Genomic DNA, 127,190 nt, shown 5'->3' with positions numbered 1-127,190 from the left:
TGGTTCGCCATAGTTTTCTTGTCCTGAATTGCAATTCCCCTATTCCCAAATAAACTCATCTTTGTTTAATTAAATTACTCTTTGTTTGATTTAAGGTTGACGTTGGTAAAGTAGCTGGGCTGGATACTTACATTTATTCTTGTTCATGCACAAACAAACAATCTCAGAAACACACACAGAGGGATCAGAACACACACAGCACAATGATGCAGATAACTCCTGAGTCGGCTACAGAGCCCGGGCTCCCCGGCTCCAGAAAGTAGAAAATGTCTAGAGTCCTTTCAAGAAGAATAAGAAGGGTGACAGAGAAGGGAGAGGAAGAGGGGAAGGAGGGGGAAAAAATGTGTATTTTTAAACGTGAGTCCATAAGATATCAATTCTTTCTACAGACCATCACAGAATGCAAACTCCAGTGCTCTTCACAGCGACCTCAGAAAGTTAAACATTTTAAATAATTTTATACCCCATAAAACTCAGCATTATTAATGGCGTTGTTCGGATATTTAAAAGAATAAACATCCAGCAGAGATGTGTCTGGTGCTTCAAAACTTTCTCCCAAACTACAGATAGATGGTACCCAACTAATGATGGCTCAACTTACAATTTTTTGACAATGGTGAGAAAGTGATGCGCGTTCAATAGAAACCCTACTTCAAATTTTGAATTTTGATTTTTTCCTGGGCCAGCAACACAGTGGCAGCAAGCCATGGCTCCCCATCAGCCACAGGAGCATCGGCGTTACAACCAATGTACTTAACAATATTCTATAACCACACAATCATTCTGTTTTTCACTTGCACCACAGTGCTTGATAAATCGCGTGACCTATTCAACACCTTGTTATAAAATACGCTTTGTGTTATGTGATTTTGCCCAACTGCAGACTACTATAATTGTTCGGAGCACCTTTAAGGTAGGCTAGGCTGAACTACAACGTTTAGGAGGTCGAGTGGATTAAATGCATTTTCAATTGACCATATTTTGAACTTAGGATGGGTTTATTGGGACGTAACCCCACTGTAAGTTGAGGGATATCTGTGGTTTGCTTTTTACCTTGTACACATTGTGAAGGGAGTTGTTGACTATGCCTCGTTCTTCCAGAAAACTCGGAGCCAACTTAGCAAATGGACATCAATCGGCCTTCAGCATAAGAGCCTCACCGGGATGTCTTATTTTCTCTGCCTTTATTTCCTCTGCCTGGTGTTCTTTCTTACTCTCTACCTTGCTGTACCATTCATATTTTTGTCAGACATTTCAAATCCTTTTAGGAATGAGGCCGGCAATGGGAAAATACATGTAAAGGATCGGGGTGGGGGCGCGTAGTTTCTTTCTCCAAGCAAACTAAAAACCTGAGGGGAGAGGCAGAGCCGCAGCCATCGGTCCAGCACAACACAGCCTTCCCTCCCTGATCCACTGCAGCAGCGGCGGGGTGGGCACCGCCAGCTTCGGGAAAAGAGGGGAAGAAGAACTGTTCGTGGCAGAAAAGCTCTTTGTACAAGTTGTTTCCTGAGGTTAGGAAAGGGGGTGGGGAGAGGATACTGAGGTCTGGCTTCTCTGTCTTACAAGATGGACCTATTTCTGTCTTCCTTAGTTTTCTCATTTTAAGATTAAAGCAGCATCCACACTGGATTGGCAAACCTGATGCAGGCCACCCAGAAGCCAGGCAGCTCTCCCTTTAAGTGCAATGCGCAGGCTACAGATAGAAACCACGCTGATTCCACTCTGCTCAGGGTCCCAGGGAGACAGGCCAGCAGTTTGGGGACAGGAAAGGAGAGACAATTACGGGCATCTGGTGCAGGCTCATTGCCAAACTCAGAGAATGCTTACTGTTGTGATCTGCTGTCTATCTAGTTTGGAACAGATCAAGGGGTATTTTTCTTAGGTAGCTACCTTGGAGGACCTCATGTCAGCTTCAAGGCAGGCTGATGGGAAAGGAATCGGGAATCAGCCACATAGCAGGGGCTGTTTGGAGCTGCCCACCCCACCAGCCAGCAGGGTTTCCCAGGAAAATTCCCATCAACAGCTCCGTCAGGACTACAGTGTCAACCTTGACCAGTCACTTCTGAGCCCAGTGACATCCATAATGACACTTCTCCACCTTCCCCTTCCCCTCAGAACATGACAGATGAGGGATTTCATGGAACAAGTCTCTGGGCTGTGATGGGAATCCGTCTCGCTCCACTGCAGGAAAAATATATATCCCCGAACAGCTGTGAGAAATTCTTTCATTATTCGGCTGCAATCTTACCACCAGCCCTTGCTTCCTCTTTTTACGGTAAAAAGTGAAAACATATTAAATGGCATATTCTGACAATGATTGCTTTTAAAAACACAGGCTGGAATAACATGAGGAGGACAGAGGGTTTGTGGAGCCCTGGGCTGTGGAGATAGAGGAGAATGGCCGCTGCTGGGCGGAAGGACAAGGAAGTTTCCCAGGGTGGCCTGTCGGCATAGTGACCACACAGAGACAGCAAAAGGCCGCACGGTTATGTCCCACTCTAAAGCTGTTTGCAGCAATTTTCAACCATCCGGTGTCAGACTGGGGAAGCTGTGTCTAGAGGAGAAGGGACATTTTATCAAAGGGAGAAACAGTTGTGGGGCAAATAAAATGCAGATGGATACCCAAAGACCATCTGCTCAATGTCGTCCACATTACAGAAGGAACTATGAGGTCCACTGAGAAGATACAAGCCTTTAGGCGGGCTCTCATGAGGAGGTTTACCCTCTGGAAACTCACCCTGAGGTCAGTGCGAGCAGTCTGAGAGGAGATGATGAGGGAAGGTTCAGGAATGGCATGGGGCGATGTTAGAGTATACCATAATTGGCCTGGCTAGAAGGAGGGACTGATCAACTCAAGCAATGAAGATGGGGGCCACAAACCATCTGAAGAGGCAGTGGGGTGGTGGTGGAATTTGACCGTGTGGTCAATGGCTGGAAGACCTACTCACCTAAAAGCAGAGTATTCTGACCGGTGCCTAACTAGCCTTCTTATGTATTCACTTAATCATTTCAACCTAGAAATGGCGCACACTTGCTGCATTCAGTTATTATACCACTTAGTTACCACAAACTCAGCAGTGTGTTTACAACACACATTCATAATCTGTAGTTTCTGTCGGTTAGAAGTCTGCACACAGCTTGGCTGAGTTCTCTGTTTCAGGGTCTCATCAGGCTGCAATCTAGGTGTTGGCTGGGGCTGCAGTCTCCTCAGAGGGTCAACTGAGAAAAGATCTGCTTTCAAGCTCCCACAGATTTTCCCTGTAGCTGCCAGACTGAGGGTTTCAGTTTCTTGCTGGAGTCTACCCTCAACTATTAGAGAGCACTCACTCACAGTTCCTTGCCACATGAACTTCTCCAATAGGGTCACTCACTTCATGGAACTCTGCTTCTTCAAAGCCAGCAAAAGAGAGAGGCAGAGGGAGAGGAGGAGGGAGAGAGAGGCTGCTAGCAAGGGAGTCTTGGATAATGCAATCATGGATGTGATGTCTCATTGCCTTTGCCATATTCTATTGGTTAGAAGGAAGTCACAGTCAAGAGAAGGGGACTGTACAAAGAGGGTAGACCAGGAGGCAGGGGTCATGGGAACATTTTAGAGCCTGCCCACTACATCTATTATGAGCCAGACTCTGTTATAGGCACCCGGGAGGGTTACAGCAATGAACAATAAGTCCTATCTTAAGAGGGAAGTGGTGAGGGATGGGGGAAGGAGGAAGGAGCGGGATCTATTTGTAAATTAAAGATCATATGCCAGATTAAAAGATGTGTCTACAAATTTCAATCTCTGGACCTCATTTGGATTCTGATTTTTTTAATGTAAAAGAAAAATCTCTGATAATTAAGAAACAATTAGAAATGTGAATCTCAACTGGATATTTGATGACTTTAAGAAATTATTGTTAGTTTTAAATGTATGGTGATTGTATTTGTCTCTTTTAATAGAGTCCTTAGTTTTTTGGAATTTCTTACTGAAATAGTAAAGATAAAATGATGTATGTCTAAGAGATTTTCTTGAAAAACCTACAGGTGTGAGAGAAGGTGGAGATATGGATGAAGCAGAATTTCCAGGGGTTGGTGGTTATGGGGCTGGGATGATGGGCATATGGGAGCTCATGAAGCTATTCTGTCAACTTTTGTGGGTGCTCAAAATCCTGCATAACAAAAGCTTTAAAAAATAAATGTATCGGTATATACTCTTAATAGTAATCATAGAAATGCAGATGAAAACCATGTGAGACCACTTTGTGTCTATCAAATTGGCAGAATTTTTTTTTTTTTTTTTTTTTTTTGGTGATGCTACCCATTGCAAGTAAAGGTGTGATAAAACAGATATTCTGATGCATTGTTGGGAAAGGATGGGGGAGGGGTGGGGTATAAATCGGTACACTCTTCAGAAAGCATTTTGATAATATGTATCAAGAGTCTTAAAAATGTTCATATCCTTTCATCCAATAATTCCATTTCTGGAAATGTACTCTAAAGAAATAGCCATTGGGGCACCTGGGTGGCTCAGTTGGTTAAGCATCTGACTCTTGATATTGGCTCAGGTCATGATCTCACGGTCCCGGGATCAAGCCCTGTGTCAAGCTTCGCACTGAGCATGGAGCTTGCTTGGGATTCTCTCTCCCTGTCTCTGCTCCTCCCCCAATCATGCTCATTCAATCTCTCTCTCAAAATAAATAAACTTGAAAGAAATAGCTTTCAAAGTGGACAAAGTTGAGCCTGGGTGGCTCAGTCGGTTAAGCGTCCGACTTCAGCTCAGGTCACGATCTCGCAGTCCGTGAGTTCGAGCCCCGCGTCGGCCTCTGGGCTGATGGCTCAGAGCCTGGAGCCTGCTTCCGATTCTGTGTCTCCCTCTCTCTCTGCCCCTCCCTCGTTCATGCTCTGTCTCTCTCTGTCTCAAAAATAAAATAAAACGTTAAAAAAAAAGTTAAAAAAAAAAGCTAAAAAAAAAAAAAACAAAGTGGACAAAGTTTATGCACAAAGATATTTACTACAGGAATATAGTAGAGAATTCACCTTTCCCAAAGAACACTCTGGCCTTTGCCCTCGGCTTTGGGAAGTGATCCCTAGGTCTTTAGAATGTTTTGCCTGGTAAGAGCGTCTTTGTTTACGTGGGGGCCTTGGCTAACGGACAGTCTAACACATCCAGTCTAGAGGGGCTGGATACTAAAGATCAGCCACACAGGCTGTCAACCATGGAGTTCCAATAAAAACTCTGGACATCAAGGCTTAGGTGAGCTTCCCTGGTTGGCAATACTCATTCCATGCATGTTGTCACACAGGGTTGCTGGAAAAGTAATGCTGTCTATGACTCCATGGGAAGAGGACAAATCCATGTCTGGAACTTTCCTGAAATCTCTTCCCATGGCTGTTTTCATCTGTATCTTTTTTTTTTTTTTTTTTTTTTTTTTTTAATTTATTTTTGGGACAGAGAGAGACATAGCATGAACGGGGGAGGGGCAGAGAGAGAGGGAGACACAGAATCGGAAACAGGCTCCAGGCTCCGAGCCATCAGCCCAGAGCCTGACGCGGGGCTCGAACTCACGGACCGCGAGATCGTGACCTGGCTGAAGTCGGACGCTTAACCGACTGCGCCACCCAGGCGCCCCTCATCTGTATCTTTTAATTGTAATAGACTATAGCCACGAATATAATAGCTACCAGTGAGGTCTGTGAGTCCCCCCAGTGAGTTATCAAAACTCAGGGCAGTCTTGGGAACTCCCAAACTTACAACTTGTAAACTGCTCCTAACTTCGCAGTTGGGTGCCAGAGATGAAGGCAGTCTTGTGGATTGTGCCTCCTCTAATTTTGCATGGGTTATTTACAACATAGAAAAAAAATTCTTGGGAACAACAGAATAATAGTTCAATTAATAGCAGCACTGTATATTCCACGTACACGATATTATGCAGGCACTAAATACAGCATTATAAAGAATTTATATATTAATAGGGCAAAGACTATGTAACATGCCCAATGCAAAATGTTTGATGCATATTATTACTATAGGCACGTAGCATAATGTCCAGATGAATTATACAAAAATGCCAAGGAGTGCTCTTTTGGGTGCTAAGATTAAAAAAAAAAATGTCTACTTCTCTAAACTTTTCAAATGGTGTACAGGATGCCACTATGTACAACTTACTTTGATAATTAGAAATGTGTGTGTATTTGGTTACTAAATTTTAGCCACATTAGCGATGATTCTGTAGCTTAAGAAAGGTAGTTCATGACTGGGCACCTCTCAAAAGCTCAAACCCATGTGACTAAAGATGTCACCGAAAGGAAAGGGAGATGAAACAAAAGGAAATATAAGCAGCTATCGGCATTCTGACAAGCACAAATATAAAGGGTGGAAAGAAGAAACAGAACCAAGGACCTAGAGAGCAAGGAGCAGGAAGTGCAGAGAACAGTGACAGGCGGTGCTATAAAACAGAAGTTCATGGTAACAGTTCATGTGAGTCTCTGACACTTCATATGGCCTGGTAAACCCTTGGGATCACTTCCAGGTTAGCACTAAGGCTTCAGTCTTTGAGTGAGGCAAAGGGGACTTGACCTGAACGAGTGCTCAACACACTTCCCCAAATAATGAATCTATTCTTACGGGCTTCTGTTCTTCAAAATCTTGGCAGAGTGGAATGTGAACAAAAACGAATAAACAAGATGGGCTGTGGTTTAAAGAGTGCCAGGAGGCTGAGGCCAGCAATGAGTCGAAATTTGCAAAAAGAGCCCAAAGCATCAAAAATGGTTTCTGCTTTTTAAAGTTAAGTTTAGGGCCAGGTGAAAAACAAAGATGACACGAGCCACAGTTTATGAATGGCAGTGATTTTTATCAGAAAGAAGGCAGAACTTCTATACCCTTAATTTGCTTCCATCTTTTCTGTCAAATAACATCTTCTACCATGAAATGGGTAACACAAATGTTGATAAGAGAGAATTAAATCCCCGAGTGAAGAGATTATAAAAAGTGCACCTGTTCTCTGGCTACTCTAATGAATTAAAGTCGCTTACCTCAATGAATTACTTTCCAGGATGCTGATAACCCTTGCAAATGGGATTGCTAAATTATTGTCAGGGATCTTGCAGGCAACCAGGCGAGTAGAAGATTCTAGAAGATGAAGGTTGGAGCTTTTATAACAAACTAGTAGCCTAGATATAGTGCGTTACATTTCACTAGGCATTTTCACACACATTCTTGTTTGTTCTTTGCCAATAAATAATATGGTTCGATCAAATGAAAGAATAAATACTAAATTGCAAAGTCCCATATAGAGGTTTGAAATTATAAGATAGACACAATTATTCCATCCATCTTACAGACGAACGCGCTGAGGTTCAAATAGGCTTGCCCAAGGTCCCACTTCTGGTCCATTTTGAAAATACAGGGGCTTATCACTGACCCCCAAACAAGAATCTCAAATTCTAAATAACCTCCAAGCACTCAGGAAACAAAGTGGTAAACACTGGGCTGTTGTACGGATTCATTCACAAAACACACACATGCAACAAACTGACATCATTTCCATCTTTGCTGTGATTATTAGATCCTTGGATAAGGTCTATCTGTAATTCAACAAAGCATTTCCCAATCACCTCCTATCGGGCACAAGTTTGGGCTATCCCTTAAAGGATCGTAGAAGCAGGTTGGAAGAGGTGCCAGTCAGGAAACCTGGAAAATTGTGTTAATGGGGCTGGAAGCTGAGTCGGGGTAGGCTGGGTCAGAGCCTGGTAACTACCAAAATTTGTATCTTATTTCTCTTACGGTTATATTAGTATGTGCAATAGACTTTTCACGCATTGACGGGAAACAGTGGAATTTCCTGGGTCACTATCGGTGAACTCACAGAACTGACGGGAGTGTGGAGAGGCAGGCTGAGGAGGGGCAAGACTTAACTGGCTAGAACAACTGTCTTGTCAGGGCACTCCTCCTGGAATGTGGACGTGCGGTGTTGTCTCTTGTTGTTGGAGGCTGTCCTGATAATCAATCTAGTCGAGATTGGAAGTTTGGGACGGTAAGTCCTGGTGCTGAGCTTTAGTAGCGTGCCCACCCCTTGGGAAGGGGAGGAGAGATTTCCCCCTCCCCACTGCACCCCCCAAACCAGACCTGTTGCTGGAAACAAGGTGAATGAACCATGTTTGGGTCCCAGGGGTAATCTGTTTCAGGGGCCCACGTTAACATGTGGAGGGACTTCAGGAAGAAAACACTCCTCCCACAGAACTGTTGGGGTAGGACTGAACGACAGAATGAATAGGAAAATGCTTCAGTAATGGTAAGATGCGTACTCTTATTATTAATGGGATGGGAGGAGGAAAAACTTCTCTGGTGCATTTTGAGAAGGAAAAGAGCATGTCCACCTGTGCCTTCTGGGCTCTCTTTTGAAGGCTGCCTGCTCACAGGGGTCACTGCTTTCTGATGTGTAGTAACTTAATGGAGTGGACTCTGTCCCTGTCTCGAGGCGGCTTCCTTCAAGAAGGGAAATGCAACCCACTTGGCAACTCTAAAGCCCTGCATTCCATTTAGTTGGAAAGCTGACATCTGGGTCTCTATCTCTCTGGTTACTGGGTCTCTCAGTTGGATGCCATCTAGGAAGGAAAATGATCTTATCTATCCACCTATCCCATATCCAATTACAGTCAAGTCAGAGGGTGCACTGAGCTAACAATGGCAAACGGGGCCAGTGGAAGGCAGGCTGGAAAGAGGCCCCAAGGTTGGACGCTCTTGCTCATAGTGGCTTAATCCAGTTCTCATGTCGGTTTTCATAAGCATGCAGCTTTTGAAGGAGCCAGAATACACAGGCACCTGACAAAGAATTTTACCCTGTGGAGGATGAGATAGAAATATACCAAAGTGGTTAACAGTATGGATTCTGACTCAGAATACGTGGGTTCAAATCTGGGCTCTGCCACTTAATAGCTCTGTTGTCTCAGGCAAGTTAATTAACCTCTTCGTGCCTCATCTGTTAAATGGGAATAATGTTAGTACCTACCCCACTGCGTTATTATGCAGATTAATTGAGACAATGCACATAAAGCACCAGAACACTGTCTGGCACATAGTAAGTCTCAATAAATAATCCTCATCATTCAGAACACAGCTAGTTTAATTAGTTAATTAGTTAAATAGATGCTAGTTTAATTAAGGGGATCAGTAACTACCATACCCAATGCGATTGCCTCATGAATATTAATCTAATGAGAAGTTTCTAAAGGTTATTCAAGGGCTTTGTCCTAGATCTCACCCTCTCATTTTTGCCAGGGATGGAGACCAACATAGAAAAGGTATGCCTGTCAAATCTGCAGATTCACCAAATCCATGAATCAAGGTGTATGCGTGTAACATCAGGATCTGATTTTAAAAGATCTTTGCAAAGTGGAACAACAAACTAATCTAACGAGATTAGATGTAAGAGCAGTTTTTGTACTTTTCTTCAAGTAGGTCCAAATAAAACCAAATCGTGTACGTACAGTATGGAAAAATATGGCTTTAGCTATAGCAGGCATCAAAAATGCAAAGAGATTTTAAATTAGTGTTATTTTAAAACAAGTCCAAAGGATGTCTTCTGAAGCCAGCAAACTGAGTCTTCAGCTAAGTGAACACAAGTATAAAAAATAGAAGTGGATATTTCCCACTTCTGAGGTGAAGGGTCGGGGATTAGGCAGGGACAGTGAGGCTATCCAAGGAGTTTGAAAAGCAAGGCCGTTGGCATGCTTCCAAGTCAAGGCCTTTGATGAACAACCAAATATAAGGGTTAAATCTAAAGGGACTTAACAGGATTGTGAATGGCAAAGAATCAGGAGTTGGGAACCAAGTGGAAATCGGGTCTAAGTGAAAGAAGTGTGAACGTATGGAAAAGATACAAGGGCTAATGGCCATGAGCACCAGAAAACAGATCTTGGTTAGCACAAGAAAATGCTTTCTAAGAGTTGAGATTTCCGACTACGGATGAACAATATTGGGAGGCAGTAGCATTCAGACAACCTTTGAGTTTATCGGGAAAATTGTGACAAGTTGACACATAAGATGGGGAACGGGACTGGATCACAGATTTAAGTCCCTGTTAATTCTGGATTTCTGGGATTCTTTTGCAAAAGAGTAAATACATAGTCTTTTTGCCTGCAAGCACAGCATCCATCATGTTAGGGAACATCAATCCATGACGTAACCCAGAAATTAAAGTTCAGTATAGCCACCCCTGAGCTGCCATGTTGATAGTTAGCCAAGCTCCTGACACAAGAGTTCAAAGACACTGAAGTCTTGTTTTTCTTGATGCCCATGGAGAGTTTGCAATCACCTGGCTGTGGGCTGCAGCCCTCTGGATGGAAAGCATGTCTGAGTCAGTGCCTGTGTCAGGAGACAGATGGAAGCTGGCCACATGACCCCTGGTCCCACATCCATTCCACCAAATGGAGAGACATGACAAGCCTTTTATTTTCAGGACAGAACGCCATTGATTATTCCCTGTTAATGCTTCCCTGTCGATGGCGGGCAGGGACTAGAGGGAAATGGAAGGATGTGATATCCGGGCCCCCCAAAGGGAAAATCAATGTGATATGGTTTGTATTTCATCCTAGGATAACCTCTTTTTCTGAGTGCCAACCCACAGGCCACTGTTTCTCTCTCCACAAACTCCCCCAGACATTGTCACACCCTTTCACACTCACCAAAGGACAGGGAGGGAGAGGAGAGGAGAGAAGGACCAGGCGCTAGGAATTATTAAACTCTGCTTTCATTCTCTTTCAGAAATTTACAGTCACTAAGAGGCTACAGGATGCACAGAGACTCCTTAGCAGGTTCAGATCAGAGGGGAAGAGCCTACTAAGTCAGTCTAAGAAACCCTTGTCTGACTTATTACTGATGCATCCAGCAGTCAGCTAATCTCAAAGGATGACCTTGGAAAACCGACAACCTAGAAACTGCATGCCCCCTGGCACAATGCTGAAAGTTACAAGTTCAGAGAAAGAGGCAAAGACTTGTATTGCAGGGAGGTGAGAGGCAAGAAGCAACCTTTCTTTGTGTGTACACACACACACACACACACACACACACACACACACAAATCAAACACCAAAAGTGTTTATGTTCCTCCCTCCCCAGAAGGAACCCAACATTTGAAACAAAATGCTTGAGGATCTCGGATCTAACAGAAAGGAGAATTCTGGTTCCCTCTGGGGTCTCAGGGTGAAGTTAAAGCAATACTACTTTATTGTCTTTGAAGTGGGGGTGCAAACCAGTAATATCCTGGTACCTAGAGCTATATTCACCTTTTGGTTCCAGAAAGGGCATTTGATTAGGATTTAACCTCCTCAGTATTGCATGCAGCCCCACAGACCCACAAAGGAGCGATGCCCCCGGCAAGCTCTAGGATTATCTATTGCTATTTTTCCCCTTCATGTAGGAGTTACCCCAGGAGAAGTGAATAGATTTTTTTCCACCTACCTTACTCCCTGGGGCTGAGAATCGTGGGCTGAGCCCTCTGCCTGAGAGAGTCCGGACCAGCTGATCTCCAGTGGGCTTTCCAGCTCTCAGACTCCGTGTTGGGTCCCTGTGGTGCAGACTGGAGGGGCAGGACTGAGGGTCTGTTTTCTGCTTGTAGCAAGAATGGAGCAGCTCGTCTTTTGCATACCTTCACCATGTGGATAACTAGAGTTACAGCAGTATGCTTTTCGTATGCATTGCTATATATATAGGATTGTATGTGTTACAAACATGAGCTACTTTTTTAATACCTTGGAATAAAAGCTTGTGTCCTAGCAGGGACATGATTAATTTTGTTACTTATTTCAGAAATGACCTGTAAACAATGCTACCAGCCAGACGGTGGTACATGAACATCCTAGAATAGTCTTCAGGCAGTTCCTCTACACAACCCTGGATTCTTCTCCCCACAGGGGATCTGCTTCATGCCTTGGGTTCTACCCCCCTCAGCTGGTCACAGTCACTTGTGCCTGAGTCCTTTTCCCCTAGACTCTGGGGCTCCATCGACATCACTTCTGTGCAGCCTGGGCTCTTTGCTCTAGTCCATATGGACAAGTGCTCAGGACCTTTGAGTTTGTGGAGAGGGGTGCTGAAGACATCTGCAGGCAGTCGTTTAGTCCCAAACCAGGGATATCCTGTAGGAAGAGACATTATCCTAATCAGAACAGATGCTGGTCAGAATACTCAGGGGCAGGACTCCAGCATGGCTGTGGAAGTTCCTTTTGAAACAATGGCAAAATACATAGGGTTCCATGGCTGATTCTGAAAGGAAATGCCCGGAGGTCTCAAGGATCTCCAAACTGCGGGGAGGGAGGACCCCTCAGACAGCTCAGGAGCAAGGGCCTCTGTCCAGTACTTCCTGCCCAGGTCCTGAGCTTGATGGGGAGATGGGTTCTATACATCCCCCTCATCTACTCAAAAACACTTACCTATCTATGCTCACATACATTTTTAAAAAAATTTTTAATGTTTATTTATTTCTGAGACAGAGAGAGGCAGAGCATGAGTGGGGGAGGGGCAGAGAGAGAGGGAGACACAGAATCCGAAACAGGCTCCAGGCTCTGAGCTGTCAGCACAGAGCCCGACGCAGGGCTCAAACTCACAAACCGTGAGATCATGACCCGAGCCGAAGTCGGTCGCTCAGAGAATTTTATTTTGCTTGTTCTTAACCTCATATAAATGGAATGATACAATATGTTCTCACGCATTGGCTCATTTGCTCAACATTATGTTTCTGAGATTCATCCATGTTGCTGCATGTGATTTGTTAATCCTCATTTCTATACAGCATTCCATTGTGTGAAGACGTCACAATTTATGAATTCATTCTGTTGATGGCCGTTTGTGTATTTTTAGTTTGGGTTGCTATGAATACAGCTGCTATGTGCATGTATTTGGGTGCACTTATGTTTACATGTCTACTGAATATACACCTAAAAGTTAAATTGCTAGGTGGTTGGGTTTGCATCTGTTCAGCTTTAATGGATATTGTTAAATAACTTTCCAAGGCGGTTTGCCAGGCTTCGGGGAGTGCCTGCTGGTCCACATCCTTACCAGTACTCAATGTTGTCAATCTTTTTAATTTCAGCCATTCTGTTCAGTGTGTAATGGTATATAGCATTGGGGTTTTAATTTGCATTTCATGAATGACTAATGATATTTAGTACATTTTCATACATTTATTGGCCATTGAGATATCTTTTGTGATGCTTTGTCCAAGTCATTTGCCCATTATTCAGTTGGATTATCTGTTTGCTTTAACTGATTTGTAGCAGCTTTAAAAATAGATTCTGTGGTGTATCACGTTAATTTGTGATATGTGAATCAACATGAAACACCACAGAATCTATTTTTAAAAGTGCTACCTGAAAAACACAAAAGACCCCATCGAAAACCTGCTAGAACTTGATCCATGAATTCAGCAAAGTTGCAGGATGTAAAATCAATGTACAGAATCAGCTGCATTTCTATACATCAGCAATGAAGCAGTAGAAAGAGAAATCAAGGAATCAATCCCATTTACAACTGCACCCAAAACCATAATATACCTAGAAATAAATCTAACCAAAGAGGTAAAAGATCTGTATGCTAAAAATTATAGAAAGCTTATGAAAGAAATTGAAGAAGACACAAACAAATGGAGAAATAGTCCATGCTCATGGATTGGAAAAACAGATATTGTTAAAAAATCTTTACTAACCCAAAGTAATCAGTGCAATCCCCATCAAAATTACACCACCATTCTTCACAGAGCTAGAACAAACAATCCTAAAATTTGTATGGAACCACAAAAGACTCTGAATAGAGCCGAAGTAATGTTGAAAAAGAAAACCAAAGCTGGAGGCATCACAATCCCGGACTTCAAGCTGCATTACAAAGCTGTAATCATCAAGACAGTATGGTACTGGCAGAAGAATAGACACTCAGATCAATGGAACAGAATAGAGAACCCAGAAATAGACCCATAAATGTATGGCCAACTAATCTTCAACAAAGCAGGAAAGGATATCCAATGGGAAAAAAAATACAGTCTCTTCAGCAAATGGTGCTGGGAAACTGGACAGCGACATGCAGAAGAATGAAATTGGACTGCTTTCTTACACCATACACAAAAATAAATTCAAAATGGATGAAAGACCTAAATGTGAGACAGGAAACCATCAAAATCCTACAGGAGAAAACAGACAACAACCTCTTTGACCTCAGCTGCAGCAACTTGTTACCAGACATGTCTCCAGCGGCAAGGGAAACAAAAGCAAAAATGAACTATTGGGACCTCATCGAGACAAACAGCTTCTGCACAGTGAAGGAAACAACCAACAAAACTGACAGGCAACGCTCCATATGGGAGAAGATATTTGCAGATGACATATCAGATAAAAGGTCAGTATCCAAAATCTATAAAGAACTTATCAAACTCAATACCCAAAAAGCAAATAATCCAGTGAAGAAATGGGCAGAAGACATGAATAGACACTTCTCCAAAGAAGACATCCACATGGCTAACAGACACACGAAAAGATGCTCAACATCACTCATCATCAGAGAAATACAAATCAAAACCACAATGAGATACCACCTCATACCTGCCAGAATGGCTAAAATTAGTAACTCAGGACACAACAGATGTTGGTGAGGATGCAGAGAAAGGGGAACCCTTTTGCACAGCTGGTGGGAATGCAAACTGGTGCAGCCACTCTGGAAAAGAGTATGGACATTCCTCAAAAATTTTTTAAAAATAGAATTACTCTACGACCCAGCAATTGCACTACTATTTATCCACAGGATGCAAAAAATGCTGATTTAAAGAAACATAAGCACCCCAGTGTTTATAGCAGCACTCTCATCAATAGCCAAAGTATGGAAAGAGTCCAAATGTCCACTGACTGATGAATGGATAAAGAAGATGTGGTGTATAATATATTCTACATTCTATATACATACAATGAGTGGAATATTATCCGTGATCAAAAAGAATGAAATCTTGCCACTTGTAACAACATGGATGGAACCAGAGTATATTATGCTAAGAGAAATAAGTCAATCAGAGAAAGACAAATATGTGATTTCATTCATATGTGGAATCTAAGAAATGAAATAAATGGCCATGGGGAAGGGAAGGAAAAATAAGATAAAAACAGAGAGGGAGGCAAACCATAAGAGACTCTTAAATACAGAGAACAAACTGAGGGTTGCTAGAGGGGAGGGGAGTCGGGGAAAGGACTAGATGTGTGATGGGTATTAAGGAGGGCACTTGTTGGGATGAGTGCTAGGTGTCATACGTAAGTGATGAATCACCGGGTTCTACTCCTAAAACCAATACTACACTGTATGTTAACTACCTTGAATTTAAATAATTTTTTTTTTAAAAAGGTTCTGGATGCAAGTCCTTTGTCAGATATTTGTATTGCAGATATAATCTCCTACCCTGTGGCTGGCTTTTTTACTCTCAGTGGGGTCTTTTGACTTTAATGTAATCCAATGCATCAATTTTTAACTTTCTAGGTAATATTTTTTATATTTTAAGAAATCTTACCCCACTTCGAGGCATTGGAGATATGATATTTTCTTTTTTTTTTTTCCTGTTAGTTTTGTCGTTTTTACCGTTTCACCTTTAGGATGTAATCTTTATGGAATTGGTTTTAAGTAGTGAAAATAGGGATCCATATTTATACCACAAATGAATATCCAACTGAGTAAGCACTATTTATTGAAAAGGTCGTCTATTCTTTACTGCACAATATAGTCACCTTTGTTTTTAGCCAAGTGACTGTATGTGTGTGGATCTGCTTCCAGTCTATTTTGTGCCATTGGTGTATTTGTCAATACGTGCACTAATAATACCACATAGTACTATAGCTTTATAAGAAGTCTTGATACCTAGTGGTGTTAAGTCTTTGAAGGAGCTTTGCTCCTACAAGAGCATCTACTCTATTCTTGGGTTTTTAACATATTCTTTTTTCTTTTTTAAGTAATCTCTATGGCCAACGTGGGACTTGAACTCATGACCCCAATATCAAGAGTCACATGCTCTACAGACCGAGCCAGCCAGGCACCCTCGTCTTTACTATTTTCATGTAAATTTCACAATTAACTTAATTCCAACCCCTACCCTCCTCCCAAAACCCAAACTGCTGTGGTTTTTACTGGGACTGCATTCCTTCTATAGACTAATTTGGTAAGAACCGACATTTGAGAGTTTCAATTCATGAACACAGCAAATCTCTCCATTTATGTAGGTCTTTTAAATTTTCTTTTAATAATGTTTTCTCTGTAAAGACCTTGCACATCTTTCATCGGATATATTCCCAGGTATTTTATATCTTTAATGTCATTGTAAATGGTGTTTTAAAATTTCACTTTCTACTTATTGCTTACTCATATTCTGTTCATAGCAGTTACAGGATATAGTAATATAGTACATATATAGTGAGATACACACACACACACACACACACACACACACACACACACACCATGAATCCAGGGACTTTGATATATTTGTATTTTTTTACGTTTATTTATTTATTTGAGAGAGAGAGAGAGAGAGAGAGAGAGAGAGAGAAGCAGAGAGAGGGAGAGAGAGAATCCCAAGCAAGTTCCATGCCCCATGTAGGCTTGATCTCACAACCGTGAGATCATGACCTGAGCCAAAATAGATGCTTAACTGACTGAGCCACCCAGGCACCACTGTATTTGTAGTAATCCTGCTAAGCCACAGATTCTTTAGGATTTTCTACATAAACAATCATATCTCTGTGAATAGACAGTTTATCTCTTCCTTTTCAGTCTTTATAACCTTTTTTCTTGCCTTATTACAACAGTTACAATCTCCAGCACAATATTGCAGGTACTATTAGAAGGTATTCCTTTTTTTTTTAAAGATTTTATTATTTTTAAGTAATCTCTGCATCCAACATGGGGCTTGAATCTACGACCCTGAGATCAAGAGTTGCATGCTCCACCAATTTAGCCAGAGAGGTGCCCCAGCAGGTATTCCTAATCTCAGGGAGAAAGCTTTCAACATTTTGCTACTAACTATATTTTATTGATGATCTTTACCAGTTTAAGAACATCTCCTTCTATTCCTAGTGTGTTGAGTATATATCATGAATAATTATTTGATTTTATTAAATGCTTTTTCTACATCATTCTATTGAGGTGATCTCATTCTTTTTCTCCTTTATGATGCTAATTTGGTTAAATATGCTGATTTTAAATTGAGATATAATTCATATACCATAATGTTCATCCTTTTAAAGTGTGCAATTCAGTGGTCTTCAGTATATTCATAAAGCTGTGCAACTGTCACCAGTATCTAATTCCAGAACATTTTAATCATTCCCAGAAAGAAACTCCATACCCATTGGCAGTCACTCCCCATTACCCTCTTCCCCCAGTCTCTGGAAGCCACGAATCCACTTTCTGTCTACATAAATTTTGCCTATTCTGGACATTTCACTTATAAGTGGAATCATATAATCATATAAGTGGAATCATATCATACAATATGCTTTAGTGTCAGACTTCTTTCACTTAGCATAATATCCTTAAGGTTCATCCATGTAGCATGAATCAGTACTTCATTCCTTTTCACGGTTGAATGATACTGTCATATGGATATAACACATTTTGTTGACCAATTCATTAGTTGGACATTTGAGTTGTTTCCACTTTTTGGCTATTATGAATAATGCTGCTATGAATATAGGGAGTAAGATTTCTGGATCATATAGTAAACTGCACTTAACTTTTTGAGGAACTGTCAAACTGTTTTCCAAAGTGGCTACACCATTTTACATTCCCACCAGCAATTTATGAAAGTTCCAATTTCTCCACATCCTTATCATCACTTGTTATTATCTGTATTTTTTAAAGGATTTTTTAAAAAAGAAATCTCTACACCCAGTGTGGGACTCAAATTTACAATCCTGAGATCAAGAGTCACATGCTCCACCAACCCAGCCAGCCAAGCATCCCTGTATTTTTTTTTTTTAATTATTATTGTCTTCCTTGCAGGTGTGAGGTAGTATCTCATTGTGATTTTGATTTGCACTTCTGTAATGAGTAATGATGTTAAACATTTTTTTATGTGCTTATCGGCTACCTGTGTCTCTTCTTTGGAAAAATGTTTATTCAAATCCTTTTGCCTATTTTTTTAGTTGTTCTGTTGGCCTTTTTGTTTAGTTGTAAGAATAATTCATCTATTCTGGATACTAGACACTTATCAGTTACAGGAGCTACAAATATTTTCCCCTACTCTGTAGGTTGTATTTTCTTTGTGTTATTGTCTTTTGAAGCACAAAAGTTTAAATTTTTAATGAAGTCCAGCTTATCCATTTTTATTTTGGTTCCTTGTGATTTTGGTGTCATATGTAAGAAATCACTGTCGAATGAAAGATCATGAAGATTTATACTTGTATTTCCTTCTAATAGTTTTATATTTTAACTCTTACATTTAGGTTTTTGATCCATTTTGAATTAATTTTTGCATATGGAGTATGAAGAAATCCAACTTTACCTTCTTGCATGTGGATATTCAGTTGTCCCAGAACCACTTGAAAATACTGCTTGATTTTGTAATATTAAGCCAACATTATATTACTGAAATGAATTATATCATTGGACTCTACTTACTAAGATTCTGTTTAGGATATTTGTACATATGTTCATGAGAGATATTGGTCCATAATTTTTACTTCTTATAATGTACTTGTCACCCTTTGGTATTAAAATTATGGTGGTCTCAAAATGAGCTGGGAATTGTTTTTTTCTTTCTCTGATTTGAAAGAGTCTGTGTAAGATCAGTTTAATTCCTTTAAAATGCTTAGAAATTTAGTAAAGAAATCTACACCTGAAAATTTTTACAGACTCAAGTTCTTAGCTATAAAACATTCAGACTTTGTTTCCTCTTCAGTTGGTAAACTGTAATTTCATAGAAATTTCATTTCATGTAGATTTTCAGATTGGTATAAAGTTCTTCATAATATCTACTTAATAGCATTGTTAATTTGTACCTTTTTTCTCATTTTCTTAGTCTAGCAGTGGTTTTTTTTTCCTTGCTAGCAATTTATCAATTTTATTAGTCTTTTCAAAAAACCCAGCTCTAGATTTGTTGACTTTCTTATATACTTTTTTCTATTTCATTAATTTATTACCTTTATTATTTTCTTTACTCTTCTAGAATTAGATTCAATTTCCTACTCTACTTTTTAGATTGATTTTTAGCCTTTCTTTCCTTTTATTATATGTAGATTTAAAGAAACAAACTTCCCTTTAAGTACAGCTTTAGCTTTGTTCTTCAAGTTTTGATGTCATTATTTTTATTGTAACTTAATTCAAAATAACTGTCTAATGTCCATTATAATTTCTTCTGAATTATTGGTCATTTAGAAGTATATTGCTTAATTTTCAAATATTTGAGGAGTCCCTAATTATCTTTTTGTTATTAATTTCTACCTTAATCCCACTTTGGTCAGAGAACCTATTTTGGATGATTTCACTCTTTGGAATTTGTTGAGATTTGCTTTAAGGACCAACAGATGGTAAATTTTGGTAAATGCTCTATGGACACTTGGACAAAACACATATCCTGACAATACTGATTGTAGTATGGTATGTGCATCAGTTAGATTAAAGTTATTACTTATGTTGAAATCTTTCATATTCTTAATGACTTTTTCACTATCTGTTACTATCAGCTTATTATAGTTCTGTAATTTTGCTCTATATTTTGAAACTATAGTATTAGGTGCATCAACACATGCACCAAATATTATACTTATTTTTTGTAAGTATAATGTTATTTTTATATTATTATACCTTCCTGGTGGATTTATGTTTTTATTTATGAACTGTCCCTCTGTATGTTTAGTAATGCTTCTTGACTTACTTTGATATTTGTATAGCTACATCAGCCTCCTTCTGGTTAGCTCTTGGTTGGTGTATCTTTTTCCATTCTTTAGCTTTCAATCTTTCTTTGTCTTTACACTTAAAAAGTGTGCCCCTTGAAAGCAACATATAGTTCGGTTTTTAAAAATACGCATCAATGTGGTAAGCGGCCTCTTTAAGACGATCCCAAATGATCCTCACCTTCTGTATTCAAGCATTTCTGTGTCTTCCCCCTGAGTGTGCAGTGAAACTAACTCAGCTGTAGTGAATTCTAATGATCAGCCATGCTCATAAGTCATTTTGCACATAATACAAATGTATCTGTAGGAAAAATTCCTAGGATTGTTGGGTTAAAAGATGTAATGTACCTGTCATCTGATAGATATTGCCAGCCTCCACAGTTTGTACTAATTTATGCAATGTGTGAAAGTGCCTCTTCCAGTATTAAATTTCCTACTCTACTCTTCAGATTGTTTTTTAGCCTTTCTTTCCTTTTATTATATGCAGATTTATTATATGTACTTCCCTTTAAGTACAGCTTTAGCTTTGTTCTTCAAGTTTTGATGTCATAATTTTTTTTTTGTAATTTAGTTCAAAATAACTGTCTAATGTCCATTGTAATTTCTTACAATGCTTGCCATTATAGTGTATTATCAAACTTTATTGTTTTTGATAGGTGAAAAATCTATTTTATTACAAGTGAGCTTTAGCTCACATATTTTCACCTGCTTAAGAGTCATTTGTATTTTCTCTTCTATGAAGTATCTGTTAATTTCTTTTGACCATTTTTATATTGGATTGCTGATCTATTTCTTTTTGATTTGAGGGGTTCCTTTTATAAAATTAGATAAATTAGCCCTTATCTTGGTGGAGTTACACATATCTCACCCAGGTTCTCATTTGCATTTGCTTATGATGCTACTGCCATGAAGACTCTCTTATCTTTACAAAGTCTCACCTAGCAATCATTTCTTCTAAGACTGTTGGGTTTTGTGGCAGACTCAGAAAGTCCTTTCCCATTCTCAAGTCATAAGAAAATTTTCTTTTTTCTTCCTAGTACATTCAGAGTTTTCTTTTTTACACTTAAGTATAAAAAAAGCCTTAGAACTGCCTGCAAGTTGTCCTGATATAAGGAGTAAAGTGTGGATCCACCTTAATTTTTTTACAGAACACTACCCAGTGATCTCCCTCTCAATAGTCTTTTCCTCACTGATTGAAAAGCCACCTTTATCATACACTCAAAATTCCCGTATGTATTTAGACCTGTTTCTGAACTCTTCTATTGATCTGGCTATTCACAAATTATTACCACACTGTTTTAATTGCTATAGATTTATAAATTTTAAACATCTATAGAGTTAATCTCCTTCTATCACCATCCCTTTCTTTCTTGCATATCCTTGCTTGGTTTTCCATATGAACTTCAGAATTAGTTTGTGTAAATCTTTTTTAGAAATCTAATTGGTAAAGGGGGCATCTGGGTGGCTCAGCCAGTTAAGCGTTGGGCTCAGGTCATGATCTAACGGTTCATGGCTTCGAGCTCCATGTTGGGCTCTGTGCTGACAGCTTGGGGCCTGCTTCAGATTCTATGTCTCCCTCTCTCTCTTCCCTTCTCCCACTTGCACTCTGTCTCTCTCAAAAGTAAACATTAAAAATTTTTTTAAAAATCTGGTACTTTTATTGAATATCACATCAAAGTTATAGATTAAGGAGAGTGACGTCATTACAAGGCTCATTGTTCTTGTGCGAGAACATGGAATTTCTTCCCATTCGTTCAAGTCTTGTTTTGTGTCCCTCATTAGCATTTTGAACTTTTCTACTTCTTGGGCTTATTCCTAAGTATTTTATATCTTTTGTTTTCTGCTATTATAAAGTAGGTCTTTTCTTTTTTTGTAGCATGTAATCAGACATTGTGTATACAAAGGCTGTTGATTCTAAAAATTACTTTTGTACCCATCTAATTTATTAAATTCTTGTTTCATTTCTAAGTTTGTTCTAAGTTGGTTACTCCTTTTTAGTTTCTAGCTTGACAGTCCAATCATATCTGCAAATTATAATTTTATCCTCTCTTCCTAATTTCTCTACCTTTAATTTCTTTCTCTTGCCTAATTGTCTTGTCTAAGTCCTGAAGAACAGTTTTAAACAATGGTGATGATTAGTGGACATCTTTGTCTTGTTCCTGACTTTAATTTAAAAAATTGTTTCTCTAATTCTCAATTAAGCGTGATGCTGGCTTTGGATTGAGATAAATATATTTTCTCAAATTAAGGAAACACCCAGCTAGTCCTAATATTAAATGACCCTTGTGTTCTTGAAACAAGCCTCACTTAGTCATGGTGAATTACTCTGATCTGTAGCCAGCCTGACTGCGTTCAAATCCTAGAACCATAACTGATTAGTATTTGAGTTCAGGTAGAATGCTTTACCTCTTTGTAACTCAGTTTCCTTCTCTGAAAAATGGGGAAGATAAGAATATCTACCTCATTAGGTTGTTGTGAAAATCAAATAATTAAGTTGTCTTTTCAAAAGCTTAAGGGACATTTGCATTTTTTTCCTATAAACTGTTCATATCTTTTCCCTATTTTTCTATAGGATCTCCTCTATTTTTATTTTTTTTAAGATTTCAAGTAATCTCCATACCCAACATGGGGCTTGAACCCACAACCATGAGATCAAGAGTTACATGCTCCACCGACTGAGTCACCCAGGTGCCCCAAACCACTTTAATTTTTAATTGTTTTTTATTTTATTTTATTTTTGAGAGACAGAGCCAGAGCATGAGCAGGGGAGAGGCAGAGAGAGAGACACACGGAATCTAAAGTAGGCTTCAGGCTCTGAGCTGTCAGCACAGAGCCCGACACGGGGCTCAAATTCAACCATGAGATCATGACCTGAGCTGAAGTTGGACAATTAACTGACTGAGCCACCCAGGCATCCCAAAACCTTTATCTTAAAAAGGTGTTCATAAATTAGGAATATTAGCCCCTAATGTGTGAAATAAACTGCAAATATGTTATCCTGTTATCACTTGTATTTTGCTTTGGTATATTTTGCAGGTAACAATTTCTGTCCACTTGTATCAATTACTAAAAGATATTTTAAACTTAGTTTTGCCAATTTTTGCTTATGTATATACTGAGGCTCTATTATCAAGCTTAGCTGAAAATCAGTATGTCTGGCAAATTGAACCATTTATCAGTAATGGAGCCGAAGTTTCTAATTTCGTACAGATTACTTTCTCTGATATCTTCCTCTTATATTTTTTTCATCCTTTTATTTTCAATCTTCCTGTGACCAAGTTTTCCAAGTACCTCTCATAAATAGCATATAGGTAGATATTTAAATCCAGTATTACAGGCTTTATCTTTCAACTGCAGAGTTTAGTTCATTAACACTTATAACTGACATATTTGAATTCTTTTACCATCTTATTTTATGCTTTTTGTTTTCTCACCTTTCTAGCTTCTTTTTTATCATCCTTCCCATGTTAACTTAAGTGCTATATTCTCTATATTTATTGAGTGGTTACTCCAAATATTTTAAAATGTCTACATACCTAAGGCCCCAAATTGGTAAGACTCTAACTCCTCCTGAACAACTGAAAGACAGTAGGACACTGTAACTCTCATCACCTCCTTTCAAAATTACATGCCTCTGTTGCCTGGTGTTTTGAAGTCTCTCTTTTATTTCTTGAAATATATTTAAAACATTTAGTTTATATCATGTGGCAGTAAGTACAATATCTAATATGTCTGTGAGTCTGACTCTCCTGTATGTTGTTTCTGATGCCTCTCACTCATGGGACCTTGATTCCTCCTTTGGTTTGTGGTTTTTAACTGTGAGCTACTCATATTCTTTCTAACTTTATCTGTGGTAGTTCTTAGATACCCTGATTGAAGTTTTATTGCTTTTGAGAGAATCTGTGTTTGCTAGTCCTCTGAGGTCACTACTGACCTAGGTTTACTGTAAATGAAATTCCCATTTGCAGTATTTTGGACCACACCAGTAGGATGAACTTAGGCCATAAACTCTATAAGGGACAACTTGTTAAACATTTTAAGGTACAAACAAACAAACAAACAAACTTTTCCTCCACCCAAGGCCAATATCAATAAAGGCATGCTATCTTGCTGTTATTTCTGCTTGGTGGGTTTACTTAGTGTTGATGCTTCTACTGTGAGGGTAGCACTTTGAGGGTCCCTGTTTCGTGGGAGATCTCAGGCTAAACGCTCTGCTTTGAGTAGGCCCTGCTTTACCTCTGGCACCTATCAGTCACCATGACAGAGACTCAAGGGACCAGGTCTCCACAGATACTTTCAGGGTGAAAGGAGGCTTTCATCTCACTTGCCACTCAAAGTTAAGCTTTCAAAGCACTCTCGACTTCTACTTGCTACTGTTCAATACATTTAGAAAGATTTTTTTTTTGACCCTTGAGGACCAGTGATAAAAGTCACCCCAAAATCAAAAGAATTCAGGAAGGCAGTAGGATATAAAGTTAATATACAAAAATCAAAAGGCATATATAAGAATAATAACCAAGTAGAAGACCTCATAGCAGAGAAAACCCCATTAGTAGCAAGAAAGAATTGAATACAAGGGGATAAACTTAATAAGATATATGTAAAACTTTAAAACAGTACTGAAAAGGCACAAAAATAGACTTGAACAAGTAGAAATACATCCCCTGTTCTTGGGTAATTTGGATAACTCAACATTGTAAAGACGTCAGTTCTCTCTAAGTGAACTAATAAATGTAATGCAATCTCAGTTAGACATGTTGATACTAAAGTTTACGTGGAAAAACAAACATGTAAGAATAGCCAGGAAAACACTGGAAAAGAAAAATTATGACAGGGGACTAGCTCTACCAGATATTAAAATATACTATAAAGTGTCTATTATTGAAAACAGTGTGCTACTGTGTACAAGGAGATAAGCGGACCAGTGAATAGAACCCAAAGCCCAGAAACAGACCCAAATACAAATGGATCCTGGGTTGAATTCTTAACCAGAGAAAGGACGTAACAGGGAGAACTGATGACATTCAACTAAGCAGGTAGTTTAGTTAACTGGATTGTGTCAATGTTAATTTCCTGGTTTCAATAACTGTATCACGGCTATATAAGTTGTTAACACTAGAAGCTGGGAGAAGGGCAGATGGCAACTTTCTGTACTATTTTTGCAACTTTCCTCTAGGTCTAAACTTATTTCAAACTAAAAGATTTTTTGTTTAAAAAAAGGGTTTGAATCAAGAGCTCCAAAGAATGTGGAGAGGAGGCCCTAAGTCACACTACTGTGGAACACCAGAAAAAGGGCCATTCATCACCACTGTTGGCCAAAACCACTTAATTGGTCCCATTTTACACCATTTCAAAGGGTTCAGCTAACTTTACTTATAGCATGGAATTAGTGAGACCAAAATCAATGCTTAATATGGGCCAGGTGCATTCATTCTATCTTATGGATACTTTCTGCAGCCTTGAAATTGCAAAGATTGCAGAGTTTCCCAATATAGAGTGTGAGTTGATCAACACAAATTTATGGTCACCACTGAGAAACAAAAAAATCTCCAAACACATAGTTTAGAATAGCAACTTTGCTACTGAAGAACAGTACTAGGAATTAAGATGACTGCAGTGTGCATTAAATTCTACCAAGATAAGGTGGTTTAAGAGGAATAACTTCAGACTGGCATCAGGATAGAACACACGAAGGATTCAGCCAGCCATGGTGCAAACTGTTATTTCCAATTCAGCTTCCTCTACTCCTAAGCACGTCAGTAGCTCCCACAAATAGATGGATCTGGTTATATCTTCCAGGGAGGTGATCGAGGAGATGGAAACCTGGTCACATCTCAGTTCCGGCTTTGTTTGCACAATGGGCCAGTTGCAGTAGGCTTTCCATGACTGCCCAGCAGAGGAATACTGTAACAGCTCAGCTCACCAAATCGACAAGCAAGCCAGTTTACACAGGGTCCTTCACTGGCCTCCTGCCTACCTCTCCCTGCTCCTTTATGCTGTCAGCCATACCACAAGACATGCAGTGCCCTATACAAACCATGCTCTTTAGGCAGGATGGCCTCATTCTCTCGTCTTCACTGAACTTCCTGTTCATCCTTCAGGACGTGGTCCAGCATTTTTCAAATCCTCCCTCTACTCAGTTTGAGGTCGGGTGCCTTCCTCCTTGCTGCCAAGATACCCTGGTATTCTTATCTCAAAATTTATCATTCTACATCACAATATTTGCTCTCCTGGTCTCTTCCTCAGAAGACCATGAATATCATGACAGCAGGAATGCCTTTCCTCTTTGTATATTCAGCAGCAAGCAGGGTGCTTGGCATAAAATGTGTTCTATTCACATCTACTGAGTGAAGGGACATTTATTAAGGCCCAAACTGTTAAGACAGCTATATTGCTAGCAGGTCTATGAGGCGTTGAGCACAACGTTCAGAACAGTCCGTCCCTACCATTAACAATTCAAAGTACATGTCCTCACGCCTTAGGGATCCATTTTGCTTTGGCATACAAAGGACAACACCTGCCATAGGTTTGGAAGATTTTATTGACTTTTGCTCTAGTAGCTTCCAAAAACAAGAATAGGTCATTTTAAGAAGATGCCACAGAAATTGCCTATCTTCTTTCAGTGATGTAGGCACAGGAGCCCATTCACGGTTGCTTTGATAAACAGCTCACCAGGAGCAACAGGTAAATGGAATAAAAGGGTGTCATGAGACACCCAGCCCTGGGACCAGTGGCACATAGTTTATTTCACATATACGTGGCCACCAATAGTTCATTTATATTGTGAAAAGAGGCAGCAAAGAGTGTTGCTGGGAACAGAAAGTCTAGCACCAAAAAGACGGAGTGTGAATGCTGGCTTGAATATTAGCTATGTGACTTTGAGCGAGTTAATCTATGACTGCATGTATTATTTCATGGCTTTAAAACTGACATAAATTTACCTACCTTAGAGTTGTTAAAGACTGAGATGCTGTTGACAAATGGCATATAATAATCACTCAGTAAATAGTCATTATTACCATCATCATCATATTATTATTAGGGGCTCTGGAAAGGGTCAGACTGGTTTCAAGCAGAGTATATCTAAGGACCCTGGGACTATCCTGCTTTGTAGCAGCCATCTTCCCCACCAGATCCCTGAGGAAGGCTGGCTTACTGAGTGCTGAATACATGTTTTTTGAATCAGTAAATAGGATAATGGCCCGAGTAGACCTTTGTTATTCTTATCAGCTGTCCAGCATCTGAACTACCCTCCTGTTTGAGGAATTCATCCAACCCCAACAGAAGCTACACATTCCAGATAACTCATTCTCACTTCCTGCAGCTAGGACAGATAGGCACAGGAGTACTAATCAGATCCCTCATCCCAGATTTCGAATCAGAAACTAGTGATTCAAAGAAGCCAGGAACCCACAGGATCCCTTCCGGTGAGGGTGGAACCCCTACATATAGTTTCCGAGGCAGCATGCAGTGATGGCAATAAAGTAGAAAATCGAGTTCCGCTTTACTGGGAGTAGGGCTAGGGCCTGAAACCCCAAGATCCAACGTGGTACCGAAGGTCAAACATCGGTGAGGAAATGAGTCTGTCTCATGCCCAAACTAAACTCTTACCAGAAGCAGAAAGTAAAAAAACTGAAAGCACTAGGTGGGGGTAGCCTCCTTGTATGTAGAAGTGGGCCCAGGCCTCCTTACTGGTCCAAGACCCTGGAGAGGAGGAAGCAGAAGAGGGACCGGAGTTCCAGCCTGACTTTTCACGAATGGCAACACCAAGAGTAAATAGGGGTCTTACGAATCTTAGAACCTGACAAATGTGATTAGCAACCTTCCTACCTATGTGGGCCTGGAGCGGGGACAAAGAGAAACAAAGGAAGGAGCAGAGACCTTGAGCACACTTTCCTGTAAGTCTACACCAATTATTAGTGAAATGCTTCACTCTATGTCCGTGCTTTAAGTCAGTGCATTAGGTGGTATAGCAAAGGGGGTGCGGGAGCCCACGGGTGTTAACTGAAATATCAGAAGGGAGGACAGGGACATCCGGTCTGTGTTGGACTGACCCACCCACCCATCCTCCCACCTGTGGAGACTGAGGAAGCAAAGCAGTAGGGGAAAAATCAGGAGAAAGCGGGGTCAGAACAGGGACAATTCCACAATGGAAGTCACTGTACAGTATGACATCATAATGATCAATTGAAGGACTGAATTTTGACAACTGGAAATCACTGGTGAACCCAGCAAAAACAGTTTTAATGGCGGTGAGTGTAGCAGCCAGGTTTTGGTATGGTGGCTCTCAGCCCCACCTGCTCCGTTGCTTTAAAAAGAATGAAGCCTGTCCCGCCTCCCCATTCTGATGTGATTTTTCTGTGGTTCAGTTGGGGGAATTAAGATTTTTAAAAATCTCCCCAGGTGGTCTTAATGTGCAGCCAGGGTTAAAATCTACCGCTTCAGTGGACTGAGAATTAATGAACAGGAAGTGCGAGTGAGGGCAGTATTTTTGGGAGCCAAGGGGTTCAAAGGGCTGAGAAAGGTATTTTTGTTTGAAGAAGGAATCTTTAAAACATGTTCAAATGCAAAGCTCTACGTGCCAGGAGTGAGAAGCTATAGTTAGACTGAGCAAGGCGTCTGATCAAAGGAGAGGGAACCAAGGCACAGAGGAGAAGGAATCTGTCTTAGGTATGACAGGCACTTGCAAGAAGGAGGTGAGGAAGGGTGTACGTAAGGGGTGTGCGACCAGGGACTCCTGTCTAATGGCCTGTTACCTGCTAGGGGATGGGGGAGATTGGCTGCTGAACTTGAGAGAAGGTGGGGGTAAGCAGAGTTTGAAATGGCCGCATTTTGCAATAGCTACTGACAAGAGGAGTGGGATAAATATCGAGAGCAATTTTAAGTGTCACCATGGTTTTGGAGTAGCAGGAGTCCGCACAATCATGACAACTGTTCATGAAGGGATACACAGCCCACTGGGAGGGGCAAGATGCAGGGTCTACACACAGTGAAAGGGGTTGATTTAAGTCAAAGCCACCGCGACCATCTGTAAGTTCTCTGATGTTTCCTCTTTCTCAATTAAAAACATGTGAATGAGGGATCTGCAAGGGTCAGAACTCACTTCCAGAGAAAGAAAACATTACTTCTCACAATTTACATCTTGAAAACCTTCTTTTTATATTCCCATACCTTGATACTATCTAGTAACACCAACATTTTTGGTCAGAGGTATTTTTAACTGGTTTTCAAGATCGAAGAGGAAAATCACATGGTGTTTTAAAAGACTGAAAAAATTGAAAGGATAATTTAACAGCTTAAACATGTGTGCTAATCCTGTTTTTTTTTGTGTGTGTGTGTTTTTTTTTTTTTAATTTTCTGTATATTACAATGTTTTCACAGATTAAAAACCCTTTCTGGCTAGGGAAACACTGCCTCTCCCAGGGCTGGCTGATTCTCAGGAAGACAGCAAAGGAATCAGCCAGCAGCACGCTTTTGATGCGCAAACTAAGCAGGTACGATGGAGCCATACCCCCTCCATCTGGCCTGTTCCACTCCAGGAAGCAATCACCCCAGGGCCAGGTACCAGGCAACCAGAGTCTATACTATGGTCCAAAGGCCCCAGAATTATTCAAACTAGCCATTTCCAAACTGTTCCCCCTGCCCTGCCCCGCCTTCATAGTGGAAACCCCAAAAGAGGCTCTGGCCTAAACCTATTGCTTGCTCCCGTCTTCTGCCTCTTGACCAAACCCGGTTGTCCTCCTGTGGCCCTGCAGGGCAAGCCATGCCTTGTTTCTAGGGGAACTGTAACATTAAGCTTTTCTTTCGGTGACACAGGCCTGTCTGTGCCCTCACTTAATCACCTTTATAAAGTCACACCTGGGCACAAGACGACGTGAGTACCTGAGGACATGATACCAGAGAAGTCCTCGCTGGCCACACATATTCCCAGAAAAATCTTGGGCTCGCAGGCTTTAGTAATAAATTACAGTCTAGCCCTATTCGTGCAAATAAAACCCAAAGAAAGAAATGGTCGCAATTTCATTTCAAAGCTTTAGGACTCGAGTACCGTATTCGGAAATGCTGAATCCTTGAGTCAGACAACACAAAAATATACAACATTCTGTTGCTGCTGGTCACCAACCTCTACAGAATCACTGAAATGTAACACAAAGACAATAGGGTGTGATTAAGTTCTAGCAAAAGATCACCAATAGCTCAACAAGGATTTATTCCACAACACTATGTACTCAGGATGGTCTCTTCCGCCAATTATTTTCATTTTTGTGAGCCACACTCTAAAGACTTCGTCATTATTATGCCGGAAAAGACATAACACTTTCCCAGGAAATTAAGATGCAATGAACAAGTATCATGAAATCATAGGCGGCCGTACGTTACACAAATGTTTTGCTGTCTGTTGTGAAAAATGACTATCACGCACAGACTGAAAATTCACTGTTATATTTTAACCCACGTGAAAGGTTGTTTCCATCCATCTAAATATGGCCTTGATGACATTTTTCTCCCCATCATCCTTTCCCAATACTTCCAGGAGATCTTTTAGGAGCTTCAGGGAAAAAGTATGGGAAATAAAGACATTAACAATTTCTGCAAAGAATCATATACAAAACACGTCTATACTTGTGGAGAGAAATGTAAGTGCACCTTACAGCTTAGGGGGACACCAACATCTTAAAACCTTTAACTATGCAAAGCCTGTGGTTCACAAATGTCAGCGTGCACCAGAGTCCCCCGGAGGGCTTGTAAGACTGCCCAACCCACCCTCCGTTTCTGGTCCAGTATATGTGGTTGGGGCAAGGACATGCTGCTGCTGTCCGTCTACAGGCCCCAGCACCTCTGCTCTAAGCATGTCTCCTTCTCTTCGTCATGCCTTCTTACTTCTGAACCTTGCCAAGATTGTTTTCCCCGGTGAACGTCTTCAGGATCTGCCTCATTCTTCAATACTGTGCTTGAGAAGTTTACGTTCCGAAAACTTGGCAATTTCCCCAAGTGCTTAACACGCCTATGTGCAGTGGCGGGAAAATTTCTTTTGGCCAGAAGTTTGTTTTGCTGGGCTTGCTAAAAACCTTACAAATCCATACGCTTCAGCAGCATCATTCATTTTCCTTGTGTCTATTCCACATTGCTGTTTTCGGGCATTTGACATTCATCTCTTTTGGGATCTTAATGTAGGTGAAAGCCTCTCCGGGCCACCTTGCGTTTAGTGCTTTGGCAAAACCCAACAACTCCCTCAGTACCGTTGCTTGATGGGGTAAGAGCCCATCCTGACTGCCGCCACCATCAGTAACTCCACCAGCTGGCGTGGCCGGCGCGGGAGATAAGCAAATACCAACAAGTGAGACAGCTCAAGTATTAACAAAGGTAACAGCTGACACCAGGGGCAAACTGCTTTTACTATCCCTCCAGCCACCACATGAATCATGACACACCCTGTAAACTCTGCCCCCAGCTAGACTGTATCCACAGCTGCTGGAGTAGGCCAGTCTGTTCTCACGCGGGCTCGGCTGAATTTCACCAGACTCAGGGAACACTGAATGTGGCTCGTAATGCTGAGATTTTTACACAGTCTTCGCCTCAGGAAACAAAAAGCATGTGGCTCTGACCAGAGGAATGAAGTCAAAATAGAGAGAAGACCAGGAATGAAATCAAACATCACCAGGAGCCTTAGAGCCAAAGTGGAGTAGCCGTCACACCAGCAATGACACTGCCAGCCTAGCTCCTTCCTCCTGACACCGTAACCTGTTCCACTTTAAGTGACCTCTGTGGTGACTCTGCTCCTCTGCAGCTCGACAACCTCCAGTGCTGTGGGTCTAGACCATGTCTCTGATTCCAAAATACAGGGACAGATCAGAGCCATCTATGTGGGATTCCTAAGTAGTTTAATTACCTGTCCTCGGTGTGGAGCTTGACTTAGCAAAGGATGCCACAAGCATCACAGATTAAGAAGTTTTATTTCAGCTTTTGGTCACTTTACTGCCAAAATGGCCTTGTTCGCAGCCTATTTCACAGCCCAGCAAAACAATGTCGTCTGGTATTTTGAACTGCATTTGATTTCAAAAGAATTCAAGGTTAAATGTGCCCTATTTATTAAGCATACACCGCTCAATAGAGACCACACCCTGCCCCTCCCAAATTTGGCACCACGGAAACAGCTAATTCCCTATTCTGCACAGTTCTTACCAAAAAGTAACACAAGAGTTGATGCAAATGAACCTGTTCCCTTAAAATGAAAAATAATCTCCAATTCCCTTAAATTCATAAGAAAACTAATTTTTATGAATGATGCTCATGCAAGTAGATAATGTCTTGACTTGTGCCCACCGTGGAAAATACAGGTTAGGATTCAGACAGGCAGGCTGTATAGCCGGCTAGGATAAATCAGAACCCTGAAATAAGCAAGAACTATGCAACTCAGCTTCAGTTACTAGTTTTGAGTAGATCAAATGCATGTGAGCTCAATGATTATCCCCAAAGGAAGTCATGCTATGAGAGTTTTTTCAACAGACTACAAAGCCTGATCTTGAAATTACATCTTTTGTTGAAAGGTAACAGACTTTTCTCGGTGTATGACATCATACACTTGGCCATATAAAAAAGAAATTTAAAATTTAAGATTCAAAAAACACCCCATTCTAAGGTTACTCCTCTAGAATTGACTCATACAGAAAAGAAGAAAAGTAAGTTGGTTAATAATTCTGTACGCATGCTCATGCAGCAGCCTAAAATGAGGAGCACAGCTGACAACCCTGTGTTGCAAAGTATTCATGGCTATTTTTTAGGCAACTAATTTTCTTCCCCACTTATAGGTAGATATGGCATTTGGGGGTAATCCCTGTTGAATGTACTCAAAATATATAGAAAAGCATGCCCAAGAAAGATGATGAACGTTCATGACACACTGTTTCAAAATGATGGGTCTCCGAGTCACTCAGGTCTATCAATGAAAAACAAAAGATTATAACCCAGGGCAGAGGAAGTCCAAAAATCTGGGATTTCAGTTTTGGCTTGATTATGTGATTTCTGGGCAAGGTGCTAAACTTTATTTCTGGTCTCTGAAAAATGGCAGCAGTCACCTGCCCTTACATCACACAGATGTTTAAAATGTAAATAAAGTTGTCTATGTAAATTATTTGTAATCACAGGTAGAAAGGAGAACTGCTAGGCCATAAGACTCGCCCTGAACTGTGGAAGTCTGAATAGGCTGTGATGACAGGACCCATCTCTACAACAGCCAGAGCTTAGTGCCAAGAAAGTAAAATTACGTCCACGGATTTCTCCCTTAAATCCAACTAATTACATTAGAGACTTGTCTCAGGACACGACGGACACTAGGTTTGAATGCACACAGGACAATCAAGCCTACCTTCGTCACTAAAACAACTTGGTAGTGCCATTTCATATTCAACAGGCACTGTATCTCTTATACTGCCACGGCTATAGGCCCCAGGGAAGGGAAGTACACTCACTACTGCATGAGAACCAGGGGTGGCTCCCAGAGATGCTGGGTTGGCATTCACGCCACTCCCTCACCTCACAATCTCCGCCTGCCCCTCCCTCCACCATACCCCTTGTTACAGCTGACATGTTCTCCGTTCTCCGTTACAGAGAAGTGCTACGTAAATTACCTTCAAGTCCCCCTTTCCAACTAGACTCACACCCACCCATCAACAAGGAAACCCTGGACTTGGCACTGGAGAGGACTACCATTTTTAAAGGGAACGTGATAGAGCAGTCCACCCTCACATTCTGTGTGAGGAGAAGGGACAACTGCGTTTCGCGAAAAGGAGGCTCTGTCCTGACACTCAGCACCTATTCAAGCACAGAAAATATCCAGGTGCGGGGCTGGGAGTTCCTCTGGAATGTTCCAGAGCGGTGGGCACTTTGAAAACAGTTTCTGTACATTTCAGAGTAAATGTACTCAACTCGTACAAAAAAGAACGCTCTGTCAACCAGTCCTCCGAATGACAGACACTCTTGATAATACTTTTTTAGAAAGGGTGGCTTTTCCCCAGCGGTTCCAGGCAGTCACTTATTCCTCATTCTGACAAAGCGGCATCCAACTCCAGGCATGGCTGTATACATAACTCCACACGCAGCTGAGCCGTCATAAACACGCCAAGTATAAAGGCGTGTCAAAAAGACATTTTTCTCCCCAAAGTACGGCCCCAAGAAGCCATTATTATAACAGAGTATGAATTTCTGCTGCAGGTTACTGACCTATAAACTAACAATAAAATTCCCAGTTAGTACATAAAGGCTTACACTGTGACATGAAGTATTAAGACACAATCCACTGACTATCTGAAGTTTGTTGAACAACTAAACCATTTTCTTCATTACATCATGAATACAGACATCCTCTCGCAGGAGAACACCAACTTCGGAGACGAGGCCAAGTACAAATGCATCTGCTGGAGATCCCATTAGGCCAGTTAGAAAACTGGAAGAAGTTCCCGCTGTCCAGGCCGCTGGGGTCTCCTCTGAGGCTCCAAAATGAGAACTTGATGGATTTAGCTTATTGGCACGATCAGTGAATCAAGACCAGGCTCAAAGGCAAACCTTGTCTCTGCAAACGCAATTCCACACACCGGTCTTAACTCAGTGTTTAAATCTGTCTAGAACTGGCTACCAATTTGGGACTTCCTCAAATGATATTAAAAGCTCTACACAAAAAGTATGCAAAAGCAGTTACTCGTTTTTCAAGGAAAGAGACATACCCGCAAAAAGCAACAGCTCTGTAAACGGGGCTGCAGGTTAACTGTTGGGACAACGACAGCAAGGTAACAAATAGCAGAGGATGACTTTTTTTTTTCTGTTTTAAACTGCTGCTGCAATACTTTACTAATTTTTTTTTTTTTTTAAACCAGATTTGCACAACATGGTTTTCTAAGAGAAAGAGTCCACTGCTTTGTCTGAAGAGGGGTCATCCTGGCGGTAAAAGGACTGGGAACGTCAACTGCGATATGCAAGGCTCTGCGACACCACGTCTAGGATGCGTTGCGTGACACCCAGCGGCTCCCGGTGGGTGGGCTCCTGCCCTCTAGCTGTATCCAGGGCTCTTTTCTGGTGGCATTTTAAAAAACGTAGCTGCAGCGGAGTCAGTAGCTTTCTCTGCGGCAGAGGTCCTGACCAACCACTCAGGGTTTGGAGATTTCTGGACCTGTGATGCTGGTGTGGTTGGCTCCACTACATCCACGTGAACTGGGAAGGTGGTTACAATAAAAATAAGGAAGAAAAGATCAAGGGGAGACAAATTAGAATAAGAGACACTTCAAGGCAAATTTCTCTGAATCCTTTTATTTTATACTCTATTAACCCAAGTGGCCACATAAGGTTTCTCTTTTTCCTTTCCAAAAAAAAATAATGATAATAATAAAGGCAAGATTTAAGTAAGGTAAGTAGGTCTCTACCTGAGAAAACGGGTTTAACTGAACAAATAAATACAGCAGTACAAATTCATAATGTAGTAATTATCATTTATTGAGCACTTATGAGCTTGTAAATACTCTACAACCATAATCTTATTTCCTAAGGCAAACCCTTGTAAGTAGGTATGGTCATCTCCATTTTCTGGATCAAAAAACTGAGGCAGAGAGACAAGCAGATACATTGTTCAGGGACACAACAGAGCTGGTTAAGTAGCAAGATTCAAACTCTGATTCCAGACTTCAAGCCCTAGGCTTGTTACAGCCCACGCCTCCAATAACACAGTGTTACCAATAAATAGCACACAAAAAGAAAAATGGTAGAAAAACTACACAGTCAGGCCCAGTGTTTTTCGACAAGGACACCGAAGATATTCTGGACACGACAATCGTTGCTTGTGCAGGGCTGCCCTGTATACTTTAGGGCACTTCCACTCTGGACCTCATCCACTGAATGCCAAAAGCACTCCTCAGGCACTGTGATGACCAAACAGTGTCCTCACATTTCCAAATGCCCGAGCAGAGGGGTACAAACCACCATCACACCCACTCTGTTCAGAGGGAATGGATATACACTAAAATACAGCCAAATCTAGAAAATGTTTGTTTTTACCTTGTCACTCAATAATTCATCGCCTAGGCATGTAACCAGAACAGTAATTTTCAAATTGTGGGTCACCAAATCAATTTAGTAGGCCAAGACCGGTATTTTTTTTCTAACGAAAAGGAGTAACATATATCAGAGTGAACCCAAGAATTTATTTTAGCTTTACATGCACACCCACATACATATTCAAACATGAATTTCTCACGGCAGGCTATTACTCTATGACACAGATTTCAAACATTTTGGAACCTCACCCATAGCAGTAAGAAATACGTCTGACACCACAACCCCAATCTGTCTCTCTTACACACACATGCACACGCACACGCACACACAAAACACGCCCACTCACTCATATTTAGCTGAAAATAAATTTCACGAAACTTAATCTAACGTTACTATGTGGTATTCAGCCGCAGTGGGAAAACACCTCTCATCCTAGGAAAACTGTTTTTTTGCTCCGTATTTTTTATTACGGTAAAATACACGTAACATAAAATTTCCCACGTTAACAAATTTCAAGTGTACAGTTCAGCGGCATCAGGTACGTTCACGATGCTGCACAACCATCACCACCATCCCACTCCTGAGCTTCTTCACTATCCCAAATGGAAACGCTATCCTATTACATAGTAACTCCTATTCTCCTCTTTCCCCAGTCCTTGGCAACCATGATTCTACTTTGTTTCTATATACTCGACCATGCTAGGTACCTCATATAACTGAAATCATATAGTATTTATCTTTTTATGTCTGGCTGATTTCACTTAGCATTAGGTCTTTTTGTTTTTAATGTTCATTCTCGAGAGAGCGAGCAAGCGAGTGGGGGAGGGGCAGAGAGAGAGAGGGAGACACAGAATCCGAAGCAGGCTCCAGGCTCCAAGCTGTCAGCACAGAGCTCGGTGCGGGGCTCGAACTCACAGACCGTGAAGTTATGACCTGAGCCAAAGTCGGATGCTTAACAGACTGAGCCGCCCAGGCGCTCCTAGCGTTATGTCTTCATTCATGCGGTAGCATGTCAGAATTTCCTTCCTTGTCAAGGCCAAATAATATTCCACTGTCTGTATATACCACATGTTGTTTATCGATTTATACATTTATCGATTTGGGTTGTTTCCACTTTTTGACTACTGTGCATAATGTTGCTATGAACATGGGTGTCCAATTATCTGTTTGAATCCATGCATTCAATTCCTTTGAGTATACACTTAGAAGCAGAATTGCTGGATCACATGGCAGTTTTACGTTTACAATTTTGAGGAACCACCACAGGGCTCCACAGTGGCTACACTATTTTACATACCCTCCGTTAATGCACAAGATTCCAATTTCTTTACGTCTTTCCCAACATTTGTTGTTCCCTGTTCCCTGACACAGCCATCCTAAGGAGTGTGAAGTGGCCCGGGAACACTTTGGCACATGTTCTCCCAGAGAACAATGCAATATTTTTCACAATAGCATAAAATGGGATATAATCTAAATGTCCATTAGGAATGTTTAATTGTAGTATACTCACCATATTCATACAACGGAATACCATACATACGGCAGAAAAATAAAAGGATTTTGGCAGCACAAAACGTGAGCGAATCTCAAATACAACTGGGTGAAACTTGTAACGTATAAAATAGGACATTCCATTAACACAAGCTTCTAAAACATGCTAACTAGACAATATATTGCTTAGAGAGCATATGTCTGTCAAAGCAATTTGAAAACAAACCCCAAAGAATGGCAAATGATTTTAAAAAAACACTTATTAATATAACAAAAAACCACAACAGGACAATGGTGACCTCCAAGGACAGTGAGAAGAAGACTTTAAAGGTGGTGGTCTTTTTCTTAAAGGGGATGGTAGGTACATGGATATTTGCTATATTGTTTTCCTTCGCACCTTACAGATCTTCTACAAATCTTCTTTCATAGCCATTCAATATTTACTAAAAAACATTTATAACTTTAAAAACCATTTAAACTTTAAAAAGGGGCAGTAAGAAAAAAAACAGAAACAAAAAGGGGCGATAAGAATCTGCCCTATGACTCCTGGGACAAGGCCAACTTACAGTGGAACTACTGAATCCAGTCACAGGGTCAGAGTAATTTTCAGAATAACTCTGTTTCAACTTTAAGACTGTACTCACTTATTCACATGAAAACTATCTAGTGAGATCATTCTCTGGGCAGAGTATTATTTTAGACGCCAGGAGTACAGAAGTGAGCAAACCAGACAGAAACTCCTGCCCTTGCAAATGTGTCTCTAGCATCAATGGCCTGGTATGTGGAACTGCTGAGTACCCTTCCAACTGATGCTCGAAGGACACATATCTGGTCCCAGAGACAGGAAGGTCAGAAGAGGCTTTGGGGATGGCCAAAACAGTCAGGGCTCTGAATACAGCATCATACCACCCCCCAACTCTCCTTTACCCGAAGCCAGGTGTTTAATTTTTGAAGGAATAGGATTTGTACACCAAAGCCTCCATTCTATCATTCTAATGAAGAAAATCATCTCATAGAAATGAAACCTGGTTTTCAGCTGTGTTCCTTACGTTTTCTTATAACTACTTATGATCTTGAACCTCAGAGAAAATAACCCATTTTTTCTTTTCCAGTTACATTCTTTAAGAGCATATCCAGCAAATTCACTTGAGCATGAGGTACAGACTTACTGGGTCTTCCCTGTTCTGGTGCTATCGAAACAGAAGCCAGTTTACACAGTTTCTCACTAAACTCCAAAGGTGGCTCTGTGTGCCAGACACCTGTGTACGTTATAAAGTCATAAAGAGAAGGGAAGTGGAGATAAAAAGAAGAAAATAAAGGTGCTACACTTTCAAGATCTATTTAACGACCTAATGAAAAGGCCTTTTCCCCTGGCTTTTCTTAGTATTAATATAAAAAGACAAGACAAGCTACTCCCTTCCGCTCTTCACCCTCTCTAGCCTTATTAATACCTTTAAATTCAGTCAATCTCAACTCAAAACTTTCTACCAGTGGGGGAGGGGAAAAGGAAAAAGATTTGTGGCTGCATGTTTAAGAAAGAAGCTGAATTCATCACAGTGACAGGGGAGAGTGTTGGCAGAGATCTGAGCTATTTATTCTTTTAGGAAAATCCTATAAAGAATGACACAAGGAAGCCTCTATCTGCAGTCTTGTTCATCACACTGGTGAAGAGTCCGATAACAGATGTATGCAGTAGCGTGATTTAGTGCCAGGAGCTGGCCCCTGATGTGTATTAATACAGCGGCAAAGCGGAACGCACCTCTCTTCATCACTCATTTCTATAAAAGAGGTGGAATCCGAGATGGCCCGATGTTAGGCAGAGCAAGCCCATTTGTTCTACTGACTGATGGTGCGGGCTCGGGCTATGTCCTTCACCTCCATGGGGCACTCGGGTTGTGGATAGAAAAAAAAAAAAAATGTTCAGTGAAGCAGACCTTAGTCAACAAGTGAGAGGAGGGGTTGAGCTCAGTAGGAGAAATGTTTAATGCCCCAAGTCTTATTTAATACCTCCCAGTACCTTTCCTGATTTGAGTATGGAACAAGGATTTTAAACTCTTCTCAACAGTTCTTGTCTTATGAACAATTAAAACCTAAAAATAGAAGCTAGATATTAAGGAGGGAAAAAAAGATAAAAAGGGGAGATTGTGTTTTAATGTTTTCAATACCACAGAGTGAATGAGGATCTGGGTGGGTTTTGATACAGTCACTGTTTGGAACCAATTCTATCTTATATAACACAGAACACCTGAAGTGTGTAAGAAGGCAGCTCGTGAGTCCTAGGGAAACCGGTTTGACCTTGGCACTGCAATTTATCACTCATGTGATAAATCGGGGAAGTGATTTAACTTCTGTAAGCCTCAATTTGCTCATGTGTAAATTGGGAATACAAACACATCTACCTTATAAGTTGTTGCAAAGATTAAGTGAAATAATGCATGGAAAGTAATCAGCTCAGGGCATGGCCATGTAGAAATCACTGGAAAAAATTATTATAATTACCAGATCTGTGATAAGATTGTCCAGTAGCCACCCCAAACAGAAGCTGAAAGTCAATTTCAATGTGTACTGAAACTTTCCAAAGTGGGGGGGGGGACAGAGTTCCCCATCTTTCTGAGGCTTACTCTTTACTCAGCTATCAACTGCTCTGATCTAATATAATATATAGTATTTTCTGAAGAAAATAAAACAATGTATGATATACTCAATTCCCTCAGGGTGAATTCACCATCATCAAGAAAATAACTGCAGGTATTTCTGACAGATCCTACAAATAGATATGACCTTTTTACCCAGAGCAATTCATCCTAAACTGTACTGAAATAACACAAAAATTTCCTGATTACCAACTATGTTTAACTACTTTCTCTTAACTCCAAAGAAAAATACCTACAAACATCCGATATTCTCTCTGATATAAATAATAATCATCCCCCCTTTTTTAAGAACAACATACGTAAAGTACATAAATCATTAATGTACAGCTCAATGAAGTTTTACATATGTATAGATTCATGTAACCCTACCTAGCTGATGACATACAGCCTTTCCTAGAAGACTTCCTCATGTCCTCTCCTGGTCACTACTGCCCACGCCCACCAAAGAGAACCAGTATTTCAGTTTCTAATCAACTGGTTTTGCCCCGAAAATGAACAGGTTTTAACTTGAAAGCTGTTTTTTTAGAGCGGGAGAGAGCATGCGAGTGGGGGAGAGAGGTAGGAGACAGAGAATCCCAGCAGGCTCTGCACCGGACACGGAGCTCAATTCCACAACGGTGAGATCATGACCTGAGCTGAAATCAAGAGCCGGACGCTCAACCGACTTGACCTACCCAGGTGCCCCTAAAAATAGTTTTTAAATAGAAATTCCACGGATAGTAAAGTATTAGCACTCTACTACAAATAAGAACAGTGAGAATGCACTGTACTGTGAACCAAATAAGAAAGTAAATAAATCCATGTGGCTCCCTGACTACTGACTAAACCACCATCCTATCTGGATTTTCATTAACACAGACCTAACTTCCTTGTCTGTGTTAGAACAAAAGCACAGATGACTAAAGATTGCTGATCCAGTGGAATACTGGGATTCAAACTCAAGAAAGCCACAGGACACAGCGAAAAAGCACAGACTTCTAGGTTAGAGAGAGCTGGGTTTGAATTCTTACCATGTACATGACCTTGGGGAAATTACTTTTTCACGTTCTCATTTTCCCATACAAAATGGGAATAAAAGGACCTACCTTATTATAAAGGTTAGATGAAAAGGTATATAAAACATAATTTAGTGCCTGACACACAACCGGTGCTCAAGAAATGATAACTACATACAGTTACCTGCATTTGGGCTAGACAGAGATGCTGTGGCCACAGGTTTCCGTTTCCTCTTGATGTCACGTGAACATGGGGGTCCCAAGTGTATGTTTGCCTGTCTGCAGATGTGAGAAAGAAAAAACAGTGTTTTCACTTTGTTATTCTTATTGTAAGACGTTATTGTTCGGCCCAGATAAAATCCCTGACCCATTACAGACATACACTAACAAGACAGGTACCATCCTGTGTCATCAACTGTCAAGTACAAGATTATTCAGGATTAACCATAACTCACTTTTTATGCACAATCTATACCCATTCTAAACTTTTTACCTAATTTCAGAATAGCTGACACTCAAGATTAATTTCAATAAATGTGTTTCATTGCATGCTGATTTTTGTACAATTATTTTTCATAAAAACTATAACTGCAATTGTTCTAAACTCACTAATGAAATACCTACTCCCAAGTGGTAATATACTGAAAAGTTTAACGCTGCATGAACACAGATATTTGCACAGAATTTTAATAGGGATTTTAACCCTTCTATCAGTATAATTCTGGATTTTAAGTGTCTGTATCACAAGTTAGGTAAGTTTGATTTCTGTGGTTTTTTTAAATATTAATTTCTTGCTAATAATATATTCCCTCATCAGAATAGTCAGCTTAACTTAAAAACAAGACAGTGAGTGCTTCACGGCTGGAAAAAAGCAAAAGATTGTATGAAAGACAATGGATTGAACGCTGAAACAGCTGGCCTGAGATTTTAGTTGCCCACTTCCTCCTTCCTCTCAAACTAGACAGACCCTACCCGATGAAGGACCAAGTTGATTCTCACCTTTACACAAAGCTTTCCTTGAACATTCGAGGCCTCACTGACCATGAATCATTATTTAACTGGTATACGTATATCTTGTTTCACTAATGAGGCTTAAAACTCCTTGAGAACAGGGACCATATTTATACTCCTTTCATAATTTTCCACTGATCTACTAACCTCAGCACAAGGCACTTAGCTGATGGTCATTAAATATCTGTTGACTAGAACTGATACTAATGAATAAAAGTTCTAGAAACCAGTCAATTGTACACTTAAAAGTGGTTCAAACTGCAAATTCTGTTATGTATGTTTTACCACAATTTTTAAAAAATAGCCAGAGTATATAACATATAAAAAGGAATCTAGTAAAATTATACCAGATGAACTCTTAATTGGTAGTCCCAGCTGGGGATCAAGTATCATGGCTTAATAGTCTTTTTTTTTTTTTTTTTAATGTTTATTTATTTATTTTGAGAGTGTGTGCACATGTGCTGGGGAAGGGCAGAGACAGAGAGAGAGAGAGAGAGAGAGAGAGAGAGAGAGAATATCCCAAGCAAGCCCCATGCTGTCAGTGCAGAGACTGATGCAGGGCTCAATCCCACGAATCAGGAGATCATGATCTGAGCAGAAATCAAGGGTCAGACGCTAAACTGACTGAGCCACCCAGGCATCCTTCACGGCTTTATCAGTCTTTTTTTTTTTTTTTTTTTTAATGAATATAATTTATTGTCAAATTGGCTTATATACTTTATCAGTCTTAAGACTAGAACCTCTGTCAAATCTAAGAGCACCTAGTTAACAAAGTACCAAGACAACTGTTGAATGGACAAATTTTCCTATTCAGAGGGCCCCCAATCTGGCAACTTCCACAGTTTAAAAAGCATGCAAGTATATACGTTCTTTTCTCTAAATGCAAAAGCTTAAGAATCGATTCAATTTATAAACAAAAAAAGATAAGACTTTAACTGAAATCATAAGATTTTCAGAATGCAAAGAACACTACAACAGGCAGAGATTTATAGTATAAAGCCCGTATTTTGGAATACTCCATCTAAGTCACCTTTCATCGATCACTCTCTTCTAAATGGAAAAAGAGCTAACTTTTAAGTATCCCATGAAGAGTTAAAGAGCCCCCAAAGTGAAATGTGAATACAAATGTGTAAAGCAGAGAGAACAATTCATTTTCCATACCTTACCAAAGTCCTGGGAATAAATCAGCATGTTGATTAATAATAAGAAACATAGATGGCAGAATACCAAAGGTAGACTGGCCTTCCATCTACAGAGAAAGGTGGGAATTCCCTTTGAAGTCAAAGCCACAGGCAGAAAAGAGAGTGACCCGACAAAGTTTTGTCTTTTATCAAAATACAGGAATGTACAGAATATGGCTTCCATCTTTTCCACAGATGAGGTACTTGAGTACATGCAGATCCAGACTCAAATTTTCCACTTTGCTCTAATCTAAGCATGCTTCTCCTGAAATACTTCAGACAGACGAGTCACATAAAGAAAAAGTAACAGTATATATTCATATTTTCTTCTTTACCTTAAGCTCATTAAAGACTCTCCAAAACTTTTTAGATTAGATGTTAACATCCTTTCTTCAAACTAAGCTATGTTGTTAGATGTCAGGACAGTGGTCACCCCTGAGCTATGGAGTGGAGGGGAGGAGGGATAGTGACTAGACAAAGCACCAGGAGTTTCTGGGGTTCTTTTTGGTAATGTTCCATGTCTGGATCCGGATACAGGTTATTTCAATGTGACTTCATTATCCTTCATTAAAAAGCTTAGTTTAAAAACCTTTGCAAACAAAATAAAACAAAACCCACAAAACATTATTTCTTCAAGGTCAGTGTTTACAAAGTGCTGAATTTTATGAGACAGATGCAAAATGCAAAGTGTAAGTACTCAAAAGGTTTTTTTTTTTTTTTTTTTTTTTTTAAGGTTTATTTATTTTGAGAGAGAGAAAGAGAGTGAGCACGAGTCAGGGAGAGGGGGAGAGGAGATCCCAAGCAGGCTCCACGCTGTCAGTGCAGAGCCTGACGCAGGCTCGATCTCATGAACCAAGAGATCATGACCTGAGCAGAGATCAAGAGTTGGACGCTTTAACTGACTGAGCCACCCAGGCACCCCTCAAAAGGGTTTAAAGATATTAATTCTCAGAGTATCAACTTGGGCTGAACTAAATAAGTACTGCCTTTTATATATACACCGTTCATCATTTTCACAGCTTTGCATGTTTGATATATGTCAGTAAGATGGGTAAGGGCCCATATTATCACTCCTTTATTGACCGAGTCAGTGACATTTATCTCACATTTTCAAGAACTGACACATTTGGGAATAAAAAGATGGAATCACTGATATACCAAAATATTTATACTTTTAATCATCTTAAGCAGAAATATGGTGCTTTTTTAAATGCTTATTTTAGTAAAATAAAAATAAGTATCACTTACCTATTACTACGCATACAGATTATTATACTGCACTACATCCTGCAGTGTCCTTAGGGGGCTGCTGTGGCCTCACAGGCTCAGGTGATCCTTACGAGGCCCTGTCCCTCTGGGCCATGGTTCTCTGACCCCCACTCTTTCCTTGCTCAGTGATTGTAAGGGCTTTAGGGTCAACTGGCCCCACATTAAATGCCCCCTTACTGCTAAGCCTCCAGCCTGTTACTTGTCTCTGTGGTAAATGATCGACTTCTATCACCCCATTCCCATTCTTAATTATTACCTTGAACATTCTAAATCCTTCAAATTTTGTAAATTCCTCTGTGGTAACTTAGGAAAGAACCTAAGGCTTTCTAAGGGACCCAGGTAATAAAGTTGATAAAGTCAATCACCTTATTTTGTTGTAAAAGTATGCATTGTTACACAGACTACTTCCTTTCTATTCAGGAGCATTTTTTTGCTTCTTTTATTGTTCACTGTTTTTACTGAGGTGGTGAAAAGAGGCAGTCTCTTCCCTAAAGGACCTTGTAGCCTGGCCCTATTTCCAGCCACACAGCTTTTCTAGTTACAGAACTAGATAACAGAGAAACTGAGGCAGGGATAAAGAGAAGCCATGTTCATGCCTAAAACACAGTTTAATGCTCCCTCCCTCTTAACACATTTCTCTTAAAGACAATTTCCAGGCTGGCGAGCTATTTCAGAAGTTGAATAACATCACATCTTAGGTCTGAGTACAGAAGGGATATATGTCTCTCCTTACATCCCTTCCTGGTAAAGGTCTGGGAAAGGAAGAAGGGAGACAGTCAAATTATAATAAAGGACAGTAAGACATTTTCCTTCTCTTTGGTTTTAACTGAACACTAGGAATGGCAGAGTTTACAGCTTGGGAAACTCTATTTTCCCCTTTGAGGGCTCCATCTGCCTGGGAGGAACCTTGGAGGACAAAAAGGGAAGAGGACCCAGGAACCTGGAAACCCAGAGCCTGGGGAAAGCACAGAGGAAGCTGGGTGCTCGGCACAAGAGGATTTAAGAGAGACAGGAAACAGAGCCTGCCATGCTGTCTAGCACATTTCGAACACGAGGGCAGCCCTGTTCAGGAGTGGAGAGCAATCCGCGTTGGGGGCTGGGAAGGCCCCTGTGTTATATTTGGGAACCCAAGCATGGAGGTGTGCAATGAGCAGCCACCGCTTCCTATTGAAGAGGCAGTTCCAATTTTGGAACCGTCCCAAATAATTCCGTATCAGAAACAGTAGACCTAAAGAATCAAGGAAAGGGGAGAAAAAAAATGGACTTCCTCCCATACTCACTTTCATTTAAGAGTATTTAACTCCTTTCTGGCCCCCTTTCTTTTCAACGTCTTGCTTCTTTGTGTTACTCAGTTTCTCTGTCTACTCTCACAAGATAGAAACTGAAAAGAGACAACATATACAATCGAGGTCTCTCAAAGGACAGGGAAAGAGAGCCCCCTCCATTGTAGGTAGAAAGGGTGGAAGATTTAACTAGATTTTTTTTAACTCTCTGTCAAGAGCACTACACAGGTGTTTCTTTGTTGCAAATCGTGTACTGTATGTAGGGGAGGGACCTTTCAATTATGCAGGGGACAAAAAGAATACGTATCAGTTAAGCTAAAATTTCTACCAGGTTAAAATTGAAACCTTCTTCTCCATTGGAACGGCAATGGTTATCAGAATCACATAAGAAGATTTATACAAAATATGCATGTCCCACCATGCTGGGGTGGGAGAAGAATCCGTAATATGCTTAGTCTGAAATTTCTCCTCAGGTAATTCTGATAAGCTTCTATCTGCTGTGAAAATTACTGAGTTAAAAAAAATATATATATATGCCAAATTCCCAAAGCCAACTTAGTCAATAAAAGAGATCTAAAAATTTAACTTAATAACAGAATGATGAAATGAATAGTAATTTAAATAAAACTGCTGTCCCCCAGTATACGAGCAATTAACCTAAAGAAAAGACCAGCTATGCTCGTTCTGTTTCATCTGATTGGGGCCTCCACATTCTTGGGGCGCGATCCTTCCACAGCAAGAGTACTTCCCCTAAAAACATCACATTCAGCAGCATTTGCCAAAAAGAACTGATGGGGGAGGGGGGGTGGTGAGTATGAAAAGAAACACACTCTTTAAAAATCCTTACTTCAGGAAAAGCAACTAAATTCATTTCATAAATGTGAAGGTGAATGCTGAACATTAGCAATTAATTGAAAGAGCATTCTGTATATCCACACATAAACACAACATTTCTATTTTACTTTTTAGTGCAGGTAACTGAAAGATCAGGTGAGCCGTTCAAGCTGCAGTGTTACTTAGGAAACTGGGCAGATCACTATGTCCCTGGGGCAGGAATGTACTTTTAGGGGAAAAAAAATTACTTTGAGAAATACATGCATGTTTAATAGAACCAATGTTGGCAAAAAATAACTGAAGTGGCTGCTTTAGATTTAGAACAAAGATGTTTAGAGTCGCTTCTGAGGAGAGAAAACAGTCTACCTGCCAATGGCAAGTTAATTTAAGAAATAGTTCACCTTCAAAAATCACTCATTTAAAAATCATTGAAAAGTTCACTTTTTAAATATGGGAAATAAAAATAAGATTTATCGTGAAAAGGTATTTATTCGCTGTATTTTTTTCTTAAACACATACAAACAAGTAACATCAAGAAAAAAAAATTATTGATATTTCTAAGGACCAAAGGTCATATATATCATATATTCCAATTATTCTCCTTAATTACTAATCTATTCCCCTCAATTATTTTTAACAAAAATTTATGGAGGGAGGCCTACCCTGTGTAAAGCACTCTGCTGAATGTGGAGAGGGTACACACAAGATGACTGAGCCGAGGGCCCGTCCGCCGGGTGCTCGGGACACAGTGAGGAAGGCCGATGCGTAAAGAATGAACAGATGCCAGACACTGAGCTGTAATCCAAGAACAAAGTGCTAGGGTAAAAGGAAGGAAAAGAGGATCCAATCTAGAGAAATGAAGAAGCCCCTTCCTCACATGTGAGTTCATCTTCGGGGTGAACTGACATTGACGAAGCACCCAGTAGGAACCGTCTTCTCAGATTTGCGCACAGGAAAGGGTCCGGGCCTGACACGAGCAGCAGTTAGGGACAGAAAACCACTTCACAATGAGAGGGCACAGAAGAGGCTTCTCTAACAGGATGAGATCCCAGCATTTCCAATAGTGTTTTCACTCAAACCTAACCCTTGACAGTCCGTAACTAAGTGCTCACTAGCACCTGAAAATTCCGTGTACTCTCCTTCCCCGGCCTGGGCCAAGGTTGGCATATCCTGGAGTGGTTTCATGCCATCCACAGGAGCAGAAAAGCTGTGCATCGATTGGAAAGTTGGGTCTGTTACAGTGGCCAGAGAGGGAAAATGCTTTTCGTCACTCCACTTAGGCAGTAAGATGCCAGCCGGCTGAGGGTGCTGTCGACAAGACCATCTGGTGAAGGACAAAAGATTCAAGAGTTGTGTACTCTACGACGGGAAGTTCCAGTAGGGCTGGGCAGCTTTCTGGACAGTATCACAGCAGAAACATTTCCTCACACCTGGCCACAACTCAGGCACTAAAGAGATGGGCAAGGGCCGCTGTGCGTCACAGCATCCCTAGCAGATAGAGGGCTAATAAAAGGTTCTTTCCCCTAAGCCCTGAGGTAAAACCTGAGGCTGTTTACTGTGGCTCCAAAGGTCAAAATTAACAGCGTGAATTGAGTCGTCTTCTTGCTCTTTGAAACTCCTTGTCAAGTGGCACAGCCAGCTGGGCACACAACTCTGATATGCAGATCGTAACGTTTGTGAAACAGATAAAATGAATTACAATGAGCAGAGCCTATCATATTTCAACTCTCTAACGGGCAGAAAGGTCTCTTTTTTACCCAAATAGTGTCCAAATGCCTCCTCTCATAGTCCATTTAAGCCATTTAAGCACCTCAAGAATCTGTTCGACATCTCATTAGCAAATGACTCTGGAAGCAGACTCAAAGTTTATAAAACTGCAATTATCCTAAAGACAGGGGAGGAGTAGTAACCATGTAACAAAAATAATATTAGCTACCAGTATGCTAAACAAATATATTATTTCATTTTGATCCCCACTAGCCCCATAAAAATTGATATTTCCATTTTAAAGATGAGGAAATTGAGGTAGAGGGGGGTTAAGTCATTTGCCCAGGTAAAGCTAAGACCCTTACCTGGGACTGCCAGGACTCCCACTAATACGAGATCAGAAACTTAAAAGAAGGATAAATGGAAGCGGTGATACATCACCAAATCGCCACCCCCAACAGAGGAAAGGTCAGGACAGTTGGAGAAAACTGAGAACTGTCACAAGACACTCAAAAACTACAACGGAGGACTTGTGCATCACACAGACAGATCTAACAACTGATAAGTTCTAGTTATGGTTTTCTACAGCAATAATGGAAGAAAAGCTATCCTTCCTGATCAATAAATCTCTCATTTTGGGAAAAGCTGCCTCCAGCACTCGCTCCTTATTACCATTCTAGAACCGTGTCCTTGACAGCAATACCGCTGCCTCCACCAGAACACCAATCACACCATCTGCTGTTGGAGCTGCAGCAATCCCTACCACCGATAACAAGTATCACTACTTTAATGCAACATCCCAGTAGCAGTGACCAAAACAACCAATCCAAGACAGTGGGTTGACAAATTTCTTCCGTGCACCCTGCCGACAAGCCGAACACCTGCCCAGCAAGTCCCCCCGACAGTGAGTCACAACGTGCTGGGCACCATGCTAGGCCCTGACACCCTGTTCTTCACCTCAGCAGTTCTCCAAGGGAAGATGAGTCCAGCGTCCTACCTCCCCTAAGGAATCATGCACGCAACACCAAATCACAATTACGAAATGGGATTTCCTGTTACGCAAATTACAAAGCACTAGTCATAAAACCATTTGCAGGTAGGGCAATAATTTGTAACTCAGGCCACGGATTAGGGTCACCTGGGAACTTTAAATAATGCCAGTGCCTGGACCTCACCCCAGATCCGTTAAATCAGAATCTCTGGGGTGGGGCTCAACATGGACATATTTTTTAAAGCTTCTCAGGTGATTCAAAAGTGCAGTCAGGGTTGAAAACCACCAAATTTAATTATTTCTAGGGTGGTATTTCTGAAAACCTCATAACCCACAGATCTATTAGGTGGTACAAAGACCACAAAGACTCCCTTGCCCAACGACTGTGCCTGCCTGCCATCTGGGCTGTATTAAAATGACACATCAGTAGTGTTCTCTTAAAATCACAGTCCCATTATTTCCTTGTTTATAGCAATGAAATACTAAACAAGAGAGTACCTGAGGTCATGGCCTCCCAGTGGCCCCCAAGCCTCACTCTGAGAACCAGAGCTGAATAGTGCCAGCAGTGAGGGGGTGACTGAGGGGTCCTCACTCTCTCACAGTTGAGTGTGTGGGAGAGTGGAACAGGCAATGTCCAGGCAGGAAGCAGCCTCAGCTCAGTAACCCGACAAGAGGAAACCTTCACAGTTCAGGCATGATTATCAAACTCTTTGTGCTCTTAAAGGAGAGTAATTATAGGCATGTGAAAAAAGGGAAGCACTCCCTGAGGAACTCTTCCTCACATGCTTCCCAAGAGGCACCAGGGCCATTAAAAATTCCATGATGAAGAGGAAAAACAGCCTGGGAACAGCCAGGAGGCAATACAGCAAATTAATACACCAGCCCTCCTCGGGGAAAGCTGTGATAAAACAGGAAACACTTCTCTCTTCGCAAAATAAAATTATACCATTAATGATAACATAGTCACCACACACACACACACAAATCGTTCTAATGATGGGTGTGAAATTCCCAGGGCTGCCCAGACGCTTTGAAAGAAATCTTTTCCTACTACAAATAAAATGGAACAAGAAAAAGATAAAATTTCCATTCGAAACAGTTTTTAATACAGTCATTCACCGGCCTCTTCCCTGCCACCAACACTCTTTTAACATTCCTTCCTAGACTCCAGGTTTTATTAAATGGTGTCCACGCTGTACAAAGCTGACCATCCAGTTCTGGATCCCATCTCATCCTTCAGCCACACTGGAGCTAGATGGCTTCTTCTCAACTGACCCCTTGCTGGGCAGGGAACTCCTCCCCACCCCAACTTCAAGGGAGTGAGAGGATGCCCTGAGGGCTCAGGATTTCATCACCCACATTTTCTAAAAATTGCTTGGAGGTCACTTGTGCTAGCCATTTCCCACAGAGCCATGGTTGCCAAACTTTACGAACTAGGCACCCTCACGAGTAAAAGATTTGCACAAACACTCTTTATGTATGTAACACATATAAACAGAATCATGTGCTGCTGGATTCTTCTATGTACAATTTAAAACAAAAAACCATTTTTTTAAGGATCAGATAGTGAATGTAAGTTTAAAAAATGTCTTCCCTTACCCCAAACAATGCAACTCACTTTACTTCCAGTGTCCTGGGAATGACACCTAGAAGGACAAGGATAAGCTAGCATTGTCCAGACCCTCTCACCTTGTTTTCAGCAATGGTCTAAAGCAATAAGCAATATTTCTCTATAGCAGACTACACCGGAAGCACAGCCCAGACTGCCTTATGTTTCCAAGTCTGGCCACCAGCACCACCAGCAAGAGAACCAAGACAACGATGTGGATAATGAGATACACAAAGAGACAAAAAACTGACACCCACTCCAGCCAGGATGAGGCTTCAGAGGCAACTGGAGACCTGACTGATAAATGCATGGATACCGATCTCAGCACAGCACGGCACGGGGTCTAGGTAACAGACGTAGAAGGAGGACGGCAAAGAATCCACTTTCTGCATCGGACACAATACGGTGCTACTCAGAGTCTTCCCAAAGAGTAGACACAGCCATGATTCCATTGGTATGAAGACAAAAAGCTGAAGGACTGCTTTTCTATGGACTGAAATCTTGGTCTTTCAAGCTTGAGGATCACCACCTCTAAGAAACCCCCCCTCAGCCTCTGACTTAGAAGCCTCTCTTCTGTGCTTCCTGGCATTCTGGCACACACCTTTACACACTTGGCGTTCCACGCTGTAGCTATCAATCTCCACACCTGACTTTCTCAAGAGAATGTAAACTCCCGAGGGTGGTGCCTACACAAAGGGCCGGGGGCCCAGGAGGCAGTCAGCAAGTGCCGAAGGAATGGACGACGGACAAACAGCGTGCTACTGAAGAGAGGGCCTTATGGAAGGAGTTTATTAATCGTCCCACGATTTTCCACATTCCTAGTAACACCATTTGTGAGGGTCTCTCTTTTCAAAAGACTTTTTCCACTGAAACGCCACTTCTCCAGTAGAAGGTCTGGCAGTTGGCGGTAGGCTATGGTGCGGAGTTTATTAGTATAGCCCATAGTGAAGTTCTCATTGCATCCATGAAAGTATAATTTCTTGTGCCTGTACCCTAATCTTATGAACACAGCCAATTAAGAACAAATCAGGAAGAAAAAAGAAAAACAAACAAACCAACAACACATCAGAACCTTGGAAAGGAATTCTTTGTGCCACTAGAAATAATAAAAGTTCTACGGTTCAGCCAATTAGCTCCTCTTTTGTGCACAATAACCCTGCTAGGGGATGCTACCATTAAAACCATATTTATTTCCCATGTCACCTAACTCAAGAGAATTTATACTGAGAGGCGTAGGATTCATTCTGACAAACATACCAAATGTCTAGTAAGTGCCAGACACTGTGTTAGGTGCTGAGGATATTATCAGGGAACAAGATAAAACAAGGTCCCTACACTTTGAAGCTTATATCGTAGTGAAAGAGACAGGAGAAAAAGTTGGGGGGGGGGGTGAAACCCAACAAGCAAATCATTATAGACCGTGATAAAGCTTTAGCAGAAAGAAATCGATGAGTGGAGAGTGATGGAGGTGGCCCCTTTACATAGGATGGTCTGAGAGGTCCTCCCAGAGTTGAGATGAGAAGTAGTCAACCGTGAGAAGAGGCTTAACACGGCAGTCTAGGCAAAGGGAACAAGTGTGAGGCTTCAGAGGCAGAAAAGGGTTGCTATTTGTGACGAACAAAATGGAGCTGAGCTCTCTAGCACAGCTGGACCTCTCCCCCAGGGAGGAGAAAGGAGTATATGAAAGGAAGCTGGATATGCAGGCAGAAGTCAAATTACGCAGAGTTTTGCAGGTCACGGCAAGGACCGGTAATAACATTCTCTGAAGACGGGGCTTTTAGCACAAGAAATATGAAATACAAGTCAGAAGACTTAGGTCACAGTTGAGACATAAATCGTATACTAGCCGTGAGATCACAGGAAAGGTACTTCAATACTGTGCCTCAGTTTCTGCATCTGTAAAACATCTACTGACCTCTAAAGGTTGTTGTAAAGATCAAATTGGATACTATACACAAACATAGTTTATAATTTGAAAAGTATTATAAAAAAGGAAATGGTATTGTCTGGAAGAAAATCGTCGCTAGAAGACTATTACCTGGCAGAGCAGTGCGCTGGTGAACATCTTCGGTGAGAAGCATCAGCCAGAACATCCAAGGAGTAGAGAGGGGAGAGGGGATTAAACTGCAGGGATAAATGAGATTATTTTAGCAAAGCTTACATGAAAAAGATCTGATTCTAAAAGGTGACTTTCTGTTTGATCACTTTGCCCCTTTGACGGTTCGACTCTCTTGCCATATAACAGACACCACTCAATAAAGTTTTAACCACAAATCTAGCATACCTGATCCCACATACCCCAAAAAAGGCTACTCCTTGGTAAATAACAATTTTTCAAAAACCTCTAATGCCTGGTAATTACTTAAATGGCAGAAGATAGCGCTTTCTATATGACATAACAGGAACTTATCTATTGATTATTGGCCCTTGTTCCCAAGAAAACTAGCATGAAACTACCTTTTTCTTTCTTTATCCTGGCCAGTGTTTCCAGTAAATAACTGGTTAGCACATACCAGCTGCAGTGTAGTAGAAACAGAACTTGATTAAGAATTAGAATACCTAACACTTAATTTCAGTCTATCACTGAGTTTTCATACATTAAAAATTACATAATCTCTTTTGAGTTTTACTGTCCTCACTTGTACGAGGGGGTGCACCGCTGTCTTACCTATTTTACAGGATTACCGGGGGCATAAATGAAATATTGCTTTCAGTCGGTAATTCCAGTTTCTCTTCTGTAAAACTTCTAATCATCTCAAAAGGTGGTTGTGAGGGTCAAACTTGGATATAATATATAAAAAAAGTACCTTACTTTCCATTTTCTAGCTTTATTTGGACTTTCCCCAGAATAAATAATGCCCCCTACCCCCAAATTTCAAAACTAAATATATCTTAAGACCAGAAGAACTCTGAATGGTAATTTCAAAAGAACTTAGAAAGAAGCAGGACTTTGGGCAAATCACTTAAATCTTATTTGTAAATAAAAGATCTGGACTGGGTGATCAACACAGGTCCTCTTCTGCCTTTAGATCCTCCCCTGCAAACAGTGCTCGGGCTCAGGATCTCCCAAGCTGCAGTCTCTCACCGCCTTAATGACTTCTTTCTCTGCCCACAACCTGCACTGTTATTTACTTAGTATTTTCTTCATATCAATTATTTTTACTCAGCCTGCCCTTACTATGTTTCTAAAGAACAAGTTTGATATGATGATGACATTTTTTCCAATTACAAATGATAACTTAAAATAATTGTATGGCCACACACCATCTAAAAGCATCTCATGAATACACACCAGTTAGGTCTACCCCTGCTCTGGTTCATTTTGAAAGAGTGTCCTCAAGAGGAAGGTTTCAAGTCTAAACTGCACAGCAATTTAATAAGTCCTAAGTGGTCAAAACACAAAACAAAAAACACTGAGCAACAGTAAGCCTGAGATTTTTACCTACCAGTCTTTATCTACTTTATAACTAATCAAGATAAATCAGCCTCTCTTCCCCCCAAAAATCAAAAGCTTCAAACGTGAAAGGAACGCATCGATAGTCACTGTCAGTAATTTTTAAATGATGACCCTTACAAAGGCCTAGATTTGCCAAGGGCCCTCCGCAGGGGTAGCTGGGGAAAAGACTAAGCGACTACGAGGGCACGGCTCTAAGGCCTTGACCCCACTACTTCACTCACAGCAGCTCTACCTTCTTCTGTCTCCTATGTTCAGGCTTCACCATTGTACTTCTCAGCGTAGGATGCTGGTGCTGAACTAAACCATACGCAAATGAGGTTCATTCTGATTTCTTACTGCAAAGTTCAAAACTAAAATAAAAACAGGATTCCTATGAAATATACATTATAAGTAATAAACTGAAAAGCACAGTTGAACCTAAAAAGGGGAATTAGCTATCGTTCTTATCAGTGAATATCAGAAAATTTTAGAAAACAGTCCTCTATAAGAAATCAGAATAACGCAGGGAACGGGAACCTTACCTCATGCGCACAAGCAGAAATGTGAGGAAAATCAGAAGCCAATGCTTTATTCTTTCTAAAGAAAAGGAAATCAAATGATAAACTAAAGATGACAAAGAAAAGCAATCTTACCTGGTTTCGTTCTCTTTTCCCAGCTGACGGTAACCAGAAACTAAAGAGAGGGAGAGAACAACAGGAAAGAAAATAAAAGAAGTGGTTGGAAATTATAGAGGAGGAGAAGAAAAAAGGACTCTGGCATAACAAAGTGAAGACACAGAAAGAACTGGGGAAAAGAAAAGACATGGCAGACGTGCACAAACTTCTTGTGAAAAATAACTCTTCAAAGGAAAAAGTCTTGTAATGAAATGGGAAATCCTGGACCCTCTAAAAACAAACTCAAGATTATGGTGTGACACCATAATCTCAGCTGTGTGGTGACAAGAGGATCCCCAAATTCAACAAGAACACAAACCATACCCATATCTTGCCTATTTTGTTAATTACGAATTCGACCAGGCTAATGAGTGTAGGATCATAACTAGACACTGACTTTCAAGTGTGTAGGAGACAAACAGCCAATCACGTTAGGGGACAAGGTTGTCATAAGAAAGGGAGGAATCATTTTCCTATAGCTGCACACAGGCTTTCCAGCTGCACTTACCACAGCAGTTAAGACAAAAGAGATTTCTATTTCTCTAGACAGAGGTCTAAACATGGGAAAAGCATAGGAGAGTATACAGGCAATCACCCATTTTGAACAAAAGAATTTTAAGAGACAGAAAAATGAGCTTAAAATGTAACATCTTGGAGGGGTGCTTGGGTGGCTCAGTTAGTTGAGCGTCTGACTCTTGGTTTCGGCTCAAGTCATGATCTCACGGTTCATGAGTTTGAGCTCCTCATCAGGCTCTATGCTGATAGTACGGAGTCTGGGACTCTCGGTCTCCCTCTCTCTCTGCTCCTCCCCTGCTTTCTCTCTCTCTCCCCCTCTCAAAACTAAATAAATATTTAAAAAATAGATTAAAAAAAAAATAACATCCTGGAAAGAAAGAAGTAGAACTATCACCGTTTGCAGATGACATGACACCATACACAGAAAACCCTAAGGACTCCACCAAAAAACTGTTAGAACTAATAAATGAATCCAAAGAAGCTGCAGGATACAAAATCAATATGCAGAAATCTGTTGTGTTTCTCTACACTAATAATGAACTATCAGACAGAGAAATGAGAAAACAGTCTCATGTACAATTACATCAGAAAGACTAAAATACCCAGGACTAAATTTAATCAAGGAGGTGAAAGCCCTGTACACTGAAGACTCTAAGACACTGAGGAAAGAAACTGAAGACAACTAAATGGAAAGATACTCTGTGCTCATGGACTGGAAGGATTAACATTTTAAAATGTCCATACTACCTACAGCAACATACAGATTCAAATTCCAATGGCATACTTCATTGAACTAGAACAAATAATTCTAAAGTTTGTATGGAACCACAAAAGACCCCAAATACCCACAGCAATCTTAAGAAAAAAGAACGAAACTGGAGGCATCACACTTCTTCATTTCAAACTATACTACAAAGCTATAATGACCAAAATAGTACGGTAGGGGCATAAAAACAGACAAAGAGACTAATGGAACAGAATAAACAGCACTGAAATAAACTCACATATAGATGGTCAATTCATTTATGACAAAGGAGGCAAGAATATACAGTGGGGAAAAGATAGTCTCCTCAATAAACGATGTTGGGAAAACTGGCCACAACATACAAAGGAAGAAAACTAGACCGCTATCTTACACAATACAGAAAAATTAATTTAACATGGATTAAGAATTTAATGTAGGACTTGAAAGCATAAAATTCCTAGAAGTAAACATAGGTGGTAAGCTCCTTGACATGGGTCTCTTCTGATTATTATTTTTTTATTTTTTGGATCTGAGTCCAAAGGCAAAGAAAACAAAAATAAAAATAAACACATGCGACATCAAACTAAAAAGCTTTTGCGCAGCAAAGGAAACCATCAATAAAACCAAAAGACAACCTACTGAATGGGAGAAGATACTGAAAACCATATATCCAATAACGAATATCCAAAATATATAAAGAACTCATATAACTCAACAACAAAAAAACCGCAAACAATCCCATTAAAAAATGGGCAGAGGAGAGTGTCCAACTCTTGGTTTTGGCTCAGGTCATGGTCTTACGGTTCACGGGATTAAGCTCCACATTGGGCTCTGGACTGACAGCATGGAGCCTGCTTGGGATACTCTCTTTCTCTCTCTCCCTCTCGCTCTCTGCCCCTCCCCCACTCATGCATGCCCTCTTTTTCTCAAAATAAATAAAATTAAATAAAAAATAAAAATAAATAGGAAGAAAAAAAAAAAAAACGGGCAGAGGAGGTGAACAGACATTTCTCCAAAGACATACAGGCCAATAGGCACATGAAAAGATGCTCAATATCACTATCAAAGAAATGAAAATCAAGACCACAATGAGGTATCACCTCGCCTGTCAGAATGGCTATTATCAACAAAACAAATAACAAGTGCTGGAAAGGATGTAGAAAAAAGGGAATCCTTGTACACTGTTTGTGGGAAGTCAACTGGCACAGACACTGTGGAAAACAGTATGGAGATTCCTCCAAAAACTAAAAATAGAACTACCATATGATCCAGCTATTCCCCTTCTGGGTATTTATCCAAAGAATATGAGAACACTAACTTGAAAAGATATATACACCTCTATGTTCACTGCAGCATTATTTACAACGGCCAAGGTATGGAAACAACCTAAGTGTTCATCAATGGATGAACGGATAAAGAACATGTGGTGTATACATAAATACACACATACACAATGGAGTACTGCTCAGCCATAAAAAGGAAGGAAATCTTGCCATTTGTGACAACATGGACGAACCTTCAGGGATTAGGTTAAATGAGTAAATCAGAGAAAGACAAACACTGTATGATATCACTTTTATGTGGAATCTAAAGACAAAATGAATGAAAAAAAGGAAACAAAACAAATTCATAGATATAGGGAATGGACTGGTAGTTACCAAGGGGAAGGGGGTTACAAGGTGGGTGAAAGGGCTCTATTTTATGCTGATGAATCGTACCTAGATTTATGGTGATGATCACTTTGTAGCAGATACAAATACTGAATTATGATGGTGTACACCTGAAACTTATGTAATGCTATATACCAACTTTACCTCAATGTAAATTAATTCATTCATTCATTAAAAAAAACAACATCCTAACTGGAAGCTACTTTTATAATGCAGCACCTGTACATACAAACAGCAAAGAAAGAAAAACTAGTCTCGGAAGGAAAAAAATCACGCTCATGGGCTTGGAGTGTTAGCCATGTTAACCGTGGTAAAGCACAAATCTTTAAGATCTTCTCGTTCAGCTTTAAAGCCCAATTTCTAGGTTCCTCCATAAAACTTCCCTCTACCTCCTCCAAGGAACAGGCTGGGATAATAAGTAAATATATAAGCAGCACTTACTCTTTCTGCCGAGGGTCACTAATAATGTGGCCTATCCTCTCAGTACCCAAAGTACTTATGCTGGTCTCCTGAAAAGGCAAGGAAGACAAGAGTGTCATCTAACCATAGAAATAAAGTATGATCTGTCATCAGGCTCACACTTTCCCACAACTGTGCCAGCAACCTCAAAGGCACATGTCAAATGTCAATCTTAAAATCTAACAGCAAGTTTATTTCTTTTTATGGGAATCTATCTTAAAAAGTGTTACATGTGATCCTAGCCTTATTTTTCCCAGTGTTCCAAAAAAGTCATTATAAACCTTGTTTACTATATGTTTTAATACAGCGAGTTATTAAAGTATATGGAAATAGAACACTTAAAAAAAAAAGTCCAACAGCAGCCAATTTTTAATAGGCTAGCACACCAAGCTTCTAGGCAAGTATGATTACAGCCCCAATAGCCTTCATAATGGGAAATCTACCCAGGCCTCACTGGTAACACCTACAATCTGGTGACTAATGCATACATGTTAAAGGAATTTTAGAACTTACAAAAATTGCTACCCTGCCTTTTGTCTGTTAAGCATCATCTCTTAAAGTAAAATAGTTTGTATAAATTGGTTCTTAAATTTAGGTTTCTCAAGACTGTAATATGAAAGCTTACCCATAACACCAAAAGCAATTCAGAAACTAATCATCTCCAAAAAATTGGAAAATGGCAGAAGGCACTCACCCTTCATTTAACTTGAGTATATTTACAATGAATGTCACCACAGTACCTGGGGAAGGGTACCAATGATACACAAATAAGAGGTACCCACATATGAGTAAGTGTGAAGATGAGAACGCATAAGTCACAGGCATGACTGTCAAGAATGTGAAGCCTGTTATTCAAACACATTTGTTTCTGGGAAAACATTATGATCGCTTTTCATTTATGTGGATCGCTAGTTCATTTGTGTGGACTAAGCCTAAAATATTAGGGTACACATTTTAGCAGAACTGACTCTAGAAAAATTAATTTGAGGTCAGATTCTGGGTGGGAGTGGAGCTAAATGAAAAGGTTTCACATAGTGTATTCTTCACATTTTTCCTCCCTTAGGCACATGCCTCCTGGTCACAGACACAGCCATAGTAGTGGGGCCAACAGAAAAGATGGGTGAAAAATGAGCTATTTGTTACTGCAGAAAAATTATTAACTTAAAGTGCCGTAATGTTTAAATTTACAGTTTATTACTGTGTAAATTACAAGCAGTACTTTGCGTAATTAGCAGCTCGCTGGCAGGGAGCGGTGAATGAAACTCATTATTTATGATTATAATTTAGAAAAAGAGAAGAGAGATGGGGGAGGGGGAGGGGGGGCAGAACAGTGACCTCTGCTAGAAATGACAAATATCCCTTTAAGGTGATGAAGATGAATGAAACAAGTAAATATTATCCTATTCATCTGAAATTCTTGGAGGCACGTCCAACAGGCCCTGGAGTTTCCTTCCAGGCAAACTAAAGGGAGCCTTCAAGACGAAATGATTTACTTCCACAAAAGAGGAAGGCTCTTATTTTACAGGAGATGAAACAAAATAAGGCAGACAGTAAGGAGAACATTACCCTTCCAGCCTAACTAATAAAAAGTAAAACCATCCCTCTGTTCCCTACTCCCAACCTCCTGCCTCCCTCTACCTCATGTACTCCTACCCTGTTAGCTGGCCCATTAAGTAAGAATAAGCTCCCAGGATAGCAAAAGCAGCCTTTATTTTCTGTAAAATAAATGAGCCAAAAGAAGAAGGTATAATTCTTCTAATAATCAAATGTCTTTCTAATGAGAGATCTGAAATTAAATTTAAAGATAAAAAATCTGAGTTCATCTGGAAATAAATAGCTTCATTCCTTTTACATAGCTAAAATCTCAGAAATCAACTCCCTATTTCCACTACAAAACAGTAGCTCCCTAAGGGTAGCCAGGCTATGGCTGTGATCACTATATACCTGGCCTGGCACAGAGCCTGACACATAGTAGGCATTCTAAATGCATATGCAGTGAATGCAGTAATGCTCTGAAATGCCTCTCACTTGCTCGCTCTTAGCCCACCACCATCTTCTCTAACAGGGTATGAGCCCCAGTCTTAACCTACTTTCAATCTCAAAGCTAGAGTAAAAAATGAATTTAAAAAATTTTTTAAATTTGAATTTAAAAAGACAAAACAAAAGTACAGCTGGGTTCAATTCTCTATTCTGCCACTTCTGCCTAGGTAGTATCAGGTAGAAGGCAATACCTTCTCGGTGCCCAGTGCCCAGTATAGTCCCTGGCAAGGGCAGAAGTGAATAAAGGTAGATATCCCTTCCTTGTGGCCAAGGAGCTTTTAAAAATTGAGAACAGGTTTTCTTTCAGGTTTTTTGGGGTTTTTTTTTAATGAATTCTAGAATAAAAGACCAAAGTTAGGATAGAAGAAGCATTCATGAATTCAGGAGGAGTTATAAAGAAGCCAAGACTATTTTAACTTCCATAATATAATAATATAAGATTAATCAAAAGAGGAGAAGAGACAAGATCAGGCTTATAGATTTACAGATAAACTGTCATGGCAGTGTTTCCTCTGTCAAAATTTCTGTATGAATTAAGCTTCATCTCTTATGTGTGTATCCATTCACATCCTACATAAGGTTCTCTCTCGTGAACTTGCAAAAGATTCCAGTTGGCTTAGTTTACTCCAGGGAGTACCACAGCACCTCTGATTAGCAACAGGGTGCACAAATCCTGTAGGGAATACTATCCTCCCAGTGAGCCCAGTAGACAGTGAGAGCTGTCACCTTCCCAACAAGCCTTCTTCGGCCCTTTCTGAGGCATCGAGCTGCAGCTCCAGGCAGACGATTCAAGCGAGCATGATATCCTAAAAAACAGAAGAAAGCCCTCAGAAACCGAATGCAGAAGATTCATTAGCAATGATGTGCTTCTAGCACACTACAGGCCTTCCTCCCAGGATCTTACTAGACTGACCCTAAAGCTCGTATCACTAGGCTATCCTCCAAGGATTTATTATTCCCATGTGTTTGTGGTATGATCTTAGGCGTGTCATTTACCTCTGACTTAGGCATCCTCACCAGTAAAGGAGGGATAATCACTGGCTCAATCCTGTCTCACAGAGCTCATTTGAAGACTCCATGAAACAGCACACGGAAGGTACTTTATAAACCAAAAACACTACACAAATAGAAGACATTATCCATAATTTCTAATTATAAATTAAATGCCAGTTAGTATCTCAAAAACACTTTATGCCATAAAATAACAGTAAAAATAACCTGTATAGTAAAATCTCATTTTTCTAATTACTGCATGCGTTCCACACCCAAAAAACACAACTGGAAGAGTCCACACCAAAATGTTATCTTGACACCGTCTCTGGGTATGGAATTACAGGCCATCTTAAGTTGTTCTCCCTATTCCTCTTTGTGTGTATTTTAAGTGGTCCATAAAGAACTTTCAGCAATGGTCACTGAAATGTTTGATGGAAGGTGTTAAGGTAGCCAATGTGTGCCTAAGCCCGGCAGTAATCTTTACCAAGAGCCCACTATTTTGAGAAGGACTTTCAATCACCCAAATTCATCTTAACAAATTGCTATAGGAGTTTATAGCTCTGAGCAGAATTCTAATCACCAACAGATGCCCAACTATTACCTGATAACGGATTCCTGGGAATCTTAGAATCATAAATTTATAGAACTAAAAGAAACCTCTGAAACAGTCTGTTCAATATCACAGTGTTTTAAGTAATGACCCTAAAGTCCCAAAGAAACGAAGTGATTCTGTCATAGTAACCGAGCTAGGAAGACAGTACCAGACAGTATTATCACCACAGTTCCTTCTCCCTTCCCTAGGCTCTTCCCACTCTATCTTGCTGCATCAGAAGTAAAGGAAAAGCAAAGAGAAAGGATGTATTTGTGTGAAAGCCCACAATAATAAAATAATTTAAGGAAATATTTTTAAATCATCCAATTAAAAAATGTCATTATACCTTGTCTGTGAATGTTCTTACTGAAATCTGTTCTCTTCCAAGATGCAATACTTCAGGCTCCCACTGAGCACTCCATAGCCCATCGGTTTCACAGCAGGTAAGCAGCAGTGACACGCTGCTAGGCTTCCTAAATCTGGCACAAATGGCAATAGCAAGCTGAAGGAATGCCCTGCTAATAGATATCCCAAGAGTCTCCACGGGTTGGATTTACGTATGAATGGAGAACCTCAAGTTTTAAGACTCACCCTTGAATCTTCTAGAAAAATCCCTGGACTAGCTCCAAAACTCAGATAGTTAATACATGCTTAGAGGCATGAATATGCTTGCCATGGGACGAGTCTCCCCAAAGAGAACCATAAAAGTGTGAAGTATAGTTTGGTCTCCTCAGAACTTACCTCTTTGAGCTGGTCGAGAAGGTAAAAGGAATGTGGAATCGGAAAGTTTATCCAGTCCAGAATCCATTCTTTCTACTTCAGAGCAACGATCAGGAGCCCACTTGGGCAGAAGATTAGGGACAGTGAATCCTGGGACACATTCTCCCTCATAGAACCAATCGCTTTGCTCATCATCCCCTAAAGTAAAGAGATCATAAGTTGGAATTTTAACATGCTCTATGGAAAACCAAATGCAAGGATGATTTCTCAGAACTATAGATTTGATGATACCTTTTAAATAATGTCAAAGTACAAAAAAACTGTTTTGAACCTTCTTCTTGATCCATATTATGATGGAAACTAGAGTACCAAACTAGTTTCACGTAAATGAAATACTGTGTTACACTGGACTACTTTTGATAGTAAAAAACTAATAAAGCTACCATTTCCTAACCCTTACCACCCTATGAGGGTCCATGCTAAAAATCTGCAAGCATGTTATCTCTTCTAAACCCTACACTAATTCCAACTTATATAAATAAGGCAACTAAAGCGAGAGAAGGCAAGGTCAAGTTAGTAAATGATGAAGCCAAGATCTGAACCCAAAGCGTGACTAACTCCAAAGCCTTTAACACAAAAATAAATTGCCTCCTATGTACCATTCTGTGGTGTAAATGAACTTGGGAGTTCAAAGCCCACAAATGTTTCTTAATTCAAAACTAGCTACTCCTGAGGTATTACATTTGCATTTCTCACAGTAGGTTAACAAAAAATGTATGCCCATACCTCATTTATTCCTTGGTACCCTGACATTAATGGGACAGAAAATCATCTTGACACTAGCAATCCAAGTAACCAGGAAAAAACTAACCACAGAGACAAGCAATATAACCTCCCAAGATCTGTCAAGAAGTTATACCATTCAACCAAGGCCAAACTCGTCATTAGTGACAAAGTCAAGACTAGACCCATATAGCCAAACTCTTGGTTCAAACCTCTTTCTACTGGGTACAATGACAGCATCTCAGTTTGCAAGAGACCTTATTCCCACCCACAAAGAGTAGTAAGACTGATAACTTCATGTCTGCCATCCCATACTCCTTTCAAAATACCAAGGATGAAGGGATTCATGACAAGAATATCTAAAGTGTTCATAATGCCTTCATTCTCTAATGTGTGTCAGATCCCAGGGAAACTGCTCAGGCCATGTTAAGCACATGAAGTATCAGATTCACAGGCCACTTATATCCATGGTAATAACTCTTAACTCATTGTGGAGATCTCTAAAAGGGAAAATGAAAATGCTCATAAAGAAGTTACTCAAAGTGTTCCTTTATAAAAACATACCATCAATGGCTGTTTCTCCAGAACAGTGGCCTTCAACCTTCAACGTACATCAGAACTACCAAAAACGGTTGTTAGAACACAGACTGCTGGGTCCTATCCCCAAAGTTTCTGATTCTGGTCCAAGCAGGATCAAAAATTTGCATTTCTAACAAGTTCCCTAGTGATGCTGCGCTGACTTCAGGACATTTTGAGAACTACTGCTCTAAAAGCATCTTACTAAACCAGGTGCATAGATGGATTAAAGATAGGCATTAGAATTAACAATGATTAGTTTCTCTGCATGTCAATATATTAATTCCTTTCTTATTCATAGACACTCCTTAAGCCATTTATTAAAACAGTATATTTAGCTAAGATAATATTTTCTGATGACAAATGGCATCCCATAATGGCATTTTTTTTTTGATACTCAAGCATTCACTCAAGATTTTTGACAATACAAAAAGGGCTTCACTGAACCAAAGGAAACCTTGTGAAATCATTTAGACCAGTAGTCCCCTACCCTGGGCTCCTGTGGATGCATGATGCAGCAGCTCCCCAGAAGAGTACTGCCGGAGAATAAGGAAGAGGCTGATGGGTCAGGTTCCAGAATTCCTGCTCCTCTAGAATCACGCTTTAACCAAAACAGGTTATCTGTTTCATAATCTGAGGTTCTATGTATAATTCTGTTTGAGGGAGAAAGAGGAGAATTTTCCCCTTTTCTGAGTTTCACAATAACCATTTATTAAGAGCTTACTATATGCCAGGCAATGTGTTACCTACTATAGTTGCAAATAATAAAAAAAATTCGTACCTTGAGAGAGCTTCAATGGAAAAGGCACACATCTATGAATAATGTCATATGGTAAGCGGTAAGAAAGTACAGGGAAAGAAAGAGCAAGAGTTGGTTCTAGGAGATGATGCCTGCACGGACTATGACATCCAGCCAGATTCCCTCCAGGAAATGCGCACACACTTAAATGCAGTAATGGAGACTTCAATAAGGTGACTATTTACAAAGGAGTAGATAGTATTAAGAGGAACCAATAAGGGATGGTGAAGCACCCTGGAGCCAGCCCGGCAGGAAGCCTTTACCTTTCCTAGACCTGAAGCAGCAAGGAGAGAGAATGGTTACTAGAGACCAGAGAGAAAGCTTAGGTTACAGAAGACTGCCAACAGGGGTGGTGGCCTTTGGCAGAGGAACACCACCACTGCCAACCAGCAGTCCAACAGAAAGGGAGCCCGAGAAAGCTACAATCCAAAGTCGCAGACTGTATTACTGTCTCCAACTCTTCGCTACCTCCCTGTGATAACACACATCCATGCCTTCTGCCTTTACCCACAGAATTCCAGAGCCTTCCCCTTCAGGCAGAGCATACTTCCTCCTCCCACTGACATAAGGCTTGTCATATAACTCACTTGGGGTAGTAGAACATTAGCAGACGTGATCCAAGCAAAAGCTTTTTTAAATATGGCTTGGTCGCCAAGCTCTGGTTTGGTCACTTAGCATTCACGTCTTCCACCAGGAAAAGTCCCTGCCAAGAACAGTCATTGCTCTTCCAGCAGAGGTCCCAGGACAGGATACACTGAGTAGATAGATACAAACCTAACTTAAAGCCTGGAGACCAGCTGAGTCCAGGTTAGATCAGATGAGCCTGAGCCAACACGCAGCCCCATAGCAAGAAATAAATGAGGTAAACCCCTGAAATTCTGGGGCTGTTAAACAGTATTACCGTAATAAAAACTTAACAAATACACTCAGTCTCATTCACCTTCCTCCCTCCAATCTTCTGCTAATGCCTCCTATTGGCCAAATCCAATAAGAAATTGAGGGCAAAAAAAACAACCCACTGACACAGTCCATAAATATGCCCTGGAGGGGCAAAACGAAAACTGTCTAGGTGGATGACCAACCGGTCAAGAAAAGGTGGGGATGAGATTTCTGGCAGAGACACCAGCATAAACAAAGACATGGAAGCAGGAAATGACATAGCTTTGTGCTGAGAACTCTAAGTATCCAAATATCACCAGAATGCATGAAGTTGAAGCAGAGATAGAGAGGAAAGCTAGGGCTATAGAATATTCTAAAATCTTCCACGATAAAGCAAGGAATGCTTATTAGTAAAAAGGTTTTCCGAAGGCCTGAAACTTAATCTGTCATAACAGGTCCACACTTTCTTACACCTCTGTATAATTATATATCATAATCTTTAAGAGACACATTATGATACTTCATAGAACAGTATAAAAGCAAAGAAAAAGAGCAAAATTTGTATACGCTAGCTCATTCAAGCAAAGACAAAAGAATCAAGGTCCTAGTTGCACCCAATCTGGGAGTATATACACACAGCCTCTAATGACACCTAGCCCCCTCAGAATGCGAAAGGGACAGAAATGTATTCACAATAACCTCCATTACAATAAGGAGCTCAGCAACCCCATCCATGCCCACAACTCTGAGGTATGGGGGAGATAACCTCCCGCAATCTCTCTCCAAAATCAGAACTCGGATCCGGAGTCTCACGGTCCCAGGATCTCTTCTGGATCAGCCTAGACATGTAGCCATTGTGTTTTTGTCCTTTGATCACTTAACCCTTGAAGAAAAATCACTGGATCCCAGAGCTAGAAGGGACTTTAGAGAGCTACAAATCCCTTATTTAGATGAAGAGAATTACAGTCCAAAGGAGCTATATGAAACTCTTATTGGAACATAGTTAGTATGGTCCTAAGCAAGTGTACCCGATAAAAACAAAGTCTCAAATGACTGTTTAAGTTGTAAAAATAAAGAACTGGTAATTAAATTATACCAGTCTTATCCACAGTGTTCTATACTGAATTTTAGAAGTCTTAACATTAGAAAGAAGTTGTTTTCTAGAATATATTCATCTAGAACACTATGATCATTTATAAACAAGGTTATAAAAATAAACTCTTCCTATGTAAAAATAAGAATGTCTTAATATCCAATGAAGGAGCTAATACAGAAGGATATTTTTTGGTTCTAATTAAAAGCAACTTCCAAAAGTCCTATCCTTGACACTATCCCCCTAATCCGCTATCCCCCTAATCAATGATTCTCAAAGTCTAAACTACCTGCATGAAAATCACTGCAGGTACTTGTGAAAAATTCAGATTCCAAAAGCCAAATCTAACTAGATCTATTTGATTTGTAGGACCTCCGAATGTGCAGTTTTAACAGTTCACCAGGTGGCTCTTATATGCCTTAAAGTTTGAGAACCACTGCCATAGACAACCACCATATTCTCAGTGACTTATTCCTATAATCATTCGAATCTTCCCAGAAATACTCAACCAACATCCCAAAGCTGGGATCAAGATTACCTTGCCGTCCTTCATCATTGGTAAAGAGCCCTGTGTCACTGCTGCTACACACACTGCTGGTTTCACTGCAAAGAGACAAACACAAGAGAACACATCAGATCCCGTCAAAACCAAAGCAGCATCCATTCTTCAGGTTTTCAAACCAAAACATCCCGTTTGCCTAATTTCACTCCAGCTCATTAGCCAATCAGAAATTAAATTTCATAATTAAGCCACAGAGGAAAGCTTATTTTCCTGTAAAACAAAACCTAGGGAAACCTCCAAAACTTATACTTCTATTTCAAAGTACTTAAAAAATACCAAAAGTCACTTGGTTAGGTTAGCACTGGAGAGTTATTTAGTGGGGCACCTGGGTGGCTCGGTCAGTTAAAGGTCCAACTCTTGATTTTGGCTCAGGTCATGATCTCACAGTTCGTGGGACAGAGCCCACGCCAGGCCTTGTGCTGACAGTGCTGACGGCACGGAGCCTGCCTGGGACTCTCTCTCCCCTCTCTTTCTCTGCCCTTCCCCCACTCACTCTCTCAAAATAAACAAACTTAAAAAAAAAAGTTATTTATTAAGGCTCACAAAACTAATCTCAACTTGCTTGGATGTATTAAACAACACAAATTTACCAATGATTTTTTTTTTTAAATACTGTTAACTCTCGGTTTCAAATGAAACTGTCCAACTCTAAGACATGTAGCATCTTTCAAGTTTTGTTCCCATTTACAAAGCGGCAAACAAAAATCCATGAATGGGAAAACAGTCAGTATGACCAAAGTTACATTTTCTAAATTTAATGTCTTCCCAATATGAAGTGGACCCAACAAAATTCATTCTCAAAACAGAAGGTTAAAAATAAAAAGGTATATGGGGCGCCTGGGTGGCTCAGTCGGTTAAGCGGCCGACTTTGGCTCAGGTCATGATCTCGCGGTCCGTGAGTTCGAGCCCCGCGTCAGGCTCTGTGCTGACAGCTCAGAGCCTGAAGCCTGTTTCAGATTCTGTGTCTCCCTCTCCCTGACCCTCCCCCCTTCATGCTTTGTCTCTCTCTGTCTCAAAAATAAATAAACGTTAAAAAAAAAATTTAAAAAAAAATAAAATAAAATAAAGTAAAATAAAAAGGTATAAACAAACTCCATTTGAAGCCAATGAAATAAAACTTCTGCTCTGTAGAATTCTGTTCAATTTGCTTCATTTTCTGAGCTATTACTAACAATTGATTCTGCCTCTTCTGATGCTGCAATGTCTTGGGCCTAATCTCCATTAAATTTGATCTGGTTCAGGAAAAATTTCCCTATTCTTTACAATTTTAGCTATTCCCTTGATTGGGAGTGTTTCCTTCCAAACTCGCCATTTTTTTTCACCTACTCTAAAAGATGGAAGGAACCAGAGCAAGGAAGAAACATTCTTATCATACTGCATAAGCAATAGGCTTGGCAAAATCCCAGTCTACATTTCTGGATCAAAAATGTGAAAATATTTTGTATTTTTGCAACATGCCCAAATATCTTGCCAACATGAAATCCTTAAACTGCTGATTAAATTAAGTAGCTGTGCTCTTTCCTCGCTTAAGTTTATCTCTGAAGAGATCCAAGAAATTTGCTGCAGCAAGAGCCAATAAAACATAACTCGATTTATTCAAACGTTCTTTCATTTTCTTTTCTTCTGTACTGATAAGTGAGAACTTTCTCGGGTGTTGTCGTAAGACATGTGTCACAAAACTATACTACTGGATTCTGATGGATTTAGAATCTTCAAGGAGCTCTGCGGGTAAAACCAGAGGCCATCCTCCCTGAGCACTGCACCCTTCCTACTTCTGAGTTCAAGGAACTGTGCCTGCTGAACTTAATGGTGCTACTTTTGTATTTTTAGCAAATTCCTAAGAACATCAGTGGTCTAACTCCCTTGAGTTCTACTACACAGTCTCTCATATTACCACTTTATTACCCTCATCTGGCCTCAAAGATAGACCAAATTTGATATTATTTTAACTCCTCTTCACAGTAAGCAGGCCTTAAAAAAAGCACATTAAGGGCGCCTGGGTGGCGCAGTCGGTTAAGCGTCTGACTTCAGCCAGGTCACGATCTCGCGGTCCGTGAGTTCGAGCCCCGCATCAGGCTCTGGGCTGATGGCTCGGAGCCTGGAGCCTGTTTCTGATTCTGTGTCTCCCTCTCTCTCTGCCCCTCCCCCGTTCATGCTCGGTCTCTCTCTGTCCCAAAAATAAATAAAAAACATTGAAAAAAAAAATTAAAAAAAAAAAAAAAGCACATTAAGCTATAGAACAGATACTCTATCCCATCAGCACGTTATATATACTTTATTAGTTTGCAGTATCACTAACTGAGATTTAGGGGTCAGCACATGACAGCCTGCACCTATTTTAGCCTGTGAGCTAAGAATGGTTTTTACAGCAAAAAAAGAAATCAAAAGAAGAATTTTGTGACACGTGGGAATGATACGAAATTCAAATTTCAGTGTCCATAAGTAAAGTTTTATTGGAACAGAGCCACAGTTATTCATTTACATATCATCGATGGCTGCTTTCACACCACAACTTCAAAGCTGAGTGGTGGCAACATAGAACATATCACAAGCAAATCCCTAAAATATTTACTATCTGGCTCTTTACAGAGGAAGTTTGCTGATCCCTACTCTACATGTACTACAAGTTCTACTCTTGAGTATTTACCATTATAAAATTTAAACTGCTTGCTTTATTACAAAAGCTATCAATTCCTTTCCCCATTCATTTCCAGCCACCTGTAAGTACTACAAAATACAGTGCTCCCTTGATCCTTTTTTGCATGGATGCCGTTCTCTGCCCGTATTCTAAACCAAGGGGGTAAGCTCAAAGAAATCTGCTGGATCAAGAAAGGTGCTGGTAACCTAAAGCCTTCGTGTCACTATACCTTTTCTATTTTTGTCGACAGCATTTAAGAGGACTCACGGTTTCTGAAAGAGCATGGATTAAACATGTCTATAAGCTTTCTGTATATAGTTAATTCGAGGAATGGCAATGATGTTACAGAAATATCACCAGGATTTTAAGACTATGATCAAGGGAGATAAGTATTTTCTTCACAGAGAAAATAAGTTTGTCTTACAGCATGCTTATGACATAAAAGTATCACCAGTCTACTGGTATCTGGAAGTAACCAGTACATAGGATAGCATCTGCTAATTCTATTTATTCCCTCAGAAGAACTTGCATTGTGGAAATCTAATCATACGTAAGAAATTGTTAGCATGATTTGATGAGAAAAAAGACAAAAGTGGGAACTTCGTGGCATGTCTGCACATAAACACTATGATACAGCATGCAAAAATGTAGTGCTAGCTAGAAAGTAGAAGCAAATATTTCCCCTTCCAAATTATAAGACAAAGTTGTCCAGTCCTGAAGACTTCATTCACTTCTGGCTCTGAGATCTTCTTCGAAAAAAATCAGCTTAGTGAGATTTAATAGCGATTTAGTCGACTATAAAATGTTAATTTATGGGGTGCCTGGGTGGCCCAATCGGTTAAGCATCCGACTCTTCATGGCTCAGGTCAGGATCTCACAGTTCGTGAGTTCGAGCCCCACATCTGTGCTGATGGTGCGGAGCCTGCTTGGGATTCTGTCTCCCTCTCTCTCTGTCCCTCCCCTACTTGCTCTCTCTCTCTCTCAAAATAAATAAAAATAAACGCTTTTAGAAAATGTTAATTTAGCTAACTAAACAGAATGTTTAATGGTCTATTAAAACTAAGCTACCTTTCAATAAACATAAGTTTCTTTTAGCACCTTTGTAGTTCACAAGGTCAAAAAGTTAAAAGGTGACAGAATCCTACATGTTTTTCCTATCTCAGAACCTTCAAATTTGTTTATAACTTTTTGGCCATGAGCCTTTTTACTAGGCAAGGAGAAAAAGCTCTGCTCCTGATTTTTATAAGAAAAAAGCGTGATCCTACCTTTAGTGTCCACTCTACTTGTGGTCCTCTGAAGTTTAGTCAGGAAGACAAAAACTCAGCCTTTGTTAATCTTCAGAAAAACTAACTAGACAAAACCCACAAAGATAGCAGGTGTGAAATCTCATCTTTTCCTAAAATGGCAGCAACTCCTATAGGCAGCAATGCCTCCTGTCTTTGCTTTGGGAGCTGTTCTGGACTCCCTGTTCTCACATGGTTCTCACCTATAAATAGTTTGCATTAAAAATAAAATCCTCCTAGAATATTTCTAAAATTTCTAAAAATGTATTAACCCTACAAATAATTTATACATCATTCAAAAAATTCAAAAAATTAGGGCAATTAGTTTCTCACAGCAAAAGGAGGAAAAGCCCCCTCCCCCATTTCTCCTAAACTTCTACTCATTCACTTAGTAAGCACTGACTATTTACCATACACCAGAAACCACTCTACCCAGTCCTAAAACTAACAAAGAAACGTCTCAGTAACAATATAAAGGTGTACATTTTATAAGAAACCTAGTCTAAACCACGGGAGAAGGATGTGAAAAGGAAGAATGCTTTCCAATGAATAATACTCTGCAAATAAGGGGGTGTGCAAGCCTACAATTTAACCATGTAACACTGAGGAAATCTCCCCATCTTAGAAATCAGAAAACACCTCAAAAGTATTTCTATGTGAGTAAAAACAGTAATAATACATCACACTTCTCTACAGTGGTTGTCCCTAAAAAATGTTCCCACACTGAATTCAGCAGCATAGCCACCATTTTAAAGAAGACACAAATAAAATTAAAGCCTGGGTTTTAGACCACCAATTGTATTACCTAATTATTATTATATGTTAGAAAAGAAACCAAACCACATCGAGCTGAAAAAACAGAAGTGTAAAGAAAGTCACACTAACCTGCAGTTCCAGAGGCTTCCCTCCTCCAACATTGTATTATGAACACTTTGAAACATATGAAAAGGTTGAAAGAAGTTCCAGTTACCACTCACACTCCATCACATCACCTACCGCACGTCACACACTGCAAAGAACATTTTGCTTTTTCTGTTTTATCACACGTCTATCCCTCTAACCTTCCCTGCTGGGCATCTTGGTAACCCAAGACACTCTTGGTAGACCAGGTGATTGGCATCCACTCTCAGAGAAGGAGATTATCACAGGAATCAAGCCTAATAAAACACTACTGATACCCCTCATCCACTTGAATCATTGACTCCAGGGCAAACACTCTGAGCTCAATATTGTAAACCTTGGTATGAACTTTAAAATGCTTTCATCTGAATTGCTCTTCCTTTCAAGTTCTGAAAATGAACCGTTTGCCCTTTTGAGGAGCAATTAAAGGGTATATTTTCAAGTTAGCAAAAACTCTCAGTTACAAAGTTTTAAAAACTACAGTATTTTTATTCTATAGAAGAGATCAATGTTTTGGCCTTACTAAGTTCTCTAAATCTGAAACTTAAGCTTGTCGGTGAAAGCAAAATCAATCAAGTGAAAATCCCAGATCAGCACCTAGAAACATCAGCAGTAGCTCTCAACTCAAAGAAATTTTACCCCCTTCTCCTCACCCCCACTCCCACCTTGCACCCACGGGGTCATCTGGCAATGTCTGGAAACATTTTTGTGTGTCAGGACTTGGAGCAGGGGAGGGGGAGTTGGTGTCCTACTGGCATCTACTGGGTAGAGCGTTGCATCCTACAATGCACAGGACAACCCTCACAACAGGTAATTATGTGACTCAAAAATGCCAGTAGTGCCAAAGGGGAGAACCCTCGTCTGTAGTAATAAAGCACAGGACGAAGCGGGCAGGGCATCTTGTTAAGGAAAACCACTTCAGAGAGGAGGCTGTGCACTTTTGCTGGATAAAGCCGGCCTTCAAGGACAGAGGTCAACATCCCATAGTAGCAACAATGCCATTCTCTTGCCAGGGCCTCAAAGAGCCTGAGGCCTCTGGATCCCAGGAATCACGAGAAGGTAGCTGGACCTTCAGGCCAACTGGTAGAACTGAAACTACTCAAGAGTTGTACAGATCACTCCTCCCTGCCCAGCCCAGGCAGAGAGAGGAGAGAGAGATCCAGGCTGGGAAAGAGGGTAAGATCTTGCTCATTTCAGTCTCCCCAACGCCTAGCACGGCACCCGGCACACAGCAGGCATTCAGCAAATGTTACATATGGAATGAACTCCTTCAGATCAGCTGCTGCTTCCCCTTCCGTGGCCTTCATGCCGTATCACTTCACTTCTCTAATACTATTTCCTGCAAGGCTGTTCTGAGGATGTGATGATATGAGGTATGTGAACCCACTTTGTAGACTCTAGAATCTTATACAGAGCCAAAGGATGAAAGATTCAGAAGCTACCTCTAAGGTGCTAATTCTCATATGTCTCCAATATTATTATTTTAGCAGATGATAGTGTTAATTCCCTGACAGTCTTTTTATTAAATAGTAATCTAAATTCTATAGGACTCTCAATTATACTCCAGTAAAGAAAAAACAACATTCTATGGGACTCGAATCTGTTCTCATTTTGAATGGAAAAATAAATGTGGCTTATGAAATCTACTATGTTCTCTATATGGGGCTTCATCCAAGAGAGGGAGACACAGCTCTCAGCAGATATCCAAGCTAGAAGTGTCTCAAGAAGGGGTTTGGTACTTGAGTGGAGTTCCAGAAAATTATTAATAAGAATTATTAATAAGAAAATTATTGATAGTACAAAAGTATTAGAGAACAATTCTATATTAATCATTTTAATCAATAATTTTATAATTGTTTATTAATAATAAAATAATAGTTCAAATCATTAATAGAAGTTATTAATACAGAATTCATTATTGATTCAAGTAATATCATTTACTGAGTTCTAGTACAGGCCGGGCAAAGTACTAAGAGCTTTACATTCATTATTACATTTCTTCTACTGCAAAACTCTACGAGGTAACTATGTCAACCTCACATTACAAGTGAAGTAGTGAAGCCTCGAGAGGGCAAGCAAGTTGCCCGACATTACACAGCAAATAAACGTCAGAGCCAGTACGGTGTATTTCCAAAGTCCATGAGCTTGCTGAATGGCCGCCAAAACATGGATGGTGTACAGATTCATTTACCAAGTAATTCCATGTTTCTCTCTTCATGAGCTACTTTTCAATTCAGCACTTCTCATTTTCATTCTCCTGAAAATGCTAACAGATTAACTGGACTTGGGAAAGAATGTTCCTTTGCTTTTTGCTAGTTAAAACATTCAGACACAGCTGAAACTCTATGTTTTGACTCTAACTATATCAGCTAAAAATGCATCAAACATGCTGAACACCAAGAAAACAAACTAGGGACTCACTTTGGAAAAAGCTCTCCATCTTAATGCCATATTTTGAATTTTAAAAATAAATATTCACCTTCAGTATACATACTTACAACAAAATATACTCTCAGTTATCTATACCTTCGCTTGTCCTTAAAGTTCCTGAATGCCCTTCCTTTGAAATCAAAGTAAAAACATTCCCCCAAATTCTAGGGACATATTACTCTGAAAATACCATTCCTGAATCTAGCTTCACACTAAGTCAGGAAAAAATTCCAGAAGATGGAGAGCCATCTGTGGTAATTAGACTGTCAGATGACTCCCAATGATCCCAGCATCCTGGTATTTCCCAGCCTGGTTGGTCTGTGTGACGAGCAATGGCATAGGAAGAAGTAACGGGAGGTCACTTCTGAGATTAGATTAGAGAAGACTGTGGCTTCCCTCTTGGACACTCAGTGAGGGCCGGTATGCTCTCTCTCTTTCTCTCTCTCAAATCATTACCCCCAGGGAAAGTCAAGTGCCATGTCTTGAGAATACGAACAGCCCTGTGGAGGGGCCCCCGTGGAAAGGAACTTACAGTCCAACAGCCTACAAGGAACTGAAATCTGCCAACAGCCCTGAGTGAGCTTGGAAGTGGATCCTTCAGTCACAGTTATGCCCTGAGACAACTACAGCCCCAGTCAACAATTTGACTGTGACAATATGAGACTCGGAACCAGACCCACCCAGCTAAGCTACTCCCAGATTCTTGACTTCAGAAACTGTAAATGTTACTTAAAGCTACTAAGTTTCAGGGCAGTTGTTGTTTTTTTTTTTTTTTTTTCCTGACACAATAAATAATACAGCATTTTTTGTGAATTATTTTTTGAAAATAACTCCCTACTTCCTAGCCCTAACACAAGCTCCTAATTTGAATAAGACAAATCTCTGAATTCTCATAATTGGGAGAAAAAACACACCTTGTCCTCTGACCTAACAGCTCGCTGGTTCTTTCATATTCCTAACCACAAAGGACTATAAATTTAGAACTGAGTAAGAGTAGTTTATACCTGTCTCAACTAAAATAAGGAATTCGTTTATTGCCTATAATTAAAACAGCGGTATCAATAAGTTAACACCTGGATTATTAACCAGGTACCTTGAATAAGACGGATCTTTTACATCTAATTTTAAAAGAAACAAACAGGAGAGAGAGAATGGCCTCTACCATCATGTTAAAAGATAAGGGGTTTTCATTTTAACTTTTTATTAAATAATGCACTTAACAAAAATTTTAAATCGTCTTAGAATTCAGAAAAATAGAAAGGAAAAGTCACTCCTAGACCCAGAGCCCAAAGACATCTTTGCTCAATTTTTTTCCTGGGTCAAGGTGGTATATCTATAACCGTATACAGTCAGATTTCAGAGATTAAAAGTAACTATGACCAAGGGAGAGGTTTTTCAGAGAAATATCTCACACCAACTGCAAAGTTATTCCCACAATAACTTAATAAGTTGTAAGAATGTATAGTGAAGGAGTTTGTTTTCTGGTTTCACTCAGAGGATACCACAAAAGAAACAGCCTCACTGGTTTCACAGGCTTATTATTAGTGCAGCCCCCGCAATCAGGTATACTGGGTAAAGATTTAATGATTTGCCCCAGGACTCTGCTACTGAGCTGGGGGGGTGTGCCTTACAGAAGCCCACCCATCCTTTTACGACTTACCTTTTCTTAGAGCTAATAGTGATTCATCTTCAGTTAGAAGAAATGTCTTTGCAGAGTAAATTTTTAAAGAACATATATTCTGAGACCTGAATGTCTAAGAATGACTTTCTGCTGCTTTTCCATATGAAATCTCTCTTGGCTATATATAAAATTCAGGGGGGAGTAGGAGAGCAATCCCCCCCCCCTCCAAAATTCTACAGCCAACTGCAGCCCTTCACACTTAGTACTGTAGGAATAAATGCCAGCCTTGTTTTCATCCCTTTTAAAATTGTTCTTTATACCCAGGGAGCCTGGGTGGCTGTTGGTTAAGTGTCCGACTTCAGCTCAGGTCATGATCTCACAGTTCATGAGTTCAAGCCCCACGTCTGGCTCTCTCCTGTCAGCACAGAACCCAATTCAGATCCTCTGTCTCCCTCTCTCTCTCTGCCCCTCCCCTGCACATGCTCATGCGCGCTCTCTCTCTCTCCAAAATAAACATTAAAAAACAAAAATTGTTCTTTATACCTGTTCCACCCCTGCACCAAGGCAGAATGCAAACTTCTGCCAGGATAGGTCTAGGTAGTATGTGTCTGTTCATTCATTTTCCCTTTTAATCTTTATAATTTTTCAACCCAAGAATGCCTTTTCTCTTCGGTTCTATTTTTTAAATCATTATTCTATTCCAATGCTTCAGTTTCTTCCTTTGAAATATTTACATACTCATAGACAGGGCCTCTATCTTCTGTTCTCCAGATCTATCAACTTCTCTCTCATTATCACCTCCTCTCATTGCATCTTGGGAGGGCTTCCAAAGTTTTCCAAATCAACTCAATTTTCCACAGAATGAATTGTCTTGTTTTAACACTGCAATTACATCAATTTCCTTACATTTTTCCTCCCATACTACTGGGTTTTCAAATAGCCATCTTTCTTTCCTTATGAGTTAACTGTTCCTATTCCAAAGTGACTATGTCTTTTTCGCATCCTAAAGAAGACTTTCTAAAATGTTCTGGTTTCCACTGGCAATCATTTTTGGATATGTGTTTTTCCTCTGAACTTTCAGGATAATGATCCTTTTCCCTTATTCCACAGAACTTGTTGAAAGGCCTCTTGCTGAAAACTGGTTTACCTAGGATCTCGTTACTTGCCAACAGAAAGGGTGTGTAAATGACCCCTGGTCCCATTCTCCCCATTCTCTATTCTCTTGGATATAGGTAACATGCTTCCCACATCTACAACTGGCCAAGACAATGTGTAGAGCTCCTGGCCTAACACCCAGTGTCACTGGTAGGCTTTTACCTCATATAGTTATGTGGGACCAAGCCAGGATCTTCTTCTGTCACTGCCTTATTCTGACCCCATTCCAAGAGTCTACAATATATAAAGATATATAAAACACTGCAATTTCTAGAATGCACCACTAAGAGTGATTTTTTCTTCTCTCCCCATGCCAACAGTAAACTTTATTCTTGGAGAATGTATTTCCCAGGACTGAATTTGCAGTGACTGCCTCCTACTCCAAACACAAATACACACACAGAAAACACTAATTCCTTATCCAAGTATATTCTGGGAGTTAGAGCCTCCAAACAGAAACTCAAAGATACAGATTGGGAAGTACAATATCCCCTCTTCTCCGCACGGTAGAGAAGTTCTAAGACTCTCACTGATGCCTGAAACTGTAGATAGTACCTAACCGTATATATACCATGTGTTTTTCCTATACATGTGTATCCATGATTGAGTTTAATTTTATAAATTAGGCACAGTAAAAGAGAGGCAATAACTAATAATACAACAATATACTATAATAAAAGTTATGTGAATGTGGTGTCTCTCTCAAAATATCTTCTACTCACCCTTCTTCTTATGATCATGTGAGAGGATAAAATGCCTAGGAAATGAGATGAAGTGAGGTGAACCATGCAGGCACTGTGACGTACTGTTAGGCTACTCCTCCTCCTCCTGACGGAATGTCAGAAGGTGCATCACCTGCTGCCAGACCACATCTGACTGAGGGTTAACTAAAACCACAGAAAGAAACTGGGCAAGAGGGGACTACTGTAGAGGACGGAACAACACTCTGGCTCACACTGCGGCTGCCTGATTTTCTGACTAAAATGGACCTTGCGTTTCTGAACAAAGGCCTGACTATAGACAGAGGATGAAGGGTCTCACTACATACCTTCAGCGTAGGCTCAGCACTGCCGATGTGGGCTTCCAACTGCACATCTATCAGCCTTGTGGTTTGTCGCTATCTTGGCGAGAGGCCAACTCTAAGTCCTGGTTCCTGGCGATGTGAGTTTACAATGTTTTCTGTCTTCCTAAGCATTTTAATGGGCAGCTGATATTGCTTATCAAATGTTTTTTACACTACGAAGTTACACTGATGCACTGGAAGGAGGCTGTGACTGGAAACAGTTCCAGAGTCTCAGTGTTACAAGGGACCTTAGAGGTCATGCAGTGCAGTCTTGCCAACTCTACAATAACTCAGTAAGTGGTCACCAAGCCCAGGCTTGAACCCCTTCAGTGACCTAGAACTCATTACCCGGTGAAACAATTCATTTCATTCTTACAGAGGTCGAATTTTTGGAATGTTGTATTTGACAATGAGGCAACGTCTTAACTCTCTGTGCTTTCCATTTTTATGAGCCCTACCTCCATCCTCTGGAGTCACACAGAATAATCCTAACACACTTCTTTCAAGAGACAGATTTTCAAATACAGTAGTATCAAATCCATCTCCCAAGGTGTCTTTCTCCATTGTTCCCAAGGATATACTAGCAGAACTCTGCATAAATCTATGGACGCACGCTATGCGAGCTATTCAGAACTCTCAAATGCAATAGTACCATTTGCAACAATGGTAAATATACTCTTGGTCAGCATCTCCAGTTATGGAATAGGAAACAGGGCAACCTCAACCTACCACATACATTCTTTCCAGTATTCCCTGATTAATGACCTCCACTTGCAAAGGAGGCTACTTACCTTAACCATGAAATAATGAATACTATTGATCCAACAAGCTACTGCTATAGGGTGTTACTGATCACCCAATCTTTGGTTAAAATGGTCCTCATTTAGCAATTTCACTGTCACAAACACCTGGAGCAAAGCATGCTCATAATTAAAGAGTTTGGGGAGGTAAAGTGAGAGGTGATGGACAGAGATCTCAGCTTTCTCCCATTTATTCTTGCTTCTGAGCTATTGTTTGTGTCAGAAGGGATATTGATTTTCTATAAAAATAAGAAAACAAGAGGCACCAAGGGGCCGCAGAAGGTCAGCGTGGGCTGGAAAAGGAGGGGGGAGGGTTAGCACTCTATCTCTGTCACTTGCCTTCCAAGAGAAGGGAATATTTTCTTTCCTGTGAGATCGGCCTCTAATACATCACCTTAGGAAAGCTCCTGACTGAGACTTCAGGCCAACACCAAACCAATTCACTTAGAAAAACCAAAGAAGCTAAACTATATTTAAGGGGAACAAACAAAGGATGAGTTAGTGAAGAACAGAGTAAAATTAGGCTATGAATCACCTAATACCTGCGATATAGACAATATGAATAAAAACAGTAGAAAGGAATTTTACAAAAGAATTTCTCCATTCTAGAATGGAACGCACATACACAGGAAAATTACTAAAATAATAACTGATCTTTTTGCAGGTATAAAAAACTATTGTATCATAACCACTTCCAGTTCCTCAAAACTCTTGAGGGATTGGTTGGCGCAGAATTGAAGGAAGAACAGAAAAATAAAAGGAAAAAGAATTATTGGTTAAGCTTAAAACTATTCCATGGTTAATTAGTAAAGTGAATTTAAGGAAATTAGAAATACAGCTCCCTGGCTGAGACATTTTCAAACCTAAAACACCTGACACGTATTTTTTAAAAGAATTCCATCCACTGATGAGGCTAAGTTAAATTTAATGATCACCTTCATCCTAATAATTTTACAAGTTGGATCATACACACTGACAATCTTCAATATCACTGATAAAATGTAAGGTTCTACACTTGATCTGTATGAGAACAAAGATGCACGTCCAAGCAGATTTATGAAAGAGCAACCAAGGAGATTCTTAAAAATATTTGTTAATGTAGAACAAAGGTAGGAAAATTTTGAGAGAATCAATTCACCAAAATAGTATAATATCCAAATCATAAATTATTATCTACTTAAACATACTCTAATGCTAGTCCTATTCATAAGGTATGCTTAATAATCGAGGCAAGATTTTAGTTCCATCTTACTGGTAAGAGGCTGAACATAATTTGTGGTCAAAGAGTAAGTCAGTCACCCCTCTTTCTCCACAGAGTAGATTTAGGGGGAAAAAATACAAGGCACTTCTGTTCGTAACTACAGATGAAACAATATAAGTCAAGGCATATTTAAGACCCCTAAATAATTAGATTCTAAAGAAGAATTGTTCTCATTTTAAGTCTGCTACTATTCCACCCTAATTTCCCTCATAGCTACAAGAACGTGGGCATCCATGTTACTAAAAGAACTGAAGAGTGATGGGACGCCTGGGTGGCTCAGTCCGATAAGCATCCGACTCTTGATTTTGGCTCAGGTTATGACCTCATGGTTCATGAGATCGAGTCCCACATTGGGCTATGTGCAGATAGCGAGGAGCCTGCTTGGGATTCTCTCTCCCTCTCACCCTGCCTCTCCCCTACTCATATTCTCTCTCAAAATAAACATTAAAAAAAAAAAAAAAAAAAGAATGTTAAAAGAACTCTGAAGTCATGTACCAGGCAGATAGCCCAAACAGGGTAACAAGGTCTTCTCAATTTGAAAAGAATAAGAATAGGGGCGTCTGGGTGGCTCAGTTGGTTGAGCGTGCGACTTCGGCTCAGGTCATGGTCTCACAGCTCGTGAGTTCGAGCCCCGAGTCAGGCTCTGTGCTGACAGCTCGGAGCCTGGAGCCTGCTTCGGATTCTGGGTCTCCCTCTCTCTCTGCCCCTAACCCACTCGCATTCTGTCTCTGTCTCTCTCAAAAATAAATAAACATTTAAAAAAAAAAATTGAAAAGAATAAGAATTTCATATGAATTGCTGCCTATTTCAACTTATCCAGGCTCTCAGGTGACTAGAATGTTTATTATCACAACCTGACTATACGTGCAATAGCTGTGTCTGAGGTAGGAAGGAACTAAAAGTGCCTCGCTACTAGATTACAGACTGCATCTGGAACCACACTTAGACTGTTATCTTAAGAGCAGACAGAGTGAACAATTATGTCATGAGAAGAAATATACACAAGCTATCACTGCAAAAAACAATTTTTAAAAATCACTATTCTCAAGGCACCTGGGTGGCTCAGTCAGTAAAGCCATCAACTTTCGATTTTGGCTCAGGTCATGATCCCAGCGATCAAGCCGTGTTGGGCTCCACGCTGGGCATGGAACCTGCTTGAGATTCTCTTTCCCTGTGCTCCTCTCCTCCACTCACACACGCTCTCACTCTGTCTCTCAAATTTAAAAAACAAATCGTGATTTTCAACAGTAAATTATTTGGAATATATGTTCGATATTGACACAAACTTGAACACCTCAATTGAGGGTTTTGATATTGTGTACAGCTGTAAATTGACTAAACATTTGTTTGATTAAAAACAGCATGATAAGGGCAACTGGGTGCCTCAGTTGGTTAAGTGTCTGACTTCATTCAGCTCAGGTCATGATCTCATGGCTTCATGAGTTTGAGCCCCATGTCGGGCTGCTCAGAGCCTGAAGCCTGCTTTGGATTCTGTGTCTCCCTCTCTCTCTGCCCCTCCCTGACTTGCACTCTGTGTCTCCCTCTCTCTCAAAAATAAATAAACATTAAAAATATATTTTTTAAATAAAAAAACAGCATGATAAAAAAAAAAAAACAAAACTTTGTAACCCAAAATTACACATATATATTGGGTAAATAGGTCTTAGGATATACATTAGAGGAAAATTAGAGAAGCCGTATTATAAGCCTAACCAGTTGTGCAAACCCACGAATATAAAGTTAGTGAGAAAAATTGTTGAAGCTGGACTAAAAACCGCCCCAAAAAAGGTATGGGCTTATATAAAGACCTAGGCAGCCTTTCTGATTACTGACACAGCCTCACGACACAGTTCCTAAGATTCGTGTCTTTGTTTTTCAGACAAACTTCAGAAGCAAAGTCCTAAGAAAGGCCAGATATTCTACAGTTGTAAAAGGTAAGAAGAGACGGAAAGAGCAGTGGAAAAGGCAAACCCAAAGGGCAGCAAAACATGGTGGTTAAGTATGAACTCTGGAATCAGATTTGATTCCTAGTTTTGCCACTGGGTGACCATGGGCAAACTATCTAAACGCTATTAACCTCCATCTCTTCTTCTATAAAGTACGAATAGCACTGCCTGCCATACGGCGCAGTCCTGAACATTCCCCTGGGACCACCAACCCACTAGGCAGCACCCACACAGGCATGTGGTTTGATACAATGAAGGGGATGGGAACAATGTAGAGATGCCAAATAGCCTGTGAAGCATGGGACGGTCCCTCACCACAAAGAACTGCCCCCATTCAAAACACCAAGAGGGCCACCTCGATGCCTCAGTAGGTTAAATCAGCCTGACTCTTGATTTCAGCTCAGGTCATGATGTCACAGTTCGTGAGACTGAGCCCCAAGATGGGCTCAGAGCTGACAGTGTGGAGCCTGGTTGGGAATCTCTCTCTCCTCTCCCTCTCTCTCTGCCCCTCCCCAACTCTCACTCTCTCTCAAAATAAATAAACATTAAAAGCAAACAAACAAAAAAACACCAAGAGCATCCTCCTTGAGAAAGAGATACCACACATTAATATTAAAGTATCGAGGTGGGGCTTATCAATGTTCCTAGGACTATCTGAGATGGAAAAACAAAGTCACCAAAAAACTACACTGACATTTTAAAGATGCATCCAATAGACACAAATTTTTATGGCTCAATGACATTCGGTTGAAAACTAATGGGATTCAATACTGTTATTTTCAAAGCCCCACCATGTCTTTCAGACGACTTGGATGTCAGCCATAAAAAATAAACTCAACAGAGTCAAACCGTAAGTAGCAGAGAACAGAATTATAGCCCGGTATCTGAAGTCAAGACTCTTAACGGGTAAAGGAAGCTTACCAGAAACGTACACAAACTCCACATGCCCAGTACCAGCATTTTCTCACATACACAAACACACACACCAGCCTCTGCTGAGACCCTGGTTCTAACAATATCGATGTATGAACTACATGGTATAAACAGCAGCAAACTGTTTTTAAAATAAAATTCTTGGTTATGCATGTGAGATACACATTTTAAACAATTTTTAGAAACAATGTGTTTCATTACAGAAAGCTTTCTTGACCTAGGGAAATAGAATCATGAATGTACTCTAAGAAACTAGAGATAAACCCTAGCTGACTGATTAAAGGAGGGCTACAAAGGCAACATTGCAGTGGCTAGTTCTGAAAGTTGAACTCATCACGACTGTAAATTTGTACCCGGGGTAAAAATAAGCAGGCAAATCTTTGACTTAGTAAGAGAGATCTCACCATTCTGACATGTTCTCATCAGAGCCCTGTTTTTGTTCATCTGCTTCACACTCCATCCTTTCTTTCCTTCCTGTTTTGCTTAGGAAAGTCCTATTTTCTGCTGATTCACACAACCCATGACCTGATGAGGTCCAGGGAGTATTCTCCTTCCAGCGGGACAGACGCTGCTTCTTAGCAGACTTGAACCTGCAGCCTCTCTCGTAGCTCCAATCTGACACCTTGAGCTTCTGCTGGAGGCTGGCAGCCACCTCTGATGTCACTCGCTTCACTTTCCGCCGGCGCCGGAGCGGTCGACAGGGCGCATTTTCAGTAAAGGAGTCAGATTCGTGCCAAGAGTGCTGCTTACTCTTAACAATGGCATTGAGAGCCGGGTGCCGTTTGGCTACCATCGTGTCATCGGAGTCACTAAAATTGGCAACAGGGGCCATTTCTCGACAATCCTTAATGGCCTCATCGAGACTTGACTCAGAGGCCTCACTGTAGCAGCAGGTATGCTCGGCCAGGTGAGTGAAGTCCGAGCGGCGCTTCCGGCCTCTCCTCTTGCGAAGCTGCCGCCTCTGCTGCCGAGGGCTCAGGGCCATCTCCTCCCACAGCTCACCAAGCTTATTCTGCTCAGATGTCTGCTCCAAGGCTGAGGCTAAGTCATGTACCAGCTCATCCATGAGGCCACATCTGCCAAAAGAAAGCCCAGAAAAAGAAAAAAGAAAAAGAAATCCTTAACAGGATCTGTTGTTTTAGAATAATTTTATAAACCAGATCATGGCAGTGCAGAGCCCACCCCATCTACAGAAAATAAACTCACCTTTCATCTGGCTACACTTAAGACTCTGTTCCTACCATCCATGCTCCTCTCAGCCACTAAAAATAGGTGTTTGGCCCTTAAGTGCCTGAAGTCAACACTCACCAGATCACAACCAGGATATTAGCAAAACCCAGCAAACCCAGGGAAATAAATCTCTCCCCTTTTTTCCCAATTAAACTCGTCACTAAATTATATAATAATAAAATCCAAAAAGATTAGACAATGTCTCACCAGACAGGAGCAGAACAACACACAACTTCAAAACCATAGATAAACAACTGTGCTATGGTTTGGGGCCACTAATAAGAATGCTTGTGGAAGGGAGAAGACAACACACTGACACACTTTAAGGAAGTCTGCTTGTACTTTTAGTGATCCTAGAAACTGTAGTGACCCACATTTGTCCTCTGAATGGAGAAAACAGAGTAAGTCTGCACCCATTATGGTCCCAACTACCACCTGGAAGCTAGCAGGGAAGGCCATTTGTTGAGTAGGTCATACACACACACACACACATATAACAATTAGCAACTTTTAAGCTCTTCTCCCATCCTTCAAAAAATTAAGTGATCACCCTAATTATGTGCTTTAGTACCCATCGCACGAGACCAGGATATAACAGGTTGAAATGAAACGCACAGGAGGAGTCTCTATGATTTCTAGCCAACTGCTTTCTAAACTTTCCTATTGTCAAACCCTCATACTTCAGGAGTCACTTTAAAAGCAAACCTTCCAAGGGATGAGAGCAGTAGGAGCAATTTTTGGAATGCCCCTTTAAAAGGAAATGTCTAATATAATTTGTACAACACCTTATTAAGTACATATTAAATTAGCACCTTTCCCTAGCCCTTGTTAAGCCCAAAGTATTTCAAGTCCGTAATTAGAATTTAAAACTGTGTGGCGCCACTCTCAGACGGTATTTTCGTTCATGCAGTTTACATTCTGCAAAGGACTTTCTAAAACCTATTTTCATGCTGTCCCCATGCCAACGACTTCAAAGGGAAGAAAACAGTAGTCTGGCTTATCTGCCACATGGATGGGAGCAATGGGGACACCTAGTTCCAAAACTACCAACCAAACAAAACGTCTCAAAGTGTCAAAAGCCACACAATATAAAATGCCCACGTCCCTTTAAGCAATACGAAATAGTTTAAAACGCCATGACTGGGGTTTCGGAGGCAATTGCCTGTAAGACCAAAACAGAAGTGAGAACAGCACGTCTAAACCTACTTCCTTAATAAAGAATTACTGCTTTAAAAACTCAGGCAGAACTGTACAAACGTGAAACAAAGTGACAGAACAACTTGCAGTCGTTTGTGCAGAATCCTTTCCTAAAAGACTGCAAGTCCAACAGCAGGTGACAGAAGAACCTTGAGCTTCCCACACCTTCACTCTCGGGTGCATAGTCCGAGAGAACCCCCTTGTCTAGCAAGCACTCGAGGAGAGGAAAGGTTAAGTCACGCAAAGAAAAGCACGGGAAACGGATAGAAGTAAAAAGAGGCAGGCGTATGGTCTGAGCGAAAGACCGGGTTGCGAGGAGCTGGGGGGAGGAGGGGGGAGGAAGGCAGGAGGCAGGAAGCAACTTCTCATTTGGGCTCACCGGGGCAGCGGTTCAGCCCTTCTCGCTCGGGCAGAAACTGCCAAAATTCAAGTCCTGGTGACTAAGCTCCCTCCGTGATCAGGGGTCGCAACATGGCCACATATGTAAGAAAAAGCTGGTTTCGAAGGACTCTCCCTCCAAGCCCCCGGCCCGCCTCCGAGGACTAGGGCGAACACGGCTCGGGACAGCAAGCCCTCAAGCTGTCGCCTGCCCGAAAGCGCCAGAAAGAAGAAAGGAGAAGAGGTGAGTGTCGTCCCGGAGACGCCCGAACCTTATTCCCCGGGATGGGGGCGATGGGCCCTGAAAAACAAGGCCCAACCACCCTCGCCCCTCCCGCCAACCTTCGCAGCCCCATGGCGCACACGGCCCCTCAGACTCCGCTGGGAGCCGGTATTCCCGTTGGCGCCGGCCCCCTGGCCCCCGACCCTCTCAACCCACTCCTCCCCCTCACCAGCTGCAGCAGCCACCTCCAATGGCCGCCGCTTTTGGGGCCGAGTCTCCCCGCCGGGGTTTCCCTTTCTGACCTCATTTCCGGTCTGGGCCGGAGGGGTGGGGCGGTGGTGGAGCGGAGTGGGTGGGGCTGCTGCTTGAGAGGGCCCGCCCCGGCTAGACGCTTCCTGTCCGTGGCCGCGCCCACTTCCGCCCCACGGTGGGAGGGGCCTTGGGGAAACCCGCAGAAGGGGTTACGGGCCTGTCGTGTTGGTGGTTAAGGGTGGGCTGGGTAAGGGATAAGGTCCCCGTTAGGGGAAGAACACGCCTCCTCAGGCTGGCCTTGTCTGTCTTCGGGGGCGTCGGGGAATTGGCAGGGAGGGACCTGGGCCTCGCCCTTGTTTGCTGACCTGCTTTCAAAAAGGGTGTGTGAAATTAAAGGGAAATGGATCCTCATTGTTAACTGTGAGAGTTGGTACCACCATTAGGTTAGCGCGATAGCTTTGTAGTGAATTACTCAGAGTCTTACAAATACGCATTCCTTCAGCAACAAAACCAGTAAAGTTCTATTGGATTATAACTTTAAGTATAAAATTGATACCCATGAGTCTATATTGATGTAAATAAACTAATGATGTGAATACTGACATGAATAAAGTAATAAAACAAGGATGAGGAGACAAATCTCCGGTGCAGAAGAAGTCTGAATAATTTATTGAGATAATCTACCCTGAAGTATAACTCCCACCCCCTTGAATGTGGGCTGTGCTACTGACTTCCTTCTAGAGAGTACAGTATGGAAAGAGGGAAAATGAGTATAGTGGAGAAACAAGGCAAGCACTACCTCACTTAGGTGATCAAGGTTAACATGAACAGGGTATAAATCATGCTGATCGTTTGTGGGCTAGATATGATGAAAGTGTCATTTTATCTCTATGGTACTTTCCTTCCAAACCCCATAACCTCAGTCTAATGAAGAGAAAAAACAGACAAACCCCAACTGAGGGGCATTCTACAAAATGCCTGGCTAGAATTCCTCAAAATTGTTAAGGTCAAAAAAGTCAAGGAAAGTCTAGAAATTGTCACAAAGAAGAGCTTAAGGAGATGGGACAACTAAATGTAATGTGATCTACTAAATGAAAGACTGGAATAGAAAAAGGACATTAGGTAAAAACTAAAGAAATCTGGATAAACTACGGACTTTGGCTAATAATGTCTCAATGTTGGTTCATTAATTGTGACAAATGTTCTATATGAATGTAAGATGTTAATAATAGAGAAAACTGGGTATGGGGTATATAGGAACAGTCTGTAATACCTTTGTAATTTTTCTGTAAGCCTAAAACTAATCTAAAATAAAAAGGTTATTTTTTTAAATGTACATGGCTTTTGAACAAGAAATTCTGTCTCTAAGGAATTTTATTCTAAAGAAAAATTGGAAATAGGTGCAAAAATATTTTAAATGTATAGAGAGGGATGAGAAGACTAGGGAAAAAAATCCTACAACAGGGATTACTTATCTAAATTATGTTACATCTATGGGATAGACTGCCTTTGAAGCCTTTTAAAATTGATGTGGAAGAAAATCTCCCAACAAACAAGAGTCCAGGGCCAGAAGGCTTTCCAGGGGAATTCTACCAAACATTTAAAGAAGAGTTAACCCCTATTCTCTTGAAGCTGTTCCAAAAAAATAGAAATGGAAGGAAAACTTCCAAACTCATTCTGTGAGGTCAGCATTACCTTGATTCCAAAACCAGACAAAGACCCCACTAAAAAGAACTATAGACCAATTTCCCTGATGAACCTGGATTCAAAAATTCTCAACAAGATACTAGCAAACCAGATCTAACAGTACATTGAAAGAATTATTCACCATGATCAAGTGTGATTTATTTCTGGGATTCAGGACCAGTTCAATATCTGCAAGTCAATCAGTGTGATACATCACATTAATAAAAGAAAGGATTAGAACTAGTTGATCCTCTCAATGGATGCTGAAAAGCGTTTGACAAAATACAGCACCCTTTCTTGATAAAAACTTTCAAGAAAGTAGGGATAAAAAGGTCGTAACTGAAGATCATAAAGGCCATATATGAAAGACCCACCACTAATATTATCCCCAATGGGGAAAAACTGAGAGCTTTCCCCTAAGGTCAGGAACACAACCAGGATGTCCTCTCTCACCACTGCTATTCAACATAGCCTCAGCAATCAGACAACACAAAGAAATAAAAGGCATCCAAAATGGCAAGGAGGAAGTCAAACTTTCACTTTTTGCAGATGACATGATACTCTATATGAAAAACCCAAAAGACTCCACCAAAAACTGCTAGAACTGATCCATGAATTCAGCAAAGTCGCAGGATATAAAATAAATGTGCAGGAATCAGTTGCATTTCTATACAACAATAATGAAGCAGCAGAAAAAGAAATAAAGGAATCGATCCCATTTACAATTGCACCAAAAACCATAAAATACTAGGAATAAACCAAAACAATGAAGTGAAAATCTGTACACTGAAAACTATAGAAAGCTTATGAAAGAAATTGAAGAAGAAAAAAATGGAAAAACATTCCATGCTCATGGGCTGGAAGAACAAACAGTTAAAATGTCTATACTACCCAAAGCAATCTACACATTAAATGCAGTCCCTATCAAGTTACCACCAGCATTTTTCACAGAGCTAGAACAAACAATCCTAAAATTGTATGGAACCAGAAAAGACCCCGAAAAGCCAAAGCAATCCTGAAAAAAACCCAACGCTGGAGACATCACAGTTCTGGATTTCAAGCTGTATTACAAAGCTGTAATCATCAAGACAGTACAGTACTGGCATAAAAACAGATATAGAGAACCCAGAAATGGACCCACAAACTACAAATGGATCCATACCCACAAATTAGTATGGCCAACTAATCTTTGACAAAGCAGGAAAGAATATCCGATGGAAAAAAGACAGTCTCTTCAGCAAATGGTGTTGGAAAAACTGGACAGCGACATGCAGAGGAATGAACCTGGATCACTTTCTTATACCATACACAAAAATAAACCCAAAATGGATGAAAGACCTAAACATAGGACAGGAAGCCATCAAATCCTAGAGGAGAAAAAATGAAACAACCTCTTTGATCTCAGCCACAGCAACTTCATACTTGACATGTCTCCAGAGGGCAAGGGAAACAAAAGCAACAATGAACTACTGGGACCTCATCAGGATTAAAAGCTTCTGCATGGTGAGGGAAACAATCAGCAAAACTAAAAGGCAACCAACAGAATGGGAGAAGATGTTTGCAAATGACATATCAGATAAAGGGTTAGTATCCAAAATCTATAAAGAACTTATCAAACTCAACACCCAAAAAACAAATAATCCAATGAAGAAATGGGCAAAAGACATGAATAGACACTTTTCCAAAGAAGACATCCAGGTGGCTAACAGACACATGAAAAAATGCTCAACATCACTCATCGGGGAAATACAAATCAAAATCACGATGAGATACCACCTCACGCCAGTCAGAATGGCTAAAATTAACAACTCAGACAACAACAGATGTTAGCGAGGATGCAGAGAAAGGGGAACCCTTTTGCACTGCTGGTGGGAATGCAAACTGGTGCAGCCACTCTAGAAAACAGTATGGAGCTTCCTCAAAAAATTGAAAATAGAACTACCCTACAACCCAGCAATTGCACTACTAGGTAGTTCTCCAAAGGATACAGGTGTGCTATTTGAAAGGGGCACATGCACCCCAATGTGTATAGCAGCACTATCGACAATAGGCAAAAGCCCAAATGTCCATCAACTGATGAATGGATAAAGAAGATGTGAGATCCACCCCCCTCTCTCTCTCACACACACAGGAATATTACATGGCAATCAAAAAGAATGAAATCTTGCCATTTGCAACAACATGGATGGAAGTAGACTATATTATGCTAAGTGAAATCAGTCAGAGAAAGACAAATATCATATGACTTCACTCATGTGGAATTTAAGATAGAAAACAGATGAACATAAAGGAAGGGAAACAAAAATAATATAAAAACAGGGAGGGGGACAAAATATAAGAGAATCTCAAATATAGAGAGCTGGGGTTTGCTGGTGCGGTGTTGGGTGGAGGGAAGGGCTATAGGGGTAAGGCTCATGAAGGAGGACACTTGTAGAGGATGAGCACTGGGTGTTATATTTAGTAATGAATCACCAAATTCTATTCCTTAATTTATGATTAAACTATGTGTTAACTAACTTGGATTTAAATTAAGAGAAAAATAAATAAATTAAATTTAAAAATAAAATAAAATTGATGTGGAAGAATATTTAATGAATGAAAAGTCATCGGCTTCTGATTGTGTACATTTCTGCTTGACTGTTTTACTCCAATAAAAAGGTTATTCTAGGGGTGCCTGGGTGGCTCAGTCAGTTAAGCATCTGACTCTTGACTTCAGCTCAGGTCATTATCTCACAGTTTGTGAGTTCGAGCCCTACATCAGGCTCTGTGCTGGCAGTGCAGAGCCTGCTTGGGATTCTTTCTCTCTCTCTCTCTCTCTCTCTCTCTGCCCCTCCACTCCAAAAGCTCTCTCTCTCAAAATAAATAAATAAACATTTTTTTAAAAAAGGTATTCTAAAAATGTAGAGTATGGCTGCATTCATGTATATAGGAAATTAAATCTATACTTGCCTAGGAATATAAGCAGAATGATACACTACACACCATCTAAAATAGTTCCATTATAAATGACTATATGTCCTATCTGTTATTTTTATGGACTTCCAGAATTTAAGGGAGATTTAAGGGAGGAGACAAGGATGATTGAGGTCTTGAGCCACCATGACTAAGAGAGTGGTCAGTACCATTTGCACAGTACTAGAGAAGAAAAGAAACAGATTTGGTGAGAAATTGATTAATTCCATTTTGGACATGCTGAATTTGTAACTCGCATAGGAGAGAAAGAAATGTTCAAAAGTTGTCCACAGCTATCAGCCTCCTTTCTGCTTAAGTGAAATTCTCTCCCACAAGCAACCTAAGTGCCATTAGTAAATATATTTTTTAAAAAGATGTAGGACACACACACACACACACACACACACACACACACACAAAGGGAATATCATGCAGCCTTTAAAAAAGCATGAAATCATGGGGTACCCTGGGTGGCTCAGTAGGTTAGGCATCTAACTTGATTTTGGCTCAGGTCATGATGTCACAGTTCATGAGATTGAGCCCCACACCAGGCAGGCTGTCAATGCGGAGCCTGCTTGGGATTCGCTATCTCCTCCCTCTCTGCTCCACCCCCACCCCCACTCACACTCACACATGCTCTTTTTCTCTCTCTCTCTCTAAATAAACATTAAAAAAAAAAAAAAAAAAGGATGAGGTGCGCCTGGGTGGCTCAGTCGGTTGGGTGACCGACTTCGGCTCAGGTCATGATCTCGCGGTCTGTGAGTTCGAGCCCCGCATCGGGCTCTGTGCTGACAGCTCAGAGCCTGGAGCCTGTTTCAGATTCTGTGTCTCCCTCTCTCTCTGACCTTCCCCCATTCATGCTCTGTCTCTCTCTGTCTCTAAAATGAATAAACGTTAAAAAATTTAAAAAAAAAAGGATGAGATCATGCCATTTACAACAACATGGATAGACATAGAGAATATTATGCTAAGTGAAGTAAGTCATACTGAGAAAGACAAATACCATACGATTTCACTCATATGTAGAATCTAAAAAAAACCCAAATGAACAAACAATCAAAAAGCAGAATCAGACCTATGAATACAGAGGACAAACTGATGGTTGCCTAGGAAGAGGGGAAAAATGGGTGAAAGAACGTGCGAGATACAGGCTTCCAGTTATGGAATGAATAAGTCATGGGAATAAAAGGTACAGTAAAGGGAACATAGTCAATAATGTTGAGTACGATAATATTGTGGTAGTGTTGTATGGTGACAGATGATAGCTGCACTTGTGATGAGCACAGCATGACACGTAAAGAAGTTGAATCACTATGTTGTACACCTGAACCTAAAATAACATTGTGTGTCAACTATATTAAAATAAAAAATGTTTTCATAAATAAAACTATGAAAAAAAGTTCTCGCCCCCGAATCATAGCATCTCCCATGATGTCAGTTGCCCCCATCACCTCTGAAAACTCCCCTGTGAAATCCAGTTTCTATTTGCATTTTTCTGCTAGCTATCTCCATTGATTTACTCCAGCAGCATCTCCAATTTAAGATGTCAAAACAAAGCTTAGTTTCTTCTGTAGTCTCTATCCAATCTTCCCCTTCCCCACTGTTCCCTGTTTGGGAAATGTTACCACCATCATACAGTCACCCAACTGAGATGCCTCAAAGCCGTTTTTAGTTCCTGCTTCTTCCTTATACCCCTTCACCTAGTTAAATGCCAAGCCTCATAGATTCTACTTTTATGGTATTCTTGCATCCACACTCCCTCTTTTGCTCACTCTGTGCCATTGGCCTGGGTAGGCAACCACTCTTCTGGATGGGCTCTCCCCAAATAAGTCATTCTCTACACTCGCACCAGAGTAAGATTCCTGAAACACAATTTCACTTCATCCATCTTTTACTACCTCCTGGAGCATACTTGGGCACACCAGATCACTTGCTATTTCTTGAACACCCCTAAGATTTAGGGTGATTGAAAGGTTGAATGCCAATGTCACCTCCATGAAGGCTTCCCCTTGCTTGCCTACTCTATTGGGCTCTCTCAGCACTTGCTGGTATCTTTACGATGGCATTTTCTTCATTAAACCTTGAATTAGAGCCAATTATAAGCAAATCTGCCTCCCCAAGTAAATGACTCATTCAACAAAATATATACTGGCACCTTATGACATACCTGGCCCTACACTAAGCTCTGGAGATAGAGCATGTGAACAAAAATGAAGCCAATTCTATTGCCCCAGATATCCTGTCATAGTCATTGTATTCTCACCAGTTTCTGGCACGATGCTTTGCACATGGTAGGTGCTCAGGAACTATTGCCAATCAGGAAAACAAATATTTGCTTACTAAATGCTGGAAGAGAAAATTTAAATCAAAGTTCCACCTTCAAGTAATGATGGTAGTCGTGAGCAGGACAACTCAAAGAAAGATTGTGGCAACAGAAGACTATGGGGATAAGGGGGACAGCTCAAAAGGAACAGAGAACATTTGAAGAGAACCAGTGTATAGAAGCCAGAAATTTAAGAAAAAGAGAGCCAAAAGGAAAAACTGGGTGGAATAGGAATACTACTACTATTCCTCCTCCTCCTCCTCCTCCTCCTCCACCTTCTTCTTCTTCTTGATTGCGCAAGTGGGGGAGACAGGCAGAGGGAGAGACAGAGAGAAAGAGAGAGAGAGTCTCAAGCAGACGCCACGCTCAGTGTGGAACCCAGTGAGGGACTCAATCCCACAACCCTGGGATCGTGACCTGAGCCCAAATCAAGAGTCAGATGTTCAACTAACTGAGCCGCGCAGGCGACCCAGGGAGGAATAGCTCTAAGGAGAGGCCATCACACTTGGTAACTGAAGTCCCTGATGACGTGGAGTTTTGGGCAGACTGCCAGCAGATAACAGTGGAACCAGGAGGGAAGCCAAGGGTGAAGCTCCATTAACTGACTAGCTGTGTCCAGAGCTAACTGCTTCACTTCTTTGAGCCCTTGCTTCCTCCTCTGTGAACTGGAGACAATAATAGAAAGTATACATCTCTTTGGTGGAGATTAAATGAAACAATGACTACAAGCCATTTAGCATAGAACCTAGCACAAATTAAGTGCTCCAAAAAATTAGTAGTTACTGAGAAGACAAAGAGAATCTAGTCAACAATTTTCCTTCAATCGACTATTAGAGGAAAACTGTTGGTTGAATGAGCAAATCACCAGCTGAAAAGGATGTACAGACAGGAAAAATAATAGGTTTGCCCTTCCCACAACACACACACACACACACACGCACGCACGCACGCACGCACACACACATCACAAAAGCACCTCTGCTGCTGGTTCATTAGATTCCCTGCAGTTATAATAAACTGACAGTCTTCACCGTGGCCTGAACAGCCTATGATCTGGCCCCTACCTATGTCTCAGCTTCATCTTGAGCCCTTTCCCCATGCTCACAGTACTTGCCCACCAAGCACTGTCCCCCTGCCCTCCCCCCCCCCCCCCCCGCCCGCCCCGGGCCTTGGCAAATGCTGTTCTGCAACCATGAATACCTGTCTTCAGGGCTTTGCGGGCATGGGCTGGAGGATCTCCTCATCTTTGAAGCCTTAGCTAAAATGTCACCTTCAGGAGACCATGGTGTCTCAGGCAGGTAAGCGACCGACTTCAGCTCAGGTCATGATCTCACAGTTCGTGGGTTCGAGCCCCACATCAGGCTCTGTGCTGACAGCTCAGAGCCTGCAGCCTGCTTCGGGTTCTGTGTCTCCCTCTCTGCTCCCTCCCCTGCTCTCTCTCTCTCTCTCTCTGTCTCTCAAAAATAAATAAACATTAAAAAAAATGAGACCGAAGTGCTACCTACTACGCTGAGGCACCTAAAAAAATTAAAAAATAAAGTAAAACATCACCTTCGTATAGAGAGCTTTCCTAACACCATCTGGAGGAATTCTACTCCCCTAGCCATTTTCTATCTCATCCTCTTTATTCCCTTGTGGCTTGTATCATAATCCAACATTACCTTGTTGATTTGATGTATACTTGCTTATTTTCTGTCACCTCCCACTAGAAGGTAATATCATAAGAAAAGATACGTTATCTCTCTTTTTGCCTTCCTCAACCCTGGGCACCTAGAACAGTTCGATGAAGGCAGGAATTCCTTGTTCACTCGTCTCCACAGTGCTTTTCCATTTCCCCCTTTCCTGGCTTTAATCGTCCCTAAACCAATCCAAGACATTCCAGAATCTTTCCAGAATTGTTTTCCAACAGCCACTCAAGAGATGTTACTAATAGAAAGTGTCCACTACAGACAGCAGGAAGTGTCAGCATTTGCTTGAAAAATGAATGACTCCCAGCAACCGGCCCTCCTCTCTGGCCCCAACACTCCTTCTGCTTTGCCTTACAAGAAACCTCTCTGGAGGCTGGGATGGGAGAGTGGGGACAACAGACACAGAACTCCTATGGAGCATACCGGGTGAGGGGACACTGGGAGAGGCTGTTCTGTGTCCAGAGCAGGTAGGCACAGGGCATTAGGAGGCAGCTGGTAGAGGTCTGCCAAATTCCTCCCATGCCATGCCTTTCACACTCTCACACGTACCCTTCTCAACTACTTAGAGTTGCTTTTGTTGAGGTAGCATGTATTGAAGGCTTACTATGGGCCAAGCATCATAGGCGTGTATATTAGTTTCCTATCGCTGCTATCACAAATTGCCACAAGCTTAACATAATGTACCCACGTGGATAATCCAGGACAATCATCCCATCTCAAGGTCTTTAACTTTAATCATAACTACAAAGTCTCTTTTGCCATGTAGGCTAACATAGTCACAGATTCCGGGGGGCCATTATCCTGTCTACCACAGCATTACGTTATCCCCATTTTATAGATGAGGAAACTAAAGTTTTCAGAGGCTAATGACTTAACCTAAACCCACACAGCTAGAAAATGATAGAGCCACGACCATCTGTGCAGGTAACGAGGGGCTGAAGCAACCAAGCACAGATTACTCACCGCCTACGCTTGGCTGAGCGTGTTCTTACGTGGAAGCCTTCAGAAGGAAAGAGAAGCAAGAAGCTAGAATGCTCAGAAGCCTGGCTCAAGGCGGTCGAAGCTACAGCTTGGTGGGGAAGGGGGGTGATGGGGAAATGTGACAAAAGGGCAATTCAAATAGACTTTGCGAAGGGGCCAGAAAGGGAAATTAGAATCTATGGAGCACCAATGTGGCAGGAACTGCCCCAGAATGCATGGAAGATTAAGTTGCATGATAAAATAACAGTAGCTAACATCTATTGAACACTCAGTAGGTACCAGACAGTATCTAAATATTAACATGGATCAACCAAAATTCCTCAAAGGAATCCTAGGAAATAAGTACTATTATTATCTCCATTTCACAGATGAGGAAACTAAGGCACAGTAAGGTTAAGTAGCTTGCCCAAGGCCGTACAGCTGGTAAGTATATAACCAGGCACAATGACTCTAGGAGCCATGTACTTAACCACTAAGTTTTAATGTGAGTGTGTAGCATGCTGCATGGCACATAGCAACACACACACACACACACACACACACACACACACACACACGCACGATATATATTAATTGTTAGACATGTGGATTTCCCAAGAAAAGGTTTGTGTCTCCATTATTTACTGATGGAATCATTCAATTAATCCTCAGAATAAACCTCCAATGTAGGTGCTCTTGTCTTGACTTCCACAGATGAGGACACTGAAGTTCCGAGAGGTGAAACAGGGTCACACGGCTGGTGTGTGAAATGACTGTCATAGGAACGAGACTTCTCACTCCAAACGGTGCTCTCCCCCCCCTTGTGGGATGTATTTGGCAGGTATCGGTTTCATGGACATTCATTCATTCATTCAGTCAGGATATATTTAATGAGGCGCCTACCACGTCCTGGATACTGAAGAAGCACCCAGAAACAAAATCGACAAAAGTCCCTGCCTTCGGGATTCTTTCCACACCACCCCCAGGGGAGGAAGACAAACAATAAATGGATAAACACATGAACTATTAGGTGGTGGAAAGGCTGTGCAGACTAAAAAGGAGGAAGGAGGGGAAAGGAAATGCTGGATGTGGGACTTGCTGCTATTTGTGATAGGTTTCTCTGATAAGGGCTCATCTGAACAAATGCCTCAAGAAAGGAGGGAGTGTGCTCTCCAACCACGTCAGGGACAAACGTACCGGGAAGAGGGAGTAGTCAGAGTAAGGACCATGAGGTGGTGTATTCGTTTCCTAGGGGTACTGGAACAAAGTACCAAAAACTAGATGGCTTTAAACAGCAGAAATTTAGTCTCCTACAGTTCTGGAGGCTAGACGTCCAAAATCAGAGCGTTAACAGGGTCACATTCCCTCCAAAGGCTGGAGAAAAGCATCCTTCCTTGTGTCACCCTAGCTCCTGGTGGTTCTTGGCATTCCTGGCTTGTAGATCCATCACCCTGATCTCTGCCTCCCTATTCACTTGGTAGTCCTCCTCTGTGTGTGGCTGTCTCGGGGCCTCTTCTCTTTTTGTAAGGACACTAGCCATTGGGTCAGGGCTCACTCGAATCCAGTATGACTTCACCTTAACTTGATTACATCTTCAAAGACTATTTCCAAATAAGTTGACATTCACAGATACTGGAGGTTAGGACTTGAACAAACTTTTTGGAGGACACATAGAAAACTGGGGTCATTAATGGCACTGTCTTACAACAGTCCTCCCTCTGATCACGATTATTCATGTTTCTCCCACATGCAGAGTATCACGCTCCATCCCGGGACACCAAAAAGTCTCACCAACCATGGCATCAGGCTGGGAGTCTAGGATGTTGTAATCTATCTCATGATCAAGTTCAACTCCTTAAATGTGGCTCTTCTTGATCCAGAGATTTATTAATTAAAAAGGACAAGTTGGTTCTGGTCTAGCTGGGTTTGTGTGGTTTAGAACATTTACATTTAATATGATTATTCCTATAGTTAATGTATTAGTTTGCTAGGGCTGTCATAACAAAGTACCATGGTCTTGGTGGATTAAACAACAGAAACTTATTTTCACACAGTTCTGGAAACTTGAAATCTAAGATCAAGGTGTTGGTGGGTTTGATTTCTTCTGAGCCCTCTATCCTTGGCTTATAGATGGCCATTTTCTCTCTGTGCCTTCACATTGTCTTCCTTCTCTATTTATGTATCAAATTCCAAATTCTTCTTTTTACAAGGACACCAGTCAAATTGGATTAGGGCCCACACTAATAATAACCCATTTTGAACTTAATTACCCTTTAGGTAATCTCTTAGGTAAGTCTCTTTAAAGATGCTTTCACCAAATACAGTCACATTTGGAGGTGTTGGAAGTTAGGTCATCAACACATGAATTCGCAGGGACTTCGACTCCGCCAATAACAGGTTTAAACATACCATCATGCTTTTTATTTTCTATCTGTCCCATCTATTCTTTGTTCCTTTCCCCCCTTTTTTTTTCTTCCTTCTTTTGGATTGAGTGTATTTTATTATTTTGTTTTATCTCCACTGTTAGCTTATTAGTTATACTTGTGTTTTATATTTTTAGTTGTTGCTTTAGGGTTTTTAGTATACATCTTTAATTTATCTTGATCTGTCTTCAAGTAATATTTTAACACTTTATGCCTGGTGTAAAAACCTTACAACAGTATCCTTCCATTTCCCCTCTCCCAGCCTTTGTGCTATTGTTGTCATATATTTCACTGCTACACGTGGTAGAAGCCCCACAATACATTGTCATTTGTTTGCCTTCAACAGTCAATTATCGTTTAAGGAGATTTTGAAAGTTAAAAGAGTGATAATTTTACAAATATCACTTTTGGTGCGTATCATTCTTTTAGAGAGATCCAGATTTCTATGCGGTATAATTTTCCTCCTACCTAAAGTATTTTCGTTAACATTTCTTGTAATTCTGGTATGTTAGTGATGATTCTTCAGATTTGCTTGAGAAAGCCTTTACATTGTCTTTATTTTGAAAATGTTTATTTATTTATTTTAAGAGAGAGAGCACAAGTGTGTGTGCCTGAGTGGGGGAGGGGCAGGGACAGAGGGAGAGAGAGAATCCCAGGCAGCCTCTGTGCTGACATGGGCCTGAATCTCACAAACCATGAGACCATGACCTGAGCTGAGATCAAGAGTCAGTCACTTGGGGCACTTGTGTGGCTCAGTCAGTTAAGCATCCAATTTTGGCTCAGGTCATGACTTCTTGGTTCGTGAGTTCCAGCCCTGTGTCGGCTCTCTCTCTGCCCCTCCCCCCGCCAAAATAAATAAACAACAATGAAAAGAAACATAATAAAAAAAAGAGTTGATCACTTAACCTATGGAGCCACCAGACACCCCATCTTCATTGTTTTGAAAGATGTTTGCTGAGTACAGAATCCTAGGTTGACAGTGTTTTTCTTTCATTACCTTAATGATGTTGCTTCACTGTCTTCTGGCTCACATCATTTCTGAGATAAAGTCTGTTGTCACTCTTATCATTTTCCCCTCTATACATGATATGTCTTTATTCTGTTGCTGCTAAGACTTTCTCTTTGTCACTAGTTTTAAGCCATTTGATTAGTGTCATTTTCATCATGTTTCCTACCCTTAGGATTCATTGAGCTTCTTGGATCTGTGGGTTTATAATTTTCATTGAATTTGGAAACTTTGAGGCCATTATTTCTTCAAAGATTTTTCTCCCCTCACTTCCTTTCTACTTCTGGGACTACAATTACACATACTTCAGGTTGCTTTAAGTTGTTCTTTTGTTTTTTCTTTGTTTCCTTCTTCTGCTTTTTTTTCCTGTTTTATTTTGAATGGTTTATATTGCTATGTCTTCAAAGTCATAATGTTTTCTTCCACAGTATCTAACATGGTGTTAATTCTACCATACATATATATATATATATATATATATATATTTTTTTTTTTTTTTTTTTTTTTTTTTTTTTTTTTTAAATCTCAGACACTGTGTTTCTATACAAGTTAGATTTGGGCCTTAAAAAAATCTTTCATGTCTCTCTTTAATGTATTCATGTTTCTCTCTACTTTGTTAAACACATGAAATATAAAATATAGTAATTCTGGGTTTATTTTTATTGAGTGACTTTTCTTTATATTATGGTTATATTTTCCTGCTTCTTTGTGCCTAGTAATTTTTTATTGTTTTCCAGACATGACTAATTTTACCTTGTTGAATATGGGAAATTTTTGTATTCCTTAAGTTATTTAGGATGGGAGAGTAAATACAGCCCCTATTCCCCCCATGAATGCAAGAAGCAGATGTCCTAGGCCTTGTATTACACTGAGAATAGTTTTTATTTTTTGCACCAGAATGTTTCTTTTCTTATTTATATGTTTTTAAAGTAAAATTGTGTATATTTAAGACGTACAACACAATGAGTTGAATGTACATATTCATAGTGAAATGATTACTGCTGTCAAGATAATTAACATATCATTTCCTTGCATTGTTACCAATTTTTTGTGTGACAAGTACATCTAAAATCTCTGTAGCATATTTCTAGTGTTCCATACAGTATCACTAATTATAGTCATTATGCTTCTATATTAGATCTATAGACTTATTCATCCTATGTAACTCCAACTGTGTACCCTTTGACCACCAGCATTTCCCCAGTCCTTGCTGCCCCTCAAAAGTCCCTAGTAACCACCATGTTAATCATCGATTCTATGAGTTCAACATTTTTTTAAAATTTATTTATTTATTTTCCAAATTGGGGGGGGGGGGCAGAGAGAGAGAGGGTGAGAGAGAATCCAAAGCAGGCTCTACACTGTCAGCACAGAGCCCAATGTGGGGCTCAATCCCACAAACTGTGAGATCATGACCTGAGCCAAAATCAAGAGTTGGTCACTTAACTGATTGAGCCACCCAGGTAACCTGACTTCAACTTTTTTTTTTCCCCACATACAAGTGAGATCATACATAATTTGTCTTTCTCTATCTGGCTTATTTCACTTACCATAATGGCTCCCAGGTTCATCTATGTTGCCATAAATGATAGGATTTCCTTCTTTCTAATGGCTGAAAATATTCCGGTGTGTGTGTGTATGTGTGTGTGTGTCTGTATGTGTGGTGTGTATAACACCTTCTTACTCATTCATCTGTTGTTTCCTGTCTTGGCTACTGTGAATAATACTGCAATAAACATGGATATGCAGATAAGTCTTTTTACAAGATCCTGATTTCATTTCTTTTGGATATTTACCCAAAAGTGGGATTGCAGGATCATACGGAAGTTCTAGTCTCACTCTTTCACGAAATTCTCTACTGTTTTCTGTAATGGCTCTGCCAGTTTACTTTCTCACCAATAGTGTACAAGGGTTCTCTTTTCTCCACATCTTCACCCACATTTATCATCCCTCATCTTTTTGCTAGCAGACATCCTAACAAGATGTGAGGTGATATCTCATTATGCTTTCAATTTGCATTTTTCTAATGATTTGTGATGTTGAGTATAAAACATATCTGCTTAACCTTTGTATTTCTTCTTTTGAGAAATGTCTATGCAGGTTCTCTGCTCACTTTTTAATCAGGTTGTTTGTTTATTTATTTATTTGTTACTGAGTTGAGTTCCTTACATATTTTATATATTAAATCCTTATCAGATGTATGGTTTGCAAATATTTCCTCCCATTTTATAGATTGTCTCTTTGTTCTGTTGATTGTTTCCTTCATTTTACAGAAGGTTTTTGGTTTGATGTGATCCCATGAGTCTATTTTTGCTTTTGTGGTTTTTTGTTTTTGTTTTTTTGGCTATTTTGCTATTTGTGATGTTTGGGGTGATAGCCAAAATATTATTGCCCAGAGTCAAGAGGCCTCACTCCTGTCTTTTTTTTTTTTCTAGTAGTCCTATGGTTAGAGGTCTTACTTTTAAGTTTTTAATTCATTTTGAGCACCAATTGTTGAAAAGACTCTCCTTTTGCCAATGTGTGTTCTTGGCACCTTTGTTGAAGATCAGATGAGTGTGTGGATTTATTTCTGAGCCTTTATTCTTTTTCTTTGATCTATATGTCTTTTTTTAATGCTATTATCATGCTGTTTTGATTACTGTAGCCTTGTGACATATTTTGAAATCAAATAGTGTGATGCCTCAAACTTTGTTCTTCTTCCTCGAGAGTACTTTGAATATTCATGGTCTTTTGAGGTTCCATTTGATACCCTGAGAATCTTGAGACCGGAGATGAGAAACAGTCTTATTTTTCATTTCAGCAAGTTCTGGGACCTTTTATTCCCTGTACAGTATGTTGACAAATTAGTTGTTTCCTGGTTTTTTTTTAGTTTACCTCTTTCTCATAGTCCCTTACCGTATTTACTCAGTAAGGGCCAGCTGATCCTTTTTCAACATTCCACCTGGAAATCTCCTTACTCAAACCCATAAGTCCACTAAGTACTTTTTCTATTTTCCAAATTACCTCACACAACAGTTTTGACTGTTTCACCATAAGTGATACAAGTCATCTTTTGTCCAAGCTGCTCTAGTAGTTTTTTAATCATCTCTTCCAGACTCCGCTTGCTTTCCAATCCCAAAGCCATAGCTGTGCATCTCAGGGTTGGGTTTTGTTTTTATTTTGGCTTTGGCAGCATCGAACTTCTAAAAACGCCGCCTAACAAAGCCACTCCCACATTTAGTTGCTTAAAACCACATCTGCTTCTTATTTCTCACAAGTCCATAAGCGTCCTAGAACGTCTTGTCCATCTGGGCTAGGATTGGCAGATCTTGGCCGGGTTTGCTCATCTGTCTGCAGTCAACTGAGGGCTGCTGTTTTAGTATATCCTTAACTGGGACAACTTGGTTCTCCTCAACGTGTGTCCCACACGCTTTCAGCAGGCTGTCACAGCCATGCTCGCACCACCAGAGGCAAGCCATGGTGCGTTCTTACGACTGTGACAATGTTCTAAGAGAGGTGCGCATTCTAAGATGGAAACACACGGTGCCTTTTCATGCCTTTGCTTGAATCAAGCTGGCCAAAGCTAGTGATACGGACAGGCCCAGAGTCAGTATGGAAAGGCCCTCGCAAAGGATGTAGAACAGGGAGGCACGAAAACCCAGGGACAGTTATGCGATCAGTCTATCCTACGCTATGAAGTAGGAACGGATATATGATCATTGTCCCCATTTTACAGATAGGAAACTAAGGCACAGAGAAGTTAAGTAGCTTGCCCAAGTTCTCAGCTAATGTGTGGAGTCTGGGTTTGAACGCAGGGGATTTGGCTGTGGAGTCCCTGTGCATAATGTTGTGCTGCCCTCTGGGAATAGGTCCAGGGCATTCGAGGAACCTGTGACTCATCTGGATCATGGGTCATCCAGCCTCCTGGTGAGGCCTTCCAGAGACCCTCAAAGCTCAGTCCTTCCTAGTTTAGCCAATACCCCCGAGATCAGCCAGAAGCCTCCAAGGGCTGGCTGCTAGTGTCGATGGGGGAGGCCCCTGCCAGTCCCTACTTCCCGGCCTCCAGTGCCTGTGGCCACAGAGAAGTCTGTCAGGGGTTAAAGGCAAGGAAGGGAGAAACAAAAGAAGGAATAAAGTCAAGAAATGTGCCATGAAGCTTCTCGCAGCGCAGAGCAGAGAAAGTCATTTCCAACTTCTTTCATCTCCTAGATGAAGCCACTAAATAAAGGGGCAAAGCGGCGAACACAAGGGCTTTTAATCTGTCTCATCGCCTTCATAATAACTGCAAATTTTCCCTGGGCCCCTGGGAGTGAGCCTCTTCCCTGCGCTCGGCCTTATCTCCCCCTCCACATTTCGCCGGCGCCGCGCCGCTCCCCGCGCGCGCTGCCCGGGCCGTCCCGCCGAGGCCTGGGGGAGCCGGCGCTCCCCGCCGCATTGTTCCGGCGGCCCGGGGCTCGCAGGAGGGATGACGGCCAGTCAAAGGGAAGCGGGCTCGCCGCGGCTTCATTAACGGCGGCCTTTCAGCGGCGCGCATATCAGAGCCAGGCCTTTTCAGAGGCGCTAATTAGCAATTTGGAGCCTTCCCCCCTCTGGAGAGGCGCCTTCAATCTAACAAGTGGGATCGGCTCTGGCGCTCCCTTTTTTCTTGCACTTAATATTTATTGTTTTCCATCGCTCCCTCTCCGTCTCCCCTCCTCCCCGCCCGCCGCATTGTCCAGCTCACCGCCACCAGATAAGGCCTACGGGGGGCGGGGAAGGGGGGCACCATTAATCACTCTTTTAATTCTCCGCTAATGATAACTTTCTCTCTCGCACCGAGAGAAGTTAATCTTTCTTGGATGTTGAGAGAAAGGGGAGGGTTGGGAAGGAGTTGGGGGGTGGGGGGCGGGTGAACGCGGAGAAGGTGATGACGGGGCGGGGGGGGGGGGGCACACTCGAATCCCTCCACCCCCCAGTTCCCCCAACTTCTGAGCCTGGCCTTTTGGCCTTATAGCCAGAGGCTCTCACTCTTCCACCCCCTCTGCCCAGCAGCGACCTTTCCCAACCTATGGAAAGAAATCCAACTTACTCTTGGAAGCTCTGCTCAGCTGTCACCTCCTGGGTTAAGCCAACCCCCGATTGTCCTGTCCTGCCTTCCTCCTCCTGAAATCCCACAGCACTTCGCGCACCATTCTTCTGGTGAATTCTGCCCATGTTCCGGTTGCCCATATTACAACTCAGGTGTATAGACCGCCAAATCTTTAAAATATGTATGTCCTCCGTAGGACAGCAAATGTTTGTTGAATGAATGGGCCAACAAATTCCTGCCTACAGGGGCCTATAAGCTTTTTTTTCTTTTTTTTTTAACCGCTTTACCAGATGTGTGAATACCACTGGCTACCTACCAAGTGCCATTCTAAGTACTTAGTAATTAATATTCACTCATTTCACCCTTACAACAACCCTATGAGGTAGGCGTGCTCACCATTTCGCAGGTGGGGAAAGCAAGACACAGAGAACTGAAGTAACTTCCCTGGAGTCACAGAGCTGTGAGAGCCCCATTCAAACCCGAGCTGTCTGCCTCCAGAATCTGTGTTCTTTCTCATATCCACTTTGCTAGGGTATGATCTTGGCTTCCACGACGGCCCCTGCTTCCCTACCTGGATGGAGGAATGGGCTGGGAAGGAGAGCCAACCCAAAAGTCCAGGCAGGCACAGAAGGACCTTAAAGGTGGCAAATAAACCAGGGTCTCACCTCGAAGGCCCACACGACAGTCAGATCTGACACCTGATGTTTGGCTTTGTAGCCAAAGCGAGCAATCTCAGTAGTGGTCTCAGCCCTGGGCCCTTGGACAATGGCCGTGACCCCTTCTCCCCCAACCTTATCTCCCTTCTCACCCCAGGCCCACTCCACACACTGAGGCAGCGAGAGCAAAATCTCCAACAAACTCTGGGTTCTGCTATACAGAAGTGAGCCGAGTGGAGTGCCCTGGAGAAGGAGGGAGGGCAGGAGAGCCCCTGAAAATCCCCTCCGAATTATAAACATATCCTCTTTAAGTACATTTCTAAGGATAACATTTGTATTACTCTGTCCTGTGCCTGCAGATAGGGCCGTGCGTATCTCCTCTATCTCCACTCCTTTCTCTCCACTCTGCTGGGAGCGGTCCCTATCTGGAGCGACGCTGGCAATCCGCTTCCTTGCAATTGTTTCGATCGAAGGGAAAAATTAATTTCTGCCTATCGTTAATTGAGAGAATTGTGTGGAGGGCGAGGGAAGGGGAGGGGGGAGAAGAGGAAGGAAGAAGGCGGAGGGGAGCAATCGTGTTATTAACCGTGTCCCTTTCATAAGCAAATATTCTGATTGCCATCAGTGAGATGAGAGGCTCATTAATGCAGGAAGCAGAGAGGTGATTAGAGAACTTTCAAGAGCTATTGAGCTAAGCGGGAGGGAGGATGGTGAGGATCTGGAGGCCAGGGGAATTTGGGGAGGACTGGGCTGTGGGGGGTGGGGGGGAAGCCTCTGGCCTTTTCCATGGCTTTTCCTGCTTTTCTGTCCCCCTCAGCCCCTTTCCCCAGTATGGTCCCAAAGCCATCGGCTAGAGTTAGGAAGAGTGCAAAAAAGTGACTGAAAACTTCATGAAAGTCACATCTTCTCCAAAGATTCGTTCCATCACCCTGACACTAAAACCAGTAGGTCTGCAGTCAAATTTCTTAGCCCCGAGATGGGTCTGTCTAGTAGCACATGTTTTTAAAATTATGTCATTGTCTTTACAAGATCATCTCTACTCTCAGATTTGCCAGTCCCCACGGTTCCTATTTGTTGACCCCCATCCTGCCTCACCTGTTTATTATGCCCCTGCCTGGGCTGTGCTGTCATTTGTCTCTGCAGCCCCTGGACAGGCTGGGCTGCAGAACTGAGAGCTCCTGGAAGCCCTGGGGGTCGGGGATTGAGAGGGAGAGCCGGTGAGAGGAGGCGGGCATGCGAGATGATGGCAGGAGTAGATGCCATTCAGCCGTGGGTGTGCCGTTCAGCCATGGGATGTGAACCCATCCCAACCGAACCCGCCTCGAGAAGCACTACATTTCTCTCTGGTTGTCCGCCTAGGTGCTCAGCAGTACCCCTCGTGCAATGCACAAATGCAGTGGAGGAGTATGGGAGAGTGTGTACTCCCAGGGGCAGCCGTTAGTCCATGAGCACAGGAGGACAGCCTGTGGACAAATGCTCCAGGTCTTCCAGAAAGGTGATTCAGGGAGGTGATCTGTACCCAGCTCGGAAGGCCTGCTGCAGTCAAGCCCCACTTCTATAACAGGCCTCTGGATAACAAACACGCTCTTTTAGTGGTTTTTCCTTCTAATTGGCCTCACTTTCTCCACCCCTCGCCCCTGTTTCCTGGTGTCATCTCACGCTGTCTGTACCCAAGTCTGCTCAAGCTCTGCTTTCAGAGGAACACAAACTGAGACAGTGGTCACATGCGTCCCCAATACAGAGGGCAGGAGATAGTCACCAGGGAGAAGTGGCAAGTGCTACATCAGAGAGCGGCTCCCTGTGGCTCTGAGCAGCAGTGGTGTTAGAGACAAGGGCATGTGCAATGCCAGAAGAGCCAGAACCGGGAGCCAGGGGGGACGTAGGAGCTATAAGTTGAGCTCAGGTGCTGAGACAAAGCTACAGGGGGAGAAAGAGATGACAGCACTCAGAAACTGACACTGTCTAGGGGTGCCTGGGTGGCTCAGTCGGTTAAGCATCTGACTTCGGTTCAGGTCATGATCTCACAGTTTGTGAGATCGAGCCCCACGTCGGGGTCTGTGCTGACAGCCAGTCTGAAGAGCCTGCTTCAGATTCTGTGTCTCCATCTCTCTGCCCTCCCCCACTCACGTTCTGTCTCTCTTGTTCTCAAAACTAAATAAACATTGAAAATTAAAAAAAAAAAGAAAAGAAAAGAAACTGACACTGTCTGCCTTGGTCAGGGAGAGCTGTGTATGTGGCCCTATGGCAGTGCAGCCCGATGGCCAACTTTCCCCACTGTGGCCACACACCACACCGGGGCTCGGGTTTTTTTTATTCTGGGGTCCCCTCCCAACTTTCTTCCCCACACGCGGACATGAGAAAGTCCCCGTGACAAACAGCAACCCTGCCCAGTCCTTCCTCACAGCCAGATCCTTTAGCTCCCAGAATTGATCCCAATGCTGGTTTTCAAATGAGATGCTCCCAGCTGGAGGCACAATGAGAGGCAGAGAGGCCGAGGCTGCCTCTGGAAAAGGAATCTGAGGGAGAGACAACCGACACCACACCGGGCTCAGGGGACTCCCAGGGAGCCCCTCTTGTTCTGCCCCCCCCCAACCCCCATACCCAAAGGGATCCTCTTCCGGCAGCCAGATGTTCCCCTCCCCCCATTATTCTGACCCTAAAAGTAGAAGAGCCACCAGCAAAGACACCAAAAGCAAAAAAAAAAAAAAAAAAAGGCCAAAGAAAGAACTGGAAAGAGGGCAAAAAGAAAAGAAAAAGGAGAAGAGAGAGAGGCACTTGGAGATTTTCAGAACAATCTCCATTCTGTACGGTGCTTTCTGTTTAAAAAAATGAAAAAGGAATGATGGAGAAGGGGAGAGAGTCAGACAAGTTTAATGATGTGTGTTCAAAGCTCAGATTGGAAAAATGACAGAGAAAAGCAGCCTGTTTCGGCACTAATAAATTGTTCTCTGCCGTAAGAGGCGCCTGTCGCGGCATTAATACAGGCCCCTAATACACGGGTCAGGGTTAAGTAATTCTCTCCGGCAACTTAAGCGAATAATGAAGCTGGCAGCGGCTGGTGGTGCGGTGGGAGAGATGGTCTATGCCGCCGGCACTTTGTCTTCATTTATTATGCCAGCGGCGGCACGGACGGGAAGCCTCCGCCGAGGAGATATCGCTTCATTTCGGCAAGGTAATGAAAGCCGGGTTGGGGGGAGGATAAACCAATTTGCCGGCTGACACTGGAAGGAGTGATTTGCGGACTCAAGAAGGGGAGAGGAGGGCCCATGCACAAGGAGGCACAAGGCTAAATAAACCAAAGTGGGCCAAGGCCCTTCCTCTGTGCAGAGACCTGGTGGGGGCAGGGGCGCTCCATGGGGACAAGCGGGCCAAGCTGGGGGAAGAAGGGGGCAAAATGAAGGATCTTGCTGAGTGGGCAGGTGGGTGGAAGGACCCACTAGGAGTGAAGGGAAGGAAGAGAAAACCGGCCAAGGAAAGAAAGGTCACAGGGATATTGGGCCAAGGCTGGGGAATGAAGCATTGCAGGGAAGAAGAGAAACTGAGACAGAGGCGGGGGGTATGTGTAAAGGTCAAGTCTAGTCTGGCGGAGAAAGTTGAATGGCAATTACAGGGGGAAAGTGTATGTTTGTTGGCTGATAACCAACTTGAAGTATCTGGAACTAAACTGTCTTTGAGCGGACAGTATGAAGTTCCCTCAGACTCTGATGAAAGTTTGGTGGTTACTTCCTTTATGGACAGCATGGGCTAGTTTGGCCATCAGAATCACTTCTGGCAGCTTCTGTCCTGCAGTGATATACTCAGGCAGCAATCTGAATTTAATGGCAGAAGAGCTGAGGTTGTCAGCGGGGCGTAAGTTGAGGTGCTCTCCCAAACTTGGAGCATCTTTTCCCTCTGGAATGTTCCAAATCACTACAGGAGCACTCCCTGTCCCAAGTTCTGCCTTAAAACCAGGGGAAAACCCTCCCCTAGGTCAGGTGCTCAGTTGAGTCTCCCTTGCAGTTGAGTACTCCCTCCAGCAGTCTGGCTCAATTACAAATTGTCATTCTCTGCCAGATGGGAGGTAGGTAAGAGGGCAGGACAGAACTGGTGAAAGGACCTACTTCTGCCAGTTCCCACACAATGTTGGTAACTACATCTTGTATGTACTTCAAGGTCACACCTGAACCAGATGGAACACTCACAGGAGCAGGTATAACCCCAGGGATCGAGACAGGGTTGTGTAACATCGCTCTGTTACTTTCCCAAACACTGTCATCTTTCTTTCTTCCTTTCAGAACCAAGACCTTTGGACAGCTCCAGCCAGAGCTCCAGCCAACTAAAACAAGCTTCTTCCCCTATTACCACGTTTTCAAGTTCCCTAAGATCCATTCTTACCCCCTCCCCCGCCCCACATCAAGGTGAGGAAATCTTTAGCAGTCAGTAAGTGGACAGGAGTCTCAACTTCCCTATCCTCCTATTGCCAATAAGCACTTCTCTCCCTACTGCCCTACACCCAATTCTCCTCATTCCCCACCCCCCCACTCCCCCCCCCCCCATTCCCAAGTAACGCTGCCACTTTTCTCCCCTGATGTGGGTTAAGGATTTCCAATAAGGACCAAGTATTTGAAGCTTAACACTGCAGTCTCTGGAGAAGCCAGGCCAATTTCACACTAATCTAACCCATGAAGGGAGAGAGCATCGGAAGCAAAAATTACATCAAAGAGAAGTTAATGCTGAGAAGCAGGCGACATAAAAAGGAGCTGCTTTCAGTTTCAAATGACTACACCAATCTGGATTAAGAGATCAGCCTGCCGAATGCCTGTATCACCATTTCTGTGCCCGGGCATCAGGCAGAGTGAAGCCTTGTCCTCAGGGGCCACTCTGATTGGGGGTCAGGAGAAAATGAAGCTTCCACCCTAACTCCATATTCAGTGACATAGGACATGGCCTGGGTGATGGGCTGTTGAGAAAGAAAAAAAAAAAAAGCTAAAGAGCTACAAGAAAAAAGACAAGAAGGAAGCATATCAAAATGCCAGCTTTATCTTTAGGTGATTTTCTCTCTCCCTATTGCTCCAAATTTTCTGTAACAAAATTATATTATTTTCATAGTAACAAAAATAAAATAGATGTTTAACAGCAAAGGAAACTCAATATTTTTCTCTCCATCTGGAATTTATATCTCCAGCCATTTTCCTTGGCACAGCACTTAGCATAGTTATGTTTATATGTGAAAAAGCACTTTATAAAGACTGTGCTGAGGATTATGAAGGGGTGCGGGCTACAGATTCAGACACTAATTCTAGGTCAGAAATGTCAGCCTGAGAAGTTCTTAACACTTTTAAGTTCTCCTTTCTTGAAGGCTAAGGGGGCTCCGTACGATTGGACTCTTAGCCCTTCACATAGAGCCTCACTGAATACCACTGGCTGAATGAGTAAAGGAATGAATAAAAGGAAAAACAAAGATCTTTTCCATTTCATTTGACCACAGACAGAATTGCTGCAAAGTAGTCAGCTTAAATCTATCCTTCTTTCCCCACAGGGCCGCCCAGCTCCCTTTCAAACACATGCCTCAGTGCTCAGGATAGGAACCCTTTTCCCTTCACGTGCTCCCAGCGTGGCAAGGGTTGCTTGGGCAGCCAGTACTCCCAGCCCTGAGACCACCCATCTGTCCCAATGAGCCTGAAGTCCCCTGACCCTGGAGAATGACTCACAGGATAAAGAAGTGGAGGGGCAGTGAAAGCAAGTGGGTCTAGCTTGCAGTGCCCCTGGGGAGAAGCCGCCAGTCATCCAGTTTTAAGTGGAGCTGGAGTGAAACCAGCCTGCCCACCCCTCCTCCTGTCCACCCCCAGGCGGCAGCCTGACAAGTGTAAATCCCAGAATGAATGAAGGCGCCCGGCCTCGTGGAGCCGGTGTCTCCGCGCGCATCTCCGCACTGATTGACTTGTAGCCTCTGCGAGGCTGACTCTATCAGCTCCTCGGCGCCTCCAATTCCAGGTGTGATTTAGTTTGGAGATGAGAGGTGACAGTTAACATTGGTACTCGTCACTGTAGATCAGACGCAGTCACGCTGTCTTCCCCCTCCCCTCATCCCCAGCCCGCCTTGGCCATCCTCAGACGAGACGAGACGTTGCAGTCAGCGCGCTGGGTCCGGCCACCGCCCAGCAAGCACAGCCCATGACATTCCTTCCTGGCTCCTTTCTGCCCTCTGCATTCCCAAGGGTTTCCTCCACGCCCAATGCCTTCCTCCGGCTGGACCCCAAACGGCCCTGGTGCCCTTGTCCTTCCAGGGAAGCCTGCAGGGCTTTTCTTTTTACCACCTCTCTCTCTTCTCTCTCTCCTGGTTAGCCCAGCCTCTGGGGGCCCTAGGTCCTTGCTGGCCTCTGACTCAGGATGCCCTGCAGATGACGGAGGCATGACCACCAGAGTAGCCCCTTCCTCAACAGGGGGAAGATTTTAGTTTTCTTTCTTTTACTTTTTCATTGAGGCATAACTTACAGAAAATGCACAATTATGTGTAGGGCATGGTTACCTTTTATAGACACAGCCACTGCTATGGCCCTCACCCAGATCAAGCCATAGACCATTTCTAACACTCCAACTGCCTCCTTCGTGTCCATCCTCTAGTCAAGGAGACATTTGAGGGAAAAAAAAGCCTTTGTTTAAAGGAGATCTGGATTAGATGTGAGCTAAACCCCCTAGGACGGAGGATCCAGAAGAGTCTAAAAGGTTGTATGTGAGGAAGAGAGTGTCTCTGTGTCAGATCCCAGGAAGCACACAGCCTGGGGCAACCAGCATGGCAGTGGCTTCTGAATTTGTGCTCATATTCACAGCCATCTCCGCTTTGAATAGTGAGGTTGCAGAAGTAGAGATGTCAAAGGCTACTTGGTCAGCCCCCACCACCAAGCAGGACCACATCCCAAACCATTCCAGCCTTTTCCGATTTCTGAAGAGTCGCCCTTGTTTTGGCAATTATGTGACCTTGTCGGTGGGGCAGGTTATTCTTCCTCCAAACCTAATCTGTCTTTCTTCTCCTAAAGCCCATTTCATTCATTCAGCAGGCTTCTGCTAAGAGCCTGGTTGGCGTAAGCCCTGCAGTCTTATCCAAGCAGAGACCAGGAAGATGTGGTCCTTCTGAAACAGCCTCTAGCCTTGCAGTTGAAATGGACATGATCCCCAACTCAACAAAGCAAACAAAGTAAGTGCTCTGTATGGAGACCAGCAAAGAGCCAGAGAGGAAACAGTAGTTAATTCTATCTATAGGGGATGGAAGAGTACTGGAAAAGGCAAATACAAAAAATATTACAAATATGGCAGAGTAGTGGGGACAAGGAACCGTGCCAACCTTACAGTTCTTGACTGCCTGGGTGCCCATGGTGAGCACCACTATGTGTGTCCCAGCCCTCAGCAGCATACATAAACCTAGGCAGGTCATGGATAGGCACACCCTTGGGATGGCCCAACCTGCATTAGCATCAGGGAAATCCTGTTTTTCATGCAACCACTAATCATTGGATGATGAACAAAGCAGATGAGGTCCTTGCCCTCACAGAACTTACAGGAAGAAGACAGACAGTCAGTGAGATAATTTTAGGTTGCAGTCATGGAACCAGGGGACTGGAGACTCCAGATCATTTTACTGAGGTACAACACACATGTAGTAAAAAGCACAGATTTTGGCATACAGCTCAATGAATATTTATATATGTATATAACCCCTAGTATGCTGGTAAATGTTTAACAGGCTCCCCAGGAGAAAAAAGCCCTGACTGTAACTTCCCATTACTGTGGTGTAAATCCCATCACGGCCAATTTCAAGTCACTACCATGATGTCACTGAATGCAAAGCTGGGAAGAGATTTGCACAATCACCTCTTATGGCCAGGTGGGAGCCACCTTTGGGTCAGATCCAATGCCCCTCCGTAGACTGTATAACATATTCATGTATTCGAATCAAGATCTAGAACGTTTCCAGCACCCTATCATGCCCCCTCACCATCAAGGGGAGATTTTTTAAAATGCTTTTAATTATACATTTTAAAATAAAAAGTATATCTGTTTAAGGTATCCAACATGATCTGGAATTCACATACACAGTGAGGTGACTACTACAGTCAAGCTAATTAACATGTCATCTCCTCACACAGTTACCATTTTTTGTGTTATGAATATATCTGATATCTCTTCTCTTAGCAAATATCCAGTGTTCAATATAGCATCATTAGGTACAGTTATCACACCTATACCTTAGATTGCTAGACTTATTCATCTCATGTAACTGCAACTTTGTACCCTTTGACCAACATCTCCCAAAAAAGAAGTTCTTGAGAGTAAAAATCTCGGTGGAAGAAGACCTGGATATGATTTGAACAAAGTCCCTCGGCCACAGAGGACCCAGAGGAATCTAGAAGGTCAGTGAGGGGGGAGTTCCTTTGATAAGTAGCCACTCCTTTCTAGGCTTCTAGAAAGTAAAATGTGGAGTGAGATGAGGGATTTTAACCCTGCAACCCTGAGAGTTCTAAGAGACCCCCAGCAATGATTCAGGGACCACTGATAAGGGTGCTCTGGGAGGGGGAGTGGGCAGGCCTCTGAACACCCCATTTCTCTGATTCAGCTCCAGTGCCTCCAATGAGGTCTACATTACATACTGGATTCCTGTACAGGTTTTGATTTGAAGAAAAAGTTCTGCAAGTAAAAATAGTCCGTGTTCCCCCTGATACTCCAAATGGTCTCTGCAGCATGAGCATCCACTGATTTGCCCTTGGAGTTCTCCTGGGCAAAGGTGGAAGGATAGGGAAGGGAGGGAAACTTGGCTAATAATGTCATCCTCTTCCTCTAACCCAAGCCTCAAAATACTTTGATTGACCTCAAAGTTGTTCACACGTGAGAAGGATTAAAGCTGCTTCTGACATCAGAGAGCTGGTCTGGCACTCACAGGTAGACCGTGGTGCTTTCCTGATTACTGTAAACAGTTTCACAGAACACCATCAGACAAAGACACCCTGTGACCATGATGAATCAAGATGAAAATAAAACCACTTCAAGATCCTGTTTCAACATAGACAAAAACAAGAACATTATCCAAAGCATAAAATGACCCACTACTCCCCTATGCAGGCTAACTGGATGACTGCTGCTTCTTTATCAATCACAGCTTTAACCTAGATCTATTCCTGTTTTCTTCTAGGTAAGATTCATTAAGATACCCAATCACAGAATTACTCCAACTCCCTGACAGCATTCTGCCCACAGCAGAGCCCCACTTCCTTGAACCCTCCCCTAATCACCTACCATGAGTCCAAATCCTACAAGAAGTCATTTCTAACACTCTCTTATAACCCACAGACAACCCACAGTTCCCCATGACTTTATTTGCCTCCTTGCGACAAGTCAGTAAGCCCAAATTTGTTCAAGTACAAGTGCATTCCTGTTGACTTTGGCTGGAGGATGTTGGCGCACACATTGTGTTTCCTCCACTCACAAACCTTAGTACAGAGGCTCAAGGGCAGGAAGTCTTGTGTATGAGGTGAGGGACACTGGCAGGGAGATGAGGAGGTCTGGTGTAGTCCAGTAGGGAAGCAGGGTTCAGGAAAAGGGGACCCACATTTATAGGTCAGGCATTTCTTATATGGGTCTTTCCAAACTCATCACAATCTAGGGGAGTGAGGGGTGTAAGCCCCATTTTCACAGCTAAGTAAACAGAATCGGAGAGAGAATAATAATTTGCCAAAGCCACACAGTAAATGGCTGGGATTTGAACTGAATGTTCATGTCCCCTCAAAATTCATATGTTGAAGTCCTAATCCCCAATGTGATGGTATTTGGAGATCGGACCTTTGGATGGTAATTGGGTTTAGATGAGGTCATGAGGGTGGGACCCCATGTTGGGATCAGTGTCCTTATAAGAAGGGAAAGAGAAACCGGACCTCTCTTTCACTCTCTCTGGCCTGTGTGAGGACACAGCGAGAAGGTAGCTCTCTACAATTCCAGGAAGAGGGCTTTCACTGGGAACCCAACTGGTTGGCACCTTGATCTTAGACTTCACAGTCTCCAGATCTGTGAGATATAATGGTCTGTTGTTTAAATCACCTGGTCTATGGTACTGTGTTATGGTAACCTGAGTAGACTAAGACATTAGTCTTAGTTTCGAAGACCATGCCATAGAAAGCCCACTCCTGGATCAATATTTTCCCATTTCAATATTAAAATTACATTGTAAAAGTAATACAAAAATCAGTTATTATCATAAAAAATGATAATGTTTAACCAACCTTAAGTCTTGGTCTGCTCCTCATCTCCCAGGGATTATCACTGTTAGCACTTTGCTGTGTCACCTTTCAGTCCCTTCTCTCTGTACTTACACACACATAACGTGAATACCCTTAGACAAGAAGTATCGTCACTGCTCTGTGGCGTGGTTTCATTTCCACATCAGTGGCTTTCCATGTGTCACTCTGCAGCTAAGCTTGCCTCACTCAGCAGTGGTCGGCAGCCCCACAAAGTCAGGCATTTGTGTCTGTCCTGCTCACAGCTGTGTCGCCAGGACCTAGAAGAGTGCCTGGCATGTGGTAGGTCGCAATAAATGTTTGCCGGTTGGATGGATGAATGAACAGACACTATCTTAGTGAGCCTTTCGTGTGAAGGCCTGCAGGGTTACCATGTTGTTTTCATTACTGCCTGGTGCTCCACAGTGGACCGGGCAGGATGTGGCTCTGGACTTTGTGCAGACATCCCCTGTTGACGGACAACTAGTCTGTTCCTGGCTTATCGCTGTCAACAATGCAGCTCTAGAGGACACTGTGCCCACGTCACCTTGTGCATATGCCTCTCTAAAATGGGCACCAAGAAGTGGCATTGTTGGATCAAAAGGAACACACAGTTCTAACTTTAATGATCCCTTCCAAACAATCCTTTCAAAGAAGATTTACCACGAACACTTCCGCCAGCAGTGTAAGAAAGTACCCACTTCCTCACGCTCTTGATGATACTTGATGTCACCACACTTTTTAATGTTTGCCCGCTTGATGGTTGGAAGTCGTACCTGCTTTAACTGTTCTGCTTTTTCTTTTCATGTGGTGAAAAGGGACCCTAGCAGAATCTCTACGGAGGAAAAGGGGAGACAGAGGTAGAGGAAACACTGGAGTTTATTCAGGGGACACTGGGTAAAATCACGCAGCCGACGCTTACTGAGCACAGCCCTGTGTTGATGTTACGAAGTACCTGCCTGGGAGGCCGATGTATCTGGGTTTGAATCCTGGCCCTAGCGCTTGCTAGCTGTGTGACTCCCAGGGAGTCCCTTAGCCTTTCTGAGTCCTGAATATCCCATCTATTAAATGGGGATAATAGTAGCACCTACTATATAGGGTTGTTGGAAGAATTAAATGAGTTAATATTTGTTCTTCAAGCGCCTGCCTGTAATGTTTTATCAGTGGTTCCTAATTAAAACTATGATATGCCAGAGTCTACATTTTTTATACATATTGACTTATTTCAGTCCCCTTCAGTTTTAATGAAATAAATCCTATTGTTAATCCCATCTCATGGAAAAAGAAAGAAAAACGAGGCCAGAGAGGTTGAGAAATTTGTCCAAGGTCAAAAGCTCTGCTGTTATGGGCAGAGCTGGGATTCAACCCAGGTTGTCCAGCCCACTTACCTGTATGTCAGTGTTGTTAAAGGGAGAGGGGTGAGCCAGATTTCACTTCTTGGGGTGGCTACGAAAACCCTGCATATGATGGAGGCCCAAGAAAACTTTACTGTGCTTCCTTCTTTGGGCCATTCTCAGAGTCAACCTCCTCCCAGTTCTCTCTTCTTGAAGCTCACATTGTCACCAGGAAGACCTAGGATCAGCGGCATTTCCAGGGTAGGGCAATGAGCACAGTGTGCTCTAGATGCCAGCAGTAAGGGGTGCATTGTCTTAAAGAACGTAAAAACAATCATGAGAACAGCTGAAAGGCAGTCTGCTTGTTGTCACTAACATGCCCTAGCAATTCCAAACCATGCCAGTGATAAAATAGTCCTCCCTGAAAAACTTTCACTGGCCTAAGTTCCAAGTGCCTGCATTCGGGATGGACCATTCCCCGACTCCACCCTTGGTACACCTCTGGGTAGGAATTCTAGTTGGTACAACTGCACCTGCTCCCATAGGGAGTCTTTTCTTGGGCTTTAAGGGGGGGGACTAGCGGGAAGCAAGGAGCAGAGGAAGGGTGGCTTTGGGCACCACAGATAAAAGAATCATCTATTATTGCATAACAAACCGTCCCAAAGTGACATGGCTTAAAACAACAATCACTTTATTGCTTATGATGTTGGGGGCTGGCTGGGCAGCGCTCAGCCGGGACAGCACATGTCTGCTGCATATGGTTCAGCTGGGCTTGGCTTATGGCTGCAGTTTGGCTAGAGGATCCAAACAGACCTCCCTTTCATGCCTGGCCCCTCGGCTGGGATGGCTGGAACACTGGGACTTCCCTCTCCTCCTGGTCTTTCTTCCTTTAGGCCCTTTCCCTTCCCCTTCCCCTTCCCCTTCCCCTTTCTCTCCCCTCCCCTCCCCTTCCCTTCCTTCCTTTTCTTTCTCTCTTTCTCTTCCTGCACATAACTCTTCTAACAGATGACCCAAACTTCTTTACAAGGTGGCTCAGAAAGCCCAAGAGAACAAAAGTGGAAGTCAGAAGGCATCTTCAGGCCCAGGCCTAGAACTGCCACAGCCTCACTTTTGCCACAAGTCACAGGCCAGTCCAGATTCAACGTGGGAGGGAAACCAGGAGACTGTGAATTCAGAGAGCCCTGATACCCGACTCAGCAAGGTGCCAGCTGGAAACTGGGACTCTCCTGCATTTAAGGAGTCGCCGACCCTAGGTGACATGGCTGTGCAGCTGAGGATTCTCTCTGAAGCCTTCTACAGCCTCACCCCAGTACACAGACTTTGGGCAAGGCCTGGCCTCCCCAGCCCACCTTCCAGAATAACCCTTTCTGACCTTTCCTAACTCCCATTAGCACTTACCCTCAGGACCAACGGACAATACTGATCTGTGCTAGCTGTCATTCAGTGTGCTAAGTCCCAGCCAATCTTGGACCTGTCCCTCCCACCCCCAGAGCGGTCTTCTGGGATAGCTCTTTTGGTAAAATGTCCAGGCATTAAGGCAAGTGGGGGAGGGAGAGGTTTTTGAGCAAGTGGGGACTTGACATCTCCCAAGTCACCCACGTGGCTTGGTGCCCCTGACTGACTATATGCCAGTGGGAAGTGCTAAGCTGTTCAGAAAATTAGTGAAACTTCAGCCCCAGACATTTTGGGGAGTTTTCAGTTACTTCCTCAGCTGGCTCTATCTGTACCTTTCTTCCATACTTTCTGGCATAGTGAATAACAATAACGCAGGTTAACAATGCTTCCTCTGTCCCAGGCCTTGTGCCTGGGGCTTGGGGAACTGTCGCACTGCCGGGAAGGGGCTGGCATCCAGGGGGCCTCAGGTGAACTTCTGCCTTCATGCTGGAAGCTCACCTGTGAGGCCCACTGCACACAGCCCACTCCAGCAGGTCCCTCCGGCACCTCTTAGCATCGACACCCTCCCCCGCTCTGAGCTGCACCCAAGTGTGTATATCTATTACAAGAAGGGGGAGAGCCAGCCAGCAGTATGTCATGAGAGTGATAATTACATCCCCAACTCCCATCATGCCGTTTGCTGCTGACCTCTCACCCTTCCTTTCCTTCAATCACCCCCCGGCATCACTCACTCTGACAGAGCAGCGGCACAGGCCCTGTGACCTGTCAGCCTAGGGACATGACTTATAGGGCCTCGCAGGTGGACAAAGGGAAGGGAGATAGGCCACATAAATCTCCCTAGTGAATAAAAGAGAGTAATGGAGTGCGCTCCCCAGGACCGCGCTAGCAGATTCCCGTGGTCTTGTTATTTGGCACAGAGTTACGGTGATGAGGCGGCGGCCCAGGCTGACATGTGGGTCCCAATCAACCTTGCCAAAGCCAGCAGGCTCCACATGAGTCCCAATGTCACATCCACCCTGATGTCCCTGGGGAGAGCGGGACGGGCGAGGGCAGCAGGATGCCACCGATGCTGGCTCCTTGGCTGGTTTACTGCCTCACAAGGGGAAGGCAGGAAGGAGGAAGGAGAACCAGTCTCAAAGCAAGCAACCGCTGGCCTGGCCTGGCCTGGATGGGGTTCCCTGAGGAGCTCCATCAGGAGCTTCATCCAGGCAGTGGACAGGGCAGGAGCATCATCAGGCCTGCAGATCTCCCCAGTTTCTAGAGAAAGCCTGCAGTGGTGCCCCCAGTCACCTGGACAGGAGGCATTGAGGGAATGACTTAATGAGTTGTGTGCAGGACTTATCAGGGCCTCTCTAAGCTTCACTGATTAGTATGAGGGGACCTTCCCCCACTAAGGTATCTGAGAAGGAACAGAAATCTGATAGCCTAAAACCTCGAGTTGGGCAGGCATGTCCCCCTTCCACAGATGGACCCTCGAGTTGGTGTGAGTTGATTCTTCTGAAATACATTCATTCATAAGACACCAGCTAGCTTCCAAGTCCTTCTTTACCTATTCATTTGGCTGTGGGCCTGCAAACTGGGCCCCATAAGCCAAATATGGCCGCACAGGAATCTGTTATGTTTTCTGCAGTTGTTTTTATCAAATTAGAACTTGCATTTCTTTAGATATGGCAGGCTCCCTCCAGGACACACTCACAGACACCTGCCGTCTCACCCCATCCCAGTTCCAGTCATTTACATCACCTGCCTCTTCCCCAAAGGGAGCAGGACCCCTGAGGATGCCTCTGCTGCCCAGGCACGGTTCCTGGGTGGTCCCACTCAGATCCTCCCCCCTGCTTTCAGCCCTTCTCCACTTCACCACCCACTGCCAGCCTCTTACATCTATCTGGATGTTGCATTGATTTCCTCAAACCCTTTGTAGCTTTTACTGCCCCTGAGCCTCACAATACCTCCCTGGGACAGCAGATAGCATCACCCCCACGCGGGCAGATGGAGAATATGAATCAGAGAGGTTAACTGGCTTGCTTTGGGCCATACAGCTGGTCAACAAAAGAGAGATGAGAACCCGAAGGTTCTGATTCCACATGTCTCTTTCCACCAGACCATAATTCTACTAAGCTGTTGCCTCTACCACACCCAACTATAAATGTATAGTTGAATCATCTATTTCAGAGTTCAAGGACTATTTGATCCAGTTCTCTACCTTATGCATAAAGAGCCTTCATGATAACCCCAACATAAGTGTTCCTACACAGCCTGCTGGCACTTCTGGGGCCAAGGAGCTTACCGCATCACAAGGATGGTTTGTCCCATCCTTGGGAAGCACTTGTCCTTAGAAAATTCTCATCTTCCTGGAGCCCAAATCCATGAGGTCCTCTTACTACCACCATTGGCCCTTCTGCTTCTCTCAGGATCTACTTGGAAAAGTCTCATTGACTTTAAGATTTTGAAGACCCTTCATCAGGCCAAACAGGCTCAGGTGCTATGTCAGTCAGAATCACAAGGGACAAAATCCTGACCCCAAAGGGAATTTATTGGTTCATGAAACTGGAAAAATACAGTGCTAGGTACTATGGAACCCAAGGATTCAAACAACATTTTCAGGAGCCTGTCCCCATTTATCGCCTGTCTCCTTCCTCACTGACACTACTCTTAGGCAGGCACTCCCAATGTGGTGGCCCTTGGCAGACCCAGCCTAAGTCCCACCAGCTCAGCAAATGTGGCAGAAAAAGAGCTCCTCTTTCCCAGCAAGTCTAGAAAGGGCCATGGATGGGGATCTCTTTGACGGGGCTTGGATCATGTGTCCACCCCTGAGTCATATACCCACCACTAGGGGTTGGTTCCAGCTACCTGACGTGTATAGTGAGGTGGGGTGGGCACCCTAAGGATAATCATGGAGCTCTTTCTAGAACACGGGAGAATGGTGGTTGGACCAAAACAATCACTGCCTGCTGTAGTCGTCATGGTTTTGAGGCCCATCCCATCCCAATTACTCTCTCCGCTTTCTGGTGTCTTGCTATTTCTCTGTGGGGTATAGTTCAGAGAGCAGAACCCAGTTTCCCATGTATGCTATCAACTGTGAGAAATGAGGCCCAGGTATATCCACTCTGAACACCCCCCACTTTCATCACACATGAAGCAACCCATTTGCTAGTATGTGACCACACTGCATTTCTGGCTCCCCAAGCTTGCAGGCAACTATCACCCCAAGGTCTTCCATCACAGGTACTGCCATTTGGCCACTAACCTCCCCCTGTGTGTTAATACCTTAGAGGTTTTTTTTTTGTTTTTTTTTTTTTTAACAGAGGTGCATGGTTTCACATGTAATCCTATTCAATCTTAGCTTGATAGTTTCAGCCCCATTACTGAAGCCCGTTGGAATCATCTAACAGATGATCACTTCTGCAGTCCTAAACTATGGCCATGTATTTCCTATCAAGTCTTTGATCTTAAGAAAGCCTTAACAAGGGGTGTGTGAGTGGCTCAGTCAGTTAAGCATCCGACTCTTGATTTCAGTTCAGGTCATGATCACACAGTTCATGAGATTGAGCCCCATGTCGGACTCCTCAATGACAGCACAGAGCCTGCTTGGGATTCTCTCTCTCCCTTTCTCTCTGCCCCTCCCCTGCTCACATACTCTCAAAAATAAATACATAAACTTAAAAAAAAAAGGCTTAACAAATCAAAATCAGCAGGGAAGAAGTCAAATTTTCACTATTTTCAGACATAATACTCTATGTAGAAAGCCCAAAGGATTCCACCAAAATTTGCTAAAACTAATACATGAATTCAGCAAAGTCCCAGGATATAAAATCAATGTATATAAATCAGTTGCATTTCTATACACCAATAATGAAGCAGCAGAAAAAGAAATCAAGGAATTGATCCCATTTACAATTACACCAAATAGGTTAAAATCTGTATGCTGAAAACTATAGAACACTTATTAAAGAAACTGAAGAGGACACACACACACACACACCCAAATGGAAACACATCCCATGCTCATGGATTGGGAGAACAAACACTGTAAAAATGTCTATACTACCCAAAGCAATCTAAACATTTAATGCAATCCCTCTAAAAATACCACTGGAATTTTTCACAGAGCTAGAACAATCCTAAAATTTGTATGGAACCACAAAAGTCACCTAGTAGCCAAAGCAATCCTGAAAAGAAAAGCAAAGTTGGAAGCATCATGATGCTTCAAGCTATATTACAAAGCTGTAGTCATTAAGGCAGTATGGGACTGGCACAAAAACAGACATATAGATCAACGGAATAGAATAGAAAACCTAGAAATGGACCCACAACTATATGGCCAAGTCATCTTTGACAAAGCAGCAAAGAATATCCAATGGAAAAAAGACAGTCTGTCCAACAGTGTTGGGAAAACTGCCCAGCAACATGCAGAAGAATAAACTGGGACCACTTTCTTACACCATACACAAAAATAAATTCAAAATGGATGAAAGACCGAGGCCCCTGGGTGGCTCAGTCAGTTGGGCGTCCAACTTCAGCTCAGGTCATGATCTCACAGTTCGTGAGTTCAAGCCCCATGTTGGGCTCTGTGCCAACAGTTTGGAGCCTGGAGCCTCGTTCAGATTCTGTCTCCCTCTCTTTCTGCCCTTCCCCTACTCATGCTCTGTCTCTCTCTGTCTCTCTCAAAATAAATAAACATTAAAAAAAAATGGATTTGGGCGCCTGGCTGGCTCAGTTGGTTAAGCATACGACTTCGGCTCAGGTCATGATCTCATGGCTCATGAGTTTGAGCCCTGCGTCGGGCTCTGTGCCGACAGCTCAGAGTCTGGAGCCTGCTTCGGATTCTGTGTCTCCCTCTCTATCTCTGCCCCTCCCCTGCTCATGCTCTGTCTCTCTCTGTCTCTCAAAAATAAATAAACATTTAAAAAAAATTTTTAAATGGATTAAAGACCTAAGTGTGACAGGAAACCATCAAAATACTAGAGAACACAGGTAGCAACTTATTTCACCTTGGCCGCAGCGACTTCTTACTAGACGTATTGCTGGAGGCAAGGGAAACAGAAGCAAAAATGAACTATTGGGATTTCATCAAGATAAAAAGCTTCTGCACAGTGAAGGAAATAATCAACAAAACCAAAAGGCAGCCGACAGAATGGGGGAAGGTATTTGCAAGTGACATATCTGATAAAGGGTTAGTATCCAAATCTATAAAGAACTTATCAAACTCAACACCCAAAAAACAAATAATCCAGTTAAGAAATGGGCAGAAGACATAAAAAGACATTTTTCCAAAGAAGACATCCAGATGGCTAACAGACACACGAAAAGATGTTCAACGTCTCTATCATCAGGGAAATACAAATCAAAACCATGATGAGATCCCACCTCACACCTGTCAGAATGGCTAAAGTTAACAACATAAGAAACAATAGGTGTTGGCAAGGATGCAGAGAAAGGGGGACCCTTTTGCATTGTTGGTGGGAATGCAAACTGGTGCAGCCACTCTGGAAAACATATGGAGCTTCCTCAAAAAGATAAAAATAGAACTACCCTATGATTCAGCAACTGCACCACTAGGTATTTACCCAAAGGATACAAAAATACAGATTCGACGGGTGCACCCTGATGTTTACAGCAGCATTAGCAACGATAGCCAAATTATGGAAAGCCCAAATGTCCATCAACTGATGAATAGATAAAAGGGATATGGTATACACACACACACACACACACACACACACACACACACACACACACACACACAGAGGAATATTACTCAGCCATCAAAAAGAAATGAAGTCTTGCCATTTGCAAGGACGTGATTGGAGCTACAGAATATGCTAAGTAGGGGCACCTGGATGGCTCAGTAGGTTTAACGTCCGACTCTTGATTTCAGCTCAGGTCATGATCTCACTTTGTGAGATCGAGCTCCATGTCGGGCTCTGCACTGACAGCCCAGAGCCTGCTTGGGATTCTCTCTCTCCCTCTCTCTATCTGTCCCTCCCCCACTCATGCTCTCAAAATAAATAAATAAACACTAAAAAAAAGAATATTATGCTAAATAAGTCAATCAGGGAAAGACAAATACCATATGATTTCACTCACATGTGCATTTTAAGAAACAAAACAGATGAATATATGGGAAGAGGGGAAAAAAGAGAGGGAAACAAACCATAAGAGACTCTTAGAGAACAAATTGAGGGTTGACAGAGGGAGGTGTGTGGGGGATGGGCTAGATGGGTGACAGAGATCAAGGAGCGCGCTTGTTATGATGAGCTAACACCTGGGTGTTGTACGTAAGTGATGAATCACTGAATTCTGCTCCTGAAACCAATATTGCACTGTCACTGCATGTTAACTAACTAGAATTTAAATTAAAATTTAAAAAGAAAAAAATATACAAGTTCAATTAGCCACATTAAAAAAAATTTTTTTTAAATCAAAAAGGCTTCAAGACAGGATTAAGAGCAGAGCCCTGTGGCCTGCCATTGGATGCTCCATCTAGGCTGACATCAATCCAATGAGAGCATAACAACAGCACCGATCTCCTAAGATTGTCGTGATGATTAAATGAGTTGGTATTTGTAAAGCTCTTAGAACAGGGCCTGGCGCATGGTAAATAGTAGAAAAGTGTTTGATAAACAAACAGCTGGGACCTGATCGATCAAAAACATTGTGCCATTCTTCAACCCACATTTCTTTACCAGGCCCTAAGTCTCCTGTGATAGGTATTTTTGAACACCTTGCAATATAAGAATGTGATATCTCTGGCTTTCCTCTCATCCATCTTAGAAACCAGGGAAAGTGAGGTTTGGCTGGTATGAGCAATGCTGGCCCCTTGTGACCCACATACCTTCCTATGAGCTCCAAATCTATCTATTTGATACGCCCACTGTTCTAACACTCTCTGGGGAGTATCAATCTTACTAATAAAGAATGTGTGGCATCACCTACTGGAAATTTGAAACAACATGGTATTAGTGTCTCTTTATATTCAATCAAAGTTGTATTCAATCAAGAAGAGTAAATTCAGGGGCGCTCGGATGGCTCAGTCGGTTGAGTGTCCAACTTTGGCTCAGGCCATGAGCTCATGGTTCGTGGGTTCGAGCCCTGCATCGGGCTCTGTGCTGAGAGCCTGGAGCCTGCTTCAGATTCTGCGTCTCCCTCTCTCTCTCTGCCCCTTCCCTACTTGTGCTCTTTGTCTCTCTCTCTCTCTCTCTCTCTCTCAAGTAAATAAATAAACATTAAAAAGAGAGAGAGAGAGAAAGTCAGTTTCTTTGAGGCCCCAAACAACAATCCCCAAAGTCAGAACCCTTCCCTTGATCACTTACCAAGCTAAGCCATGGCCTCTAGCAATAAAGGGAAGCGCCTGTATCGGTTAAAAATTCTGTGACCTGAAAGTAACAGAGCACTCAGCCACCATGACTTGGCAGTCAGGATTTGTATAGCGCGCATACCAAGAAGTCCAGAGGCAGCAGGTCTTAGGGCTGCTTTAGCAGCTTAACCATATATCAAGGACCCAGGCTCCTTCTGTTTCTGTTCTGCTGTCTTTGGCTGTTTGTGCCTCATAGTCACAAGATTGCTACTGCAGTTCCAGACATTGTGGCCTTCTTTGAGGAACAAAGAAAGGGGAAAGATCAGCTTCAATGAATTCTCCTCTCTAACTTTTCCTGTGGGGAAGCAAAATATATTTTCTAGAAGTTCCCAGTATACCTCCTCTTTGTACATCATTAGCCAGAAGCCCACATGGCTACCCCGAGCTACAAAGGAGGCTAGGAACAAGATTATCGATACTGTGTAGCCACTGGTGGCAAGGGATAAGTGGATTAGGAATGGTTGCTGGGTGGCCAACAAACAAATCCTAGTCCTAGTTATCTAAACCTCACAGCCCAGATGTTAGCACTGGTAGTAGTAACCTTGAATTCATCTTGTTTAACTCCCCCATTTGGCTATGATAAAACAGATGCCCAAAAGGAAAAAGACTTGCCCAAGGCCACATAGCTAGTTAGTAGCTGAACAGCGTCTTCATCTGTAAATGAGTTTTAGTCAAGAGTTCGCCAAAGAAATGATACAGATATATAGATAGATATGGATAGATACTGATATAATAGATCCCTATCTTTATCTATCTATCTATCTATCTATCTATCTATCTATCACCTATCTGCCTATCTATTGAAAGAAACATTAAAAAATTGATTTTAAGAAATTGGCTTATACAATCGTGGGGTCTGGCAAGTCTGAAATCTATAGGGCAGGCCAGCAGCCTGGAAATTCAGATAAGAGTGAACATTGTAGACTTGAGTCCCAGTTCTTCAGGGCAGCAGGCTGAAAACTCAGGTAGGATTCCTGTGTCGTAGTCTTGCGAATTTCTTCTTTGGGAAACGTCAGTCTTAAAGGCCTTCGTCTTATTGGGTGAGAACCACCCACGTTAGGGAGGGCTATATGCTTTGCTCAAAGTCTACTGGTTTAAATGTCAATCACATCTAAAACATACCCTCACAGCAACATCTAGGCTGGTTCTTGCCCAAACAACTGGGCACCATCGCCTCACCGAGTTGACATATGAGATGTCACACAAGATGACACAACTATCACACAAGAGCACCTATCTTATAAGGTTGTTAAGGTGATGGAATGGGTTAATACTTGTAAGGCTTTGGAACAGGGGCTGGCATAACCAGTATTATGAGAGTGTTG

General features: G+C 41.9%; 1 protein-coding gene across 7 annotated transcripts; it reads right to left on the bottom strand.

The window, feature by feature from the left end:
- Positions 1–10,688: 10,688 nt before the first annotated feature.
- Positions 10,689–86,861, bottom strand: GPATCH2L (G-patch domain containing 2 like). Of its 7 annotated transcripts, XM_078447979.2 has the most exons (11): positions 86,778–86,828; positions 86,327–86,533; positions 83,925–84,596; positions 67,467–67,531; positions 62,820–62,996; positions 61,220–61,299; positions 58,436–58,503; positions 54,932–54,986; positions 52,992–53,077; positions 41,253–41,347; positions 10,698–12,111 (listed from the first exon to the last, which is right to left on the bottom strand). In XM_078447979.2, the coding sequence occupies exons 3-11, from the start codon at positions 84,584–84,586 to the stop codon at positions 11,900–11,902; spliced, it is 1,500 nt and encodes a 499-aa protein (XP_078304105.1). In that variant the 5' UTR covers positions 84,587–84,596; positions 86,327–86,533; positions 86,778–86,828; the 3' UTR covers positions 10,698–11,899. The 7 variants fall into 7 exon arrangements, with proteins under 7 accessions (XP_078304108.1, XP_078304105.1, XP_078304107.1 ...); XM_078447981.2 differs by lacking the exons at positions 54,932–54,986; positions 86,327–86,533 and adding an exon at positions 55,043–55,082 and having other exon boundaries at positions 86,778–86,861; XM_078447980.2 differs by lacking the exons at positions 86,327–86,533; positions 86,778–86,828 and adding an exon at positions 84,727–86,310.
- Positions 86,862–127,190: the final 40,329 nt, after the last annotated feature.

This window comes from Panthera onca, chromosome B3 (genome assembly GCF_046562875.1).
Source record: "Panthera onca isolate mPanOnc1 chromosome B3, mPanOnc1 haplotype 2, whole genome shotgun sequence".
Taxonomy (NCBI): Eukaryota; Metazoa; Chordata; class Mammalia; order Carnivora; family Felidae; genus Panthera; species Panthera onca.
Note: the sequence above shows the minus strand (reverse complement) of the source record. Positions and strands in the feature narration are given on the sequence as shown.

Excerpts from the sequence above, each read along its gene's own strand:
- GPATCH2L (XM_078447978.2), bottom strand. The coding sequence starts at position 84,586 with ATGGATGAGCTGGTACATGACTTAGCCTCAGCCTTGGAGCAGACATCT. Across the intron at positions 54,987-58,435 it reads AGTGACCCTCGGCAGAAAGA|AAAGAATAAAGCATTGGCTT; the intron begins GTAAGTGCTGCT and ends CCTTTTCTTTAG. Across the intron at positions 41,348-52,991 it reads CCAGCGCACTGCTCTGCCAG|ACAGGCAAACATACACTTGG; the intron begins GTAATAGTCTTC and ends TCACATCTGCAG.